This window comes from Astyanax mexicanus, chromosome 23, assembly GCF_023375975.1.
Source record: "Astyanax mexicanus isolate ESR-SI-001 chromosome 23, AstMex3_surface, whole genome shotgun sequence".
In the NCBI taxonomy this organism is placed as follows: domain Eukaryota; kingdom Metazoa; phylum Chordata; class Actinopteri; order Characiformes; family Acestrorhamphidae; genus Astyanax; species Astyanax mexicanus.
The window spans coordinates 20,605,094-20,749,272 of NC_064430.1; the positions used below are offsets into that span (position 1 = coordinate 20,605,094).

General features: G+C 38.6%; 2 protein-coding genes across 11 annotated transcripts; both read left to right on the forward strand.

The window, feature by feature from the left end:
- Positions 1-9,793: 9,793 nt before the first annotated feature.
- LOC103027496 (uncharacterized) lies at positions 9,794-46,579 on the forward strand. 10 transcript variants are annotated; one of them, XM_049471079.1, is made up of 11 exons: positions 9,794-9,915; positions 37,532-37,564; positions 38,253-38,285; positions 38,988-39,020; positions 40,044-40,088; positions 42,164-42,208; positions 43,936-43,995; positions 44,406-44,447; positions 45,213-45,371; positions 45,523-45,555; positions 45,617-46,579. In XM_049471079.1, exons 1-10 carry the CDS (start codon positions 9,888-9,890, stop codon positions 45,531-45,533), a joined length of 489 nt encoding a protein of 162 aa, XP_049327036.1. In that variant the 5' UTR covers positions 9,794-9,887; the 3' UTR covers positions 45,534-45,555; positions 45,617-46,579. The 10 variants fall into 10 exon arrangements, with proteins under 10 accessions (XP_049327036.1, XP_049327040.1, XP_049327039.1 ...); XM_049471078.1 differs by having other exon boundaries at positions 9,796-9,915; positions 45,523-46,579; XM_049471083.1 differs by lacking the exon at positions 40,044-40,088 and having other exon boundaries at positions 9,795-9,915; positions 45,523-46,579.
- A 69,322-nt stretch (positions 46,580-115,901) lies between these two features.
- Positions 115,902-117,567, forward strand: LOC111191201 (uncharacterized). The gene is made up of 3 exons (XM_022665438.2): positions 115,902-116,493; positions 116,640-116,744; positions 116,991-117,567. The coding sequence occupies exons 1-3, from the start codon at positions 116,307-116,309 to the stop codon at positions 117,542-117,544; spliced, it is 846 nt and encodes a 281-aa protein (XP_022521159.2). The 5' UTR covers positions 115,902-116,306; the 3' UTR covers positions 117,545-117,567.
- The last annotated feature ends 26,612 nt before the right edge of the window (positions 117,568-144,179 follow it).

Genomic DNA, 144,179 nt, shown 5'->3' on the forward strand with positions numbered 1-144,179 from the left:
TGTCTCTTCAAATTCAGTAAGGCCATTGTCTTTTCTTTAGCTTCAGTTGGGTCAGTGTCTTCTTCTCAGACTCCTCAGTAGTTTGTGGAGGCATTAACATTTGATCAAAGTAATTAAAGCCTCACATTTTATATATATTTTATTCGTTTTTATATTGCATATAATCTATCATTAGCATTTTGTAAGGTCTTGGTGGCTGGCAGGTGTAAAATCTGCTCCTACTGATCATCAAGACCTAGACTGATTCAGGTGGCCGCTGCTCAACAAGACAATTCCCCTCTTCCCCGCTCATTAAATTCCCAATGACAGGGTGCAGAGAGAGAGAAAGAGAGAGAGAGAAAGAGAGAGAGAGAGAGGAAGGATAATGCATGTGAGACGAAATAAAAGAGAAAAGGTATCGACAGCGCCGGGAAGAAGTAGAGAGGAGTGCGGAAAGAGAAGGAAGAGAGGAAGAGCGAGACGAAGGGGAATGTGTGACGCTCGTTGATCGCTCTGCTGTGTGATGGGGGGGTGAAAGAGGGGCCACCTGTCAGGCCTCTCTACCTCGTTAGCACACAGCGTGCTAAAGTCACGTCACACGTCATTAGATAGGACAGCTGATGTTGTCAAAGCATTACATATTCACTCGTTTTAACCCAGCCCAGCTCGGCTCAGCCAAGGCTTTAATTATACAGTACACGTCATATTTAAACTTTAATAAGGCAGCTTTACAGGATGTACAGCAGTAAATACACAATACAAAATCACTAGACACAACAATATGAGTGCAGAACATCTCTATTTATTTTCGTTTCCTCTGTTGAACATCTCGAGATGAATAAACCAACAGAATACCTGGTTCATTCTCATTTTCAGAGTGGGAAACCATGTGACAAAGGTTGGAGGGCTACAAAAAAAATGGCTAAAATATTAGAGACAATTCCAAGAGTCAGTATATACATTTTCACAGTTAACCTTAAAGATTTTCCTTTTTCAAAGGCGCTTTACATATGTAAAATTGCACTATAACACTTGAGCAAACAATTTTTGGGTGCTTTCACACCTGCCTCGTTTGGTCCAGACTTTCAGACTTTTCAGTTTGGTCCGAACCAAAGTAGCAGGTGTGAAAGGGGCCGTGAACAACGGTCCGGACCAAAGGACCAGATTTTGGTCCGACCGAGAGAGGTGGTCTCGGTCCGGATCTTCTGAACCATGGTCCGGTTCGCCTGCAGTGTGAAAGCACTTTTCTAGATGGTTCAAACTTTTGGATCAATTACAGGAAGCTGAGCAGGCGTTCTTCAACAACGGCAGCAGAAGAAGAAAAATAGCCAACTACTACTGACTGCAGCCTGCGGGAAGGCGGAGTTGGACGTCCAGAGCGTCCAGTCCCACCCACTTTGTCCACGCCACGCCTTCTCAGTCTCGCAAGCTTGTAGTGTATACACAGTATTTAAGCCGGACGACACGGCACATTATATTTAAAGTCCGCTAACTGCCCTGTACGTTGTTTACTTCCGTTCAGAGGCGGAGCTAAGACATGATGCTGACAAAGTTGGCGGGACTGGACGCTAACAAAGTGTGCGGAGCTGGACATTTAACATAAAAAAAAAATCTTTGCAATTTGGGATCTGAAGAACCTAATTAGTCCAAAATCAAAATTTGTGCTTTCTACAGTAAGTAAATAAACTAGTTTCAAACTAAAAAATAATGGATGAGAATTTTTACCTGGCCCATGTGTCTGGACTGGCTGTAGAAACCTGTGACTGGGATTCTCGCCATCTTATTTTGAATCAGTTGAGAGTAATGTAGTCATGAAACCACCAGATGGTACAGGCAGTGTCTCTATATAAGGACAAAGGGTTAAGTTTTTTTTTAAAATGTGGAATCATGAAGCAGAAATGCAGAAATGTAATGTCCTCATAAGACGACAAAGTATTTTATTTAAAAAAAATTGTCACAAAGATTTTGGTCACTGGTGTTATCAGAACTCTTACATTATATTTGATCATAGATATTAGGCGTGTTCGACTCCCCGCAGTCCGATCGCCCTCTGGTTTGGTACAAATATGCTTCTTGTTCCTGTCTTTTGCAAGTAGCACAGATCTAGTATACTTCGTTGGCTATAAAAATATATTTTAATATACTGTACTACAATTTTTAGCATGCAATAAATGTACTTATTTTTTTTGACATTTAAAGGATTTTGACATTTAAAATGTAATTTTCCTAATTATAATTACAGTGCATTAAAATACATTTTAACTGCTATATTACTTACTGCAATGTTGGTCAGCACAGGCTTCTGTTAGATGATGATTCAGAACTGGAGCGCTGCGCTTTCCTCCGAGGCTATCCAGCAATGCTGCATCAGCGACATGAGATTGAAAAAAATGCCACGTCTGATTCACATGTGTTGCAAGATGCATGTTCAGGCCTCCACCCACCTAATGTTGGGGGCGTTATAAGTGATGGAAAAGAGGGTGAAACCTTTAGGTAATAAAATTGGCTATTATTTTAATATATTTTGTCTAAGTAGTTACTGTATGTCAGGAAATGCATGTCTTATGTTTGTTTTTGACAAACATAAAACATTTCTGTTGATTTAATGCTGGATTAAGACAAAAATCAAAACAAAAAACATGAGAACATGAAATACAAGAGGCCTGTTTGAGGCAAAATGAAGGAAAACTTGGATGGTTTCCTTTTATACCAACAAAGAAAATACAGTTCCCTCTCTCTCTCTCTGTTTCTCTTTTATGTTTGATATTCCGAGGGCTGAGCTATGAGAAATCTATCCTTTCTCCTCTTTATATTTGGGGAGAACTTCAAGAGAAAGTGTGTAGGATGAAGTCTGTCAGAGCTGCAAATATCATCGTTTGTTCTCTGTCCCTGATCAATAGTGAATATCATTACGCTCCGAGATATTCCGTCTCTGTATATCTCTCACAAACTTACGGCTTCAAAACTTTCTACCGATAACTTTTTTTTGCCTCGACATCCCTCATTTCACACACTGTAAAGCCCACATCAGGATTCTACACCCAGAATAACCAAACGAGGTAGGAGTTAGAATTCCAATAAATCCGTTAGATAATATACCATACCATCTTATACCATAAGAACTTATAATATGGCCGTATACAGGGGTTGGTGCACATTGAATTCTGCCGTGATTTGGGCAGTCGTGGTTTTATGATTTTGGATACAATCCGGGTTAGCACCCGAACATCCCTTTCAGACAGCTTCCTCTTACAGTGTCCACAGTTAATCCTGTTGGATGTGGTTGGTCCTTCTTGGTGGTATGCTGACATTACCCTGGATACCGTGGCTCTTGATGCATCACAAAGACTTGCTGTCTTGGTCACAGATGCTCCAGCAAGACGTGCATCAACAATTTGTCCTCTTTTGAACTCTGGTACGTCACCCGTAATGTTGTGTGCATTGCAATATTTTGAGCAAAACTGTGCTCTTACCCTGCTAATTAAATCTTCACACTCTGCTCTTACTGGTGCAATAATGTGCAATTAATGAAGATTGGCCACCAGGCTGCTCCAATTTAGCCATGAAACCTCCCACACTAAAATGACAGGTGTTTCAGGTTCTTTGTCCAACTCCTGTATGTTCAATACCCTTGTTCTGGACTGTTCAGAACAGACTAGTTAAGCTAAACTGGTATATATGTTTGACATGTTTGAGGTACGTTTTGTTTGAGTTAGATGGTTTAGCTGGTCTGCAGGGATGATGACCAACAACAACATTTGATCATAGACAGGTATGTTCTGCTCCTGCCAGTTCTTCTTGTATCTATAAATGCCTCCATACCTCTACCCTTTTTTACCTCTTTATTTCTCCACATGCTGCTATTCTAATGTTGCAAAGTAAATTACTTGTGTCAAAATGAACTTGAGTAAAAGTAAAATTACCTATTTTAAAAACTACTTTAAAAATTACAAATTACTCAGAAAATCTACTCAATTACATTACATAATGAGAGTAAATGTAATTAGTTACTTTCCACCATTGGTACTCACCAATGCCACAATATTTCAAATTGGGTCCGCCGCCCTTATCCATTTGCACATATCGGGGCTTGTCAGGCTGTTTGAGTTGAAACTGCATGTAGGAGGAGTTTTGGGTTTCGAGAGCAGGGCTATAACTAAAATCTGCAGGAGGCTGCGTCTCCGGGAGCTGTGGGTTGGAGATAGCTGGTGTGCACCATGTTTAAAGGCTATTATTAGAGCATACAGGTGGTTAAATAGCTGTGTATCCAGGCACTGGAAGTCTGTATCTCTCATAGCTGAGAGGAATTACAGGAGGACAGATAATTGAAGCTGTGCGTTCCCTCCCGAACTCTACTGAACTCTCAAACTTTACAGATCCACACAACCTGCCCTCACTGCCTCACCCTGCACAATCCAGAGCCAGAGGTGAGACAGATTTAAAGAAGAGAAAAATAGGAGGAAACTTAGATAAGGGTGAGAGGAGAGAGAGAGAGAGAGAGAGAGAGAGAGAGAGAGACGGCTGCCCTGTATTGATTCATCAAAGATCAAGGGGTGTGTGTGTATATATATACATATATATCATAGACGAGTATGTTCTGCTCCTGCCAGTTCTTCTTGTAGCTATAAATGCCTCCATACCTCTCTACCCTTTTTTTACCTCTTTATTTCTCCACATGCTGCTAATCTGCCTGGGTTTCACTATAGCAGTTAAAACCTAACCCACATACGTCCAAATATTTACAGACACCCGCTCCTTTAGAGTTTCTAATGAATTCATGCCTATAAATAGATGTAGAAAGAACCTCTACTCTTATGGAAAGGCTGTACTAAACAAACAGCAATGGTGATTTGATTGCAGTCTGCCCCATTATGGCATTGTAAGGTCATAAAATGATATTGGACGTTGGCTTTTTGTAGGTTGAATGGGTGTGGTTAAACTGCTATACGCTGAATGGGTGGAGCTAAACTGCTGTGGTGGAGCTAAACTGCTGTAAGCTGAATGGGTGGAGCTAAACTGCTGTAGGCTGAATGGGTGGGGATAAACTGCTGTGGTGGAGCTAAACTGCTGTTAGTTGAATGGGTGGGGCTAAACTGCTGTAGGCTGAATGGGTGGAGCTAAACTGCAGTAGGCAGAATGGGTGGAGCGAAACTGCTGTAGGCAGAATTGGTGGGGCTAAACTGCTGTAGGCAGAATGGGTGGAGCTAAACTGCTGTAGACTGAATGGGTGGGGCTAAACTGCTGTGGGCAGAATGTGTGGAGCTAAAGTGCTGTGGGCAGAATGTGTGGAGCTAAAGTGCTGTAGGCTGAATGGGTGGGGCTAAACTGCTGTAGGCAGAATGGGTGGGGCTAAACTGCTGTAGGCTGAATGAGTGGGGCTAAGCTGCTGTAGGCTGAATGGGTGGGGCTAAACTGCTGTAGGCAGAATGGGTGGAGCTAAACTGCTGTGGGCAGAATGTGTGGAGCTAAAGTGCTGTAGGCTGAATGGGTGGAGCTAAAGTGCTGTAGGCTGAATGGGTGGGGCTAAACTGCTGTAGACTGAATGGGTGGAGCTAAAGTGCTGTAGGCTGAAAGGGTGGGGCTAAACTGCTGTAGACTGAATGGGTGGAGCTAAAGTGCTGTAGACTGAATGGGTGGAGCTAAAGTGCTGTAGACTGAATGGGTGGAGCTAAAGTGCTGTAGGTTGAATGGGTGAGCAAATACTTTTTGTATTACAGTGTATTTTTATACAAATGGGCCCTTTTATTCAGAGCTATCTGTTCAGTAATAAATGAGTGAAATGATGAATTCCTTTATTGTGAGTTGTTCCGGAGCACTGGCAGTGTGTGTGTGTGTGTGTGTGTGTGTGTGTGTAGGCCAGGGATAATTGTCTGTGTCCTCGTTAGTTAATTGCGCTTTTCCTCATAACCGTCCTCATTCGACCTTAATTGAATTAGATATGAGAAGCGCTAACGAGCCGCCAGCAGCCGTTTAAAAACAACTGAACGAGGGAGGGATGAATAAAGAGTACCTGCCACATGCAAATGTGTGTGTGTGTGTGTGTGTGTGTGTGTGTGTGTGTTCTATCCTTTGATATCGGTGTGTTTAGCAGCTGGACGTAAAATAAAACGTGTGTTTGAGTGTTTCTCTCTTCATTTTAAGTTTCATTGGCCACTTTATTAGAAACAACACTCACACCACACTGTGCTTCAGACTACAGTAACTATTCTGATGTAAGTATTTGAATGAGTAATTAGTGAATGGTGTATTCATTTACACCAATTGTGAGCGGGTGCAAGTGTGAGAGTGTTTCTTCCTGTAATTAATGCAAAAGCCCAGATGATCTTGCAGCATCTGTCCACTGGTGGAACAGCAGCTGTAGCTCTGGCAGAGAGAGAGAAAAACAGAGAGAGAAAGAGAGAGAGAGAGAGTGAGACAGAGTGTAAGTAGAGAGAGTGTGAAAGAGAGAGAGAGAGAGAGAGAGAGAGAGAGAGAGAGAGAGAGAGAGAGAGAGAGATCCTGTAATTAAAACATTATTTTTTTAGTTTAGTTTAGTATTTAGAGCTTTAGTGTACTGGCCAAAATTTTAAGTAGATATTGAAGAATTTATAGAGAATACAGAATATAGTTTATAATTAATGGTTACTGAATAATTATTAATGCTTAATTGTTGATAGTGGACAATGAACAATTCATAGAGAAAACTGAATAACTAACTATTAGCACATATTGAATAATTGACAGTGGATAATAAATCATTCATAGTGGATACTGAATAATGCATAGTAGGTATTCATTTAAAGTGGACACTAAATAATGTATAGTAGATAGTTAATTTATAGTAGACACTAAATAATTCATTGTGGTCACTGAATAATTCATAGTAGATACTGAATATTTCACAGCAATACATAAACATTCATAGTGGACATTAAATAATTTGTAGTTAAAACCAGATTTTACACAGATATTAATCATTTATAGTAGAAACTGAATTATACATAGTAGATACTAAATGGTTCATAGTAGATACTGAATCATTCATAGTAGATATTGAATTGTTCATACTGAATACTGAATCATTCAAAGTAGATACTGAAAGGTTTATAGTGGATACTAAATGGTTCATACTACCTACTGAATCATTCATTGTGAATACTGAATGGTTCATACTACCTACTGAATCATTCATTGTGAATACTGAATGGTTCATAGTAAATACTGAATCATTCATTGTGAATACTGAATGTTTCATAGTAGATACTGAATCATTCATAGTAGATACTGAATGGTTCGTAGTAGATACTGAATCATTCATAGTAGATACTGAATGGTTCATAGTACATACCAAATAATTCATAGTGAATACTGAATGGTTCGTAGGAGATACTGAATCATTCATAGTAGATACTGAATGGTTCGTAGTAGATACTGAATCATTCATAGTAGATACTGAATGGTTCGTAGTAGATACTGAATCATTCATAGTAGATACTGAATGGTTCGTAGTAGATACTGAATCATTCATAGTAGATACTGAATGGTTCATAGTACATCCCAAATAATTCATAGTGAATACTGAATGGTTCGTAGGAGATACTGAATCATTCATAGTAGATACTGAATGGTTCGTAGTAGATACTGAATCATTCATAGTAGATACTGAATGGTTCGTAGTAGATACTGAATCATTCATAGTAGATACTGAATGGTTCGTAGTAGATACTGAATCATTCATAGTAGATACTGAATGGTTCATAGTACATCCCAAATAATTCATAGTGAATACTGAATGGTTCGTAGGAAATACTGAATCATTCATAGTAGATACTGAATGGTTCATAGTAGATACTGAATCATTCATAGTAGATACTGACTGGTTCGTAGTAGATACTGAATCATTCATAGTAGGTACTGAATGGTTCGTAGTAGATACTGAATCATTCATAGTAGATACTGAATGGTTCGTAGTAGATACTGAATTATTCATAGTAGATACTGAATGGTTCATAGTACATCCCAAATAATTCATAGGGAATACTGAATGGTTCATACTACCTACTGAATCATTCATAGTGAATACTGAATGGTTCATACTACCTACTGAATCATTCGTTGTGAATACTGAATGGTTCATAGTAGATACTGAATCGTTCATTGTGGATACTGAATGGTTCATAGTAGAGACTGAATCGTTTATTGTGGATACTGAATGGTTCATACTACCTACTGAATCATTCATCGTGAATACTGAATGGTTCATAGTTGATTCTGAATCATTCATAGTGAATACCGAATGGTTCATAGTTGATTCTGAATCATTCATAGTGAATACTGAATGGTTCATAGTACATCCCAAATAATTCATAGGGAATACTGAATGGTTCATACTACCTACTGAATCATTCATAGTGAATACTGAATGGTTCATACTACCTACTGAATCATTCATTGTGAATACTGAATGGTTCATAGTAGATACTGAATCGTTCATTGTGGATACTGAATGGTTCATAGTAGAGACTGAATCGCTTATTGTGGATACTGAATGGTTCATACTACCTACTGAATCATTCATCGTGAATACTGAATGGTTCATAGTTGATTCTGAATCATTCATAGTGAATACTGAATGGTTCATAGTTGATTCTGAATCATTCATAGTGAATACTAAATGGTTCATAGTTGATTCTGAATCATTCATAGTGATTACTGAATGGTTCATAGTTGATTCTGAATCGTTCATAGTGAATACTAAATGGTTCATAGTTGATTCTGAATCATTCATAGTGAATGCTAAATGATTCGTAGTAGATTCTGAATCGTTCATAGTGAATACTGAATGGTTCATAGTTGATTCTGAATCATTCATAGTGAATGCTAAATGATTCGTAGTAGATTCTGAATCATTCATAGTGAATACTGAATGGTTCATAGTTGATTCTGAATCATTCATAGTGAATACTCAAAGGTTAATAGTAGATACTGAATATTTCCAACTAGATACTGAATCATTCATAGTAGATAATGAAAATGGTATTAATAACAGATACTGAGAAATGAACATTTTAGTAGATACTGAAAAATTCATTGTGGATACTGAATAAGATGCGGAAAATTTCCTAGTACATTTGTACTCATTTAAAGTAGACAGTGAATAATGAATTACAGTTACTGAATAATTCATACTGGATACTGAGTAATTCATAGTAGAAACTAATTTATTTTCAGTGAATACTGCATAGTTTATAGTGGATACTAACAATTCATAGCAGATACTGAGAAATTCATAGATAGATGAATTAAATAGATATTAAATAATTCATAGTGGACAAAGAAAAATGTAATTAGTATTATATACGGAATCATTCATAGTGGAAAACTCATAGTATATGCTCATTCAAAATGAGCACTGAATAATTCATTGTGGATACTGTATAATTTATAGTAGATACTAAATAAATTTGAGTAAATACTGAATAATGCATAGTTGTTACTAAAATATAATGTATAATAGATACTGATAATTCATAAAAAAAAACAAAAAAGAACAAAAATAAACAAGCAAAACTTCAGAAAGTAAAGAAGGAGAGAGAGAGAGTATGAGAGGATGGGCGTTAGCTAGAATGCAGCTGCGTGCGTTCATGCGTACGACTGTGTGTGTGTGTTTATAACTGATAAGTGAGTGTTTACTGGTCTGTGGCTCATCAGCCTGTTCACACCCTGCAAAACACAGAGCCGTTTTTCTGCTCCACCAATCAGAGGCCTTTACCACTTTATGAGTATCTTTGTCTCAGCCAGTGGTGTTGTGTGGTGAATTTAAGCCCCGCCCTCAGCTGCAGGGCCTTCAGTCAGGGTGTCAGTAACAGAACCACAGTTCGAACATTTAGAGTTCACCTGCAGCTGCAGTCTGTGATTACAGCCCAACCATGAGTGAAGCCCCGACAGCATCAGCACGTAAGTGTCCCTTACTGTCTGAAAACTTTCTTCTGATTATATGTTTCAGTTATTTTATTTTATTTCCAGAGGTTTCTCTGGTGCTGAAAATAAGCAAGCATTTTCCCACTGTGAGACTAGTAAAGGGTTAGTGTAACACTTTCTATAAATGTAATCTGTATAAGACTCTAATAACATACTCAAAGCAGATTATAATTAATTTATAATAACTTGATTATACATATTTATAAAAAAAAATGTATAACAAATCATAGACATTCTTATTAGGCATTGTGTATTGTTGATTGTTATTATTATTATTATTATTATTATTATTATTATTATTATTATTATTAATAATAATAATAATAATAATAATAATAATAATAATAATAATAATAATAATAATAATAATGTATTATTCCCAAAAAGGACATCTATCACTTTACTTTATACACTAGTATAAGCAATTATGATATATAATACTTTCGGTGGTATTGATTGGATGAATCCTGAGTATCATTCATATCACATGACTGTGATATAACACGTATATGGTAGTTTATTTATAAGGCAAACCCAGGTTTACATGGAACGATAATGATGGTGAAATTGTGAAACATTGAAACAAATACGTGTTTTATTTGGGGATTATTTATTGCTGCACAATACAAGCATATCCATGTTCAACACAACAAATGCTAGCTTTAGCTAATATGCTAATGAGCAGCATATCAACTGATTAACACACTAGCATCCAAAACCAGCATACCTGTCAAGTTTTAGATTTAAAAATAAGGGATATTTTCCTCTGTACGCTTAAAGCCGTCCCACCATCCCAACGAAGGTTCAGTATCCCTTACATTTTAAGACAGGTTTACAAAAAATCTAAAATAACCACATGTGAAACACTTACACACTACAATTAGATTATCAGAATCTGAAATGTTGTGGACATTCCTACATATGTCATTCTTTTAATACAGCCAAATTAAAAACCCTTTTCTATATATTTTTTTAAAAGTTAAGATTTCATGTCTTTTTTTGGCATAAATGCACTCTTTTATATGATATATTTTTTATTTATTTAATGGATTTAAAATTGAACAAAGGGTGCACAAATTCTGCAAAATGACTGATAGTGACATAAAAATAGTATCATGTGCTTTTACTAAAAGGACATGGACCAGATATATTCTATCAGTAAAAATTAGTCCTAAGTGGCCTACACAATTAATAATTTTTAATTATTACTTCTTTCTTTTGATCACTCCACCCCTGATCAGTTCAGTTCATTTCGGTCCTCTTCACATTTCTAGATAAGCTGAGTCACAAGCTGTAATTTTTTTTATTTTAAAAGGTTTAATCTGTTTGCTTTTATTCGAAGACGAGTATTTTTAAGCAGCTATCAGAAAAATCTCATCACAGTTTTGCATGATTAGCCTATCGTTACCTTTCTTTTAGAAAAATCGCTGTATATCCAGATCAGTTTTAACATCAGCAGCTCCTACTAGCTGCCTGAACTCACCGCGGGGGGTGGGGCGTCTTCCCCAGACTGACCCTTCTTTGCGCTCCGCAAAACCAGCAAGCTGATTGGCTGTTTCTCCAGAAAGGCGGGACTTTCTCCTTGAACCGGCACCATGATTGGTTAAGAGACACAGAGCGGTCAGTGCCCTGTCTCCTCAATAATAAAGTTTTTTTAAATTTTAGTATAATACGGGAAATTTACGGGAAAATACTAATATTTAAACTCTAATGTCAGAATAACTTGTAATGTAAATGTGCTTAATGTAAAAAAAAAATCCTCCAAGTCTTATTAATTAGCCTTATTTTAAGGAATCTACAGGCGAGCTGTTAACCACACACTGCACAGCATGGTATCACAAACAATGATAACCTGGGACAAGAAAAGTGACATACTGTATATTTTGGTTGGATTTTACATAAAATACCACTAAAATCCAACCTGTTAGCACAGGCTAACTCGCTGAAAAAGCACCACAGTTCTTATAAACCCAAGCGGAACTGGTTCAATAACCAGAGTTCTTTAACATTAGCTGGAATCAAGCTTCCACTGCACTGTGTGGAACTTTTGGATTGTTTTAGCTTAGCTAGTTTTAAGCATTAGCGCAGTAGCTACTCGATTCCAGCTAATGTTGAGTACATAAAGGTTCTGAGACCACACAGGCTGAATCAAATATATTCTGTGGAGTTTGAAGCTGTTAGCATGTATATCTGTTCATGTACAGGGGTTGGACAATGAAATTGAAACACCTGTCATTTTAGTGTGTGAGGTCTTCATGGCTAAATTGGAGCAGCCTGGTGGCCAATCTTCATTAATTGCACATTATTGCACCAGTAAGAGCAGAGTGTGAAGATTCAATTAGCAGGGTAAGAGCACAGCTTTGCTCAAATGCACACAACATTATGGGTGACATACCAGAGTTTAGAAGAGGACAAATTGTTGGTGCACGGCTTGCTGGCGCATCTGTGACCAAGACAGCAAGTCTTTGTGATGCATCAAGAGCTACAGTATCCAGGGTAATGTCAGCATACCACCAAGAAGGACCAACCACATCCAACAGGATTAACTGTGGACGCTGTAAGAGGAAGCTGTCTGAAAGGGATGTTCGGGTGCTAACCCAGATTGTTTTCTAAAAAACATAAAACCACGGCTGATCAAATCACGGCAGAATTCAATATGCACCTCAACTCTCCTGTTTCCACTAGAACTGTACTTTATTGTGGTCTAAAACCAGGTGTTTCAGTTTCATTGTCCAACCCCTGTACTTGATTCCAGGTAATGTTGAGTACATAAAGGTTCTGAGAACACAAACACTAAATCAAAAATATATTTTGTGGATTTGGGAGCTATTAGTAAGTTAGTCTGCTAGCTTTTTTTGTGAAGTTCCATTGCATTTCCTGTCCCTGATTCGGCTGCACAGCAGGTGGAAAGATCTTCGAAGCAACAGCACTGTAACGCAGCTAACATGCTTTTAGTATTAATTGTTTTAGTGTGACATGTTTTATTCATGTGTAACGGATTAAGCTCCGCTGGCTAAAAGCCATAATAATAACGCGGAGATTCCAGTTCTCGCTTTAGGGCTGCACACTTCGTTTTTCATTAGCTTGACTACTGCAGCACAGACAAATGGGTTTAAACGCGGGCCTGCTTCCCAGACCACATTAGGCATAAGCCAAGAAAAACAAGGGGTGTTAATCGTGATGAATGACCATTGGCATTGTAATTTAGCTCGAGACTAGGCTCGAGAAAGTGGACCAAAAAGTTTCGGACTCCTTTATTATTGTCATGCCGATAACAGCAAGTCTGAAAAGCTTTTATTACCATTTTATTCCACATTATTTTTCTAAATCCCGTTCTATTTTCCTGTTCCATGTATGAATATGCCCATAGTTGGAAAAGGAAATTCTCTAAACATGCTTATAAATACAAACAGAGGCCAGATGTATCGAACAAAAGTGCGTTCTACCTGTGTTAAGATGGAAAAACCATTATATCTCTCCAAGCGCTCCACTGCCGATGCCCTGCCAGCTGCTCTTTATGATTAATAGACCAATAGAAATGGTCCGGAATTACTTGGAACAAAATTTATTTAGCAATAGCAATGTATATAAAAGGTAAAAAGGTTGACCTCCATCTCCAATAAAGTATAAAATATGAGGTTTCCTCAGAGCAACGTAGGTTTGGTCCACAGAATAGAAATTGATGTGAAGCGCCTGCTTGCTGAAACCAAAAACATCTGAAATGACCTTGTTTTCCTTTCATAAGTGTAGTGGCTTCCTCTCCTTGTGTTGGTGAATTCCTAAATGAATAGTAAGTAGAAGTAGAGAGTGAGAAAGTTGATTTCCTGAATGGGGTCTGAATATCTAGTGACGTCTTGGGAACAAGATAAGGACTGATTAAGATTAAGTCAAGACCAGGACTAGGCAAGACTGAGTCAAGACCAAGATAAGAACTGGTTAAGTCTGAGTCAAGACCAGGAGCAGGCAAGACTGTGTCAAGGCCAAGATAAGGACTGATTAAGACTAAGTCAAGACCAAGACCAGGGCTAGGCAAGACTAGGTCAAGACCAAGACAAGGACTGTTTAAGATTGAGTCAAGACCAAGACCAGGACTAGGCTAGACTGGGCCAAGGCCAAGATAAGGACTGATAAAGACTGAGTCAAGACCAGGACTAGACAAGACTGGGTCAAGACCAAGACCAGGACTAGGCAAGACTGAGTCAAGACCAAGACCAGAACTAGGCAAGACTGGGTTAAGACCAGGAATAGGCAAGACTGGGCCAAGGCCAAGATAAGGACTGATTAAGACTGAGTCAAGACCAAGATCAGGACTAGGCAAGACTGGGTCAAGACCAGGACCAAGAGCAGGTGATATATGAACAAGACCTAGATCAAAAGTAATGACTAAAGACCAAGACCAAGAATTACCCCTCATGTCGTGCTCACCTTTTACTCTGCCTTACTTTAGGCAATCAGATGTAAAACACAATATTTATGAATGTTTTAAGTTGTAAATCGGGCAGATTTGACCCAAATATGGCAAGAAGGTTATGAAAAAACAAATAAAAACCAAAACCAAGAGATTAACACCACTAATGTGTCAAGTTTGAAACATTGATCATCTTCATTTACAGTCACATCTGTCAAGGGGTTGAATTAACCAGGCAGAAAGTGAACATTTCTTTATTAAAGCTGATAAGTGACAAGCAGGAAAATGGCTTGTCACACAAAAAAATCCTAAGGACCTGAATGGCTTGCACAAGGTCCAAATTATGATGGCATCTCCAAAACAACAAGTATTGTGGAGTGTTCCCAGGAGACAGTGGATAATACCTACCAAAAGTGGTTTGAGATGAGAACCACCTGAGAACAGAGGTCAGGGTCATGTGCACACAAGGCTTATTGATGTAATCCATGGAGGCCTCTCCTCACAACTTACAGGAATTAAAGGATCAGCTGCTGCTAACATTTTGATGCCAGATAACACAGGCCGTCTTCAGATCAGGTCTACAGGAATCCATGCTTCCAATGTTCTGATCTGTTGAGGCACAAAGGGGATCTAATCAATATTAGGCAGCTAGCTGATCGGTGTATGTTCTGACATCACCTGTAATGCAAAATATATATATATATATATATATATATATATGCAAAATATATATATATATGAGTTTAGGACTTTAAGCTCAGGCATACTTGGGCTTTGCAGCAGGACAATGACCCAAAGCATACCAAGCAAGTCCACCTCTGAATGGCTCAAGTTAAAAACCCTATCCGGACAGGATTAGTTTCACAAGGGGTTCTGTTGTAATGTTCTATTTTATGGGTGTCCTCTGTGTTTTTTTATTCCTGTCCAAAATGACCATGTACGTTTTTTCTCAGACGTCCTCTGGGAAAATTACAGGCTGAATTACCTGCTGTTTTTCGCTGAACTCCATGGTCCTCCGGTAATTTTAGTCCCGTCCAGACTGACATCTCCGAGTTTTGTCACCTCGCGTTTAATACAATAGCTACTTGTCCACTGCTATGCACTATAATTGCACTTTGAGCGAGCATTTCCACAGAGATTCACGTAAACACAACAGTAAAATAGGGGGGAGGGGTACTAAATGCGATGTCATGTGACCAAGAAAGCCAAAAAACATACTGGTCCTCCTGTTTTTTCAATTGCAGTCCGGTCGCAAAGAGTTTTATCACCGAGTAAAAGTGTGAAATATTTGAAACTAATATTTTACATTAATCCCATCAGAATAAGGCTTATGACTGATTGAGATGCTGTCACATGACCTCTAATAGGCCGTTCATGCTCATAAACCCTCCAATGAAGCTGAATTTAAACTATTCCACAAAGATGATTGGGCTAGAATTCCTGGAAAGAGATGTGAAAGACACTTTCCTAGTTATTGCAAATCACTGTTATCAGTGGAGATGTTGCTGCTGAGGGTGGAACAACCAAGTTTCTAGGTTTAGGGGCAAAAAACTAGCCAAAAAAAGCAAAAACAAAAGAAATCTGCAGCACTTTATATTGACCTGCATAGCTACATTTCAGGAAAGGTGCATGTCAGACTAGGGCACCATACTACACCGTAGTTTCAACACAAAAGGAAGTATAAATTAGCTTTTAGCTGCACAAACTTCCAGCTACATCCCTTGATTTCAGAGTAAACTTTAGAAAGAACCAGGTGCCCCTAGTCCGGTTTGGTTTGGTGTATAATAATGAATATACAGAAGCTCAGCAGGAATGAAGACGTTGCCGTATTTCTCTCCCGATCATTTCGAGCATTTGGCTGCAGAATACATGCTGGTTAAGACTTTATCTCGTCTAGCTTCGCCCTCAAGGCTGGCGGAACTACTTGCTGCCAAGTTGTGAGCACGCTGCTTCACTAATGATTAAGCACAAATGAATTTCCCCTCCAACCCGCTCGGCGTGCGGCGACTAATTTGTTTTTCCCGCACCTGTGGGGCAGGACCCTCTTTACCTGCCACAAACGGTGGGCCGTGCAGGTAAATCAATTACAGCTAAATTAATTACACTTGCACTCATCTGAACACGCAAGCTCCCGGCCGGCGCTGGAGAGGGAGAGAGGGCATTATGGGATGGCTGTGAATGGAATGGGGGTCTTTAGTAGTTGTTATGGATTCTGGTTCCAGGGGGACACTGACTGGGGGTCAGAGGAGGTCAGTCGCACAGCGCACTTTTAACGTATATCAATGCGATAAACCATGAGAGGCTTCCTGCACTGGGAGGGTGGTGGTTAGTATTGGCTTCTTCCAAGACCTCCTAAGAATTACTGTTCACTGTTTACAAGGAAAAGTGTCACAAAGGTCCATAGATCTGGGATTATGGGTTCGATCCCTGCACTCGTCAGTGTCTGTGAGGAATTTGATGTTTTCTTCCTGTGTTCAGAATAGAGGGGTATTCCAGACTTGTGCCCAATGATTGTGGGAAGGTTTGGAAAAAACCCAACCCTGACGGTGTGTTTGGTGTGTTTGTTTTGGCCTCTGACTCCACCTGCTACTCATTCCCCAATGTTAACTCCACCCCCGAGGTTGCCAATACACAACAACGAGCGAGTGGTGCTGCAGCATGGAAGCTAGCAAGCAAGCAGGCTGGTTCAGCTGAATCCTTAGCTGCTACAAAGGCTTCGCTTGAGAGCAGTGAGGACATATCATAACTGAGATCTACATCAGGCTCCAACAAGATAAAACAGTGGGATACCCAAGTTTAGATGTATATGTTATCTGCTAAACTAAGCAGTTTATAATACAAGGACCTGTAAAGTAGTAACTTCAGCTCTGGGGTGTGTATTTGTGGAGCAGTGAGATTTTTCAAGTAAAGCAGGCTTAGCTTAGGCTAACACAGCTAGCGGTGCATAAAGCTAACTAGGTTTACTAACTACAGATAAAGTTGAGAGACACATGAGACGGTATATAATAGTGTGCGAACAATAAATACACTCCAAACGTAGTATGACTCGTCTTTGCTTGCCATGAACCCGTCTTGCACTGGATTGTGTAGATTCAGCCTCCTCAACTTGGCAACCTGAGTGAGCTTCGTGTTTGGGGAGGGGTGGGCGGGGCAGACAACTCTCTGTGGTGTTTTGAAATTGGACTGCTGTAGCTATTTCACACGCTTGCTCTAATTTCCTACTGAATGCTATTTTAACCAAACTCAAGCAATTGTTCTATTGGTGCAGTTCATTGGTAACAGGAGCATTGGTAAAATGGAGCATATGTGGTTCCTCTTGGACAATGGTCTTAAAATCTGGACCTTGAATTGGGTTTCCATTTCAAGACTCCTCTTGGTAACCCTAGGAAGGTTTCACACCCTGTAGTCAATTAAAAATCTGATGTTACTTTAATTCCCAGTGATTAAACAATTCCAAGAAATCATGGTCTAGGTTTTATGACCTGGGTTCCTAAAGATCCTTGTTCCTTGATCCATTTTATTTTTCATTACAGAGCAATCTGACCATCATGCAATTTCGTCCAGAGTCGCTTGTCTGTTTGCAAGGACAATTTTAGCAAGATGCCACCGGTCACAATATTTAACCAATCACTATGCAGTCCACTCTAGGTTGTAATGCCTTCTTGTACACACTTGTTACCGTGGTTCAAATAATTTATTAAATGTTACCACAAGTCCATCCATCTGATATGTTAAGCTTGCTGGATAGGAAGATAAGAGCATGCTGGATAGTGTTCAACCTCACTCACAAGATAACACCTCAAAACCTATACAGGACAATGAAATTGAAACACCTGTCATTTTCATGTGGGAGGTTTCATGGCTAAATTGGAGCAGCCTGGTGGTCAATCTTTATTAATTGCACATTATTGCACCAGTAAGAGCAGAGTGTGAAGGTTCAATTAGCAGGGTAAGAGCAAAGTTCTGCTCAAAATATTGCAATGCACACAACATTATGGGTGACATACCAGAGTTCAAAAGAGGACAAATTGTTGGTGCACGTCTTGCTGGAGCATCTGTGACCAAGACAGCAAGTCTTTGTAATGTATCAAGAGCCACGGTATCCAGGGTAATGTCAGCATACCACCAAGAAGGACCAACCACATCCAACAGGATTAACTGTGGACAATGTAAGAGGAAGCTGTCTAAAAGGGATGTTCGGGTGCTAACCCGGATTGTATCTAAAAAAACATAAAACCACGGCTGATCAAATCACGGCAGAATTCAATGTGCACCTCAACTCTCCTGTTTCCACCAGAACTGTCCCTCAGGACAATAAATTATTGTGGTCTAAAACAAGGTGTTTCAGTTTCATTGTCCAACCCCTGTATATCAACAGGTTTTGACCTGAACCATTGTATCCTTTGTGTTAGTACTTAATAATCAATTTACTTCAGATAATACTTACACAAGATCAGATTTAGCACAGATAAGTAGACTTAACACAATTAAAGTTAGACTTTTGCACTAACGCACTAATTTTGTACGGAATATTTGTTTCATTGTAGCATACTTTGATCAAACGAGTGGAGACAAGAGATCGTTGCCTTCACTAAAAAAACCCTCCTGACCGCACACCGTGCACACGAGCGCCGCTTTATTTGCACAGAGACGTGAGGTCCACGTCTGTGAGAGTGAATATAAAATCAGACAGAAAATCTGACATTTAACACAGCTCGCTAAAGCGAATCAGGTTTCTCCACGCTTCCTGCTGAAGGTCACGGTCAAAACAGGGATGGTATTTAACGGGGAGAGTGATATTTGTAAGATAGACGTGGGCTATAGGCACAACACACACCTAATCAAGTGTATAACAACCTTAACGTAGCTTTATCACTGCTTGCATCAATTTAATTTGCGAAAAATTAACCTTTTAGGTCAGTAGTGGTGGAAACACCTCACATGTTCACTGTTTAGGAGTGATTGGAGTGATTTTAAAATTTGTTGAATCTTAAAGGAGAAGTCCAATGTGAAATGTAGTTGGGGTGTAGTAAAACATGATAATGAGTTTGGATGTTTGCTGAATAGCATACCTCCATTCAGCCCCAGAATTCTGAAATACAGCGCTTTTAGCTGATGCTTCCAACAGGCTTACAATGCTAGTGATAGGGGCATAGAGTTACCCATGCAAAAAAAATGCTATTTTTACACCATTAACAAGCTCAAAGTAGTTCCACACTTTATTGGTAGATGTCTGAGATCCCTGACATTTAAAATAAGGCACTGAGAACTTTGAAAGCACAGAGGTAGTTTATTAAGAACACCTTTTATACACACAGTACCTTCAGGTAGAACAAATCAATAGATAGGATGAGTTCCATGGAAATGCATGAATTCCAGCCCTATTTTACCTATTTTTTGTGCTCATCAGTCAGCGTATCGCCACTTTCAAAGTTCTCAGTGCGTTGTTTTAAATGTCAGGGCTCTCAGAATTCTACCAATGAAGTGTGGAGATAATTTGAGCTTGATTATGGTGTAAAAATAGCGATTTCTTCTCATGGGCTTGGCTAATTCCGTTTTATACGTTTGTTGGGAGCATCCACTAAAAGTGCTGTGTTTTAGAATGCTGAGTGGGTAAATAGAGGTGGGTTATTCAACAAAAAGTTGAATTTCCTGACTGGTTTAAGATCTAAATATCTGACTTAGAACTGTGGAACAATCACCTTTCTATTGGTCAGCCACTCCTTTATTAAAGGTAGTGGTCCTGCTGAAGAATTGTTGCCCTCCTACAGCCTAATTCACGTCTCCTGGTGTACTGGGCTGTCTCCTGGTATCTGATCTATGCTCTGAACACTCTGCTGACAGACACAGAAAACCTTCTTGTCACAGCTCGCATTGATGTGGCATCCTGGATGAGCTGCACTACCTGAGCCACTTCTGTGGGTTGTAGTTGTAGACACACAACAGCACAACAGCAGGTGAAATTGATTCACAATCAGTGTTGCTTCCTAACTGGACTGGTTGATTTCATAAAAGTGTGGTTGACTTGGAGTTGCAGTCATATGAAAAAGTTTGGGCACCCCTATTAATCTTAATCATTTTTAGTTCTAAATATTTGGGTGTTTGCAACAGACATTTCAGTTTGATAAATCTAATAACTGATGGACACAGTAATATTTCAGGATTGAAATGACGTTTATTGTACTAACAGAAAATGTGCAATATGCATTAAACCAAAATTTGACCAGTGCAAAAGTATGGGCACCCTTATCATTTTATTGATTTGAATACTCCTAACTACTTTTTACTGACTTACTGAAGCACGAAATTGGTTTGGTAACCTCATTGAGCTTTGAACTTCATAGCCAGGTGTATCCAATCATGAGAAAAGGTATTTAAGGTGGCCAATTGCAAGTTGTTCTCCTATTTGAATCTCCTCTGAAGAAAGGCATCATGGGCTCATCAAAACAACTCTCAAATAATCTAAAAACAAAGATTGTTCAACATAGTTGTTCAGGGGAAGGATACAAAAAGTTGTCTCAGAGATTTAACCTGTCAGTTTCCACTGTGAGGAACATAGTAAAGAAATGGAAGACCACAGGGACAGTTCTTGTTAAGCCCAGAAGTGGCAGGCCAAGAAAAATATCAGAAAGGCAGAGAAGAAGAACATCGTGTTGTTTAAGTGTTCCCTTTTACTTTTTTGAGCAGTGTATGTTACTATTATTATTACTACTGTTCTGATTGGTGGAGAACTGGCAGTGAACACAGCATTAGCTCCTCTTTGCAGGTGTGAGTTGTCGCTTGTTAGTGAGGTATCTCAGTAGCGCTCGTATAAATGAAGGTCACCAGCGTCTGGGTGAAGGTCGGGAAGGTCGTGAAGTTGTGTGGATCTATGTATGGAGTGTTGAGGTGTGAGGAGATCTGAACGGAGAGAGTCTGAAGGATGTGAAAGGTCGAGTGAAATGCAGTGAAAAGCACCATTCACACCTTTCCCTGAGTATTACACCATACGAGAGGTAGCTTTAGCTTTTGAAAGAGAGAGAAAGAGAGAGAGAGAGAGACAGAAATAGAGAGAGTCTCCCAGTGAGAGTGAGAACTCCCAGGTGTGTGTTATTATTTCTCTCTCTCTCTCTCCCCCTCTCTCTCTCCTGTTGGCACGTTTTCTCACCTAACAAGAACAAGATCACACTTTCACACTCTCTTCTCACCTACACCGCTCTCCACTGCACCCCCGGGAGGAGTGTACAGGGAGTGGGTGAGAGAGAGAGGGAGTGGGTGAGTGGGGGTGGTGGTGTATACGGACTGGGATAAAAATGAAAGAGAGAGAGAGAAATGAAAGGCGTGACCAGAGAAAGAAAGGAAATGAGGAGGAGGAGAAAGAGAAGAAGCAGGGACAGAGGCGAGTGCATAGAAGGAAGAGAAGAAAGCTAGCACAGAGGAAAGAGATACAGGAGAGATACAAACAGAGGTAGGGAGAGAGATAAAGAAAGAATAAAAAGATAGATAAATAGAGAGAGAAGCAAAGAAAGGGCATGAGAAAAAGAAAAAGTAGACGTGGAGAGGAACGTGAGTGTGGGTTTATTATCTAGTTAAATTGTGATCAAAGTAAAGATAAAAGAACCACAGACTGTTCTTATAATTTCATATAACTGTGTGTGTGTGTGTGAGAGAGACAGAGAGAGAGAAACAGAGAGAAACAAAGAGAGAAAGGAAGAGAGAGAGACAGAGAGAAAGGGAGAGAGATGAGAGAAAATAGGAGGGAGAAAAGAAAACTAGCACAGAGAAAAAAGAGAGATACAGATACAGGCAGGGGAGAGCTATAAAGAAAGGATGAAAAAGAGAAATAACCAGAAGAGAGAGATACAAAGAAAGGGCATGATAAAAAGAAAAAGGAGACAGAGAGGAGAGAATAAAGGAGGAAGAGAAGGAAATTAGAAGAAGAAGAAGAAGAAGAAGAAGAAGAAGAAGAAGAAGAGACAGAGGAGAGAACATAGGAGGAAGAGAAGAAAACTATCACAATAAAAAAGGAGAAAGGAAACAGAGAGGAGAAAAGAAAGAGAGGAGAAAAGAAAGGAGGAAGACAGTAAACAGCAAAAGAGAATGAAATGCACAAGAAAAGAGAGAGTGAGAAGAGAGATAGGGAGAAATGGAAATAAGACAGAAGGAAACGGACAGAGAGGGAGAAAGAGGGAGAGATAAACAGAAGAGATAGATATAAATTATTACAGAGATAAAGCAAAAGAGAACACAGAGAGTGAGAAAGAAGGAAGTGAAGGAAACACGCTCAGAGGAAAAAAGAGAGGGATAGTGAATTATAAATTAATGCAGAAGAACAGAGAGAGAAAGAGGGTAAAACAGAAGAGAGACAATGAGAGAAACTCAAAGAGAGAGAGTGAGAAAGAAAGGGAAAGAAGACAAAAGAAAAGCAAGACAGAGAGAGAAAGAGAGAGAAATAAGCAGAAGATAGATGTAAGTAGAGAGACCAAGAAAGAACAAGCAAAAGAAAAAAGAGTAAAGAAGAAAAGAGAAAGGAAAGGAAAAGAGGGAGGGAGAGAGTAACAGAAGAGAGACAATAAGAAAAATCAAATAGAGAGAAAAAGGGAAAAGAAGACTGAAGGAAAGAGAGACAAAAAAAGAGACAGAAGAGACATGTAGATAGAGAAAGAGAGAAATGGATATAGAGGAAGGTACCACGAAAGAGAGAGCAATACAAAGCGAAAGAAATAGAAGAAGAAAGGAATATAGAAAGCTACAGAGGGAGAAGAGAACAAATAAAAAGAGATACATGGAGGGAGAGAAGAAGAAGACACAAAGAAAGAAACAAAAGAAGGCCAAAGAGAGAAGAAGGGTATACAGAGATACACAGAGGGAAAGACAGGAAAAGAGGGGGAGAAAACGAGGAAAGGAATAGAGAGAATAGGATAGGGAGAAAGAGGTACAGAGAGGGGAATATAAAGAAGAAATGCGTAGTAAAATACAGAGAAAGGAACCAAATAGAGAGAGAGAGAGAGAGAGAGAGAGAGAGAGAGAGAGCGAGAGCGAGACAAAGAGATAAAAAGAAACAGAGGAAGAGAGAAAGAAGAAAGAAAAAGGGAGTGAAAGTAACAAACTTATAAGCCAGAAAGAGAAGGTGGACAACAGTGTGTGTGTGTGTGTGTGTGTGTGTGTATTAGATTAAGTGGGAGTGTGTGTGTTTATCTCTCTTTGTCAGAGAGTAACTGTGCTTCTCGCACAGAGATAACAGCCCAACACACACTAATACACTGTGTGTGGTGTGTGTGTGTGTAGTGCTGTATCGTGAGTGTGGGTTTATTACTTAGTTCAATTGTGATCAAAGTAAAGATTAAAGAACCACAGACTGTTCTTATAATTTCATATTACTATGTGTGTGTGTGTGTGTGTGAGAGAGAAAGAGAGAGAGAGAGAGAGAGAGAGAGAGAAACTGAGAGAGAGAAAGAGAGAGAAACAGAGAGAGAGAGAGGAAGAGAGAGAGATTGACTGTATAAAGAGATCTAAATATGATCAACTGTAATGTCAGTGTGTGTCAGATGTGCAGAACAATCCGTCACAAAATTAAGGCCCAGTCCCATTTCTCTTCTGTACCCTACCCCTTGTTTCCGAGTGTTCCCTTCTTATTGTAACATAGTTGTAATTGGAAGTATTGAAATCATCCCCCTAAGAAAAGGGACAACTCTTCAAGCACCTAATATGGATATATAGTAGTGAAGCACTAAAATTCAGCAACCTACAGGGGTTGGACAATGAAACTGAAACACCTGGTTTTAGACCACAATAATTAATTGTGGTGACGGACAGTTCTGGTGGAAACAGGAGAGTTGAGGTGCACATTGAATTCTGACGTGATTTGGGCAGCCGTGGTTTTATGTTTTTTGGATACAATCCGGGTTAGCACCCAAACATCCCTTTCAGACAGCTTCCTCTTACAGCGTCCACAGTTAATCCTGTTGGATGTGGTTGGTCCTTCTTGGTGGTATGCTGACATTACCCTGGATACCGTGGCTCTTGATACATCACAAAGACTTGCTGTCTTGGTCACAGATGCACCAGCAAGACGTGCACCAACAATTTGTCCTCTTTTGAACTCTGGTATGTCACCCATAATGTTGTGTTCATTGCAATATTTTGAGCAAAACTGTGCTCTTACCCTGCTAATTGAACCTTCACACTCTGCTCTTACTGGTGCAATTAATGAAGATTGGCCACCAGGCTGCTCCAATTTAGCCATGAAACCTCCCACACTAAGCAACTAACTAACTAACACTAACTAATAAAGTGGCCAGCGAGTGGTATCAGAATGTAGGTGTTTCTGTTAGAGTGGCCAGAGAGTGGAATCAGAATGTAGGTGTTTCTGTTAAAGTGGCCAGAGAGTGGAATCAGAATGTAGGTGTTTCTAATAAAGTGGCCAGTGAGTGGAACCAGAATTTTGGAGTTTCTAATAAAGTGGCCAGAGAATGGAACCAGAATGTAGGTGTTTTTATTAAAGTGGCCAGAGAGTGGAATCAGAATGTAGGTGTTTCTAATAAAGTGGCCAGAGAGTGAAGTCAGAATGTAGGTGTTTCTAATAAAGTGGCCAGTGAGTGGAACCAGAATTTTGGAGTTTCTAATAAAGTGGCCAGAGAATGGAACCAGAATGTAGGTGTTTTTATTAAAGTGGCCAGCGAGTGGAACCAGAATGTAGGTGTTTCTATTAAAGTGGCCAGTAAGTGGAATCAGAATGTAGGTGTTTCTATTAAAGTGGCCAGAGACTGGAATCAGAATGCAGGTGTTTCTAATAAAGTGGCCAGAGAGTGGAATCAGAATGTAGGTGTTTCTATTAAAGTGGCCAGCGAGTGAAGTCACAATGTAGGTGTTTCTATTAAAGTGGCCAGCGAGTGGAATCAGAATGTAGGTGTTTCTAATAAAGTGGCCAGCGAGTGGAACCAGAGTGTAGGTGTTTCTATTAAAGTGGCCAGTGTAGGTGTAAAGGCTTCAGACGGCAGCAGCTTGGTTGTGGTGTAGACGTGTCACAGTATTCAGTATGAATCTTCAGCCCTGCAGGAATCCAGCACAGAGAAAACACAGTCGCGGCGCCGCCTCCGCTCCCTCCTTCATTATTCCTCCGCTGCTCTCCGGAGTCTTCCACCAGGCTTACGGCTCGGCTCAAATGTTCCCGGGTGCCGGGTCTCCAGAGAGCATCGAGAGAACACATCCTTATCAACCACAGCGCTGTGTTCCCCCTCACACAGCCCCCGGCCCTGCGAGAAAAAACTAATTTCATTCAGCATTCACACACACACACACACACACACACACGCACACACACACACACACACACACACACACACACACACACACAGAAAGCTACAGGCATCTCAGGAGAGCAGAACTGTGCTACTGCAGGCTAGTTTACACACTCACCACAATATACACTATTTACACACAGCGGCCCTGTACTTCTGCACTGGCCACTTTATTAGAAACCCCTCTCTTATTCTTAAACACTGGCCACTTTATTAGAAACACCTCTGCTAATCTTCATCACTGGCCGCTTTATTAGAAACATTTTTTTATTCATAACTGGCCATTTTATTAGAAACACATTTTTTTATTCACTGCTGGCCAATTTATTAGAAACACGTTTTTTTTATTATTATTATTATTCATCACTGGCCACTTTATTAGAAACACGTTTTTTTTTTATTCATCATTGGCCACTTTATTAGAAACCCGTTTTTTTATTCATTGCTGGCCACTTTACAAGAAACACTTTTTTCTTATTCATTGCTGGCCACTATATTAGAAACACTTTTTTTTATTCATTGCTGGCCACTATATTAGAAACACGTTTTTTTTTTAGTTATTACTGGCCACTTTATTAAAACACTTCTGTTATTCTTCATCACTGGCCACTTTATTAGAAACCCCTCTCTTATTCTTCATCACTACTGGCCACTTTATTAGAAACCCCTCTCGTGTTCTTCATCATTGGCCACTTTATTAGAAACCCCTCTCTTATTTTTATCACTGGCCACTTTATTAGAAACACCTCTCTTATTCTCCATCACTACTGGCCACTTTATTAGAAACACCTCTCTTATTCTCCATCACTACTGGCCACTTTATTAGAAACACCTCTGTTATTCTCTATTCTCTATTCTCTATGTTATTCATCACTTAATCAGGGGCCACTTTATTAGAAACACCTCTCCTATTCTCCATCACTACTGGCTACTTTATTAGAAACACCTCTATTATTCTTCGTCACTACTGGCCACTTTATTAGAAACACCCCTCTTATTCATTACTATTGGCCACTTTATTAGAAACACCTCTGTTATTTTTCGTTGCTGATCAGATTATTAGAAACACCTCTCTTATTCTTTATAACTGGCCAATTTTTTAGAAACACCTCTTTTATACTTCATCACTGGCCACTTTATTAGAAACATCTCTTTACATTCATCACTTAATCAGGGGCCACTTTATTAGAAACACCTCTCCTATTCTCCATCACTACTGGCTACTTTATTAGAAACACCTCTATTATTCTTTGTCACTACTGGCCACTTTATTAGAAACACCTCTGTCATTCTTCATCACTACTGGCCACTTTATTAGAAACACCTCTGATATTTTTAGTCGCTGACCAGATTATAAGAAACACCTCTCTTATTCTTTATAACTGGCCACTTTATTAGAAACCCCTATTTTATTCTTCAGCACCACTGGCCACTTTATTAGAAACCCCTCTTTTATTCTTCATCACTTCTGGCCACTTTATGAGAAACCCCTCTCCTATTCTTCATCAATACTGGCCACTTTAATAGAAACACCTCTCTTATCCTCTATAACTGGTCACTTTAATAGAAACACCTCTCCTATTCTTCATCAATACTGGCCACTTTATTAGAAACACCTCTCTTATTCTTCATAGTTGGCCACTTTATTAGAAACACCTCTCCTATTCTTCATCAATACTGGTCACTTTATTAGAAACACCTCTCCTATTCTTCATCAATACTGGCCACTTTATTAGAAACACCTCTCTTATTCTTCATAATTGGCCACTTTATTAGAAACACCTCTCCTATTCTTCATCAATACTGGTCGCTTTATTAGAAACACCTCTCCTATTCTTCATCAATACTGGTCACTTTATTAGAAACACCTCTCCTATTCTTCATCAATACTGGCCACTTTATTAGAAACACCTCTCTTATTCTTCATAATTGGCCACTTTATTAGAAACACCTCTCCTATTCTTCATCAATACTGGTCGCTTTATTAGAAACACCTCTCCTATTCTTCATCAATACTGGTCGCTTTATTAGAAACACCTGTCTTATTCTTCATAACTGGTCACTTTATTAGAGACAAGTTTTTTTATTCTCTATAACTGGTCAATTTATTAGAAACACCTGTCTTATTCTTCACCACTGGCCACTTTATTAGAAACCCCTCTCTTGTTCTTCATCACTACTGGCCACTTTATTAGAAACCCCTCTCTTGTTCTTCTTCAGTACACTCTAAAAAACAGAGGTACGATATGAGTACTTTTTTGTACTCGAAGGTACACTCTTCATAATTGTACCCTCAAAGGTACAATATTGGTCTTTACAGGGTCAGATTTGTTCCCTCTGAAGTACAAAGTCATTTCTAACAGCAATAAGTACAAATTTGTACCATTTAACCAGCCAAAGGGTACATTCAGTATTCTGCATCACTGCACTAATAAACAATATATATTTAAATTGCACATTTTTTTATTTGAAAGCCAGACAATTTTGTATCATCAAGTTTTTGAGCCATATTTAGTTGATGACAATGTTTATAATCTTTATAATCTTTACTGCCACAAAAACCATGGGTACAAAAAAGGACTTTCACTGAAAGGTACTTTTTTGTGCCTCAATATAAGGTACAGCCCCAGCGACAAGCTTTGTACTCTTTTAAGTACAAATCTGTACTTATATTTCTTAGAGTGTACTGGCTGCTTTGTTAGAAACACCTTGTGGTAAAAACATACATTTCCAGTGTAAAGTTCAGATATAATTAATATCCAGAATGATGTTGAAATAACATTATTAACACTAATATCCAGTATGAGTTTGAGTGTACTGTAGGTTCTAGTGTGTGGATAGTAATCTGAATGAGGAGAACACAGTGAATGCAGTCTTCATTCTGGAGCAGATGCTGGTTCTGGAAGCTCCTCCACCTTGAAAGCAGGAGTGTAAAGTGACTTTGGCAGGTGACTTTGAGGTGTGTGAGCAGGTCAGCAGCTCTTTTCTGCCACATCGTCTCACTTCACATGCCCACTGTGCCTCATTATTAATTGAACAGTTATAAAAATAATCAGCCCGCCTCTGGCTCCATCTGCTCCACACTCTCCGCCCTCGAAAAAACACACCGGCATGTTCTACAGCATTCTGCTTCCCTTCGTAGTTAAGATCTATATACACCCTTACGTTCTGATGATTCCGAAGCTGAGGCAGGTAAAAATGACTGTATGCTGACATGGGAGGAGCTCTGGATACATTTCCTTGAAAGGTCCATGAGTCATGTTAACCCCTTAACGCCTGTTGTTGCAAATTTGCAACATACCAAAATTTCTATTTATTTTTGTGCAAAAGTGAAATTAATAATCTCAACAATATTTACTATCTACTTAAAGGTAAAACACACATGAAACATTTTTTTCATATACAGCTACATTAATTCAGGCGTTAAGGGGTTAACTAGAGGCTTATATTTGTACTATGATTGATGAATTGAAGCAATATTTAAAGAAAAAATAGATTTAATGAGAATTATTACTGTGTACTTTTTTAATACTGTTTGTTTTGTGATTATAAACGTGTGTCTATTGGTGTATTTTACTCATTTCTACATGGTGCGAACCAAAGCTGTGAGTGCTATTTTCTGTACTTCATCATGTGGATAAATTTCTAAATTAATCTATAGCTGTAAAGATGATTGGATGTGTAGTTTTTACATGTGTGTAAAGATCTTTAGCTATATTTTTGTAAACAATACATTAAGAAATTAATTTAAATGCAAACACTATATCACATTTTTTCTGTTGTTAGTATGGTTGTAGTAGTAAGTGTGCAGTGTGAGGCCTTTAATCACAAGAACACTCTACCAGCTGTTAAGCATGGTGGGGGTAGCATCACTTTTTAATAACATTAATATTCAGCATGTATAAAATATGTAAAAAAAAAGTACAAAAAAGTAAATGAGAAAATTGCATTTTGAAAAAATATATATATATTTTACACAATGACTAGCAGGTGAGGCCTTCAATCCAGCTGTGAAGCATGATGGGGGTAGCATCACTCTCTAATAACATTAATATCCAGCATGTAGTTCTAATAACATTAATATCCAGCACGATATTGTAATAACTTTAATATCCAGTATGAATTTTAAGGCATACACTACGGTGCAATTTTGCCACTGTTAGTATCATTGTAGTAGATAATGCATATTTTATTTAAAGAAAACAAATTGTAAAATTTGTACAAAAAAGTAAATTTTAAAAAATATATATATATATATTTTACACAATGACCAGCAGGTGAGATCTTCAATCCAGCTGTTAAGCATGGTGGTGGTAACATCACTCTCTAATAACATTAATATCCAGCATGTAGTTCTAATAACATTAATATCCAGTTTTATTTTTTGAAACATTACTATCCTGTATGAATTTTAATGCATACACTACGGTGCAATTTTGCTGTTGTTAGTATCATTGTAGTAGATGATGCATATTTTCTTTAAAGAAAAAAATATGTAAAATATGTACAAAAAAGTAAATGAGAAAATTGCATTTTGCAAAAAAAAAAAAAAACAATTTTACACAATTACCTTGAGCAGGTGAGGCCTTCAATCCAGCTGTTAAGCATGGTGGTGGTAGCATCACTCTCTAATAACATTAATATATAGCATGTAGTTCTAATAACATTAATATCCAGCACGATATTGTAATAACATTAATATCCAGTATGAATTTTAATGCATATTTTATTTAAAGAAAAAAATCTTAAAATATGTACAAAAAAGTAAATGAGAAAATTACATTTTGAAAAAAACTATTTTACACAATGACTAGCAGGTGAGGCCTTCAATCCAGCTGTAAAGCATGTGGGGGTAGCATCAAAACAGAATAATTTTAAGCAAAAAAAAAAAAAAAAACGCAAAAAACATGCTCTGGAACTGATTTGCACAGTGTCCATCCTGTTTAACAGGTCTTCGACCAATACAAGTACAGTATACAATCTGTTAAACATGGTGGTGGTAGCAGCATCACTCTCTGGAGCTCTGTTATACAGTGACCAGTGGCTTAGATTATGCATATTTTCTTTAATGAAAAAAAATGTGTTTATTAAAAAAACAAAAACACTAAAATGAGAAACAGAATTACAAAAAAAGAAAAGAAAAACATGCTCTGGAACTGTTTTCACAGGGACCAGTATGTGAGCCTTCAATCCCGGCAAGTACACTGTACCAACTGTTAAGCATGGTGGTGGTAGTATCACTCTCTGGTTCTCTTATATACAAGTATAAGTACATAAACAAGGGATGAAAAACAAGAAAAAAATACTAAAACTATTTTGCACAGGGACCAATATGTGAGTCCTTTAATCCCTGCAAGTACACTGTACCAACTGTTAAGCATGGTGGTGGTAGCATCACTCTCTGGGGCTCCTTTATACAATGACCACTGGTATTCTCAAAGAAGTGAAAGCAAAGTCTCCAAACCCAACCCAACACTATACCATGCTGTTTAGCATGGTGGTGGTAGCATCATGATTTGAGGTTGTTTGCTTCTGTGTGCATGGAATAGTCAAAAAGTATGAGTGCTTCAGAATTCTCAGAAATGGACTGTGGACTCTGTGGAAGAGGACTCTGGGGGCTTGCTGACTTCTCACCACATCTGTCGGGAGAGGGGGGGGGGCAGCAGTGCATGCTGGGAATGTTAACTGAAAGCCTTTCTCAGCGCTGTGGGATATCCGGACTGACCGCAGCTGCTAAAAACCACTCTGCCGAGGCGAGACGAGGCGAGGAGAGTCGAGGCGGGGCAGGAAGACTGACCACTTCAGTGTGTCACAGATTGTTTAGGTAATGAAAGACAAAAGTAGAGCTGGGTTCTAGCAAACTCCACTAATGGAGAACCACTAACCCCTTCAAAGCGTTTAAAACTGATCCAATGTGTTCAGTTAAAGGAAAACTCCACCAAAATAATGTTTTTAAAGCTCTGGGGAGCGTTTCTCGAAATCTGATCAAACTTAGCGAATAACGAACAAACTGATGCATGATGTGAGAAAAAGAACGTGCCAGTTCTGCAAGCGTTTAGCAATGAAACCCAAAAAGTAAAGGGCTAGGCAAAAAGAGTAGTCAAAATCACAAAAACGGGTCGGTAACAATTGGAAACAAAAAAATGCAACGTTTAGTAGAAGAGCAGAGAAAACAGAGGGGTACATATACAAGTAAGACCAGGTGTGTGCAATCAGAAGCTCGGAGAGCATGAACGCCATAGTGTCACGTGATCAGCAGAGTCAGGGAAGTCCGGTGTGCATGCATGCTGGGAACTGGAGGCTTTATTGTTAAGTTCAGAGTCCAGAGCAGGCAGTTCAGAGTCCAGAGCAGGCAGACTGACAGTATAGAAGAAGAAAATATATATATATATATAAATATAAATATTATACTTTAGATTCTACTAAATAGCACATTTATCTTTAAGGACAGATCTGCACACTCTTGGTTTAATTTTAACATCAGTGTCTTCATGAGGAAGATTCACCTGGAATAGTTTTCTCAGCATCTTGAAGGAAGGAGTTCCTGGAGGTGCTGAACAATAGTTGCTGCTTTTCCATGCCAGGATATTCCCAATGGCATGGAAATGTTTTGTGTTGTCCTGTAATCTTTCAATATTTTGAAACAATGCACCATTCTGACTGAGCAGGGTAGGACCATGTTCGCCATGTTATGATGCTTACAGAAAGTTTGTGGGTGTTTTACAAACTATTTTACCACTATTATCCAATCATTATTAAAGTAATATAATAAAAGAAGAAGGGGGAACTGACTTTTAGGAAAGAGAACCACTAACTATACGTGTGTGATGTTCTACCATGCCTTTTATACCGATCCAGTGTGTTAAATGTATGAATATTAGCAGTCACTTCCTTTAGATTTTGTAAGAACGTGCTGAGAAAGCAAACAGAGAAAGGGATGGGCATGGCTGGATGTGAAATGCAGCTCTGGAAAAAATAAGAAAGCACTTAAAAATAATGAGTTTCTTTGATTTTACCAAATTGAAAACCTCTGGAATATAGTCAAGAGGAAGACTGCATGAATGTTTGCACCAGGAGTAAAGGCATAAACTTATCCAAAATCAGTGTGTAAGACTGGTGGAGGAGAACATGATGCCAAGATGCATGAAAACAGTGATTAAAAAACAGGGTTATTCCACCAAATATTGATTTCTGAACTCTTAAAACTTTATTAATATGAACTTGCTATATAAATCACATTGTGCTTCTTTAAAATCACATATTACTAAAATGGTGGAGGGATACGTATGAAATATGCAGGGTGTTGTGGCGAAAAAAATAGTTCTCAAAGAAAAGCTCTATTTTTATGAGCTTTCCTACAGTTATATCATGATGCCTTATAAATCTCAGCAGACACATACAGGCTCACCAGTAAGTTTGGATGGTAAAATAATGGATCTTTTTGTGGTGTTATCATGTTCTGGATCAGGCTGTCGACTGTTTACATCTCAAACACTGATTTATGCAGCAGTTTTGTCACCTTTAAACCAAAAATGCTGCCTCTCCTCGCTGCTGTGTGCTGTTTATCTTCTGTCGACGGTTGGTGTGCGTGTGTGTGTGTGTGTGTGTGTGTGTGTGTGTGTGTGTGTGTGTGTGTGTGTGTGTGTGTGTATGTTTTGCGCTCCTGCTGTGATCGGTTTTAAATTACACACACCGCCGCAGTAAATGCCACAATTATCCCAAACAGGTGCATTATTCACACACTCACACTGATGTAGTGCTAAACCACTACAGCAAACAGACATGCTGAAGCATTACACATGAAACATATCCCACTACCAGTGCACAACAAAAATATAAAAATGTTGCACACACACACACACACACACACAAAGACAAAACACACACACAGAAAATGTAAGAGTTTATTTAGTGTACTACATTACAGGCAATAATGAATATTATTATAACCGTGTTGGAAAAACAGCCTGGCCAGCTGAAGCAATGTAACATTCTTCACGAATTAGATGTAATTCCCTGCATTCTGGTCATTTTAACATGTTATTAAACATCTTTTACCTACAAAAATTAATTCACTTACTTTTTTAAGAGTCAGGCACAGCTCCCTTGTCAGCAGCTCTAACTCTGTGCAGCTCACCGTACTGTACTGCACTCTTCTGTCTCTCATTTTCTCTCGCGTTCTCACTCTCTCGCACATTCTCTTTTCCTCTCGCACTCATTCTCTCCCTCTTGTTATCGCGCTCTCTCATTCTCCTGCGTTCTCTCTCTCTTGTTCTCTCTTGTTCTCTTTCTCACTCTCTCTCATTTTCTCTCGCGTTCTCACTTTCTCTCTTGCTCTCTCTCTCTCTTGTTCTTTCTCTCTCCCTCTTGTTATCACTCTGTCTCATTGTCTCACGTTTCCACTCTCTCATGCTCTCATTCTCTCTCTCTGTTATCACTATCTTTCATTCTTACTCTCTCTCTTGTTCTCTCTCTCTCTTATTCTCTCTCTCTCTTATCACATCTCATTCTTACTCTCTTTCTCTTGTTCTTTCTCGCTCATGCTCTCATTCTCTCTCTCTCTCTCTCTCTCTCTCTCTCTCTCTCTTATCACTCAGTTCAGTTTGCTTTATTGACATGACAAAATTACATTTGTATTGTCAAAGCATTTCAGATAAATAGTACAGACATAGATTAATGGGTACAACAACATACAAATATAGAAGTGCATATATGTATATCCATATTTATACATATATATACACATATATATACACATATATAGCCATACAATCTGATTTTAAAAAAGCACAACACACAAACACCTAAACATTGTACTTTAGCCCTATACTTCAGCTGCTGTGTCGCATGGTTGAAGACCAAGGCTGTTGTAAAAAAAAACAAAGTAGCCAAAGCACACAAATGCGTTCTCACTTTCTCTTTCTTTCTTATCACTCTTTTTCATTCTCTCTCTCATTCTCTCTTACTCTCGCTCACTCTCTCTGTCTTATCACTCTTCCTCTTGTTCTCTCTCACATGCTCTCATTCTCACTCTCACTCTCTCTCATTCTCTTTGTCTCTATTGTTCTTATTATTCTGATTTGTATTTATTTATTTTTTTGGTATCTAAAAATTGTGTAGTTACACATTTACAATCCATGTAAAAATAGTGTTCCTACCAGAGATAGGAAGTAGAAGGAATTAGAACTACTATTTAGATCCCACAACTGTAATTAAGTACTAAAGTGCTGTATCTGCCTCGACTAGAGTATTAATTTTTATCCTACTTCCCTTCTGTAAGTACTAAAATGCTGTAAAATGCTGTATCTGTATTCATTTTTTCCCTACTTCACTACTGTACTTAAGTACTAAAATACTGTATTTGTATCTACTGAAGTATTCATTTCCCCTACTTCACTACTGTACTTAAGTACTAAAATGCTGTATCTGTATCTACTGGAGTATTATTTTTTATCCTACTTCACTACTGTACTTAAGTACTAAAATGCTGTATCTGTATCTACTGGAGCATTATTTTTTATCCTACTCCACTACTGTACTTAAGTACTGAAATACTGTATCTGTATCTACTGGAGTATTATTTTTTATCCTACTTCACTACTGTACGTAAGTACTAAAATGCTGTATCTGTATCTACTGGAGCATTATTTTTTATCCTACTTCACTACTGTACTTAAGTACTGAAATACTGTATCTGTATCTACTGGAGTATTATTTTTTATCCTACTTCACTACTGTACGTAAGTACTAAAATACTGTATTTGTATCTACTGAAGTATTAATTTCCCCTACTTCACTACTGTACTTAAGTACTAAAATACTGTATTTGTATCTACTGAAGTATTAATTTCCCCTACTTCACTACTGCACTTAAGTACTAAAATACTGTATTTGTATCTACTGAAGTATTAATTTCCCCTACTTCACTACTGTACTTAAGTACTAAAATGTTGTATCTGTCTCTACTGGATTATTCATTTTCCCCCTACTTCACTACTGTACTTAATTAATAAAATGCGGTATCTGTATCTACTGGAGTATTATTTTTATCCTACTCCACTACTGTACTTAAGTACTAAAATGCTGTATCTGTATCTACTGGAGTATTAATTTCTTATCCTACTTCACTACTGTACTTAAGTACTAAAGTGCTGTATATGTATCTACTGGAGTATTATTTTTTTTCATACTTCACTACTGTACTTAAGTACTAAATACTGTATCTGTATGTACTGGAGTATTAATTTCTTATCCTACTTCACTACTGTACTTAAGTACTAAAATACTGTATATGTATCTATTGGAGTATTATTTTTACTTCACTACTGTACTTAAGTACTAAAAAGTTGTATCTGTTTCAACTGGAGCATTATTTTTTATCCTACTTCACTACTGTACTTAAGTACTGAAATACTGTATCTGTATCTACTGGAGTATTAATTTTTATCCTACTTTACTACTGTACTTAAGTACTAAAATACTGTATCTGTATCTACTGGAGTATTATTTTTTCTCCTACTGCACTTGAGTACTAAAATACTGTGGCTATATGTACTGAAGTATTAATTTGTATCCTACTTCACTACTGTACTTAAGTACTAAAATGTTGTATCTGTATCTACTGGAGTATAATTTTTTTCCTACTTCACTACTGTACTTAAGTACTAAAATGTTGTATCTGTATCTACTGGAGTATAATTTTTTTCCTACTTCACTACTGTACTTAAGTACTAAAATGCTGTATCTGTATCTACTGGAGTATTAATTTTTTCCTACATCACTACTGTACTTAAGTACTAAAACGCTGCTGTATAAAATCTGGAGTGTTTCAGTCTGGACTGCTTTTTGATTGAGGTTTAATACAGGACAGCCAATCAGAAAAGAGCTCATTTAAATACATTTATATACATCGGCCTTAAAGGGGCACTCAGGTTTAACTGCGCTATTGGTGAGGATGATGCAGACACTAACAATATGTAAATTGTGTCTCACCTCTATTAGAGCCACACTGCTCCGCCCAATCAGCTCTGCCTTTCTGCCCCACCCCTAAACCCATACATCACCCAGTGAAATTACATCACAGAGTGTTGTAAATTGAAAATATGACTGTTTTTGGTTTTTAAAGCTATATAAAAGAACAAATGTGGTCAGACTTTTAGATATGTATGGTTTTAAACTGCACTGGAGTGTGTGTGTGTGTGTGTGTGTGTGTCACTCTCGCCCTGCCTCCTGCCCAACAGTCCTCAGTTCCTGCTTCTCACAATAAATAAAAAATGTGTTTTCTCATCTTTCCATTTCAAATCTTATGTAAGAAACGATCCGAGCAGAAACAGGAAGCTCTGCTGCAGAGCCGGTCCGATCTGCCGGACTGACACCAAAAACACATCAATAATGCAGCGCTGCCTAAAACCAGCGGACCACCCGCCACTGAGACCCCCTCTCTACACACCTTCAGATTATCAGACTACATCAGATCTGTCTATTAATATTAGAAGATGAGATCAGACTTCAAGTCATATCTGTCTTTGTTATTAGAAGATTATCAGACTAGATCTGATCTTGTGTTTACTATTGGAAGATGATCAGACTAGATCAGATCTCTTTGTTAATTTTAGATAATTAGACTAGATCAGATATCTTTGTTTATTTTAGATAATTAGACTAGATCAGATCTCTTTGTTAATTTTAGATAATTAGACTAGATCAGATATCTTAGTTCATTTTAGATGATCAGACTAGATCAGATATCTTTGTTCATTTTAGATGATCAGACTAGATCATCTCAATCACATAACAGACTATATCTGATCTGATCTGTCTTTATTATTTGGAGATTATGATGAATAATGATTCTGTTTTTATTATGATGCTAATGAACATTGTTTTCTGTTTTTTCTTTTTACAGCACTCACCGCCCATCCCATTACTCATGGCCCAGGTCAGACTAGATCAGATGTGTGTTCGTTTTAGATGATCAGACTAGATCAGATGTCTTCCTTCATTTTAGATAATTAGACTAGATCAGATATCTTCCTTCATTTTAGATGGTCAGACTAGATCAGATATCTTTGTTAATTTTAGATAATTAGACTAGATCAGATATCTTTTTTTTTAGATGATCAGACTAGATCAGATATCTTTGTTAATTTTAGATAATTAGACTAGATCAGATATCTTTGTTAATTTTAGATAATTAGACTAGATCAGATATCTTTGTACTTTTTAGGTGATCAGACTAGATCAGATATCTTTGTTAATTTTAGATAATTAGACTAGATCAGATATCTTTGTTAATTTTAGATAATTAGACTAGATCAGATATCTTTGTTAATTTTAGATAATTAGACTAGATCAGATATCTTTGTTAATTTTAGATAATTAGACTAGATCAGATATCTTTGTACTTTTTAGGTGATCGGACTAGATCAGATATCTTTGTACTTTTAGATAATTAGACTAGATCAGATATCTTTGTTCATTTTAGATGATCAGACTAGATCATCTCAATCACATAACAGACTATATCTGATCTGATCTGTCTTTATTATTTGGAGATTATGATGAATAATGATTCTGTTTTTATTATGATGCTAATGAACATTGTTTTCTGTTTTTTCTTTTTACAGCACTCACCGCCCATCCCATTACTCATGGCCCAGGTCAGACTAGATCAGATGTGTGTTCGTTTTAGATGATCAGACTAGATCAGATGTCTTCCTTCATTTTAGATGATCAGACTAGATCAGATGTGTGTTCGTTTTAGATGATCAGACTAGATCAGATGTCTTTGTACATTTTACATAATCAGACTAGATCAGATATCTTTTTTTTTTAGATGATCAGACTAGATCAGATATCTTAGTTAATTTTAGATGATCAGACTAGATCAGATTTCTTTGCACTTTTTAGATGATCGGACTAGATCAGATTTCTTTGCACTTTTTAGATGATTAGACTAGATCAGATGTCTTTGTTCTTTTTAGATAATTAGACTAGATCAGATATCTTTGTTTATTTTAGATAATTAGACTAGATCAGATATCTTTGTTTATTTTAGATAATTAGACTAGATCAGATATCTTTGTTTATTTTAGATAATTAGACTAGATCAGATATCTTTGTTTATTTTAGATGATCAGACTAGATCTGTTGTCTTGGCTAATTTTAGGTTACCAGAGTAGATTAGATGTCTTGATTAATTTTATATGATCAGACCATCTTTTTATCAGACAAGATCGTAAATTGCATTACATACTATATCTGATCTGATCTGTCTTTATTATTTGGAGATTATGATGAATAATGATTCTGTTTTTATTATGATGCTAATGAACATTGTTTTCTGTTTTTTCTTTTTACAGCACTCACCGCCCATCCCATTACTCATGGCCCAGGTCAGACTAGATCAGATGTGTGTTCGTTTTAGATGATCAGACTAGATCAGATGTCTTCCTTCATTTTAGATAATTAGACTAGATCAGATATCTTTTTTTTTTTTTAGATGATCAGAGTAGATCAGATCTCTTTGTTAATTTTAAATGATCAGACTAGATCAGATATCTTTGTACTTTTTAGATGATCGGACTAGATCAGACATCTTTGTTAATTTTAGATAATTAGACTAGATCAGATATCTTTGTTAATTGTAGATAATTAGACTAGATCAGATATCTTTGTACTTTTAGATAATTAGACTAGATCAGATATCTTTGTTTATTTTAGATAATTAGACTAGATCAGATATCTTTGTACTTTTTAGGTGATCGGACTAGATCAGATATCTTTGTACTTTTAGATAATTAGACTAGATCAGATATCTTTGTTCATTTTAGATAATTAGACTAGATCAGATATCTTTGTTTATTTTAGATAATTAGACTAGATCAGATATCTTTGTTCATTTTAGATAATTAGACTAGATCAGATATCTTTGTTCATTTTAGATGATCAGACTAGATCATCTCAATCACATAACAGACTATATCTGATCTGATCTGTCTTTATTATTTGGAGATTATGATGAATAATGATTCTGTTTTTATTATGATGCTAATGAACATTGTTTTCTGTTTTTTCTTTTTACAGCACTCACCGGCCATCCCATTACTCATGGCCCAGGTCAGACTAGATCAGATGTGTGTTCGTTTTAGATGATCAGACTAGATCAGATGTCTTTGTTCGTTTTAAATGATCAGACTAGATCTGTTGTCTTGGCTAATTTTAGGTTACCAGAGTAGATTAGATGTCTTGATTAATTTTATATGATCAGACCATCTTTTTATCAGACAAGATCGTAAATTGCATAACAGACTATATCTGATCTGATCTGTCTTTATTATTTGGAGATTATGATGAATAATGATTCTGTTTTTATTATGATGCTAATGAACATTGTTTTCTGTTTGTTTTTTTAACAGCACTCACCGCTGGTCCATTACATCATTCCATTGCTCCTGGCCCAGGTCAGACTAGATCAGTTGTGTGATTGTTATTAGAAAATAATTAGATGTCTTTAAAATGTTCATATAATAAGACTAGATCAGATCTGTCTGTGTTTATTTTAGATGATTAGACTTGGTCAGATATGTTTGTTATTAGAAGATCAAAATACTAAATCAGTATTTTTAATAAGATCACAAACTAGATCAGGGGTGGGTTTCCCGAAAGCTTCGTAACGCTAAGAACTTCGTTAACTCGTACTTAAGATTGATCGTTAATTAAAGAGTGTTTCCCAAACCCGTGCGTAACTAAAGTACTACGTAAACTCGATCGCAGATTAACGAGTGCTCTCACCCAGTCGTTATTTTTAACGAGCTTCTTTAGGGGATCTCGACTTGCAGTTCAGCACCTTAAACACCAGGGACCGCCAATTTTGAGGAAGAAAAATGATAATTTCCGTGTTTGAAGCTATTATATTACATTACTATTAATTATAATCAATTATATTACTATATAATTATTAATATTATTATATTATATTATATTACTATTAATTATAATCAATTATATTACTATATCATTATTATTATATTATATAATTATTATATTATATTATATTATATTATATTATATTATATTATATTATATTATATTATATTATATTATATTATTTCCCGTGTCTGCGGGTGCTCCGGTTTCCTCCCACAGTGCAAAGAAATTAGTTCAGGCTAATTAGATGTCGGATAAAAATTGCCCCTTAGGTGTGAGTGAATGTGTCTGTGTGTCTGTCTGTGTCTGTCTGCCCTGTGATGGATTGGCATCCTGTCCAGGGTGTATACTGCCTTCAGCCCGATGCCGGCTGGTATAGACTCCAGCCACCAAGCATCGACCCCCCCCCCCCCCGCGCCCCTTAACGGATAAAGCGGTTGACGAGTGAGTAAATGAGTGAATAAGTTATATTATATTATATTATATTATAATGCCAACTGTGGCTTGTAGTCTAACTGGGCAATCAAACCCACGAGTAAATTATTTAAATCCAGATTAGCGATGATAGAAGTCTTGACATTAATGATGCAAGAAATGCAATCAGTCAATTCCTGCAGATGATGCTCACGGTCTAAGCAAAGCTGCAAAGTCACCAAGTTCATCTGGGCAAACTCTGGGGTGTGTCAGCTCGCAAATATCAGTCAAAAGTTGGACACGTCTCATTCCATGTTTTTTTTTTTTTTTACATTGTCGATTAATATTAAAACCATGAAAACTAATTGACGCAAATGGAATTAGTAGACATATATATATATATATATATATATATATATATATATATATATATATATATATATATATATATATATATATATATATATATATATACACACACACACACACACACAGGAACATATGTATTATTATATTATTTTTATAATATAAAAAATTATAATAATAATAAATTAATATTACTATCAATATTACTGTTAATAATATTAGTATAATATCTATTAATATAATATATATTAACAATAATAGTTTTAAAAATGTAAAAAATAAGTTTAATGTTTTAAAATAGATTAGATTTTCGAGTATTTATTTAGTCATATGTATCTTTAGGAGTATAATGTTGTTAATTACAACACATTTCTACGTTTTTAGGGTGTAATAGTGAATAAATATTGCATATTGCAGTGTTGAATCGATATTTGTGGATCGATTGAGCGCGCTGTTTCGGGGGAGGAGTCAACAAAGATGTTCTTTAACCTAGTTCGTTAATTTTCACGTTGCGAAGCTCTTTGGGAAACACTCGCAGAACTGGCTCGTTCTTTACACACGTCATTCGTTAGTTCGTTCGTTATTCGCTAAGATTGATCGTTTTCGGGAAACCCACCCCAGATCTGTTTTTTTTTAATAGAATCAGATTATCAGACTGGGTCAGATTTTGTTCATATTAGATGATGAACAGATTACACTATATCCGATATTTATTTATTAGAAGATATTCAGACTCGATCTGTCTATTAGATAAAGTAGTGAATATTGATGGTAATTAATACGTAATGAATATGATAGTAATTAATGTTTTTCTCTTGACTTAAAACAGTCGAAATATATCCCTCTGTAGCAGAACAGGCTACTAATTACCCAGGTTAGTACCTACACACACACACACACACACACGTTAGGTGTTTCCAATATTGTGGCCTGTGATGAAAAATAGTCAGTTCTGACCAGTGTTGTAACGGCATTAAAACTAACGGCGTTACTAACGGTGTTACTTTTTTCAGTAACGAGTAATCTAACTAATTACTATGACTGTAACTATAACGCCGTTACCATTTCCGACACCCCGTTACTGCACGTTACTTTAGCAGCTCTATGAACTTTTTTTTTTTATTTCGCTTTGCCCTGGTTAACCCCTCCTCTTTCCGGTGAACTTGAGCTTCTGGCCGCTGTGCCTGTGTGTTGGCGTGGTGAAGTGAGGCACAGTTGTGATGATTTGCTGCTCTAATCAATTCAGTGATTGCCCTGGACAGGCCAAGTTCCGATTTAAGGACGTTAAGCTCTTTTTAGCTGCTCCGGTTTTTGTGGTGCTGCTGCTTCTTTTTTAGAGCTTAGATTCTCTGCCCCAATCCCACCTGACCTGAGGACCGACCCGAAATCAGGCTCCTATTTTTATTTTATATAAAGCTCTGGTGTGATAATCACAATGTTGCTAAGTAACCAATTATTATTGTTCACTAAAGCGAACGAAATAGCGAAAATTGAAAGTGAAAAACATTTGTGTTAACTGAATCTAATAAAAACGGTAATTAAAAGGAAAAAACATAACTATCTCGAACTGTATTTTGTGTTTATAAAACTAACTAAAACGAATTTAAATTAATGATAGAATACCCTCATTTTTGTGTTTAATTTATTTATAAGCGCTGTTGTACAGCGGAGTTGTACAGCGGGAGGTGTTGTGCCGAGCGCGCGGCACCTCGTGGTCCTTTAGTTCTTGTGTAAAGCGCTCGCGCTAGCAAGCCCACCCTAAAAACTTACTGAACAGTAAAAATAAAAACAAAATAAAATTAAACTATAATAAAAATGAAAACTGTAATCACGTAGCTCTGGGCGCACGTGAACGCCTCCGTGTTTGACTTGCAGCATTGTGTGTAGCTGTTCTTAAAAATCATTTAAATTAAATAATAGTTTTATGCTTCTATGTTACAGTGTTAATTAACATAATTCTGATTATATTTCGCTCATTCAATCAGCCCGAAAACAGACAGTTTATGGGGCGGATCGGGTCAGGCTCATAATGACAGTTTATGGTTCGGGCTTGGGCAGAATGTGCACAGGCTCGGCTGGGTCGGATTTTTTGGGCACGATCTAAGCTCTATTCTCTTTTGGTGAAGCTGTTATATTAATACCATTTTAACGGGCATTAAATTGTTGTTTTTGTCCATTATTTTGTTTTATATATACATATTTCTTTTGAGTGTGGCTTGGTTTGTTTAATTTCATCCCCAGACGCGTTTTTCCGCTTTTTTCAGTATTACAAGTTTTAGTAATTTTCTTTGGTTGTGTGGAGAATTTCGTTTTATTTTTTTGAAATTCGTTAGATTATATTTTTGTCAACATTTTGGGTTTATTTTCGTTTGTTATTTTTCTAATAATAATAGTAAATGCATAATTGATTTCCTTTTTTTTGAAGGGTGAATAATAAAAAGTAACGATAGTTACTTTTACTGGTAACTAATTACTTTTATAGTGGAGTAACTCCGTTAGTAACTCAGTTACTTTTTTGGAGAAGTAACGAGTAACTATAACTAATTACTTTTTCAAAGTAACGTGCCCAACACTGGTTCTGACACTGTCTCCCATTTGCAGATCAACTGATCGTTACCACAGCAGCCGGTGATGCCATCAACAGAACCATAGAAGCCATACGTGAGTGTCTTTACACACACACACACACACACTACTCTTATTACTAACAATAATTCATGTTAGGGAGCTTCACCTTCATTTCAGGCCACAAAAATCTAAACTAAAACTAAAAAAACACATGTACTATAAAGCTAAAGTCTGCTAGCCCTCTTACGCAATACCTTTGATATGTTAGCACTAAGCTAAGCTAATTACTAGCCATTCTAAATAAAAATCAACATGTAAATCATGAGATTTTAGCTGATCAGACTAGATCAGATGTCATTGGTAATAAAATGTATGTGTTCAAGCAACAGCACTCATATTATATTATTTATAACCTCCATACAGACTCTGCAGTAAAATGTGAATCTTTATCTGTAAAGTTTTGATGTTTATCTGTTGACTGAAGTGTGACTCTTCTGTTCCAGCTGTTAAAACACACGATGAGCTTATGATTTCCATCATTCTGGGTAAGAGATATTTCTCAGCAAGTATAGAATAACTTAAACTCCCAGGCTTCCATTTAACAGCTGTGTTGCTAATTTTAATGTTCTATGATAATGTAGCAGCCAGAAATAAAGACCTAATATTTCACATATAAACGCCATGTAACTATAGCAACTATAGTCACCAAACTTGTCCAACGTGCATTAATGTTGTCAACTGGAACACCAGCATTGACAGCCTTTAAGTGTGCAGGATCTACAGACCCACCTTCAACATCAGTAGGTTAAGTTGAGTCCACGTCTTCAGCATTGCTGCAGAGCTTAAACAAGTAGCCTGCAGTGCTCAGACCAAACATCACACACTGCATCAGCTCTGTCTGCATGGCACTGTCATAGAAGAATAAAGCCTCTTCTGAAGCTGATGCACAAAAAAGCCTGCAACAGTTTGTTGAAGACAAGCAGTTCAAGAGTATGACGAGATCAAGATAAACTTGTTTGGCTCAGATGGTGTCCAAGCATGTGTGGCAGCGCCCAGGTAAGAAGTACCAAGGAAACTGTCCCTTGTATACAGTAAAGCATGGTGGTGGTAGCATCATGCTCTGGGAGTTTGTGAGTGCGGTCTGATTCCAGTGGAAACCTGTGAAGCTCTAGTCAACTCCCCTGCTGTGAGAGTTAAGGCAGTGCTGGAAAATAACGTAAAATAATGCAATTTCATAGAAATATAAAACTTTTTAAGTGTATATTCTGCTAATGTGTGTGTTATATATAGGTTCTCTCATTGTTTGGCAGGTGTGTGTGTATCTGTGGCGCTGATTCTGATGTTGCTGGGTGTGGTGGTGTTCCGTCGAATGTTCCACCACAGAGGAACGTACCGCACCCAGGAGCCCAAAGATGCAGAAGATATCATACTACAACCCGACCCCCAACAACTGGACAGCTCAGATGAAGGTACTCATCTCTGTGTATATAAAATACCCATTACAATACCTACATTTAGAGTATTATTAATATATATTCACCCTAATGAGAGACTGTAGCTTCACCTCCTCAGTGTATATCACAATGCCTACATTTAACATTTTTATATTTTCTTCTCCAGATGAAGACTAGAGCGCTGTGGATTCCACCATAGCTGGAAACTTGGGATTGGCTAATGCTGAGATACTGGAAGTCCATCCATCCCCTTCATTAAACTCTTCTGCTTTGCTTGTTGTTCCTGAGTGCTGAAATCAGAGCTGTTTTAGTGCTTATTTTACATTAATAAGATTAGCATCCCTGCAGCTATTCATCCAGAACCTTCATCATTAGCGTGGTCTGATGTTCTTAATCCAGAGTTTATCATCGGAGCAAAAAACGTCCAACAAAATGTGCAGAGTGTGGGTTCTCCAGGACTGGGGTTGCCAAGATCTGCTGCTGACTGATTTGTGAAATGCCTGAAACTACTACAAGATTTTTCAGTTTCGGAGTGCTATTGCCATGCTAGCTGAAAATGCTTTCTGCTCAGAAAAAGGCAAATTCACTAAACCACTAAAGAAAAGTAAAAAAAAAAATGTGAGTACTTTACAGGAAGTAAAATTTGTACAAAAAAGTTTAAAGTTCTATTTCACAGCGCAACAGAAATTGTTTTGATATTTCTATGAATTTATTATAAAGCATGAGGGCAAATATTTACCATCCTAAAGAAATAATAGTGCATTATAGGAATTCTTATTTAAATATTTATACATTTTCTTATAGTGCAGAAATGATTGTGCATATTTTGTGATTTTTTTTTAATTAAGAAATTAATTTGTTTTTATTATTTGAGTATGAGTTGAGTAATTGAGTATTTTTATTATTATTTTTTTACAACCTTCATTATAGAGCCCAATCAAGCACATTTCCAATTCCATATAGAGTAAATCATCTTGCTTTTTACTAATTTATTAATTAGTAATTCTTCCAAACAATTAAAATAAGTTATTTCAGCATTTTTGTTGCACTGTTTTTGCTGTAAATGCGATGCTAGTTGTGAAGGTGATTTAAAGTGACAGTCCGTAAATTTGGGGGATTTTGGGATTTTTGCGGTGACCTCTGTGGTGAGAATATGTATTTTCACAAAATATGTGGAAGAGTACTTTTAATGAGGTTTAATGTAAATAAATTGCTGTGTGAAATCTTGTGTTTTGAGTATAATATTGTTTGTTTAAGAAATACTTTTTAAAATGTAGAAAGCAATATCACCATACAAACCTACCAGCCCCCTCTGTTTTTAGAATAAATGTCTTTCAAATCAAAGTGAACTAACTCCCAAAGCATGACTCGATTGACTGGTGTGATCGCTCCGAACCGTGCCCTGGCCTGCTAGACAACTCATGCAGTGTGAACGTGATCCGTTCCCAAGCAAATTATTTCCACTTTGATCACAGAGACAATGCGTACGTGCTACTGAGAGACGGTGCTTTGCATGGCGGGGGTGCTGAATTCGGCACAACACTGGCAAGCCACTGAGCAGTAAGTTATGGCATACGCGTGCTCGGGCGTGGATTGTTTAAATACATTGTGAGTGCAGACCAGTGGGGGAATGGGGAGGGGGCAGAACCGTGCTCCAAGAGTACAGGCATGTTTTTTTTTAAATAGATGTAAAAACTACACAAATACATAACAAAACTAAAGGTTTGGAGAACTGAAATGAAGTTCAGAAAAGAGACAATTTTATGCTTTTATTCATTATATTTTGACATTAGCAGATTTACTTTATTTACTTTAATATACATTTTTAATATTTTCTATTACAATTACATTTATTTTCAGTAATGTTCCTTATCAAACATGAAAGCTTTTCATGTAATGCTTGAATAGAAATTCTCAAGATTATGGGTGTAATGTCAGACAGACCACTGGCAAAAATCTGGGCCTGTTACAATAAACAAATAGCTCTAAATGTCTGTGCTCAGTTTCAGATTGTGGTTTTATCTGTGCAGACTGAGCATTTATAGTTAGAGGAGTAACTAACAAGAAAACCAGAGACCTGTCAATGGATGAAAACCAAGCAACTGTGAAGCTGAGAGAAAATGGAAAATCAATCAGGACCATAAGAGCACAAATATTGGACATAGCCAGAACAACCTTTAGAAATGTCCTGAAGAAGAAAGTCATCACTGGTGTACTAAGTAACATATGTTGAATAGGTAGACTATGGAAAACTACAGCAGTTGATAACAGAAACATTGTGAGTGCTGTAAAGAAAAACTCTAAAACAACTGTTAGACAGTTAAAACAGAGGTTTTAGAAGAAAGATGAAAACTACTATTAACAAGAAGAAGGATGGAACTTACCATGAAGTACAGAGAAAAGCCTGTGGACTGATTATAGACTGATGATTAAAAAAATAACATTTACCAGTGTGAAGAAAGGTTAAAGTTTTGAGAAGAAATTATCTGCTCATGATCCCAAACATACCAGCTCATCTGTGAAGCACAGTGAAGGTAGCGTCATGAGCTCTTTAATCTTCAGTGATGTATAATAAACTAAGAAGTTGCTGTTTAAACCATACAGAAGTAAGGTGTGGAAATAGACTGTTGCCGGGGTGTAAGATAGGGTGCTTGGGGTTTTTTTTCTGGCATCATGCACAGAACCTTTTTTGGCACCATTATTTTACCCAAAGCACAGAGTGTGTGAGCGTATATGTGGGAGGGTGACTGGTGGGTGAAGTTATCATATGTCTTTTTTCTACTTGCTTTGTCTTTGCAGCACCTTAGTGTTCCTCCAGTCCTTCAGCAAAAGAGCAAAGAGACTGGGAGCAGAAATAGCTCCTCCTGAAGAGCATCAGTTTAAAAATACCCGCTGCACCTTTTCCATTTCAAACCCGGCCAGATATTCATTTCATCTGCCTCGCGCTCCGCTCATCCTCTAACAGCCCTTTACCCAAAACATGCTCAATCTACACACATCAAATATTCAGCCGCACAGAAAATATTCCGCTCGGCGGTCCAAATGTTTTATTAATCTTTTAATACGATCCCCCTTTCTTCAAACACTTCAAACAGTCCTGAACTTCTGAAGAACCCCAGACAGAGACGGAACCACAGAATGAAGATTCCCCAGAAATTATTGTTTACACTGAATCACGCAGGAGAACTTATTATTCACCTGATTAAACAGTGCCAGTGGGTTTACACTAAAATCCAATCATCCAATCATTTTACAGCTGCATTCCTTTGCTTCATCCTGGCCACTTTATTGGAAACCCTGCTCTTGTAGCGCCATCTTGATAATTGAGTGGAAGCACAAGGTGGTGTAGTGTAGGTGTTTCTAATAAAGTGGCCACTAAACGGAAACACAAGGTGCTGTAGGTGTTTTCTAAAAAAGTGGCCAATGTGTAAAAGCACAAAGTGGTTTTGGTGTTTCTAATAAAGTGGCCAGTGATGAAGAATAGTATTAAGGTGTTTCCAATAAAGTGGCCAGTGATGAAGAATAGTATTAAAGTGTATCTAATAAAGTGGCCAATTTTTAAAAGCACAAGGTGGTGATGGGGTTTCTTATAAAGTGGCCAGTGATGAAGAAAAACAAGAAGTATCTGTTTCTTATAAAGTGGCCAATGTGTGTAAATGCATAAGGTGTTGTAGGTGTTTCTAATAAAGTGGCCAGTGATGAAGCACTAGTTGCTGTAGGTGTTTCTAATAAAGTGGCCAGTGATGAAGCACATGGTACAGTAGGTGTTTCTAATAAAGTGGCCAGTGATGAAGTACAATGTGCTGTAGGTGTTTCTAATAAAGTGGCCAGTGATGAAGCACTAGCTGCTGTAAGTGTTTCTAATAAAGTGGCCAATGTGTGTAAAAGCACAAGGTGGAGTTGGGGTTTCTAATAAAGTGGCCAGTGATGAAGAAAAACAAGAAGTAGGTGTTTCTTATAAAGTGGCCAATGTGTGTAAAAGCATAAGGTGGTGTAGGTGTTTCTAATAAAGTGGCCAATGATGAAGCACTAGTTGCTGTAGGTGTTTCTAATAAAGTGGCCAGTGATGAAGCACTAGTTGCTGTAGGTGTTTCTAATAAAGTGGCCAGTGATGAAGCACTAGTTGCTGTAGGTGTTTCTAATAAAGTGGCCAGTGATAAAGCACTAGTTGCTGTAGGTGTTTCTAATAAAGTGGCCAATGTGTGTAAAAGCACAAGGTGGAGTTGGGGTTTCTAATAAAGTGGCCAGTGATGAAGAAAAACAAGACGTAGGTGTTTCTAATAAATTGGCCAATGTGTGTAAAAGCATAAGGTGGTGTAGGTGTTTCTAATAAAGTGGCCAGTGATGACGTACAATGTGCTGGAGGTGTTTCTAATAAAGTGGCCAGTGATGAAGCACTAGTTGCTGTAGGTGTTTCTAATAAAGTGGCCAGTGATGAAGAAAAACAAGAAGTAGGTGTTTCTAATAAATTGGCCAATGTGTGTAAAAACACAAAGTGGTGTTGGTGTTTCTAATAAAATGGCCAGTGATGAAGCACTAGTTGCTGTAGGTGTTTCTAATAAAGTGGCCAGAGATGAAGCAGATGGTGCAGTAGGTGTTTCTAATAAAGCGGCCAGTGAAAAAGTGCATGGTACAGTAAATGTTTGTAAAAGTAAAAGTGTTTGTGAAGTATGAGAAGAGATGTAGGTGTTTCAAATAAAGTGTCCAGTGATTAAGAAAAAAAAGAAACGTATTTTTTTTTCTAATAAAGATGCCAGTAATTAAAAGAAGAAGTAGGTGTTTCTAGTAAAGTGGCCAGTGATGAAGAAAAAAAGTAGGTGTTTCTAATAAAGTGGCCAGTGACGAAGCATAAAAGAGATGTAGGTGTTTCTGATAAAGTGACCAGTTACATATTATAAAATAAAATATGTAAATGTAATAACATGTAATACATTAATTTAATTAAATATTTAATGAACTTTAAAAAGACATCCACTAAATATAAACTCATCCCTGTTTAACGTGAGTATCTGCAAGCTTAACTGATAATATTACCATATGATAAAAGGCAGCGTTTTTGAGCTTGCATTAGAGCTTCAACGAAATATATAAAAAGGAAAAAAGAAAGAAAAATAGTTTATAATTAGAGCCTGAACTGCACTGCTCCCATGGAGCCCAGGCTTTGCCGGAAAGTGTCAACAACAGCAAGAAAGTTTGAGGGAGGGAAAAAAAAATTAATACTAACTCCAATATAGCCATCCCACCAGGGAACCCACAAGTTTACCCAGAACCCAATTCTGCAATGCAACCATGCAAAACACAATTTAGCAGCGAGACGCTCCGGGACGGGCGTGTTGGAGAGCGCGGCTCAGAATAGATCACAAGCCAACTGGCGATTTCAGAGCTATTTCTGACCCGCTACGAGTTCTCTCACTCCGACGAGGAGACGGAGGAGGCAGAACAGGGTCGTGATGACACGTCTGAATGAGAACTACCCAACCGAGTACTTACAGATAACAGATACTCCAGAGCGTCTTCAGTGTACACAAAAAAGTGCTGCGCAAAAGTTTGAATGACCCAGTGAAAAGTTGATGAACAGGGGTGGGTTTCCCAAAAGGTTCATAGTACCAAGATAGATTAAGAAGATGTTTCTTAGATGTCTGAAACTGAGATCTCTCTCTCTCTAAGTTAAGATGTTCTTAATGCTAAGATGCTTTTGGGAAACTGAGCCCAGTAGAGTAGAAGATAGTACAACTGATCTTCAGAAGACATAAATGAGAAACTCCACAGTCCTCCATAGACTATAGATTTTTGTCATATGCAGATTGAATCCAGATTGATTTTTGATAATGTGTACTAATAATGTGGGATATAGAGCTAACTAGCAGCTAAATTGGGGAGAAAAAATGGGGGGAAACTAGAAATAAATCTAACAAAAAAATGTTGTTATTACTTAGTTATTTTACCATGACATACTGGACAGCCTGAACTTTACCTCAGATAAATATATAGACAATATGAGGAATACTGTGACTAATATCAAAAGTTTACTTTTTTTAAAGGAGTGGGGTTATACCAAGATGACAGATCGTGAAGACACCTGGCGGGGAAGGGGGGGGGGGTATTCTGGCTTCCATTGGTAAGTTCTTTTTCTGCTACTCATCAGCAGAAAACAGCCTGGAACACGTTTTCCACTGCCCTGTTCATCCCTCAGCTGTGAAGGTAGACAGCGTGGGTTTGTTTGATCAAGCTTAGTGTGGACAGGAGTCGACATCAAACGAGTCAGAAATCACACCGACGACTCATCTGCACTGAAACCTTCAGAGGAACCGGAGCAGACAGACGTGACAGAGTCAACTCCCTTTGAAAGTGATGGCCTGTGTCAGAGATACAGCCACGTCTGATCAGATCTGATCTATTTCATTACTCCACCGAGATGAGATCCCCGGCACAGCGGAATCATTTTTATTTATCAGAACGTGTCATTTCTTCTTAACGTATCTGCTCACATTTACTCACATAAGAGAACACAACCGCTCCGATATGAAGAACTTTAAGATCCACGGCCGTCTACCTCTAATTACTGGACACTTTATCAGGAACACTTACTCCACATTGTCCTTCATCACTGGCCACTTTATCAGAAACACATACATCACTTTGGTTTTATATCTGGCCACTTTATTAGAAACACCTACATTACTTTGGATTCATGACTGTCCACTTTATTAGAAACACCTACATTCCAACTCTTGGACTTCATCACTGGCCACTTTATTAGAAACACCTACATACCATCTCCTGTGCTTCATCACTGGCCACTTTATTAGAAACACCTACATCACTTTGGTTTTATCTCTGACCACTTTATTAGAAACACCTACACCACATTGTGCTTTATCACTGGCCACTTTATTAGAAACACCTACACCACTTTGGCTTCACCACTGGCCACTTTATTAGAAACACCTATATATAAACTCTTGTGCTTCATCACTGGCCACTTTATTAGAAACACCTACACCCCATTGTACTTCATCACTGGCCACTTTATTAGAAACACCTACATTACTTTGGTTTGATCTCTGGCCACTTTATTAGAAACACCTTTATATAAACTTGTGCTTCATCACTGGCCACTTTATTAGAAACACCTAGAACACACTGGCTTCATCATTTTTCACTTTACTGATACTTTAGTTTGCATCTGTAACTGACATAGATTTGCAAATGCACACACACACTCCCCCCCCCACACATACACACACACACACACACACACACACACACACACACAGCTGTATCTTGTTACTGCTTCTCTTAGCTGGCTTAGAGTATAAAGTATTAACTTACAGCTGTTAGAAAAATAACAAATCTTATAAATTATAAAAATAAATCCCCCCAACATCTAATATACATGCATTTATATTAAAAACTAGCAGCAGTACTGAATACCACATTTGTAATGTCCCTCATGATGAGTTTTATGATGTTACTCACAGTTTAAAATGCATTTGGAGTGAGTTAAATTGCTTTGGTGTAGAAAACAGGGTTAGCTGAGTTTATTAGCACTGAGGTCTCGTCGCCGCTTTCTGGCAGAAGGAGAGAAATTAATGCCCATTAGGCTCAGTGAAATTTGCCTAAATGCTGTGTGCAGTGAGAGAAATGTGGGGTTATTCCTCTGAACATCTGGATCGAGAGGGTGGCGATAAGGCTGGAAGTGTTTGCGGTTAAATAATACGCGCTAATGTGATTTAGCAAAGCAGCTTAGTGTGGATTTTAGTCTTTTCTATTTTCATCAAGCCAGAGTTTGTGTGTGTGTTCATGTGTCCAGAGGCCAGATCTAAGCACTGTGGATTAGATCCACTTTCCCTCTCTCTCCAATCCTGCAGAGCCCGCGATAATTCACCCCAAAAAAAACAAACCTCTCTCGGCCTCTGCGCTCACGCTAATTACAAATTAGCGCAATGCTCGGCTACGTGAAAATGAATTCATCTCTCTCCTTCCCTCCACAGCTGATGCTTTGCTAGCGCTTTCCCACAATGCTGTAGCGCCTGCAGATTAGGATCAGGTAGGTCAACCAGGATCAAAACAGCATTCCCGAACTGGACTGAACCACAGGCACATCCGGAATTAGCATTAGCGCATCAGAGCATTAGCGCTAGCCAAATGTACACAAGCCAAAACTATTGCTTTGTGTGAAAATGCACCATGATACTCACATTATTGCCTCTGGCTTTACTTCACATCCAACTCTGACTGTTTGTGTCATTGAAACTATATGAAAAAAAAGTATTGGGGCACCTGCTTATTACTTATGAATTGCTTCTTCTGAAATTAAAGGTATTAAAAAGCCCTGATTTATACAGGATTAGTTTAATTAACGATATCCACTGTACAAGAATGGATTTTTACAAGGTTCTGTTGAAGCTTCCCAGCTAAGAATTTTTGGTCAGTAGAATGTTTTCTCAATGTTACAGTTAACATCCTTAAAATGTACCATTTGTCAGTTTTTATGAATGTTCTCAGAACAATTTTAGTTCAGAAAAAGTTTTTTTACTGTCACTTTTTGAAGAAGCTAGGAATGTGTTGCGAGAAACGCTCTAAAAACCTTGTGATGCAAACCGATACTACATCAGACATTTTCAGAATGTTCCTGGAACATTCTTTTTGTAATGTTATAGGGTAAATTTCCTGGGACCTTATTTAAAACATTGCTAAATGTTCGTATAACGAGTGATGTCAGTAATGTGTTATTTGGTACTTAGCTGGACGTGTTAAAAGTGTTATCAGTCAGCAGCAACCAGCCAAAATAACAACAGGCTAGCCAGCTAACAAGCTAATAGGCTAAAACTAGAATATGGGCTTACAAACACACACACTCACACACACAAACACACAGACCCCACACTCTTTCCACTTTCCACACACAGACACCGCACTCCCTCCACTCCACACACACTCACACACAGACAGCGAGCCTCACTTCTATTGCTCCTAAAACACAACGTCCAATTTGAAGAAACTTTTGAACTTTTCAGAACAAGTCCCAAAGGTGGAGTAAAGCTTCCAGTACAGTTAGTTTTGGCAAAGCTGCTACGTTGAGGCAGCAGTATCTTAAAAGTAACTTTAAAATAACTTCAAGTAAAATTAAGTAATTCATAAAAGGTACAGTAATTAGTAATCAGTAATGAGATTACTTTTTCAAAGTAACTATGCCATCACTGCTTATAACATTCTCTGTTAGCTTGCATTACACCACAACTACCACCTTGAATTCCACAGAAACCCATTGAGTGAATTGACTGCTCCTTATATTCTTTAGTCTCTTGTTCTGTCCAAGAAAACCTTTCTACCAGATTTTATTGGAGACTTGCTGTAAGAATTTGATAAGCATTACTGATGTCAGGATGTCAGATTATCGTTATCTCCCCAACTATAACAACCTAGCACCCACCTCTATATGCATACCTCATAAACCTAGTGAAAGCTAGTGAAAGTAAGTATAATCTTTTCAGACATGATAGCTGTTAAACTCTGTCTACTTCGCACATAATGTAACATAACCTCTCCTTTAATGGAGAGAAACATAATGAAATATTCCATCTTTTTATTAGTAAATGTTTTGTTCAGTTCAGCCTTTTAAACCCGTGATTTATTTTGGTCTCTACTGTCCAAGAACAACAGGTTTTTGTTTCTAACGTCCTTAGCACGCATACAGATATACCAGGGCAATCACCATGAATACCAGAGCAACCATACAGGAACAGCCTGAGACTTATCCCTAAAACAATATAGAAACACCATAGCAGCCTCAATACCAGAAAATCATACAGTAGATACCTAAAACTACCATGTTTTTCGCACTATAAGGCACATTTAAAATCCTTTAATTTTCTAAATTATAATTTATGTATGTATGAATTCTACCAGTGAGGTTGTAAGGAGCTCCAATGTACCTCCGATGAGGTACAGCTTTATACAGGAGTTGCATTTAGTTATCCAGCAGTAGTAGCATTGCCCACTATCTGCGCTAAAAGCTAGAGTATTATCGGCCTAAAGTCTGCTGCTATTCTCAACTAGCACTGCTGGAGCAGCATTAGCATTGCAGCTAGTGGTCAGTTTCTAATGCTTATGCTCCAGTTTTAGTGGAAATTTGGATATATAAGCTTGCTGTAAATAAACAGAAGCGCTTAACTCACCCAAATGAACAGTTTTCAAGAGAGAATTCTGTGTAAATTAACATCCAGAGCTTGTTTGACTTGTCTGAATCGTCTCACCCAGCGGCGAGACCTGCTGAATTAGAAATTTAGGTATAAAAATAAACCAGAAAATGGACGTTAATTGATAGCATGCCTTATGAGCTGGTGCGCCATATAGTGCGAAAAATGCGGTAATAGGACTGTCCTCTAATACTATAACAAGCATATAAACAGCAAAGCAACCCCCCAACACTGCATAAACCATAGTGGAGCACCCATAAAACCACCTCTAATACCACAGTAATCATCTAGAATCACCCTTATAACCACCTTTATAAAAAATACCTCAGAAACCCCTTAAAATGACATAAGATCCACTCAGTTAAACCAGTAAACATTCCGGAAAAACCTGTTAAATAAAGTCTACCCATCCACTAAGATTCCAATGAGATTCCTCCGCTCCTCTAACAGAGAGAAATCTGAGTAAATATTTGAAGCCTCCAGTCCTCCATCTTTTTTTTCAGTGAATGTTTTGTTCAGTTCAGCCTCTTAAACTCGTGAGCGTGAGCCAAACATATGCTCTAGATTTCCTTTAACAGCTTCAATCTCACAAGGTCAGGAGTGAAAGCGAGGTTCAGTCTGTTCATAAAACTCTGACATTTTTCCATCGCACAGATGAAAAACCATCAGCACTCGCTGTGACGGGGCTGAGAGATGCCTTCGGCTCGGCGGGCCCGGCGAGGGCCGGGGAGCGGCTTCCAGGGGAGAAAAAGTTTCGGATACAGCGGCTAAAGACAATAAAGCAAACACAGCCATCCATCACGGTCATCTGGCGCCGCTGACAGTGTGTCAAACCTTATCGATCTGCAGACAGACTGGAGGAGCGGGAGCTCTCTCTCACTGAGACAGCTTATCTCCTCTTCTCCATATTCTCATTATACAGCTGAAAAAGATCACACAACACTCTCTAATACAGTGGACAGGAAGTGGAAGCAGAAGCTTGTTTGTGTACCTAATGAAGTGGTCAATGAGTGGCAGCACAAGATAGTACGTCCCAGCTAACAGAGAACGTTATAAGCAGTGTAAATTACGTTTACGAAAACTATTACGTATTTTTTTTTTTGTGGACAACCTTTTTTTCAAGAGAAAAATCAGACGAGAATTAAATTAAGTTAATACTTGAAATAAAATGAAATGAAAACTATGACTAAATGTATTACACTTTTCGTCAAATAATTAAAAAACTGAACGAAAATGTCCAAGACTGATGAATGTGGAAATTATTTGTAATAAATGATGTTATTGACCAGTGATCGGAACACAACTGCTCTACACTATCCAGCCGCGGTTAACAGCAATAACCAGCCCCGGTTAACAGTCTTGCCCACCAGGGCTACCTTCCATTGGGTATTTCATAATGTTTTATATGATGGTTATTTGCCTAGCTGACGTGTTGTTGGCTATAAGAGCAAGTTGCCATCTTTTGCACTGTTAAGTGTGACAAAGTGCTGGAAATGCACTAAGAACTGCAATGCAGGATTAAAGTTGCCATGCAATGAGAAAATACACTGGCGTACACTTGTTGAGTGTGAAATTGTTATTGTAATCAGTAATGATTCTTTTTGTTGTCATTTTTACTCCTAAATGTTCCAAGTATATATTACGGCCCCGTAATAGCCAGCTGCAATTAGCAGCACTAGTCAGCCCCGGTTAGCAGTGCTAGCTAGCTGTGGTTAACAGCGATTTCCAGCCCCGGTTAGCAGCGATAGCTCCCTTATACTCTGTATATACTAAGTAGCTTTGTTGCTCTTTACAACCTGACCGGTAGAATTCATATATAAGGTTCACTTTATTATAAGTCACACTGATTTAAGTGCACCGTATAGTCAAAAAAATACAGTGAAACAAATATTAATTAAATGACTATAATGTGACAAAAAAAAGTTTTAGTCAAAAAACTATGGAGTGAATTTTGTGCCAAAAGTTTTACGCAAAAAAATTAAATCTGCAATCAAAATAAAAAATGTATGTTGCGTTTTCAAAAGAGTGAACAGCTTCCAGTGCACAGCAGCAGCAGATACTTTTTCCAATTAAATTTCATACAACCGTTATGTTTAATGCTATATGTCTTCTCTAAGCAAGTGTCTCACTCCATTAAAAAGCTCATGTTAGCAAGGTGTGCTAAATAATTATGTGCAAAGTATGATAGTTACCAGTGGTCAGTCTCGCACAAGGGCTCAGGGAATCAGCAGTCAGTCCAAAACCAATCAAAAAAATCCGCAGAACATTCACAAAAACACAAAAATAAAAGCAACGATGGCAAAATCCAAACTGAAATAATTTCCAAATAACTGCAAAGGATAATAAAGTAACCAAGTATATTTAAAATATATATTTTCTATCATTTTTTCTTTTTTGAATTTGCAACATTTTTGATTTTTTTATATTTTGATTTAGATTTTATTTTTTTACGTAAAACTTTTGGCACAAAATTCACTCCATAAAATACTAAGACTAAAACTAAATCAAAATCACCGGTCAAAATTAATAAGAACGTTTAGCAAATCACCACTGCAAGGGATGTTTGGGAGATGTTTTAACAGCAGAGTACTAATACCGAATTCAGCATGTCTTACTATACAGTAATGTTTCCTGGCAACTAACAACTAATTAGATCTAATTAGATATACTGTCCATTATATGCTAACATCAGATTTCCTGTAAAAATTACAAATAACTTCATAATGTGACCAATAACTCAAAAACACCAGATGATTAATGACAGTGTGATTAACTAGCTAGTTTCTAAACAGCTGGACTACAACTGTGCTACTCTACTCAATGCAGACAATCTGTGCCAGTCAACGCTGTCAATCACTTCAAGACTGTCAATCATTTCAATGCTGTCAATCACACCTGCATACAATACAGCGTCATAGCATTTTAAGAACTGAATAATTATGTGCTAATATTAGCACATGGAAAAATAATTGCTGGAATTAGATGGAAAGACAGATTAGTGGAGAATAAGGAGATGGAAAATCTGCTGTATTTTCATGGAAGCATATGGCATATACTATGAATTTGGTACCAAACCCAAACAATACTCTTTTTGGTACCTTTTCTAAATTCTAACCAAAAAATATAATTATTCTCACAAAATGTATTTATTTAACAGCCGAATTGAGTAATCTCATTCTCATGCTGTCACCATGAGAGACTACCTTACATATGGAACAAAAACAATGACCATGTTTATTTGTGCTGCTTTATTAAGAAGAAAAATAACAGCGTTGTATGAACTGCTTAAACTACAAATATTTTCCCTATTCGTATTGTTGGATGCATTTATTTTTTTCTTTTGAGAAATATCAGCATAAGACAGGCAAAATTAAATAATATGTGTACTAGTGGTGTCAATAACATTAACAGTCTGTATTATTGTGAGGTAGTAATAACAGAAATAATAGTGTGATGTGGTTTAGGACAGTGGAGTGGATAAATGTCAGTGTTTTAGCATGCTCTCATGTCTATGTTACCTTCTGGCTGGCTAACTATAGGTAGGCTGTTATATTCAGATCTGTCATGAGGCTCATTCTGATAACCTGTTCACATCCTCTCTTCTCTATAAGTCCCATCAGAAAAATGTCATTTCTTTACTTCAATGACTAACCATGTGTCAGGCCTGGAGTTGATGGACATAAAACGATCAGGTTCTTCTGTTACCCAACACAGACCTGCTCACCTATCTAGCCATACATACACGCTCTTCTGTCACAGACCAGCTGCCCACATCTGCACTGGATTAGTTGCCCCACCCCTACAATACTGACTATACTGAAGTTAACATGGATGAGCAGTTTTGATCAAAAGAAGATGCAAAATGTACTCCCATGTGAGTCATGACTCCTTCCATGGTTTCTTCCTCCAGCTTTGAGCGATCTTCTGAACAATTTTTGCTTTAAATTTGTTGACGATCATGTCGTCGGCCACATCTTCCTCATAGATTTTTGTATATTCATCAGTGAACAGACATATGGTCATATGGTTCTTCCTCAAATCCATCAGTCCTCATTCTGTTGCTAATGAGAGCTTCAGTGCAGGAAGTTACAGCTTTATTCAGAGTTGTCCTGTGGACTGAGGTAACCAGGCTGGCAGTCCTAGCCCAGACCTAGCCCTTTTCCCAGGGTCTAACTACTTAAATACAAAGAGGGGCAGGAACAGGATGTGTGTTGGTCAGTTGCTCAAATTATACAGCTAAAATCAGATCTCCAGATCTGCTGATTACAACAGTCTAAAGAAATCTGGCCACGCTAAAGACTTCTGATTACCCAGAAAGCATGTGAAGTAAGCATTTGCACAGAAATGTTAAACTGGTAAATATATAAGACAAAATGTAATCATTCTATAACTGAAACAGAAGGATATTGAAAATTGTATTCATTGTGTATTAGATTAGATATATTCAACTGCCCACTGAATCGTAATTGAGATGTTTTCTATTTTAAGCCGAGAGGTTGTCTTTATTACCGTCTGCTCTGAGGTCAGCAGCGTTCAGGATTTGTAATGTCGCAATAAGCCAGAGTCTCGGAAAAGTGCTTGGTCAAGAAGGACAATGTTTTTTATTTCTTCTTCTGGCAGTAGCTCTTTCTCTCTCTCTTTCCGCACACACACACAGTTCAAGACTTCTGCCTATTATCTGTCCGTGGTGTAAAATGTTCCGCCGTCCGATCAATAGAAATTAGGTCAGAGGAATTGATAACCTTATAAAAGCTGTAATTACTTTCCATCCTTGGCCACGAGCAATAAAGTTCTTTTATAGATTTTCTCCTCCCTGTGTGTTTGGTCTGCTGGAGATGCATCAGGAATTAAAGCTTATGGAGCGTGATTGCTTTGCTGAGTGGAGATACATAAATACAGCAGTTTGATTCGGCAGCGGGGCTGTAAGTGAATAACGTGAGAGGAATCAGAAAGTGCGGGATAAGAACTGTAGAGAATCTCTGATGCGTGAGATCCAGCCATGCTCCATAAAGGATTCCTCTGTAACATGGAAACATTCTTTTAGAAATGCTGGTGAGAGACTGGACACTTACCACCTCAATCTGGTAATATATCACAATACATATATTTAGAGTGTTATTAATATATTCCCCCTAATGAGAGACTGCAGCTCCGCCTCTGTTTATTGATTTGAAGTCTTGAATTGACTTGATCTGGCTCCCCATGGACTCAAAAACCCAAGATTTGATCTGAACTCAAAACCCAACAACCCCAGACTCAATTCGAACTGAATTAACTACAATTTTTTTCTCAAAATTCACAAAAAACAAGACTCAGAAACCATAAGTGTGGGGGATAATGTCCAGACTCACAACCAATAGACTCAAGACTCAACTCTGAGTCCAAGACGCCAAGATACTCAAGAGTTTCTTTGACTAGAACCTGTACTTTTGGATTCTCCAAACTCAATTCAGATAATATCCATGAACTGATTCAGGCTCACAACCCAAAGATTCCAGATTTGACTTGAAACCACAACCCAAGTCTCACAACACAAAAACTTAAATCTTGAATCAGACTCACAAAACAAGACTCAAGACTCAAACCCAGAGACTCAACAATCAATTCAGGACTTGACTTGGACTTGCACCCAGAATTTGAAACTAGATTCAGTCTTGTGACGCAGAGTCTCCAGTCTTGACTCCTGACTTCACAACCCAAAGACTTAAGTCCTGAATCAGCCTCACACCCCAGAGACTCCAGTCTTGACTTCCCAACCCAAAGACTAAAGTCCTGAATCAGCCTAATACCCCAGAGACTCCAGTCTTGACTAACGATTGACCTAGTCTTGCCTTCACAACCCAAAGACTAAAGTCCTGAATCAGCCTCACACCCCAAAGACTCCAGTCTTGACTAACTATTGACTAAGTCTTGACTTCACAACCCAAAGACTAAAGTCCTGAATCAGCCTCACACCCCAAAGACTCCAGTCTTGACTTCACAACCCAAAGACTAAAGTCCTGAATCAGCCTCACACCCCAGAGACTCCAGTCTTGACTAACGATTGACCTAGTCTTTCCTTCACAATCCAAAGACTAAAGTCCTGAATCAGCTTCACACCCCAAGGACTCCAGTCTTGTCTAACTATTGACTAAGTCTTGACTTCACAACCCAAAGACTAAAGTCCTGAATCAGCCTCACACCCCAAAGACTCCAGTCTTGACTAACCATTGACTAAGCCTTGACTTCCCAACCCAAAGACTAAAGTCCTGAATCAGCCTCACACCCCAGAGACTCCAGTCTTGACTAACGATTGACCTAGTCTTGACTTCACAACCCAAAGACTAAAGTCCTGAATCAGCCTCACACCCCAGAGACTCCAGTCTTGGCTAATGATTGACCTAGTCTTGACTTCACAACCCAAAGACTAAAGTCCTGAATCAGCATCACACCCCAAGGACTCCAGTCTTGTCTAACTATTGACTAAGTCTTGACTTCACAACCCAAAGACTAAAGTCCTGAATCAGCCTCACACCCCAAAGACTCCAGTCTTGACTAACTATTGACTAAGTCTTGACTTCCCAACCCAAAGACTAAAGTCCTGAATCAGCCTCACACCCCAGAGACTCCAGTCTTGACTAACGATTGACCTAGTTTTGCCTTCACAACCCAAAGACTAAAGTCCTGAATCAGCCTCACACCCCAAAAACTCCAGTCTTGACTAACTATTGACTAAGTCTTGACTTCACAACCCAAAGACTAAAGTCGTTAATCTGCCTCAAATCTGAGAGACTCCAGTCTTGAATAAGTCTTGACTGTGGATTCCTTGTATGTATATATGTTTATGAAATTATCAAAACAAATATGGCAGCACACGGAGCTGAAGCTAGCGTTACGGGATGTAACAAACTGTTCAAATTTCTGGATCTCGGAACGCTATTGGAAATCGGAGGTGTGCTATTCATCAAAGGTACTTTTTTCACGTTTTACTACAGTAAAAGTCCATTTTACACCAGAGTTCTCCTTTAAGTGGACTTACAACACAGACACTAGAAGACTTGACTCAAATTCTCAACCCAGACACTCCAGACTCAACTCAGACCCCCAGCCCAAATGCCCAAGACTTGTCTTTTCCTTATATCACAGAGAATTCAGACTTGACTTGACTTGACTTGGATTCATTCTGACAATCCAGTGACTCCAGATTCAAAACTGACCCTGATTAAGGGTGTGAAAAAAGGCCCCAACAGATGGACTACAGTCTTTAGTAGCCGGGTACAGCATTTTTTTTCTTTTTTTTTAAGTGCTTTAAACCGTCTAGCAGGAGGGCAAAGACAGCTTTTAAAGTAGGGTTTAAAAAAGGAAAATGAAGAAGTTCAGGTGTATTCAAGGTTAGGAGGTGCTCTCAGAAATGACAGTGATCCGTTTGATTCACCAGAATCTGACAGCAACTTACACACACACATACACACACACACACACACACACAATCAGCCCAGCACTCCGCGGGCCGGTCTCCACACACTGCTGCCTCTTCACTCTCACACACAAGGTCCTTTGTTTAATTATTTAATCATTTATTTCTGACAGGGCTCTCAGAATTCCAGCAGGACGCTGAAGACCTGAATAAAATCTAGGATAGGTCAGTCCTGCGTCTGTCTTTAGCAGGAGCTCAGCAGTTCAGTATCAAGTGTGTTGGATAAGAAAAGAATCGGCACAGTAAATGGCTCTGCTGAGGACAAAACCAGAGTGCTACAGTACAGAGTTTATTCTGGCCAATAGAAGTGGCCAATTACATCATACCTAATAGCTTCAGTCAGGCTTAAATGTAGCCTGGTCTCAAGAGGAAGCAAAACAAGATGTTATGATTTGTACTAAATATAACTGAACTATATTAATGACCCAAACAACCAAAAATTAAATGACTGGTGCAGAAAACATAAAAAAATACCCTCAACCCAACTCAATTCATTCTGGATTATAATCTCACTTCAGTTCATTCTGTTAGACTGGACAATTTCAATTCATACTGGATTATAATCTCACTTCAGTTCATTTTGTTAGACTGGACAATTTCAATTCATACTGGATTATAATCTCATGATGGGGGTGGAGCCCCCACCCCCATCATGACCACCTTCTACAGAGGGGCCATCGTGAGCATACTGACCAGCTGTTTCACCGTGTGGTACGGGGCCAGCACAGCATCCTGCCGCAGGACCCTCCAGCGCATTGTGAGAGCAGCTGAGAAGATCGTTGGCACCTCTCTCCCCTCCCTTCAGGACTTGTACAGCTCCCGCCTCACACGGAAAGCCCTCCGTCTGGCAGGAGATCCCTCTCACCCACTACACAGCTTCTTCAGCCTGCTGCCATCAGGGAGGAGACTGCGGAGTCTAGGGGCGAGGACCAGCAGACTGCGAGACAGCCCCATCCATCAGGCTGTGAGGATGCTGAACTCTCTTCCTGCTCTACCCCCCATCCCAATCCTGCCCCCAGCACACACTCACTCAGCATCCTGACCCCCCCCCACTAATAAAGTACTGAAACTCTGCACTACAATGCACAAAGTACTGGTCCCTTCCAAACGGACTTGCACTACACAACACCTGCACTACTGATATACTTGCACTGTCAATACGCACTTTAATTCCACTTAATTAAACTGTGAACTTTAAGGACTTACGCACCCATTCACTTTACCAGCCTTAAGCTATATACCATATACCGTATTTGCACTACTGTTATTTACTATTTTTACTGTCATTCCATCTCAATCACCATCAATATTGCACTATTTTCTTACGTATGTTTATTGTGTCTTGCTGTATTGAACATATAGTGTCTCCAACTCTTTTATATTATAATTATATATCTATCTTTACTTCTTTACTTATATTTATATATCTATTCCTCCCCCACACCACTGCACCTTGTTTTTGTCTCGTGTATGTCTATTTGTGTCCCTGCTGTATTGTACACATAGTGTCTCCCATTCTCCTTTATTATATCTATTATCTGTACTTGCTGTAAAATTGGGAAGGAGAGTAACGTAATTTCAATTCTCTGTATGTCCTGTACACATGCAGTATTGACAATAAAACTACTTGACTTGACTTGACTTGATTTCAGTTCATTCTATTAGACCGGACAATTTCAATTCATACTGGATTATAATCTCACTTCAGTTCATTCTATTAGACCGGACAATTTCAATTCATACTGGATTATAATCTCACTTCAGTTCATTCTATTAGACCGGACAATTTCAATTCATACTGGATTATAATCTCACTTCAGTTCATTCTGCTGGACTGGACAATTTCAATTCATACTGGATTATAATCTCACTTCAGTTCATTTTGTTAGACTGGACAATTTCAATTCATACTGGATCATAATCTCACTTCAGTTCATTTTGTTAGACTGGACAATTTCAATTCATACTGGATTATAATCTCACTTCAGTTCATTTTGTTAGACTGGACAATTTCAATTCATACTGGATTATAATTTCACTTCAGTTCATTTTGTTAGACTGGACAATTTAAATCCATACTGGATTATAATCTCACTTCAGTTCATTTTGTTAGACTGGACAATTTCAATTCATAATGGATTATAATCTCACTTCAGGTTATTCTGAAAGGACAACCTTTTAGATTTTATAATTGATCATCCAGTGTTTGAAAATAATAATCTTAAAACAGCACACCCCCACCACAGCTAGCCCCGCCCCCTTACAGTTTTAAATTTAGCACATTCGAACACTTTCTGGCCTGCACATTCAGGCCATTATATTCTGTTAAGTGGGAAGTACGTCTCTCTTCTAGCTAATTAAGAGTTTTCCAGCTCCAATTTGTTCAGTAACAAAGCCGGTCATGTCCTCTATTGTAAGACCACTCGAGTGCCGTTCACCCACCCCCTCACTCGCTCTTTCATGCTGGCTTTAAACACAATCACAGGCTTAAAATACACCCCGATCCCTTCCCTCTCCAAAGCTCTCGGAATATTACATAAATGATGAAGGGAAAGCTTCATTTGCAGACTCTCTTATTCCGTGCGTTTCCGATCCGTTCCCGTGAAAAATCCTTTCGGCTTCTTTTGTCGACTTCAAAAGAGCCTAAATATATTCATTTCACTCTCAACTCAAACGCTCCAACTAATCCAGGCTGAGAAGAGATATCCCCCCTCTTTACTCCCACCCGGCAGAACATGTGACCATGGGACCGGGCCAGAACATGGTCGAGTGAAACGGCGTGCTGTTGAGCTTTTACATGTAGAGAAAAGGAGTTACAGCGTTCCCCACGGACAGAAGAGGGCGAGTCTAGAGTTTCCAGACGTGGTAATGAAGATGTCCTGCTGCGAAACTGAGTTGCCATGGAAAATGGGCGGGTCGAGAGGATACTGCTGTAAATCCAATCCTGTTCCAATATTTCACTCACACAATAGAGAGAGAGAGGGAGAGGTAAAAGGTAAAAGTTGCCCAAATCCAATATTTTATGTCGTATGTGAAACAGGTGTGTAATTTGCGTGGCTTGGTGGAAGGCAAAAACATACAGAATCGGACGTTCTCAATTACAGTTTGGACCATTTTAATATGTGGTGTAGACATCTGATACATACCCGATTGGCGTCAGTGGAACTCTATCTGAACAGCCAACAATTTTTATGTCAAGGAAAAGGGAAAAAAAAAGCTTTAAGAAGAGGGGAATACTGGGCGTGAGAAAAGAGGAAATGGGTAACAGGAGTGAATAAGGGTTCCAGTGGTTAACAAAATAATACATCCCATAAATATTTGGACTTATGTCTTTGTTCCATAAATATTAGATTGCTCGCATCCCAACCAGTCTGTGTTTCTAATGAATTGTCCAAACACAGCCAAAAGACATGATTGTAGCATCAGAGGAAATTAAAATGCTCAATATCTAAATTTATAGAAGCAAGGACCTGAAACATATCAGTGTTTGTGACCTGAAAAATGTGCCCTTTTATGCCTATAATAAACACTGGAACAGGCAGATTGGAGGGATAAACCAGATTAACTCCAAACTAAATTTTGGCAGAAAAATGCATAAAAAAGTGATTTAACTCGACCTGCTTTCAGCAGAATCATCTTTATATACGTTTACAGTCTTTACAGTCTTTATGGCTGTGTTCTTTACACTAAGCAGGGCAAGCAGTGCCCCCCTAATAAAGTCTGAATCCTCCATGCCACAAATAACGTCCACCATACTGAGAGTGCAAACTCACCAGACAGTTCTAGGAGAGCAGACCATAAAAAATGCTTAGAGCTTTGGAATATGTTCATAGAATGTTGAAATAATCTGTATGGACAATGGTTTCCGGTCATTGGTCATCCATGATGCCAACTGATAAAACAACGACCATTGCTTTATATAGGCTGGATATATTTTTTTATTATTATTATGGGGAGAAACTTGCAAAAAAGGAAGAAAAAAAGAGACAAGAGACAGAGTGGGAGAAGAGAGGGAAAAGGAGAAAGGCACAGAGACAAACAGAGAGACCCAACAAAAAGACACAGAGAAAAAAATAGAAGCTTTTCTCTCTGTTTCTCTTTGTGGGAAAGAGAGAAAGATTGAGAGAGACCAACAAGAAGACAGAGTAAAAGACAGATGGAAAGACAGAGAGAAGCAGACAGACAGAAAGACAGACAGAGAGAGACCAACAGATATACAGAAAGAGAGAGACAGACAGAAAGACAGAGAGTCAGACAGAGCCAGACACAGAGACAGACAGAGAGAGAAACACAGACAAAAAGACAGAGAAACAAACAGAAAGATAGAGAGACAGACAGAAATAAAGAGAGACAGACAGACAGAAAGAAAGAGAGAAAAAGACACAGAAACCAACAGAAAAATGGAGCGAGAAAGACAGATAGACAGACAGAAGACAGAGAGAAAGAGACATAGAGACCAACAGAGAATCAGAGAGGGAGACAGACAAAAAGACAGAGATAAAGGGACATAGAGACAGACAGAGAGACCCAACAAAAAGACAGAGAGAAAATATTAGAAGCTTTTCTGTCTGTTTCTCTCTGTGAGAGAGACACAGGCAGAAAAAAAACAGAGAGAGACAGACAGAAAGACAGAGAGAAAAAGACATAGAAACTGACAGAAAAATGGAGAGAGAAAGAGACTTTTCTGTCTGTTTCTCTCTGTGAGTGAGATAGACAGAAAGGGCAGAAAGAGACAGACAGAAAGACAGAGAGAAAGAGACAGGGAGACCGACAGAGAAACAGAGAGAGACAGACAGAAAGACAGAGACAAAGGGACATAGAGAAAGAGACCTAGACACCGACAGAGAAACAGAAAAATAAAGAGAGAGACAGACAGAAAAAAGACAGAAGCCATTCTGTCTGTTTCTCTCTGAGTGAGAGAGACAGGCAGAAAAAAAAACAGAGAGAGACAGAATAGGCAGAGAAAGACAGACAGAAAGACAGAGAGAAAGAGACATGGAGACTGACAGAGAAACAGAGAAAGACAGAAACAAAGGGACATAGAGACAGACAGAAAAAAGACAGAAGCCATTCTGTCTGTTTCTCTCTGTAAGTGAGAGAGACAGGCAGATAAAAAAAGAAAGAGACAGAAAGGCAGAGAGAGACAGAAAGATTGAGAGACCAACAAGAAGACAGAATAGAAGACAGACAGAAAGACAGAGAGACAGACAGAAATACAGAGAGAGACATACAGAAAGACATTGAAACCGACAGAAAATGGAGAGAGAAAGACAGAGAGAAAGACAGAAGACAAAGAGAGAAAGACAGAAAGAAAGAGAGAGACAGACAGCCAGCAGGAGAGCTGTACTCGGCACGGGGAGAGCTTCTCTTGCTTAAATCCAAAACTATATCATCTCTCCAAATGTCAGCAGCTCAGAAAGCGCGAGAGCGGCTTTCACTTCACACTCATAACCCACCATAACACACTCTTACACACACATTCTATTACAGCCTGCGCTTTAGGCTCGGCTGACGCTACGCTGCTGTAGCGGGTCAGCGACGGATACGGGTCTTCACAACCATCATTCTTCTTCTTCACACCAGGAAACTTTCACTTTTAGTTGAAAAGGAGAGCTGTAAAACCACATTTCACTCTCGTACACTCGCAATTTCATTATACAACTTTCTGGCCTTGTCCCTGCTTGGGGATGCTGTGAACACCCTCAGCCTCAGTCCTTCCAAACAACTCAATTTTGGTTTCAGTATGTTTAGCCAGTACTGCTGTGGAACATCCAGGTGCTTATTTGCAAACTTAAAACGTGCAGCAATGGGGTTTTTTTTTGACAGCAGTAGCTTCCTCCGTGGTGTACTCCCATGAACTCCATGCTTGTTTAATGTTTTCCTTATTGTAGATTTGTCAACAAAAATGTTAGCATGTGCCAGAGATTTCCGTAAGTCTTGATTTGACACTCTAGGATTCTTCTTCACCTCATTGATCATTCTGTGCTGGGCTCTAGCAGTCATCTTTACAGGACGACCACACTTATGGAAGGTAGCAACAGCGAACACACAAACATCAGATACTTTTGTAACCCCTTCCAGCTTTATGAGAGCCAATAATTCTTGAAAGTAGGTCTTCTGAGAACTCTTTTTTGCGAGGCATGATTCCCAAGTATCCCAAAGGGTTCACATACTTTTTCTTCCAACTGTATGTACAGGGGTTGGAGAGTGAAACTGAAACACCTGTCATTTTAGTGTGAGAGGTTTCAAGGTCACAGCCTGGTGGTCAATCTTCATTAAGTGCACATTGCACCAGTAAGAGTAGAGTTCCATTATCAGGGTAAGAGCACAGTTCTGCTCAAAATATTGCAATGCACACAACATTATGGGTGACGTACCAGAGTTCAAAAGAGGACAAATTATTGGTGCACGTCTTGCTGGAGCATCTGTGACCAAGACAGCAAGTCTTTGTGATGTATCAAGAGCCACGGTATCCAGGGTAATGTCAGCATACCACCAAGAAGGACCAACCACATCCAACAGGATTAACTGTGGACGCTGTAAGAGGAAGCTGTCTGAAAGGGATGTTCGGGTGCTAACTCGGATTGTATCCAAAAAACATAAAACCACGGCTGCCCAAATCACGGCAGAATTCAATGTGCACCTCAACTCTCCTGTTTCCACCAGAACTGTCCATCGCCAAATTAAATTATTGTGGTCTAAAACCAGGTGTTTCAGTTTCATTGTCCAACCCCTGTACCTACAGTTAACAACCCAGAACTAGAAAAGAAAAAAAAGAAAAAATAAACAAATTAGAAGTCAATGTTTGACACATCATTCCGTATCTCTGCAGTCTTCAGTGTGACTTTCTTGTAAGATATTGATTTCATCACGGTATTGTAGGTTTCTGACATGAATCAGTCTACACACTGTCTCACTGCAACATATTCATCACGGCGTGCACACAACACAGTTGATGATAGCTCACACCTGAAGCTACGCTGGCTGTCCAAATATAAATAGCAGTGTTGAAAGGGCTATAATTATAATAGATAATGCAGAGCTTACAGAACACTCTAACGAAGCATTGTGAAGACATAAAAATGATTTATATATATATATATATATATATATATATATATTTAATTCTGCTTCTTTGGTTCTGTTGTTGTAGGTGAGCAGTGATTTTTTGATAACTAAGGACTGCAAAGGATACATCAGTCGCGTCCTTCGAATAACTGCAAACGTTAGCTGCGTTTCTTGGTTATGTACAAAAGATCCTTCACTTTGAAACAGTCTTCTTTGACATAACGGCCGATGAATGCAGCTCATCTCGGCTAGATGCAGCCTAAAGGCTTTGGAACGCAGCTAATATGGTCACCCTGGCTAAATAACCCCCCCAAGGACCCACCGCCTGCAGTCAGCACCTACCAGTACTGCTCTGTATGCACGACTCTCGTGTGTGTATGTGCATATTTTGTCAAACAAGTAGGCACTCTCCAATTTATTATCTCTCTTTCAAGGTCACTATTAAAGCTCTCTCTCTCACTCTCTCTCTCTCTTTCTCTCTGTGTCCTGTCTCTCTCGCTCTCTCGCTCTTCATTTCTCCTTCCCTCCTCATTTCCTCTGGAGTATTTCTTCCTCTGTGCCGTGTTTTCTGAATGAGATAACGCTTCCTTCCCCCTCGGAGACGCTCCCCGGCTCTAAATGCATGACTGCCCATTCCAATCTGCCTTTAGGGACGGAGGGCGAGCCAGCTTAGTTTACTACGCACTTCTCCCCTCTCTCTCTTCCTCTCTCTTAAGGGGGTAGAGGTGTTTAATATGAAGCTGGCCTGCTCCAGCTGGGGGTGGGTTGTTATAAATCGTATGATTTGCTGCCAGTTCCTATTTGCTCTGCGTGTACAGTCAAACGGGAGTGGGTTTCGTAGGCTATTATCTTCAAGGGGACTCACTTTTTATATACTCTCCTTGGCCACTTTATCAGAAACCCGCTCTCTTGCAGCCCCGTCTTGCTGCTGGAGTTCCGTTAGAGACTGTAGCTCATCTGTTGATGTACAGTTTGCGTTAGCCGTCCTCTTGCTCTTCCAAAAAGCAATTTCTTAAGATGCTCAGGATGAATTATAGGATTACAGGGTTTCATAGTCCAACCTAAATACCATATGTTTCGCACTATAAGGCACACCAGATTATAAGGCGCACTACCAATAAATGTATATTTTCTGGTCTATTTTCATACATAACCCGCACTGGATTATAAGGCACATTATGCAACACTACACTGTAAAAACAAAAAGTGTAAAAAATGTAATTTTCTGGCAGCAGGAAGTGTCTGTAAAATACTATTAAAATACTGTCACATTTAAAACAGATATAACCCCCCCCCCCCCCCAAAAAAAAACAGTTATTGTATTTACTATGATTGACAACTATTACTGTCATTTTACAAGAACTTGTCCTGTAATTACATGAAATCTTTTACTTTCAACAGATTTTAATTCTTTAAAAAGTGTCATACACTCCTTATAAATGAGAAAAAATATTACTTTTACAAGAAACTGTTCCATAATTACACCCCTATTAATCTTAATCATTTTCAGTTCTAAATATTTGGGTGTTTGCAACAGCCATTTCAGTTTGATATATCTAATAACTGATGAACACAGTAATATTTCAGGATTGAAATGAGGTTTATTGTACTAACAGAAAATGTGCAATATGCATTAAACCAAAATTTGACCAGTGCAAAAGTATGGGCACCCTTATCATTTTATTGATTCGAATACTCCTAACTACTTTTTACTGACTTACTGAAGCACAAAATTGGTTTGGTAACCTCATTGAGCTTTGAACTTCATAGCCAGGTGTATCCAATCATGAGAAAAGGTATTTAAGGTGGCCAATTGCAAGTTGTTCTCCTATTTGAATCTCCTCTGAAGAGTGGCATCATGGGCTCATCAAAACAACTCTCAAATGATCTAAAAACAAAGATTGTTCAACATAGTTGTTCAGGGGAAGGATACAAAAAGTTGTCTCAGAGATTTAACCTGTCAGTTTCCACTGTGAGGAACATAGTAAGGAAATGGAAGACCACAGGGACAGTTCTTGTTAAGCCCAGAAGTGGCAGGCCAAGAAAAATATCAGAAAGGCAGAGAAGAAGAATGGTGAGAACAGTCAAGGACAATCCACAGACCATCTCCAAAGAGCTGCATCATCATCTTGCTGCAGATGGTGTCACTGTGCATCGGTCAACAATACAGAGCACTTTGCACCAGGAGAAGCTGTATGGGAGAGTGGTGCGAAAGAAGCCATTTCAAATGCGATAAATTTATAGTGCGAAAAATACCGTTAACCATATTGAAATATTGGGACACATGCTCATTAATTGTTTCTTCTGAAATCAAGGCATTAAGGCATCAGTTTATCCTGTTTTCAACCAAACCTTGATTTTTAATTTTGCATTTGATTCACTCCTAGCTCCCCAACTCATCCCAAAATTACTGGATGGAGCACCATCATTCAAGAGAACACGGTTATTCCACTGCTTCAGAGCTCAGTGTTGGAGGCATTATACCCATGTTCAACTAAAACAACCTATTTTAGACAGCTGAAACCTACGTAATGTTTTAAGATTGGATGCGTATCACATCATCTGCCAGAAAAAAGCCCCAAGCAAGATTCTGTAAGCCAAATTCTGACCATTTTGTCTAATCACCCTTCCCCATCCATATACTGTCTCTAGACTGCTCCTCACAGAGTTGCTGCTTTAAACACAACTTAAGGTGAAGCAGAAAAATAAAATAAGAAGCTGGAGAACACTAATTATGTGACAGCTGCAGCTTTTAAGGTGAAGTAGTGAAAAAAGAAGCCAACATTGCGGTTTATTATCTCCAGCTTGCAGCTTTGTGCCACTTTACATGGTGCATCAGTTATTCCAGACACCAGTAACTGCTTCACTGTTTAAGGTGGAACGAAAACATCAAACAGGCCTGTGTACCGGCAGCATTTAAGGTGGAACAAAAACTTCGAAGAATTCAACTCAGCACTTGGACGTAACTATTTCACCTTTTAAGGTTTAAAGTATCTTAAATATGAATTGAATATCATTGAAAAGATCCTTTATCTCATTGCAGAAATAGTCTATTAAAAGGAATGTAGAGTATATACACTCAATATTTGACTTGAGCTCCCCTGGCATGAATGCAGCGTAGCATTGAGCCGATCAGGGCTGTAAGTACTCATGCTAGTCTGTTTTGTGGTCTTTGTGTATTGTGGTAGTTCACTAGTTTGCTTCCTCTGGTTCTGCTACTAATGGTTCGTGGATTCCTTGCCCAGTTTTGTTCTTAGTTCTGGTGCAGCTGAAGTTTTTTGCTTAGTCACTATTACCTCTTTTCCACCAAAAAAGTGCTAGGGGCGATAAGAAAACAACATGGCGGAACCTGAGCTCCTTTTAAAACTTGTGCTCCTCTCCTTGGTGGACCACTGGTGCTTCATTTTCATTAATTTAGCTGCTTCTGCTGCTCTTAGCTGTGAATGGAGGTGAGGTTTGTAAACAACTTTGCCCCGGAGACGCTTCAACGCCCCGCCCATTGGCCGCTCGCGTCACAGGCTCGCTGTCAGGACTTGCATCACTTATCAGTGACACTGATGTTTGAAGCTTTATTTTGGCACTAGAAGACCATAAGTAACTGCTTAATGGGTTGATTTGTCTCAATTGATTCAAACTCCTCGAGTTTCGATAGTTGTTTGATCTCTGCAAATCACCACCTCCCACCTGTCTTTATGGACTCTTTCCCATTGGTATGAAGCCAGTGCTGGTGCCAAGTTCCCAAATGGTTTTGTGCTTTTCCATCGCAAAATCACAGGTTCTTGGCCAGAAAAGTCAGTGCCCTTCTGGCCCCACAATCTTCCTGGTCTGGAACCAGCGAACCTGTAACACAAGCAGCCAAAGGGCAGGGCGTTCAAGCGTCACCGTCGCAAACTTGTTTACAAACCTTACGGACACTTCTGTTTCCGTTTTTTGGAACACACCCATATTCACATATGTAGTGAGTGACTCCTTAAAGCACTAAAAACATTGGACATTTCTTAAAAGGTTTGCTGGTTAGCAGGAACCAGCACTGGCTCCAGCACCAGCACTTCGTTGGTGGAAAAGAGGTGTATAAGACCTTTACCAGTCTCTACCTCCTCCAAATTGGTCTTGCTGGTTGCGCATACACATACAGCAGGACCTGTGAGGGTCCAGATGCTTTGGACCTGGGCTAATGTCCGAGGCTTTACCAAAGACTTGAAGTTTATGAGATTTTTTGCATGGATTCAGTTAAAACTATACCACAAAAAACAACCCAAGACCAGGAAATGGGACGTTCTTAAAGGGCCAGTTGCAATCCGGTCCCACCGATTGGTGGGAAAGTACTGAAGTGCTGACTTGAGGAGTAGAAGTGGGCATGGTCCATACAATATTTAGCATGCAGTAGTGTGTCAGACGAGCGGATATGTAAATGATTACAGGTGTAACAAGACTCTTGATCTGGGACATTTTACCCAGATAACAGATACTGATAGGGTTCACATACAGCAGGATCTGCAAGGGTCGAGGTGCTATGCAAGTAAAATGCAAATAAAATCAAGTTTAGGAATAAATCTACACTGATGGGTGTGGTGGTCTGGAAATGAGGTGTGTTCTGTTCTGATGTGTTGCTAGTATAGCAGAAAACACAGGAGCTCCACTGACTGAAATAAACCTAGACAACAGTTCTGAATTGTACAAGATCTTCTGCTTAGATTTAGTCAAAACTACAACACCAAAAAATTAACCCAAGACCAGGAAATGGTACGTTCTTAAGGGCCAGTTGCACAAGAGTTTAATGGACAGTGTTAGCTTTCAGTCCCAATCTCAGAAAATTGCTTAATGTTGGCGTTTGGGAAAAAGAGGCATGGATAGAAGCTGTGTGTTATTACAGACATGTTTCACAGGCTTTTGCGTTTCTCTGCAGCTTTCTGCAGGTGCACTGCTCCTGACCTCCAGCGAATACGATATTAAATGATTTCAGCCCACTGAGAACTGCCTCACTTTCAAAAGCGCTTCTGTTTGTAATCAGTCAGCCTGGTAATCCCAGCCGCCTCATTTTGTGCGAGTGTGTGTGTGTGTGCGCTTGTGTATTGCGTTTTTTCGCTGTTTCGTGCTCATTATCTCGCAGGCCTACGGGGATGCCCCACCTGAGCCGAGGCCGCTTTGTTTTCCTAAACGAGCAGAAAAAGCAGCACCTGATTGGGCCGCCGCTTCTTCCCGCAACCTGAGAAACTCGACATAATGAGGGATCGAGGGGAAACGTGCTAATGCTAACGCACTAATGCTACGGCTAACAGCGGAACAGACACAGAAGTACGCTACTTGTGTGTTCTCCAAATTGCCTCAGCAAAAAAAGCAGCAGGGCTAATTTAACACTGAGCACCACTGCGCTGGTCCCTGATGCACACGCGAGGTGAAGTTGCACCAGGCTCAGCAGTAGACTGCACTGTATAGCCCTCATTTAACGTGGGTGACTTTAGGTCTCTGTAGAAAAAAAACAAAACACATCTGCTGAGGTTTTTATTGCTTGCAATGTTGCAGGATACAACACAAGCAGAAACAGGATGAAAGAAAATGATATTTCAGTCGAGAACTCTTTGTACCCTGACTTGTGTCCAGAGTGTTTTGGTTATGAGAAAAGAGAGTACACTTAAACACTTGGGTATTCACTGTGGTTAGGATGGTGTGGCTGGGGAGTGCACAATTGTACAAGTGTACAGTTGTGTGAAAATATATATAAAATCGTGTCTGTAATAAAGAACAATAATATATGAACTAGAGCTAACAATTGGTTAAAAAATAATAATAATTAATCAGAAGCATTCCCATTCATTACTCAGGTAAAAGTATAGATACTAGTTTAAAACACTTCTGTTGAAGTTGAAGCATCAACTCAAGCTTTTTACTCTGTAAGGAAACGTGTAAAAGTACTGCTTTTTAAAATTACTTCAAGTATAAAAGTAAAAGTAATGTAAGGGAAAAAGTTATAAAAGACTATAAATGTTATATTAAAATGTTAATGTTAATAAATTTGGGATGCACTAGGCTCCTTGTTTCAGCTGCATATATTACCATTGTAAATAAATGTATTTTAATAGAATGTAAATATATTAAAGAAGCTAAGTTGGACGTTTGTCTGGAGTTCTCTTGAGTCTCTGCAAGGATCATCTTCATACATTTACAAGCCAATATGGAGGTGCACAAGCTTGCTGCTGTAGTTGGCTATGAGCGAAATGTCTCCCTATCTGCATATATACATACACATATACATGTATATCCATATATACAAATACATGTATTCCTAAATAGAAAATAGAATCATGAATATATGTGTTATTATTTCTGTTAACAGATTTGACCAAAGATTAATGTTATTTTTTGGTTTTGGTTTTCGAGTTCGTGAGGATGATTTTCTTGACGATGACTAGCAAGAGTAGTATCAACAGTATTCTAATGTTGTCTGGTGTTATATTAGTAGTTAATTATTTGATATATATTTTCCATCTATTTTTAGATTGAATTCATATTGCAACATAAATAAAAAGTAATCTAATCTCTAAATTTAGCAGTAGTGACACTAGTGTTTACATTGCTAAATATAGCTAAAGAGCAGCTAAAAAGCTGTTACTATATCTCCAGGTTCTGTAAAAAAAAATAATTATGGCAATGTTAATGTTAAGTGTTAATTGAAAGCATTAAAGTTTGATAGCACCAAAAATACATAGATAAAATTCAGTTTCATTGGTATTTCTGCATTACAAGCTTACAGGTACAGACAGAATGTATCTGTACTACTGGAATTCTTAGGGAACAGTGTGGGTAGAGTGTAGCCAATAGTCACTGCCATGTGGATATCACAAAAAAGGAACTCTGGCTGAAAAGAAACTTAAGGCAGAACTTTTTGAAGTGTATTGATTCACTCACTAGTTCATAATAAAAGCGCAATGACTGGATGTTTATTGAACCAAGGAGCCACACAGCCAAAAGAGAAGTCAAATACCAATCCATGGTCAGTCCCAGCATCAAAACACAGAAATCAAAGACAGGATGGTGAATAAAAATAAAAGTGAAGTTGCAACAGCGGCTAAAGAACCTGCGGTGAACTACGCTGATCCAGCGAACAGCAGCAAAACTTCATATTAGCACATATCGGGTTATGTTTATATTTTACATTAAGTGTATTAATGCATAACATGAATTAATGCATTAGTTACCATTAACAAGACAAGAGGTAATACATTACATTAACAAAGCTTAAGTAATGTTAATTAAACACTGAACTACAGTATTAATTATTGTTATTTTCACATGACCTAGAAGTAAAGCATTTGTTAAGATGAACAATAAATCAATAAACACTTCATTAATAATGTTAACTGATGTTGGGTAAACAAGTAACAACTGCATTAGTTAGTCTTCTTGTCATTTGCTTATATGTTGCAGCTATGCATACAGTAATTGTGAAGTCAGCCACCACCTCTTTTCAAACTTTTCGAACATTGCAGAGTAGCCAGCGCGCTTTGAGAAAAGCACAGCAGTTCTTATACATCAGCTCACAGATGCCCCGTGCTGCAGACATCTTTAGTGCCATCTACTTACCCGGAGGGAGCAAGGCCAATTTTGCTCCCTCTGAGTGGCAGCTAATAGCAAAGCTGCATGACTGGGGGTTCAAACCTGCAACCTCCCACTCATAGTGGCAGTGCTTTAGACCACTGGACCACTCGGGGCATCTTCATCACATTTAATTCCCTTCTCTTCCCACATCAACAGCTAGAGGTCACTGAAGAAAGAGCTAAAACAGGCAGGCAAAGCCCTCCAACAGTTGTTTAGTTTTTTGCGTTCTTTAGTTTACTTCCCCGATTGGTAACAAATGAAAGCCCTGAAGTTTCCCCTCATGGTGCACAGTGGCACGATCGGATAGTTTAGAGTGGGGGCAGATGAAGGGTTTTCAAAATACGGACAGAAGTCTCTAGTAAGGTAGAACCAGACAGGCATGCTCTGAGATTGTGGGCACCTGCTTCTTATTCCATTTAATTCCCTTTTCTACCCACAGTAGCAGCTGGAGACCACTAAATAAAGATGTAAAACATGCAGGAAAGCCTCCCAACTGTTGTTTAGTTTTTTGCACCTTTAGTTCACTTTCCCAGGTGGTGACAAATTAATGCCCTAAGTTCCCCCTCATGCTGTCTTCAGCCTCGTCCTTCCTAACTCCCTCTATTCAAGCCTGATGAGGCTTAGCTTTGCTCTGTAGATGATACTTTTTTTAGAGTGTAGGCAGCAACTACGAAGGTTTAAACTGACCCTGGAAACTAGGGTTGTTTTGGTTGTTGCCTCTTTACGCAGTAGAAAGGAGGTCTACTGTAGGTTAGAACCTTGCAGGGATGCTCTGAGATTGTGGGCACCTGTTTCTCATCCCATTAATTCCCTTCTCTTCCCACAATAAGCAGCTGGAGATCACTGAAGACAGACCTAAAACAGGTGGGAAAGCCCCTTGACTGTTTTTGTCTGGGTTTTTTTGCATTTTAGTGACAAACAAAAGCCCTGAAGTTTCCCCTCATGCTGTCTTCAGTCTCCTTTCAGTTTTAGATGCCCACGTTTCTTGTAGTCTTCGTCTCTGGAGTTCGCCGCGGTCAGAGGGTTGAGAGTGGGAGGCGGACGAAGGGTTTCCAAAAGACGGACAGCTGTCTCCATCTCCACAAGCTTGCAAAAATGTTGCTTTTTTTAGAGTGTAAGTGGCATCTAGGAAGGTTTGAACTTGGTTGTTGCCTCTTTACCAGGTAAAAAAAAGAGGTCTACAGTAGGTTAGAACCTTGCAGGGATGCTTTGAGACTATGAGCACCTGCTTCTTATCCCATTAAATTTCCTTCTCTTCCCACAGTAGCAGCTGGAGATCACTAAATAAAGATGCAGGGAAGCCTCCCACAGCCTTGTTCTTCTTGACTCCATTCAGTCAACCTTCTGGAGGAGCAGCTTTGCTCTGTAGATGCTGCAGTTTTAGTTGCCCACATTTATTCTTTTGGACTCTTGTTTATGTCTTCCTCTCTGGAGTGCAGCAGGGTCAGAGGAAGGAAGGTTTGAACTGACCCTGGAAACTAGTGTTCTTTCGATTGTGGCCTCTTGTTACGAGGTAGAAAGGATGTCTACAGTAGGTTAGAACCTTGCAGGGATGCTCTAAGATTGTGGGCACCTGTTTCTCATCCCATTAATTCCCTTCTCTTCCCAAAGTAAGCAGCTGGCGATCACTGAAGAAAGAGCTAAAACAGGCGGGAAAGCCCCCTGACTGTTGTTTAGTTTTTTTGCATCTTTAGTTCGCTTTCCCTGGTGGCGACAAATGAAAGCCCTGAAGTTTCCCCTCATGCTGTCTACAGCCTCATCCTTCCTGACTCCCTCAAGTCGACCTTGTCGAGGCTCAGCTTTGCTCTGTAGATGTTGCGGTTTAAGATGCCCACATTTTGTCTTTTTAGACAACGCACTCTTGTTGGTGTACTGGTGTCTGGAGTGCAGCAGGGTCAGAGGGAGGAAGGTTTGAACTGACCCTGGATTCTAGGGTTGTTTCGGTTGTGGCCTCTTTAGGAGGTAGAAAGGAGGTCTACAGTAGGCTAGAACCTTGCAGGGATGCTCTAAGATTGTGGGCACCTGCTTATAATTCCATTTAATTCCCTTCTTTTCCCGCAGAAAGCAACTGGAGATCACTGAAGAAAGAGGTAAAACAGGCAGGAAAGTCCCCTGACTGTTGTTTAGTTTTTTGCACCTTTAGTTCACTTTCCCAGGTGGTGACAAATGAAAGCCCTGAAGTTTCCCCTCATGCTGTCTTCAGCCTCGTCCTTCCTGACTCCCTCCAGTCGACTGTGTCGAGGCTCAACTTTGCTTTGTAGATGTTTCGATTTTAGATGCCCACGTTTCGCCTATTTTAAGACAACACGCTTTTGTTGGTGTCTTCGTGTCTGGAGTGCAGCAGGGTCAGAGGGAGGAAGGTTTGAACTGACCCTGGAAACTAGGGTTGTTTCGATTGTGGCATCTTTAGAAAGGAGGTAGAAAGGAGGCCTACAGTAGGTTAGAACCTTGCAGGGATGCTCTAAGATTGTGGGCACCTGCTTCTAATTCCATTTAATTCCCTTCTTTTCCCACAGTAAGCAGCTGGAGATCACTATAGAAAGAGCTAAAACAGGCAGGAAAGCCCCCTGACTGTTGTTTAGTTTTTTGCACCTTTAGTTCACTTTCCCAGGTGGTGACAAATGAAAGCCCTGAAGTTTCCCTTCATGCTGTCTTCAGTCTCGTCCTTCTTGACTCCCTCCAGTCGACCTTGTCGTGGCTCAGCTTTGCTCTGTGGATGTTGTGGTTTTAGATGCCCGCGTTTCGTCTTTTTTCGACGGCGCTCTCCTGTTGTCGTCTTCGTCTCTGGAGTGCGGCGCGGTCGGAGGGTTGAGAGTGGGAGGCGGATGAAGGGTTTCCAAAAGACGGGCAGCTGTCTCCATCAGTGGGGAACCCTGAGGCATCTGCTTATGTTGCCCCCTGCAGGTCACCCTGAGTCAATCCCCAAAAGAGCAGCTTCAGCGACTACAGAGAGAACAGATGAGTTTATTTTTTTTCTCTCTCTCTCTGTCACTCTGTTTTACTCACTCTCTCACTCTCACTCTCTCTGTGACTCTCGGTATGCTTTCTGTTGTTGTTGACAAGCAGCGGGATTGATGTTTAATCAACACCTAGACAAACATCTGGTTACCTCAGGCACGTATGAGACAGAGAGCGAGCGAGCATGATAGAGAGACAGAGAGAGAAAGTGAGAGAGAGAACTGAGAGACTGCCAAAGAAAAAAAGGAGAGCATCTCTCTCTCACACACACTTCACTCCAGGGGACATGTCTCTCTGATCCAGAGGAGACTGAGTGTGTGTTTGTGTGTGTGTGTGCTAGAGAGCTAATGGAGATAAAAACAAATGCACAGAGCCCCCGTAGTATATTGCCAGAGGGAGAGAGAGAAAGACAGAGAGAGAGAGGAAGAGAGAAAGAAAAAAGCGAGAGAGGACATCAAGTAAACTGCCTCGCAGCCCTGGCCGAATGTATGGGCGAGATAGCAGAGCCGAGCCAACCGCTAGCACTCGGCGCTATGTGTCACGGATCGTTATCTGACTTCAAGAAGAACATGTTTCTCCAGCGAACGTCAGCCAAAGAAACCTCAAGGACTGGGGACTCGAATGCTAGAAGAAGCTAGCTAGCATGAAACCATGCCTTGTTGTTGCACCACATGCACTCACTGATTTGCCAAAAGTCATGGGACAGCATGGGGCAGTATGTAAACTGATCATGAAGTGTTACTGCATGGGGTGGCTTGGGAACGGCCATAACTGTATATGTTGTGAGGTGCTATCTTGTTTTACGTTAAGCTGAACATAACACTAAATATAAATAGTGGATGGGACGTTTGATTGTGTAATAACAAAGCTAAAAAGGATTTTAATAGTCCTCAGTCCACGTGCTTTGGATGTTTGCATGTTTACTAGTTATATGTCACAGAAGGCTTTATCGTTACTCCCCACAGTGGACAGCGCAGTAGGTGGTAACTAAGCTTAATTTTTTTAATTTCGGGTTAGTAGAATGTTTTTTCAATGTTACAGCTAACATTCAATGGTTATAAGAGCCTCTTCTCTAGCCCGGTAATTGCTTTAATGGCTAGAGACAAAAAAAATCAGTGTTAATAACATTTAGAAGTTATTCCTTCTAAACATTCTATACTGAATGACTACCAAACACTCCTAGCAAGGTAGCTGAGGTATTTTTGGATGCTAGTGGGTTTAGCATAGCATGCTAGCCAGTTTAGCTTAGCATGCCAGCCACGTTTGGTTGCTAATGGTAGCTTTAGCCCGTCAGGTCTTACTTGAAATTAAGTACACATAAAAACAACACATAAAAACAACTTAAAACTTAAAAAAAGTGTAAAATGTAGTAGTTTAATAAACACATGCAGCAGAAAATCACTTCCTCCATCATTTTTAAAAATCTTAGCACTGGAACTGTGAACTGTTTTTAGAATGCAACGCATCTATTAAATAAGCCTAGTCTTGGAGTAGGATTAATCAATGTTAGATTATTAATTGAAATGAATTTATAGTCTACGACTAAGCTTAATCCCTGTCCAGAAATCTGCTCCTTTATAAAGTAAGCAAGTAAATATTTTACCCAAACACTAGATTTGTCAATAGATTTAAAATCAATAAAAGCCACTGCAGAAAATATTAGCATTAGCCAAATTAGCAAAAAAAATGCAAGCCAATTATCCCCTGCAGACCTTCATTCATTCGAAAACATGCTAAAAATAAGAGATATAGAAAGCATTCAGCAAGTACTCTCCCCCTCAAAACTGACCTGATAAGCTTAGCAAGAAAAAAAAACACTAGCATTCATGCTATGCATCGTGAATGCATGTCTGACTTCAATAAAACAAAACAAAAGCATCTGAAAGAAAAGTCTATGATTGAATGTCTGGGAGGTTAAAGCTAAGAGCTGTTAACAGACGTACAACACAAACACTCCAGCATATAAACACATCAGCTATAAATACCACAATACGACTAACAATCACTGAAACCTGAAACCTACCACAGGCAGACATTAGCATTAGCCAAATATATTCATGCTAACTAGCCCCTGGAGAAGTTCATTTATTCAACAACATGCTGAGATATAAACAAACACATACAGGTCTTAGACAGAGAGAGAGAGACAGAGGGAGAGAGAGAAAGAGAGAGAGAGAGAGAGAGAGAGAGAGAGAGAGAGAGAGAGAGAGAGAGAGAGAGAGAGAGAGAGAAAGCAAATCAGCCAGACTTGCATGACAGAACTGATGGTAGAACTGGCCACTAGCTTTTATTCATTATCTGACTGCATGCTAGAATATAAACATGTGTTACAAAGTTTTATGCTAGCAAAGCAAACAGGTAACTCAAATACAGTTTAAGACAAATGCAACACCAGTTAAGGTGCCTTCACCCCTATAGTTGCATACAATTTATACACACAAAATCCTACACAATACACATGTGTGGCAGGTAGGGGGCGCTAGACTACATTAATTAGGAGTCAAGACCAAAAATCAAGAGAAAGCTCACTACAGGGGCACTTTATTTAGTATATAATTAAAAATAAGGCTGGAGCAAGTAGGGCGTTATCAAAACGTAGTCGTGGAAAGTAAGAAACCAATGAAGTAGACAATATATATACTGTATATATATATATATATATATATATATATATATATATATATATAACGCACTTTAGATAAATAATTTTAAGATAATTTTTGCCTCCTGTTTAGGGTTAACAGGGGAATTTAAACAAATAGTAGAGGTGGGCAGAGTCTAGAGACGGAGTCTAGAGGGAGAAAAAGGAATACAAAAGAAAAAAAAAAAAAATTAAAAATGAGAAAAGCAACTAGAGGGGGCCTAAATGGCCACCAAACCCAGTAGACGATAAGTAGCAAGTGGGGGAGAGGGGGAGAGGGGGAGAGGGGGAGCAAGGCGCAGGGTTTGTAGCCTCGGAGCTTGGGTTTCGTAGCGCCCCGCCCCGTAGCCACGGGGTCTTGGTGGCCATCCAAAACACAGGTGCTGAACCAGCAAGAGCGTTCAGCACCCTGGACAGCGACAATGACTGGGTTGGGCTTATGTAGATACAGAGAGAACATGGAAACTCCACCCAGATAGGGTCTTGAACCCAAGGGTCCGATCTAAGCTCTACTGTGGTGGGTGATGGGGAAGCCTGACTTCCATCAGTCTGGCTGTACAGGGGACAGGAGTACCTGAGCGCTGTCAATCTGGACAGGTTTGTTTTGACTGGATTTATGGAAATCCAGGTAGTCACCTGGAATGGCTTAAAGCTGTGCTTGAACAGCTGTGCTTGAACTTCTTGCCCTCCTCATTTAGGTGTTTGAGAGCATCAGTTGTAAAGTTGTGAAGAGGTAGAGTTGGTATACAGTGAATAGCTCTATTTAAGTAATGTTCTAATCCATATCATGGCAAGAAGTACTCAACTAAGTGAAGAAAAAGTAATGAAGGCAACATGAAACAATTCAAGAACTCTGAAAGTATCAAGTGCAAGTCGCAAAGACCATCAAAAACAATATGATGAAACTGGCACTCATCAGGACCACCCAAGGAAATGAAGAGCAAGAGTTACCTTGCATTGTTTAGCTCTTTTTGAAGTTACTATGTGTTTCCTTATGTGTTCCTTTATAGTCTGGATGACTTCAGTATTTATTTACAATGTGAGGAAAAAAATAAAAACATTAAAATAACAGTCTAATGCTTCCTTTCTTTGCTGACCGTATTTACAGTGAAAGTCTTTACAGTGTCCTGAGATACCCCACTTTGTCCCTACTACACTGCAGGTGAACTAAAGTGGTCACTGGTCTCTGACCACAGCTAATAAGGGTCGTTTTAGTGCCTCTTCCTCGATTATAAATCACTTTTACAGGCTTCAATAAACGATCTGGGCTGGACTCTGACTTTACCACCCATAAAGGCTGTGGGAGAGAGAGACAGAGAGAGAGAAAGGGCACTACACTACAAAGAGAGAGAGAGAGAGAGTACGGAGAAAGGGCGTTTGAGACATGTGGGTCGTCCACAGAGTCCATTTATCAGCAAAGCTGCCCAGTCTGATGAAAGCAGGCCGAGCCGGATTGCATGTCATTGTCTGACCGCTTCCTCTGTTGTGTTGCGTATTTTGTCTCGTGCCTCAAGGCCGGCGGATGGCGAGTGGCTTTCACTCGTCCGGCGAGAAAAGCGAGATATTCAAAGGCGCTTCAGAAGCGCGGGCTGGCCGCTCAGCAGCCCACGGACCCCGAACGCGCAACATCAAGCAAACACGAGGCAGAGAGATAAAGATCCCCTCAGAAGCACTTAGGGCCAAGCTTTGAAGATGAAGGAGGCCAGAAATCTCGCAAAGGAAACGAAAAGAGGCGGACAATCAGGACGACGTTCCGTCTCATTGATCTGACCGGGGCCAAAACAGTTTGAGGAAGGCATTGTGAAGAGGGGAAAAACAGAGAGAGAGATAAAGTGAGAGACAGAGAGAGAGAAAGAGAGAGAGAGAGAGAGGCAAAGAAGCTTTGAAAATGAAGGTGTTTCAAGTGTTCTTTGAACATAGCCTTAAAGTGTGAAATACTTTTAAACTGAACTGCAAAAAAAGCCAACTATCTAACACAAATAATTCATTGCATTGGACTTTATTGATGTCTCTAAAGGACTTGCAAAAGCAGCAGTTAACATGAAATATATTGATATATATATATTGTAAAATGATCTATACCAGTGGTTCTTAAACTTTTAAAGCAATAATCAAAAACTACCGGTGCTACAGTGTGGGCCTTACCTACCTTGAAATCTACATATTATTGTAGAGAAATGTGTGTTCTATGTAAATGTGGTATGTCTACTAAGACATGTCGGAAAGCTTGAGACAGAAGGAAATAACAAGAGAGTGAAAGAATGTAACGGAAAACAGAGCCAACATGGCACCCCCTTGAAACCTAGTATTGGTACCAATGCAAAATCTGTTGTGAGTCGTGGAGTTCCACAGGGTTAAATTGTAGGGCCTATTAAGCTGTAAAGAAATTAAGTGTAATTTTATATACAGGGTCTACCCGGTTAATCACTAAACACAAATTGACAACACATGAATATTTTTGTGAGTGCATTATGTTTACATTTAAAGAAAGACCCCAGTAAATGTATCTCTACTTGTTGCCATTTGCAAAACAGGCATATGTTGTGCCTTATATATAACGCAACTAAAACACAATACTGAAAATTAGAAATCAAAGAAATATGTAAACAAACAGACAAAAAAAAATTAAGACATTTTTTGAATAGGTCATACAGTATAATATAATAATACATATTGTATAAATACAATTAATACAAAAATTGCCAACCTAGTGTACAAATATAATCAAAGATAAAATTCAAGGGGCGCCGAGTGGTCCAGCAGTCTAAAGCGCTGCCACTGTGAGCGGGAGGTCGTAGCTTTGAACCCCCCTGCTCATGCAGAATTGCCATCAGCTGCCGGCGCTCAGAGGGAGCAAAATTGGCTCTGCTCTCTCCAGGTGGGTAGATGGCGCTCTCTCCCCACATCACTCCTAGGGTGATGTCCACAGCACAGGGCATCTGTGAGCTGATGTATCAGAATAGAGCCGCAGTGCAAGCACACTGGCTGCTCGACAATGCTGCATCAGCAGCAGCTCGAAAAGAAGCGGTGGCTGACTTCACATGACTTCACACTTCGGCACGACCATGTAACTGGAGAATAATAAAGTTGGTGTATGAAGTTAAATTGAATCACTCTATATCTTGGGCTTGTGGTGGATGTGACCCCATCTCTACAAAAATTTGGATCTATAGATAAACCCAGCTCTTTTTCCCATTCGTTTTTTTTTTGGATATATCTGTATTGTGTATTGGCTTATTAGACAATAGGAGTCCACATACCTTTGAAATAGCCTTATTCAACGGGTCATATAAGTAACACAGGGATTCCAAGGCTGACATTGTTGGTAGACTCAAACGAGAAATAGAGTTTATTCTAATAAAGTCCCTTAGTTGTAAAAAAAAAAATAATAAATATTTATTATTTCTCCCAAATTCTTGTTTAAACTGATCAAAAGACACAATTTCTCCATCTTTATAACAATGTTCCAAACAAGTAGTTCCCTTGGTGGACCAATCCTTAGCAAGTCTATTTTGTAAGTATACTGGTAATAGGTTATATCATTATGGAAAAGAAAACCAATATGCCCAAGAAAGTCTTGTATCTTCCCCCAAGAATAAAGTGAATGAATAATTTCCTGTTTCCTAAATTTTATATAAATATACATAAAGACAGACCAATCAGGATGTAAATTCTTGCAATGCTTTACTGGATTGTTCCATTAGGTTTTACATGATTTGCAAGCACCAGGAAGCTGCTATCAATATGCGGGAGAATCCCGGAAGTCGCAGGATAGGTGGGAAGTTTCGTATTACGTTAATTTCCACAGTTACACCACAACCATTTCCACAGTAAATTTCCAAGCATGCAAAGCCTGCTGCGCTTCTTTATTAAATACGCCCTATCTAGTTTCTGATCTGAATGCATATTTTATACAGTGAGACTTTTTTTAAAAACTCTGGTGATTAGCCCATTCTGATTGAACATCAACTCACACTGGCGCTACACCAAAGTCTGCAGTGCTGCTGCTTGCTGCTGTGTGCATGAGTGGAAGTTGAGGCTGTGCAAAAGCTCAGATCATTAAAAGATAACGCCAGCAAGTCCCAGGAAGTTCCAACTTCATCCTTATATACAGCTCTGGAAAAAAACAAGAGACTTCAAAATGATCAGCTTCTCTGATTTGACTATTTATGGGTACAGTGGTTGGACAATGAAACTGAAACACCTGTCATTTTAGTGTGGGAGGTTTCATGGCTAAATTGGAGCAGCCTGGTGGCCAATCATCATTAATTGCACATTATTGCACCAGTAAGATCAGAGTGTGAAGGTTTATTTAGTAGGGTAAGAGAACAGTTCTGCTCAAAATTCTGCAGTGCACACAACATTATAGGTGACATACCAGAGTTCAAAAGAGGACAAATTGTTGGTGCACGTCTTGCTGGCGCATCTGTGACCAAGACAGCAAGTCTTTGTGATGTATTAAGAGCCACGGTATCCAGGGTAATGTCAGCATACCACCAAGAAGGACCAACCACATCCAACAGGATTAACTGTGGACGCTGTAAGAGGAAGCTGTCTGAAAGGGATGTTCGGGTGCTAACCCGGATTGTATCCAAAAAACATAAAACCACAGCTGCCCAAATCACGTCAGAATTCAATGTGCACCTCAACTCTCCTGCTTCCAGCAGAACTGTCTGTCGAGATAATAAATTATTGTGGTCTAAAAACAGGTGTTTCAGTTTCATTGTCCAACCCCTGTTTATGTTTGAGTAAAATGAACATTGTGGTTTTATTCTATGAACCAGTGACAATATATATTTGGATGTATAAAGTACTGTAGCTGTGATAATAAATAATAAAAATATCACATCATTGATAATTCGGTCCTGGTACCTGATAGTGGCATTCTGGTATCAGGTAATACTGAACATAGCATATAACATATGGAAGCTCTGAGTAAGATGGGGGAGGGGGTGTTGTAGGGCATCAGGAGCTGTGTCAGCACCAGGGACGATATAACAGCACACACACACACACACACACACACACACACACACACACACACTGGTACAACTTTACTCAGCACTTGTCTCCACAATACAGCAATAACTCACACATCACCGTATAGAGCCTCACATGAGCAGCATCCCACACTTTCCCAGCCTGTGTGAGTGTGTGTGTGTGTGTGTGTGTGTGGCAGCGTGTGTCTTTTGAGCACGGTGGTTGGCACAGAAAATGTCACTTCACCATAGCAACCAGTGTCTCCAACAGCATGAGATGAACTTGACCGAGCCTTTCTCATCTAATGATCTCATTAAGAGAGAGAGAGACAGAGAGAAAGAGAGAGATAGACAGAGAGAAAAAGAGAGACAAAGGATAGAAAGAGAGAAAGACAGAGAGAGAGAAAACGAGAGAGACAAACAGAGGAAGAGAGATAGACAAAAAGTGAAAGAGACAGAGAGAGAGAAGAAAATAGACAGAGCAAGAGAGGGAGAGAGAGGGAGAAGGAGCGAACAGAGAAAAGGAAGGAGAGAAGGAGAGAGAGACAGATAGAGAGAAAAATAAAGAGAGAGACAGAGAGAAGGAAGGAAAGGGAAATTTGTTCAATTTAACAGGTGATTTTGAAAGAGCTTTAGTCACATTTTAGTCATTTAATTATTATTAGTAGTAATTATCTAGTTTTAGTCAAATTAATTTCTAAAATACAGAGGTGTCAAGTAAAAATACTATACGAAAACCGTAAAAACGTCAGACAAAGTTAAAGTCAAAATAAAATCCAATTTGATTTACAGTAAAAGTTAAAAGCAGCTTTTGAACTTTTTATTTTGATGTCACATTATGAGCATTGGTTGGAGGCTCCCATTGTGATTTTTTTGGTCTAGGGCCTCAACAGACTCTTGATCTCCACTATGGGCACTTTTCCACCAAAGGAACTCTTGAATTTTTTAACCGTCATGCTTTTCAGTTGACCATCCCACGTTTCCACCAGTTTTTGTAATGGAATTGTCAAAACATCACATCATACTCCACCAACAGAGGGCGTTACACAGCACTGGTGCTTCTATACAAAGAGACACACCCAGAGATGACATCATGGTTTGCGCTGAAGAACATAGTATTCTTTGGTTACCACTGTGGACGAACGTTCCTGGTTCCAGAACCTACTTTTTTGGGGGGAAATGCGGCGAACCAGTTCAAAATTAGGTTTGCCATCCAGAACATTGCTGGTTCCACATTGGTGAAAAAAGCATTGTTTGAGATGGTGTGCCAGGTGTTGGATGGTGGATGCTGTAGCCGAGGTAGACACAGTGATGTCAGCTTACCTTCAGCTCATCAGATACGGGTTCTGAGTCTAACAGTCTAACAGAACTGACATTAGCAGCTAGAAGAGCCGTCCCGCTGGAGCAGGTTGGGGTTAAGTGCTTTGCTCAAGGGCAACAGCCATCAACTGGGGTCAAAGACGCAACCTTTATAAAGTGTCAGACCACTGGGACACCAACAATCATTATAGACCACCACAGACCCCAGCATATGGAAACGTTTCAGCCTTTTTTCTGCATGTCTGGATGGATATTAATGATATTAGATCTTCATTTTTTAAAATTTTATGCTATAATAATGTAAAACTGCATTAGACAGAACATCGTTATGCACTTCCTGTGTAAAATAGAATCTTAAACAGCTATAAAATAAATATCTAGATGATGCTACATAAGGACAGGACACATGTTTGAGAAAACTAGGACAGTGCAGTCGTGAATCTTTGGAGCTTCATTCCAAAGAGTCTGGACTTGAGGTTTAAATCTTTGGAGGTTTTGGGCAGAGGGTGTGTGTATGTATGTGTGTGTGTGTGTGTGTGTGTATACATGTCTGTGTGTCCAGGATAATGATGCTTGGGTTCATCTTGGAGCATCAAGCAGGGTTCCCAGGAGTGTTTGGGGCCATAGTTGGCTGGGTTCCAAGTTCATACAACACCCTTAGTGACCCAAAGCCCTTCTTACTTTCTCTCTCTCTCCCTCATATACACACACACACACACACTTTTGTTGTCTGAGAAGCTCATAATTCATGCATTACACACCAACTTCACGTACATCAAATGTGAGCTGTTGAGTGATGACTAATTCAGTAAGCTGCTGTTATTATACAAGTGAATAAAGAAAGCCAAAGCAAGATCTGAATCTCACATACATTTTACACACTCACACACACACAAACACACGCACACACCAAGAATCCCGAGGCTAAGATGGAACAGATACCAGACCCATGAATGTATGCATCATCTCTCGTCTCTCGTGTATCATACATACTGTTCAAAAAAGCTCCAAAAGCTTAAATCTGTTTTATATTCTACACTAAACGTCCATCTCCACAGTCTACTTTTTACCACCCCCTTCCCTCTCCCTTAAATAGAGCTATTACAAATTAAACACTGAAGAAAAGAATGATCAAAAGCCTCAAACAAGTCCGAAGTGCTGCTGTTCAGACAGCTTTAAACCCAATCAGCCAATCCCAAATGTAACCAGTCAAACCTAAACCCAATCGGCCGATCCCACGTGTAATCAGTCAAACCTAAACCCAATCAGCCAATCCCAAATGTAACCAGTCAAACCTAAACCCAATCGGCCGATCCCACGTGTAATCAGTCAAACCTAAACCCAATCAGCCAATCCCAAATGTAACCAGTCAATTTTAAACCCAATCAGCCAATCCCAAACTTAACCAACCAAACCTAAACCCAATCAGCCAATCCTAAATGTAACCAGCCAACCCTAAACCCAATCAGCCAATCCCAAACTTAACCAACCAAACCTAAACCCAATCAGCCAATCCTAAATGTAACCAGCCAACCCTAAACCCAATCAGCCAATCCCAAACTTAACCAACCAAACCTAAACCCAATCAGCCAATCCCAAAAATAACCAACCAAACATAAACCCAATCAGCCAATCCTAAATGTAACCAGCCAACCCTAAACCCAATCAGCCAATCCCAAACTTAACCAACCAAACCTAAACCCAATCAGCCAATCCCAAAAATAACCAACCAAACATAAACCCAATCAGCCAATCCCAAATGTAACCAGCCAACCCTAAACCGAATCTGCCAATCCCAAACTTAACCAACCAAACCTAAACCCAATCAGCCAATCCTAAATGTAACCAGCCAACCCTAAACCCAATCAGCCAATCCCAAACTTAACCAACCAAACCTAAACCCAATCAGCCAATCCTAAAAGAAATCAGTTAATTTAAACCCAATCAGCCGATCTCAAACTTAACCAGCAACCCTAAACCGAATCAGCCAATCCCAAATGTAACCAGTCAAACCTAAATCCAATGAGCCAATTCCAAAAGTAAACAGTCAAACTTAAACCCAATTAGCTAATCCCAATCAAAATTCTTAAACATATCAGAAGCCCTGCTGTTCAGCCAGCCTTAAACCTAATCAGCCCATTCCAAACCTAACCAATCAAGCCTGAACCCAATCACCAAAACCCAAATGTAACCAGTCAAACCTAAACCCAATCGGCCAATCCCACGTGTAATCAGTCAAACCTAAACCCAATAAGCCAATCTCAAAGTTCACCAGCCAGTCTTAAACCCAAACAGCCAATCCCAAATGTAACCAGCAAACCCTACACCCAATCAGCCCATTACAAATTTAACCAGTCAAACCTAAACACAACTTAACCAGCCAATCCCAAACTTTAATCAGTCAGTCTTAAACCCAAATAGCAAATCACAAATTTTCTAGCCAATTCCAAATCCAAATTAACAAACTAATCTAAACCAGTAAAACCCATCCCAAATCCAGCCAAATGCAAAACCCAACATACTCAGTTCCAATAAAAAAAAAAACCCTACTAGCCTATCCCAAACCCAGCAACCCAAATATCTACTTTCAAACCCAACAATTTATTCCAAACCAAGCAGATAATTCTTAACCAAGCAAGACAATGCTGAACTAATCGGGCCTTCCTAAACCCAAAATGTTCAGTTCCATTCAGAAAAAAACTTTGAGTGAACTCCAAATCAGAAGCAAAGAACAAAACAAAGGAAATTAGTCCCAAACTGACCTAGCCGATCCTAGCAAAGTAAACCAACCAATCCAAAACCAAACAACCAATCCAAAACAAATAAGCCAATCTGGAATTTAAGCAGCCAATCCTAAACCCAAACATGAAACAATGAAAAAAACTTACCGCCAAAACAGCCAATCACAGCCATTCAGTGTAAAGTGAAACCTCCTAATTCCAAAGTAAACAACCAATCAAACACCCAACCAACGTGTTCAAAAACCATGCAGCCAATCCCAAATCCTTTAGTCCAGTCACAAACCCAACCGCCCAATCCCAATCCAAGCACCGAATACTGAATCCAACCACAACCAGAAGCGAAAGCCCTTTTGTGAGAGCGAGTTTCCCGCAGATCTTTCACTCGGCTCTGGGAAACCTTCCCTCCATTGTTGAACTCCTGCACAATGAGAGCAGACAGAACAGCTCGCTCTGTCCTGCAGATGCCACTACTTATTGAGGAGGAGAGAACAGGAGCAGTGCTCAGCAGTCAATCAGCAACACCTCCACTTTCTCTCCCTCTCTTCTCTTCTCTTCTCTCTCTCTCTCTCTTTAGTCTATCCCATGAATTATATATATGGTATCTGTGCATTATTTGTAAATATGTGAGAGGTGCTGATAGAACAATTCTGTACGAAATTATATTATTATATAATTATTTAGCCTGAGCTTGAGGTCATGAACAGATGGCGAGATATTCTCCTTCAGAACTGTCTGGTAAACAGCTGAATTCCTGGTTTCATCTATTACAGCAAGTTGTCCATCACACTACCACCACCATGTTTTACATTCAGTATGATGATCTATTTCTGAAATTATGTGTTAGTTTTATTTCAGATGTAACAGGACACAAACCTTCCAAAATGTCCCACTTTTGTCATGTCAGCCCAAAAAATATTTACCCAAAGTCCTGAAGATCATCATGATGTTTGCCTTGGAACTCTCCCATGGAGACCATTTTCTCCCAGCCTCTTTCTTATTATTGAATCATTAACACTGATCGTTACTGTTATGCTCCTCCCCTTTTGTCTAGGGGTGAGGAGGAGTAACAAAATGGCATGTGGTAGTGGAGGAAGTGGAAAGACAACAATTGGTGGTAAAACAAAAATGTTTATTACAGGAATCAAAGGGGTACAAAAATATATAGACAGAAATAAATAAACTGAAGCTAAAGAGAATAAATCAAATTAAATGTACTTTTAACAAAACTAGAAAGTGCATTTAAGAGAAAATAAATCAACAGAAACTGTAGTCTAAAGGTGGACTAAGGACGGTGCCAACGAAAAGAAAATAATAAAACTAAACTAAACTGCCTAACCAAAAACTAAACTAACCAAAATACAAAAGTAGCACCCGCCCCTAACCTAGTGTATCTAAACAAATATGCTCCTGCGTGTGTGTGTATGTAGGGCGCCCATCTTACCTGTCCACACAGTAGACAAACAGAAGTGAGGTGGAGTAATTAATGTGCTCAAACAATGTGAGTTGTTACCAAAGTTTAGAATTAAGAGCTAGAGTGTAGATTTAAGTATACATTGGATCAGAATCAATAAACTCAGCACAATTGGACTAGAGTGCAACAAAGGATCTACACAGGATCAGAATGAACAAACTCACAGCACAACTGTTCAACAGGACTACCTCAACATTAACTGGGCAGCAAACACACTCACTCAGATGCACACACTCTTAAATCGCTCTCACTCTCACAACCAGCGTTTGTATCTGCCGCCTCGGACGCGCTCACACCGCTCCATGCTGCTGCGTGCCATGCGGCTCCCCTCAGGCTCCTCTTACACTGTAAGGCCCGCCTCTTCCTGTCTCAGCGCAGAGTGTGATTGGCAGCTGCAGCCAAGCTGGAGGAGGATCTTCATTGGTGCTCAGCCAATCACCTCCCTCCATTAACGTAACCTTACAGAGAGACAGAGAGAGAGCGAGAGAGAGAGAGAGAGAGAGAGAGAGCGACACACACAGGGGAGGGAGCAAATAGAAAAAAAAACACACGTGCACTTGTTGCACGTAACACCCCCCCCCTTAAAAATTTTACCACAAAGAAGTTTACAAACATCACTATTATTTATTGCTCACAACTGTCGGCTGCTCGAGAAAGTGCATCGGCGACGACATTCTCCATCCCGGACGAGCCCCCAATTGTTATGCTCCTCCCCTTTTTTGTGTCGAATCTCCAAGTTGTAATCTTGGAGAAGCAATGCCCACCGCATAAGACGCTGATTCTTGTTATACATTCTAGAGAGGAACACCAAGGGGTTATGGTCTGTAAAAACAACAACAGGAAGAGAGGAAGAGCCCACATACACCTCAAAATGCTGGATGGCTAAAAGCAAGGCCAAAGCCTCCTTCTCAATTGTTGAGTAGTTTCTCTGGTAAGATGTAAACTTGTGAGAATAAAAACAGACTGGGTGTAAAATACCATCAGCATCCTCCTGGAGCAGAACAGCACCAGCACCAACAGCACTCGCATCAACCTCTAGAAGAAAAGGCCTACTAAAGTCAGGGGCAGAGAGTACAGGAGCATCAGACAACAAAATCTTAACACTGGTAAAAGCATGATCACAAGCAGAAGACCATTTAAAATTAACAGAAGGGCTAAGCAGACTAGTAAGAGGCTGCACTACAGCAGAAAAATTACGACAAAACCTTCTGTAGTAGCTTGCCATGCCTAAAAATCTGCGCAAGCATCGCCTTGTTTTGGGCAAGGGGAACTCCAAAATAGCCTTTACTTTGGCCTCCACAGGCCGGACCTGACCTCTCCCAACCTGCACTCCTAAGTAGGTAACTGTGGCCTGAGCAAAAACACATTTGGCCAAATTCAAAGTCAAAGAGGCTTGTTTGAGCCGACAAAATACCTCACACAAAGTTTTCATATGGCTATCCCAATCTGCACTGTACACCACAGCATCATCAAGGTAAGCAGAGCAACCTTTAATATCACCCAGTACAATATTAATAAGACGCTGAAATGTAGCTGGGGCATTTTTAAAACCAAACGGCATAACAGTGTACTGCAGAAAATCATCTGGCGTCACAAACGCAGAAATATCTGAAGCTTCAGGTGTAAGAGGGACTTGCCAGTAACCTTTTAATAAGTCTAACTTAGTAACAAAGTGGGCTGCACCAATGTTGTCTATGCAGTCATCCATTCTAGGCAGGGGATATGAATCTGCAACTGTAACTGCATTCACCTTCCTGTAGTCTGTACAAAACCTATGGCTTCCATCAGGTTTAGGAACTAAGACACAAGGGGAACTCCACGGACTTGAGCTAGGCTTAGCAAAACCATGTTCCACAAGATAGTCAACTTCTGACTTCATAATAGCTCTCTTAGCTACATTTGTCCTATATGGGTGCTGCTTAACTGGAACACTACTAGTAACTTTTACATCATGCTGCACTACAGTAGTTTGTGTGGGCACATCATTAAATAAGGATGAAAAATCCTTTACCAAGCAAAGAACATCATTTCTTTGTTCACTACTGAGATGTGTTAGATTTGAAGGTAAATCTACCAACGCCTGAGAATTGGACAATTTAGCAGCGACTTCAGAAGGTGCATGTAACTGTACATCATTACCTTCATTGTGCAAATCCAATTCAGCTGAAACACCCACAACAGCAACAGAGGAGACTGGAGCCACCTCAGCTTTCACAGCATCCCTGGGAAGATAGGACTTCAACATGTTTACATGACACAAACGTGAGCCACGTTTACGATCAGGAGTCTGAATCACATAGTTTGTATCACTTAGCCTTTTTCCCACTAAATAAGGACCAGAAAAACGTGCGGAAAGACAAGAGCCAGAGGTAGGCAACAAAACCAAAACCTGATCACCAGGGTTAAAATCACGTTGCACTGCCTTTTTGTCATGAACATCCTTCATGACACCTTGGGACTTTTGTAGGGACTCACGAGCAATTTCCCAAGCTTTAACCAACCGCTCACGAACAGTACTCACATACTCCAACACAGACTTTGTTTTCTTACTAGTCCCATCATCAGACATAAGAGATTCCTGTAAAACCTTTAATGGGCCACGCACAGTATGCCCGAAGACAAGATCTGCCGGACTAAAAGACAAAGATTCCTGCACTGCCTCACGAAAAGCAAATAAAAGCAAGGGTACACCCTCATCCCAGCCTTTACCTGTTTCCAGGCAATACCGCTTCAGCGCTGACTTCAGCGACTGGTGAAATCTTTCCAGAGCACCTTGAGATTCTGGGTGGTAAGGACTAGAAACCACATGCTTAATGTTGAGCATCTTCATGACCTGCTGAAAGATCTTGGACATAAAATTAGTTCCCTGATCAGTCTGTACTTCTCTAGGAAGACCAAAGGTAGAAAAGAACTTCACCAAAGCACGCACAATTACTGGGGCAGTTATCTTCCTGAGAGGTATAGCTTCAGGAAAACGTGTAGCGGTACACATAATAGTCAGGAGAAACTGATTACCTGATTTAGATTTTGGCAACGGACCGACACAATCAACCAAAACACGTTCAAATGGTTCTCCCATAACAGGTACAGGACAGAGCGGGGCTGGAGGAATCTTCTGATTAGGTTTACCTACACACTGACATGTATGGCAAGTGCGACAGTACTCCGCAACATCCTTCTTAAGAGAAGGCCAGAAAAAACACTTCAGAACACGGCTATATGTCTTAGTGACACCTAAGTGACCAGACCAAGGACTATCATGTGCAAGACGCAGCACATGCTTTCTGTAGGCAGTAGGCATTACTATTTGGTAAGCTGTGTGCAGCTCAGGATTTCTTACAGCTTTCCAACATCTCATAAGTAAGCCACCATCCAAGTAATAAGTTACCCGTTTATCAGACACCTCAGACAACTCAGATACCCAAGAGTAATACTTGTGTAAAGTATGGTCTGCCTTCTGTGCTTTTACAAGTTGTGCCCGACTAATTCCACAATCAGACAATTCCGACTCGTCCAACTTAACTGGAGCTACATCTCCAGAGACAACTTTGTGCTCAGACACGAGAGAACTCACATCCTCTGGACCAGGGACTAAAAACGTATCAGACAAATCCACTACATCACGCAACTTACGTGATTGAGCACGAGTGACGACACAAGCAGGGAACACAACAGAAACCTCATCATCCACAAGTGATTCAAGAGTAGGGGTATCTAAAACCTCTAAAATGGGAAATACCTTCCCACCAGCCACATCATTGCCTAAAATCAGATCCACACCATCTACAGGTAAAGCATCACATACTGCCAGTTTAAACTCACCAGACAAAAGGTCTGAGGACAGATCAACTATGTGTAGAGGAGCTTTAATGTATCCTGACCCTACACCCTTACATACCGCATATGCACCACAGAATGACTGAGCTGAAAAAGGTAAACAACTGGATAAGATAAGAGACTGTGCCGCCCCAGTATCCCTTAATATACTGACTGAAGCTACAGCACCACCATGCCCCACACTGACATTTCCTCTGGACATAAAAGGCTTAAAAGAAGAATCAACACATTGCATAGGGCAATCAGACATGTCAGTACATACACAATCCACAAAACCAACACTTTTAGCTGAACCACCAGTTTGCGGCTTATTCGGTCTCTCCAACTTTCTTTTCAGCGCTAAACAGTCACCAGCTATATGGCCAACTTTGTGACAGTAATAACATTCACGGGCACTAAAGGAACGTGGTGGGGAACCACCACCTTGAGAATTCTTTACACTACTTCCCGAAGTACTCTCTATCTTAACTACAGGAGACCTAAAGGTTTGCCTGTGCGTGAGTACAAACTCATCAGCCTGCACGGCTGCTTGGGACACATTAACAGCAGAGCGTTCATTCAAATAAGTTACAACACGTTCTGGTAAACAGTTCTTAAAATCTTCTAAAAGAACAAGTTCACGGAGCGACTCAAAATCATTCACCTTATTTGCGCTACACCACTTATCAAAAAGAACTCCTTTCTCCCTCACAAACTCAACATGAGTTTGAGCCGACTGCTTTCTTAGATTCCTAAACCGCTGACGGTATGCTTCTGGCACTAACTCATAAGCGCGTAAAATAGCAGACTTAACAACATCATATTGCAAGCTATCCTGAAGTGATAAAGCAGAACACACTTCCTGTGCCTTACCTACTAGCTTACATTGCAAAAGAACAGGCCAGATATCCTTCGGCCATGCCAAAGTTGTTGCTAATCTCTCAAACACGCTAAAATAGGTGTCCACTTCAGCTTCTCTAAACACAGGCACCAAAGAGATATATTTAGACACGTCACAGGAGGAAGTGTGAGGCACAACCGGGACAACTACTGGCGACTCAGACCCACCACTAGATGGCACTGCGACAGGTGGAACAGGAGTGGCAGAAGACATCCACTTAGGTTGAACTGAGGTGATCTCCAACGCCTTCAGCTCTAACTCTCGCAGACGTATTATCCGCTCAGACTCCAACTCAAGTTTACGCACCGCTAGCTCAAACTCAAACTTGCGCACCTCAGCACGCTCCTTAGCATCAAACTCAAGTCTGGCTAGGCGTAACTTAAAAGGCTCCTCAGCCAAAGACTGAGGAGACTCTGTATAACCAGGTGAGACAGGATCAAAGTGAGGTAAAACATTTCTTACCTCAGTCTCCACAACTGGCACCACCACTGTCGTCTCCGGCCCATCCGAACTATCCACCAGCTCCGCCGGTGAAGTACTCTCCTCAGGAACAGCACTCTCCACAAGTGGGGAAGGAACACCACACGTAGTATCTACCACTGGTTGCACACTCAACACACCAACTGCAACTAAATGATCAAAAACCAAGTTATATATGTCCTTCTTTAACATAGCCCGTGTTGTGGGAAGCTTAAAGTGGTCAGCTATTAAAAGCAGGTCATCCTTCTTACAACATTGTAGCGCTTCACAACTAGGTGACTCAAAAAAACATTGCAGATCAAACGAAGCCATTTTTACAAGTAATGAGCGACAATTAACCAAATTCTAAACACTTAGCAACTACTACCAACCAAAATTGTTTCCACCACCACCATCATCACATGCTCAACACCCACTAGTGGGGTAGGCGGGACCAGTAATTATCCCGGACGAGCCCCCAATTGTTATGCTCCTCCCCTTTTGTCTAGGGGTGAGGAGGAGTAACAAAATGGCATGTGGTAGTGGAGGAAGTGGAAAGACAACAATTGGTGGTAAAACAAAAATGTTTATTACAGGAATCAAAGGGGTACAAAAATATATAGACAGAAATAAATAAACTGAAGCTAAAGAGAATAAATCAAATTAAATGTACTTTTAACAAAACTAGAAAGTGCATTTAAGAGAAAATAAATCAACAGAAACTGTAGTCTAAAGGTGGACTAAGGACGGTGCCAACGAAAAGAAAATAATAAAACAAAACTAAACTGCCTAACCAAAAACTAAACTAACCAAAATACAAAAGTAGCACCCGCCCCTAACCTAGTGTATCTAAACAAATATGCTCCTGCGTGTGTGTGTATGTAGGGCGCCCATCTTACCTGTCCACACAGTAGACAAACAGAAGTGAGGTGGAGTAATTAATGTGCTCAAACAATGTGAGTTGTTACCAAAGTTTAGAATTAAGAGCTAGAGTGTAGATTTAAGTATACATTGGATCAGAATCAATAAACTCAGCACAATTGGACTAGAGTGCAACAAAGGATCTACACAGGATCAGAATGAACAAACTCACAGCACAACTGTTCAACAGGACTACCTCAACATTAACTGGGCAGCAAACACACTCACTCAGATGCACACACTCTTAAATCGCTCTCACTCTCACAACCAGCGTTTGTATCTGCCGCCTCGGACGCGCTCACACCGCTCCATGCTGCTGCGTGCCATGCGGCTCCCCTCAGGCTCCTCTTACACTGTAAGGCCCGCCTCTTCCTGTCTCAGCGCAGAGTGTGATTGGCAGCTGCAGCCAAGCTGGAGGAGGATCTTCATTGGTGCTCAGCCAATCACCTCCCTCCATTAACGTAACCTTACAGAGAGACAGAGAGAGAGCGAGAGAGAGAGAGAGAGAGAGAGAGAGCGACACACACAGGGGAGGGAGCAAATAGAAAAAAAAACACACGTGCACTTGTTGCACGTAACAGTTACGATAAGATAAGTGAGACCTGCAGTTCTTTAAATGTTGTTCTGGGTTCTTTTGTGACCTTCTGGATGAGCTGTCCATGCCCTTTAGGCTACTCCTGAGAAGGTTTACCAGTGTTCCATGTTTTTCTATTTGTGAATAATAGCTCTTTGAAACCTTTTTTACAGACTGATAAAAGATCAATGACTTTGTTTTCTCATCTGTTTCTGAATTTCTTCAGATCGAGGCATAATGTGTTGCTTTTTGAGATCTTTTATTCTGCTTTATGTTGCCAGAAAGGTTCTTCTTAAGTGACTTCTTGATTCTACAGGTCTGGCAATGATCAGGCCTTGTTGTGGTTAGTAGTGAAATTGGACTCCAAAAATGTGATTAATCAGAGTACATTTTTTTTAGTTTCTTTCTTTTAATAAATTAAACCAATATTTAAAAAGTGCTTTTTATATTTATAAAAATATAAAAAAAAAATTTATTTAAAATATTTTATATTTTTTATATTTGTTTGATAATCTAAAAAAATAAGATATGTCAGAGGAAAGAGAGAATCAGGGGACACGGTAGGAGTGAGGTAGTATCTAGTGGATTTGCAGACAGGAAGGAGCTCTTGATAAAAGTATGTAGATAAGCAAGTAGAAGCAACCCTGGTTGGATCCAGTTCTTTAAATGTTATTCTACTTTTTTTGTGACCTCCTGGATGAGATGTCCATGCCCTTTTGGAAAAAGGTCACCCACTCCTGGAAAGGTTCACCAGTGTTACATGTTTTCTCTATTTGTAAATGATAGCTCTTTGGAACCTTTTCCAGACTGATAGATGATCAATGACTTTGTTTTCTCAACTGTTTTTTTATTTTTTTCAAATTGAGACATAATGTGTTGCTTTTTGAGGTATTTTAGCTGCTTCATGATGTCAGACAGGTTCTATTTAAGTGATTTTTTTTATTCTACAGGTCTGGCAGTAATCAGGCCTGGTTATGTTTAATGAAATTGAACTCAGCTTTCCAAAAAGTGTGATTAATCACAGTTAATTTATGGGGAGCAAACACTTTTTTTTTACAAAGGGCTAGATTGGTGTGGATATATATATATATATTTTTTTTTGCTCAATAAATAAAAACAATATTTAATACCAATCAGCAGCAGCAACCCTGGTTGGATCCATCCAGTTCTGGGTTCCTCATCATTCGGTCTCTGTAAGCAGGGAAGTAGGTAAGAGGATAGAAAACAACAAAACAAAACAAAGATGAGTAAAAAAAAAAACACAAACCCTTCAGCCATTGGATGCAGCCAGACCCCGCCTCCCCGCCACATGGGCGTGTAGAGCTGACAGGCCATGCAGTTCCTGTCACAACAAACCTTGAGAGCAGAACCACAGGGGCTCTGTGCCAGAACCGGAACACTTTTATATATAACGTGCCAAATGTCATGGGACAGGGGACTAGTATCATGTCCTGGTGGATGACTGAACTGAACTAAGGATAAATGCGTGCAGATTTATTGTATTACTGCATTGTTTATGGATGTAATTTCTGCGAGAGTCGCTAGAACATACGCACAGACGATTCACAATTATTACCACCCACTGCGCTGTCCACTGTAAATGGTAATGCCTTCTATGACATACTTCCTGTACACACACTGTGTGACACTATGGATTGAGGAATGTTAACCCTTTTTTGCTGTTTTTTGTCTGTAATGCACACAGAAAAATAATTATATATATATAAAAATTAAAATTAAATTAACCAAACTATTGAATTTATTTTAATGTCCATTGCAATGGATGCCTGTTTAACATATTATTATATATTAATAAAAAGGGTTCTAAATAACATAAAATTAGGACATTTTCAGTGCAGTGGGCGGGGCTAATCTACTGTTTTATTGGCTTGCAAACTTTTTATTGGCTGGTTAATGGTCTATTCTGATGGACAACAGGTCTCAAATAGTGTTACATGCAACAAAACATCAAAGAATAAAAAATACATAAAATACATGATGTCTGTTGTGATGGGCGTAGGGTCTGAAAGGGTTAAATGCCTGAACAACTTCTTAAGAATTTAATTTTCCATTTAACTGGCTCCTATATCAGGCCATTAATGTTGCCTTGCTATGAGCATGAGACCGGTGTTCAATCTCACTCACAAGATAACACCTCACGGATGATAGAGGTGCGTGTGTGTCTGTGTGTTTTCCCAAATTATGTGCACATGGTATGAGTGACAAAGAGAGAGAGAGAGAGAGAGAGAGAGAGAGAGAGAGAGAGAGAGAGAGTAAGAGAGAGAAGCAGAAAAACAAGTAGAAACAGAAGGGGGATAAGAGAATGTGTTAGTTGTGAGATTTAATCCCTATTTGAAAAAGAGAGTTTTTTATCATGTGCAAAGTTGTGTTTACATCACTAAATAAATCTGCTAATAGATCACTAAGATCTGTGTAATTAGTGAATTATTGCAGAAATTTGGGGCCAAACTTGGTTAAAATTATTCATTTGTGATATATATATATATATATGGTAACCCTTTATTTTAAGTAACACAAATTAAGTCCTTATTAATGTCTTATTATTTCCTTAATAAAGCCTTAATTAGACATTTGTAAATTATTTATTCACTACTAATTAGGCTTTATTCTATGCTATAAGTGTTATAGGTGCTTAATTAGCGGTCTGTTATGTGGAAATTATTAATAATGGCTGTATTAGTTCTTATAGTGCACTATAAACAGTTATGTCAGCACCCAGTTAAACTGATTATTAAGCATTAACTATTAGCTAATGCTACATGTTATTAGTGTTATTATAATTAGCAGCAGTTTGATCTATGTGAGTTTGGTAAGGTTATGGCTGTGCTGGATGTTTATTATTGAGTTAATAAGGGGTTAATAGGTCACTAATAGACTAAGAAGTGTACCATATTCTAAAGTGAGGTTCTGTTCATCACTAATTAGACACTAAAAAGAACTGAATACATATTTAATCAATCACAGACCCCTAATTAAGCACCACTAACACTCACACAGAATAAAGCCTAATAGGTAGTGAATAAATCATTTACAAATGTCTGATTAAGGCTTTTTTAAGCAAATAATAACACATTAATAAGCGCCTAATTTGTGTTATGTAAAATAAAGCAATATATAATAGCAACACTTACTGTTGAGTTTAGAAGATTGCCTTTTACTTACTCTCTCTCTCTCTCTCTCTCTCTCTCATGATCATGCACACACAAACACACACACACACACACACACACACACACACAGCTGATGGCACCTTTCCACTTTTTAAACTGTTAAAGGTGGAATATGGAGCTAAACAAGCATTTATTTTCTCCCTTATACTGATTATTTTATTTACATCTAAATACCTATTATAAAAATTGTGATTAATCAGAATTCTACAGTTATTAATTTGAATTATTCTTTTAACCGATTGACATTACAAATTTATATTTGTGTTTACATTTTTGTGTTTATCCTTATATATTTTTACATTTTGACAGTAAACAGTTTCTGTTTTCTTATTTCTCTCTCTCTCTCTCTCTCTCTCTCTTTCTCTCTCTTTATGTTTTTCAGGAAGTCCCCGAAGACCCAAACTCTGACGTCTGGCTTTGGCACACTTCTGCTCTGATGTGTTTCGGCCTTGTAGCGCGAGCGCTAAGTCTCAGATCTCATCTCTCCATCCGTTCCCCTCCTTCATCACCTGCTGCACATCAACTAACCCCCACCCGCCCCTTTTCCCAGCATGCCACCTGTCACCGCTCCCCACCCTATCAGCAGGCAGCTCTCAGCCTCCCCAAAATCAGACCGCATGAAACGCTATAGCGACCGTCTCTCATCTGCTTCAACTCCAGCGTCGTCAGGCCTGGGAGAGGCAGTTCAGGTGAACTGAAGACAGGGAGGCTCTGGCTATTATTAGCAGGTGCTCCAGTAAACAGGTGATAAAACAGGTGAAGTCTGAAATAAAATCACAGCTCTTAAAGCGGAGATCATTGATGTGGATGAACAGCTTCTGTTAGAATGTGTAATCATCCAGCTCTCCTCGCCGGCCTTCTGAGCATTAAAACATTCATACCAGTACAGACAGAAACATCAAAACACAGCCCGTACATGTTCGTGTGACTGGAGCTGTGTGTGTGTGTGTGTGTGTGTGTGTGTGTGTGTGTGTGTGTGTGTGTGTCTGCTGCCCTCTACAGGTCAGACTCAGTCAGTATTAAATATAATGCATGTATTTATGCTGCCATCTTGTGGCAAACTGTAAGAAGAGCAAGTATATTTTCCATACTGTTCAGAATATAACTTTTTGCCCTTTTGCCATCATTACAAAATGTTTCAGACGAAATAGAAATGCTATTTACTCAGCTTATCACTTCTTTTTTTTTTTGCTGTTATGTAGGCATCCACTCTGTAATGGCAAGCTGGACGACAATTGTGTGTGGGCAGCAATTTTTTTGCACAGTTTTGGATTTTTTTTTTCTTTCTTAATAATTAAAACCTTTATTCAAAAATTGTATTTTGTGTTTATGTGTGTTGTCTTTGACTAATGAAGTATATTTTCAGCATATGTATTTTCTTTATATTCTCTTTATTTCTCTTCACACTCTTCACTAATGTATAAACCATTCTCTAGGTAGACTCCGCATGTCTTAAGTGTTTCCAGATGTATACCATGACACCATATAACATGTTTATATTTATATATTTTTTTTTTTGTGTTAAGAGTTCAGAAATCAATATTTGGTGGAATAAACCTGGTTTTTAATCACATTTTTATGCATCTTGGCATGTTCTCCTCCACCAGTCTTACACACTGCTTTTGGAGGATACATCTGAGGAGGAATGGAGCCTGGCCTGTCTGAAAGCCCAGACACAAAGACTAAATACTAACTCAAAACTTCTTCAATACAAGTGCTTATAGGCAGATGGGCAGATTAAATAAATAAACTAAAATATTCCAGGTACTTGTAGCAAGTGCAAACATAATAAAGGTACATGAATCCACTGTATGTGGGAGTGCTCTGAAATACAGGGTTTCTGGAAAAGTATAATTCACAGTGCCATTAAAGTGGCAGTCTGTATTATTTTGTTTTCTAAACTGAAAGCAGAAGCATTTCTCATATTGTAATTTAATGGTACCAGTGTACTGGAACGACCATCTCTGCTAAGCCTAATATATATTTATCCTAAAATTTGGGGTGTCGTGTCGCTTTTCACAGGAGTTTTTCTGCCCATGTCACACGTACAGCCTCTGAAAGAGGATTTGGCTCAGTTTAACTGAACACGAGTGGCTGGTGGAGCAATGGAGACTTCAGAAGAGGAAACTCAGAGCTTAAAGAAACGAAGGAGTGACGTTTCTGACTGAGTGCTCTCTCTCTCTCTCTCTCTGACTGAACATAACCTGGAATCGGATTTATCCGCTCTGAAAAGAGACCGCATCACACCCGCCCATTTAAAATGATTCTTCCGCATGCTCGGTGCAATTACCCATTCTCACCAGAGAGGACCCTAAATCCCAAAACTGACTCACATCAGCTTTTTAGTTATCGACAAAGATGTTCGTTCCTCTTAGTCCTAAACTTAGCATTTTTCGAAAATATTTCCATATGATTTTAGTTTTCATAAAAAGGAATCCTCCCTGATTAACTTATGTCTTATTGAAGACAAACGGGTAATAGCACAATCTTGGAAGCTCCTGGTCTACCACAGTGGATAAAAAGAATGGCCTCAGATCTCGCTATGGAAAAAAAAAATACCTATTTTATTAAGTGTAGAATGAAGGAATTTTAGAGTGATTTGGGTGGTTTTTCCTGAATTTTCTTTAAAAGAGTTTGATGACTGATAATTAAATGACTTGTACTTAGGTATGATATAAATAAAGCTAGCCTGCTAATTGAAGAAGCCTACAAAAGACCACAATAGACCTGGACATGGCCGAAGAGTAATAATTCTGCAATGAGAGAACTAAGAACATTTTGAATCCTTATTATATATTTTTATTCCTTTTTGTTTGTGATGTCGGTTAGGTGTAAACTGTCTTTTAAAAATACTGCTCCAATTTCTCCTGTCTATTTGGAAATGTAATAAAGATATTGTTTTTAATTTAATTTAATATGACCTGATCGGACATTCTAACACACATATGTGAGGGTTTTCCCAAAATTACAGGGTGGACAGTGAATTATTGAGCATGTTTAAATATATATTTTTTAATGGTAATGACTAAATAAAAGATTGAAATGAAATTGAAAATTTCATCTTTAAAACTTGCTTTAAAATAACTTAGTTTGTTTCATAATTGTGTTTTTTAAACACTTAAAAGGATCATTCAACTCTACCAAGCAGCACTGTGCATTAGAAGAAACAGCAACACCAGGAGGCATGTGTAATTCATACACACACACACATACACATAAGGGGAGTGGGGGAACTACACACACACACACTTGCACACTAACCAAAAAGGGTACCGTTCCAAAACCGCATCACTGAAGTTGCTCTCAGTCTTGGCAGAAGAGTAAAAACAAGCCTGAAAGTTTGTGAATCTTCCAGATCTCTCCAAACCCAACATCCTGCAGAGCTGAGCCGCTCATAAACCCAACAACCCCACACACTCAGAGTGAGTTTACAGCCCTGCAGGAGCCGCACTGAAACAGATCAGCTCCTACCTCACTCTACAGACTACTGATCACTTCATTATAACTACTGCTGTGAGAAGATTAATACAGTGTGGATTTACATTTAGAGTTAATAACAATTGTAGATAGTTCATAACCCACAATAAATATGTGATGTGTGCATTGCAGATTTTGACAGTGATGTCACTGTGGAGTGTTAAACCCAGTATGAATCTGCAGTAATAATATTCGTAGTTATAATAATAATAGTAATAAGTCAGAAGTCAGAAAAGCAGAGTGTTTCTTATATTACATTTGATTGAACACAGAAGGAACCCAAGATATTTTATTTATTACTATACATCCATTTCTGCATTTAAGGCCTGCAGCACAAATAACAAAAATAGTTGGGACATATATTTAGCTCTTATATTATATAATATTTACTACTTTGCAATGTTGCTTTTCCTTTTCAGAACACTTAAAGAGGGCATATTATGCAAAACAAACTTTATGGATGCTTGCATCTTCCACCCATCCATTGTATGTGATTTTGCTGAAAGAGTTTGGAGTCAGGAATCATATGATCCACAGCTCTGGAAAAAATAAGAGACCACCTAAAAATAATGAGATTTTTTATTTTAGCAAATTGAAAATCTCTGGAATATAATCAAGAAGAAGATGAAGGGTCACAATCCATCAAACCAAACTGAACTGCTTGAATTTTTTGCACCAGGAGTAAAGGCATAAAGTTATCCAAAAGCAGTGTGTAAGACTGGTGGAGGAGAACATGATGCCAGGATGCATGAAAACTGTGATTAAAAAACAGAATTATTTCACCAAATATTGATTTCTGAAATCTTAAAACTTTATGAATATGAACTTGTTTTCTTTGCATTATTTGAGGTCTGAAAGATCTTTTTTTTTTGTTATTTCAGTCATTTCTCATTTTCTGCTAATAAATGCTCTAAATGACAATATTTTTATTCAGAATTTGGACGAAATGTCCGTAGTTTACAGAATAAAACAACAAATGTTAATTTGACTCAAACATATACCTATAAATATTAAAATCAGAAACTGATGATTTTTTTTTTCAGAGCTATATATGCGGTTTTGATGGTTGCCTTATTGTGATGTCACAATAAGGAAAGTGCTCAGAACAGCCCTAGCGCCACCACCCCTCGCCCATTAATCCACACCAGAACCCCAACCACTAGATCAGCTGAGGAAACACCATTTCGGTCTGCTGGTTTTGCCAGCACTGTACTTCGTTTGAGGGAGGGATCTGTACCTATTGTTCATGGCAAGTTAGCGATAAGGAAAATAAATACTTTCAGATTATAAGTTGTGTGCTTCTGTCACAGTTAAGCATACACTAGCTTATTCTTGTTTTGCAATTTAGCACAAGCAAACGCTAACCAGTGTAAACATGAGGCATGGCCGACAGCAGCCAATTTGCATAAAAGTGACAGAGCCCTTAAACGACTCATTCTGAAAGGGACTGAAACTGTTAAGAATAGCGCTGATGAGATCTCTTCATGTGAGAGTGATTTTGACCTATTCCAATATTTGTAGTACGTGTGGATTATACCCAAGTTCACAATGACAATTCTAAATTATCATACTTACAATCTAGTATGAATCTGAAGTGTATTTATTTATTTTACAGTCTGGTGATAATAATTGTGTAGGGATTGTGAGCGTCAGTGAGACGCTGTAGAATCAGTAGAATCACAGACAGCTCTGGAGAAGTGGGATGTCTAGTGTGTGTGTGTGTTTGTGTGTGTGTGTGAGAGAGAGAGAGAGAGAGAGAGAGAGACCTTTGTCATAATTACAGTACCATTATTCTCTTTTTTCCAGTTCTGAAAAACCAAGAGAGAAAACATGAAAAATATCATCATTCACATAGTTTCTCTTTTCCACAGAACCACAGAGAGGAAAACAAACCCCTGCCTTGCTCTTGTGTGTGTGTGTGTGTGTGTGTGTGTGTGTTTTCAGCCCTGAAACCGCAGTCTTCATCCGATAAGCTTGAATATTTTGGAAGGTCTCCACTGGATTACAGGGCACACACCGTTCCTCACATCAGAGAGAGAGATAGAGAGAGAGAGATAAAGAGAGAGAGAAATTAGTGGCGAGGAAGGGAAAAATGAGGAAAGAAAAGAGAGATGATGAATGACCTGCAGGTCCAGGTAAAGGCCAGAAGGGGAAGCTGTAACTGTAGTTGTAACATCAGAAGAGCTTATTTTATACAGTTCCGCTTTTGAAGGAATAAAAGGAAATTTGAAGGTCTTTGTTTATTAGTTCATGTAAGAGACCTCTTCAAAATGATCAGTTTCTCTGATTTTGTTATTTATATGCATAAATTTAAGTACAATGAACATTTGTTGTTTTCTTCTATAAATACGGTGGCCGAGAAAGCCCAACGCAGTGCAAATTGAAAAGCGCTGCAAAAGCACAAAACACATCCATCAAAATTACAACACAGGCGCAGCAAATAGTAAAACGCGCTGCAAATAGAAAAACGCGCTGCAAATAGAACCACAACACAACGGAATTTTCCCGGGGGACCTTAAAAGATACTGTACCAGCTAAGCTGCGTCTTCAGTAACGTCTCGGACTTCACTATGTGTACAAAGGACAATAAGTGGTAAACAAGGCGTTTTGTGAAGCAGAACTTTTAATAATATGCACACAACCGTGGTAATCACAGGTAATAAACATAACTTACTTTTCAGAAGCTTGTTTGCCACTTATTGTCCTTTGTATACAGCTGGTACAGCATCTTTTATGGTCCCCCGGGAAAATTCCGTTGTGTTGTGACTCACTTCCGTTGTGTTGTGGTTGTATTTGCAGCGCGTTTTTCTTTTTGCAGCGCGTTTTTCTAGTTGCTGCGCCTGTGTTGTAATTTTGATGGATGTGTTTTGTGCTTTTGCAGCGCTTTTCAATTTGCACTGCGTTGGGCTTTCTCGGCCACCGTATATAAACCACTGACAACATTCCTCCCAAATTCCAAAAATAAAACTGTGATTTATAGAATGAAACCACAGTGTTAATTTTACTTATTTTAATACATAAATGAACACTGTAAAAAATGAATTATTTTCATTTTTAAAAATTTAATTATTTTTTGTGGTTGTTTTTTTTATATTAATATTTTTTGTTGTTTTTTGCGCTTTTTATTATTTAATTTTTTCCGTGGATTTGTGGATTTTTGGAGGGGTGAGGTTAGTTTTATGTTTTTTATTAGTTTTTTGGTTGTTTTTTATGCAATATTTTTGTTGTTTTTTCTTTTTATAATTCTTATTTGTATGTGGTTGTTTTTTATTTAATTTTATTGGTGGGAGAATTTTTAGATTTTTTGAGCGACGTTTTTTTTAACATAGTCTGTTTTTTAACATTTAATAATTGTTTTAAGATTGTATTTATTTTTGGGGAGGTTGTTTTTGTATTTTCGTTTTTTGTGGTTGTTTTTTATGTAATCTTTTTGCTTGTTTTTCTTTGTTTGGGGGATAATTTACTTGTTTTTTTTTGTAGTTGGTTGATTTTTTTTTTATTGTAATCTTTTTTATGTTATTTTGTTTTTTTTAAATATAGATTAGCTAGATAGGTTAACATTAGTTAGTTATGCTACTAGCAATGTTATGACAAATAATGTTAGCATTAGCAGCGGGTGATAATCTCTTTAGATGAGCTAAGTAGCTAAGCTAAGCTAAGCTAAAGTTATAGACTCAACACTTGATAAATACAGGAGTTGGACAATAAAACTGAAACTGGTGGAAACAGGAGTGTTGAGGTGCACATTGAATTCTTCCGTGATTTGGGCAGCCGTGGTTTTATGTTTTTTGGATACAATCCGGGTTAGCACCCGAAATTCCCTTTCAGACAGCTTCCTCTTGCGTCCACAGTTAATCCTGTTGGATGTGGTTCGTCCTTCTTGGTGGTATGCTGACATTACCCTGGATACCGTGGCTCTTGATGCATCACAAAGACTTGCTGTCTTGGTCACAGATGCAGCAAGACGTGCACAATTTGTCCTCTTTTGAACTCTGGTATGTCACCCATAATGTTGTGTGCATTGCAATATTTTGAGCAAAACTGTGCTCTTACCCTGCTAATTGAACCTTCACACTCTGCTCTTACTGGTGCAATAATGTGCAATTAATGAAGTTTGGCCACCAGGCTGCTCCAATTTAGCCATGAAACCTCCCACACTAAAATGACAGGTGTTTTAGTTTTATTGTCCAACCACTGTACCCCTGTATATATCAACCATTTCTTTAAAACAAACACTTTCTTGACAGAAAATTAAAGGAATTAGAGGACTTGTTTTAAGCATGCTTTTTAAATGTCAAATGAGTTTTGGTAACAGGACTGACAAAAGTGCATTTAGCTTTGTGCAACACTTTCAAACTTAATTTCGTTTGAAGAATCCTTGAAGCTTTTAGTGAAGTTGATTGACAGTCTCAGTCTGCTGTAGGTCTTCACTGCAGCAGAGAGGATGGTTTGAAGGTCTTTTGGGGTTTGAGCCAGGAGTGCACAGTCATCAGCATATACTGAAACTCAAGCTGAGACCTCAGTGGTTGCCTGGAATCTTCAAATATGCAAGAAAAAATTTCCATCCAGCCTGAAGTCAACAGTAATACCACTAGTGTCTTTCAACTCATGGAGAAGCTTTGTGACACATAGGAGGGAAATTCTGAGGAGCACTGGTGCCAGCACACACCCATGTTTTACACTGGTGTGTACATTAAAATGCACAGGCTCTTTTCTTCCTGTTGGCCCTATGTACACTGTACCCTCAAATATGGTGGTGGTGGTGTGTAAATGTGTGTTGTGCTGGTATTGCTGCTGGAGGTTTTAAACACCTCAATGTTACTGCTGGACTAAGAATAGTACGTGCACAGCATCCTGTGGGCATTGTCTTGTGAGAAGCACCCTGCAACCAATGTCCTGTGAGTTTGCGACCACTGATAAAGGATTAGAAGATGAATGAGTGAGTGAACACTGGTGTTTAAAAACTCCAGCAGCACTGCTGTGTCTGAGGTATTAAAACACACTAACACACCACCACGACAGTGTCACACTTCAATATTAAGAATCACCAACCACCCACATAATACCTGCTCTGTGGTGGTCCTGTGGGGTCCTGATCATTGAGGAACAGGGTGAAAGAAGGATAATAAAGTATGCAGAGAAACAGACACCCAGCAAGGCTGGGGAGTATGCTCCTAAACCAAGGCAGTGAGGGAGCCAGCAAAATATCCGAATATCGATAATATCGATCCCAACAATGTGTAAAAAAATTGTGTAAAAAGATCAATACTCAAGCATTTTTTCTCCTGCACACTCAGATTTATCAGTCTACTGTCTGTAAGAGTAGTGCTGCATTGTGTCACCCCATCCTATTTTGTTTTCATGTACAATATTTCTCTGTCTTATGGATCCTTTGGGTCTATGAAGCTTAAATAATAAAAAGTATCGGTATCGATACTGGCAATACTGGCCCTGCACCTCTAATATCCACTAGTTTAAATGGCACCGCCAGTGTGGACAACTAACCTCGCACACCCCCCTGAATTAACGGTAAAAGCAGTCGTAAAATGGACCGAAAATAAGTACAAGATTCCCCGACTGTTTTACTAAAAGACTACAGTAACTGGATTAAGGTTTATGTGCACAGCATTTTAGTTGGTATCTGGGTAATTGCCTTTGTTTGCTGTATTGAAAACTCATGTGTTAGCTAGCTTGCTCAATAGTTAGTTACTTACTAACCTAGGGACTGTAAAAATTTGTCTAACTACAGTCCTCCTTACAGGCTTCACTGAACTGTCCAGTCCAGTCCAGGCAAATAACGTGGGCACAGCATTCTTCTTCAACTTTCACATTTTAACCTAAAGAAACACTCTTTTGTAAAGAGTTCTGAACTTACTTTTGTGTCCACGTTAATCTATAATATCAAATCAGACATAAAATTTATTTTAACACAACCATTAAATATCAAAAACAGTCCAGCTAAGCATACAATTGTACACTCTTGTAAGACCAGGCTATCCATGGTAGGATATTAACTAGTTAGCCAAGCTGGCTACTCTAAAGCAGGGTTCCTTTGGATCCTTAAAAAGTCTTAAAATGTCTTAAATTAAGGTCTGGAATTGTTGTAAATTTACTGTAACTTTGCTTTAAGTATTACCTTTACAGATGGTGCATTTTATGCCAGTGGGAAAACACAGTGACCTATCGTAAACATCTAATCTGGGGAGAAAACTAAGATTAACGGAGAGCTAGCTAACATTAATGTCGGCGTAGCTAACAAACTTTAGCGGCAAGCTAGCTAACATATTAACTTTACCGGCGAGCTAGCTAACATTCTAACATTAGTGGCGAGCTAGCTAACATACTAACTTTAGTGGCAACGTAGCAAACATATTAACTTTACTGGCGAGCTAGCTAACATTCTCACATTAGTGGCGAGCTAGCTAACATACTAACTTTAGTGGCAACTTAGCTAACATACTAACTTTAGCTAGCAAGCTAGCTCACATACTAACATTAGCAGCGAGCTAGCTAGCATACTAACTTTAGCAGCGAGCTAGCTCACATACTAACATTAGCAGTGAGCTAGCTAACTTACTAACATTAGCAGTGAGCTAGCTAACATACTAACATTAGCAGTGAGCTAGCTAACATACTAAAATTCTTTGCTAACATACTAACTTAAGCGTTGAGCTAGCTAACATACTAACATCATCGTGAGCTAGCTAACATTCTAACTTTAGCTAGCTTAAGTGAGCTAGCTAATGTTACCAGGGATAATACTAAGGTTAGCAGAGAGCTAGCTAACATTAGCGGCGAGTTAGCTTACATACTAACGTTAGCGGAAAGTTAGCTAACATTACTAGGGAGGGAACTAAAAGAATTTTGACTACATTTTGGGTCTTAAATTATATTTACTGAGGTCTTAAAAAGGTTTTAAAAAGCATTAAATTTGACTTTTAAAATGGGTAATATTAATATAGTTAGCCTCAGCTGGCTAGCTAGCTAGCACAGTAACATACATCTTAAGTTGAAATGGAAATCTGTACTTATTTTGTCAATCTATTCACTGCGCAGTACGGGATTTTTGGGGAAAGTATGGAAGGTTTGACCTTTTATAAGATTTCCTTCTTTTTGAAGAAGTGCATTTAGGAATGCAGCAATGAGGAGCCATTGCTTGTACCCAGCGGTCCAGTGCTACTTCCTTACCCCACAGCCTCGAAAATGAACGAGAATGAGAGTGTAGAATGAACAACAAAGTGGTCATAATGTTATGCTTGAAAATGTTATATACTATTCTGCTTTGGTGTACACTGTGTTCATCATGAGAGGGAAAAAAAATCTGTCTAAAATCAGCCTGTTATTATTTTATTATCTAGAAGAAAATGACAGACGTCTTTAAAATGCATTTATTCATGTAGACATGATGATTACAACTGCCCTTACTGTCTGAATGAAAACACACACACACACACTCCCTCCCCCTCTCTCCCGTTCTTTCTCAGCGCTGACTGAAGAGGGCTTTGTAAGACCTGAGCCTCAGATCCTCTGAAAACTCTGAAAACTCAAACCACATGTGGGCCTCCTAGCCTGCGCTCATTGATGTTGCTAGCATCCAAAAAGTTCAAAGATGCCAGTTATAATTTCAGTGCTGGCAGGACGGGTAATTGCTAAGTCAGTTGGAAAAGGATTGTGTAAACTATGAAAATAACATCATCAACATTAAGTAATGTGGACAGAAACAACTGCCTACGAACGCTTAGCAAACAGCGCAGCTAACTGCTGACGAACCCAGCGGGGCATGCTAGCAGCCTGTTTAGCCCAAACAAAGCAGAAGACACAGAGAGGGAGTTTAAGTGTTTACAGTTTAATAGTTTAATAGATCTAAGTAAAATACATTTTAAAGGGTAACTAAACCCCCTTTAGTTTTGCTGACTCCACCCTCAGCTAACTAATTCTAAAACATATAACCTAGCTAACTTAGCTAGCTAACACACATATAACCTTGCTAACTTAGCTAACAAATTCTAAAACACATATATAACCTAGCTAACTTAGCTAGCTAAAACACATATAACCTAGCTAACTAATTCTAATACACATATATAACCTAGCTAACTTAGCTAGCTAACACACATATAACCTAGCTAACTTAGCTAGCTAACACACATATAACCTAGCTAACTTAGCTAGCTAACACACATATAACCTAGCTAACTTAGCTAGCTAACACACATATAACCTTGCTAACTTAGCTAACTAATTCTAAAACACATATATAACCTAGCTAACTTAGCTAGCTAACACACATATAACCTAGCTAACTTAGCTAGCTAACACACATATAACCTTGCTAACTTAGCTAACTAATTCTAAAACACATATATAACCTAGCTAACTTAGCTAGCTAAAACACATATAACCTAGCTAACTAATTCTAATACACATATATAACCTAGCTAACTTAGCTAGCTAACACACATATAACCTAGCTAACTTAGCTAGCTAACACACATAACCTAGCTAACTAATTCTAATACACATATATATCCTAGTTAACTTGGCTAGCTAACATACATATAACCTAGCTAACTTAACTAACTAACACACATATATCCTAGCTAACTTAGCTAGCTAACGCTAGCTAACACACATAACCTAGCTAACTTAGCTAACTAATTCTAATACACATATATATCCTAGTTAACTTGGCTAGCTAACATACATATAACCTAGCTAACTTAACTAGCTAACACACATATATCCTAGCTAACTTAGCTAGCTAACGCTAACTAACACACATAAAACCTAGCTAACTTACCTAACATTAGCTAAAACACATCCTAAAGCTGTTTAAGAGCACACAAAGTGTCCTCGTCCGATCTGGGGGTTAAATAAGCTGGAAAACCTAGCTGAAAGATACCTAACAATCCTATCACTAAAATAAAGGGAGGCAAAGCCATGAAGACTTAAATTAACAGGTAAGCAGTGGAATTAGTGGCACTAGCTAGCTTGCTAGCCTGGTGGTCACCATGGTTACTGCAGAAGAGATTCCACTGACATCACAGCTGTGACATCACACACCTGAGCATATATAGGCAGGAGTTCCGTCAGTTCGAGTTCAGGCTGGAGCTGGGAGACGCAGTATCAGGACTTCGGAGGGAATCTTGCAGTTACTGAGGACGAGCAGCTTTAGCAATATGTCTTTACTGAACTCGGTAAAGACGGCGGTTCAGCGGCCGGTGAAGATCAACCGGCAGAGCTGGGAGAACTTCCAGTACGGGAAGACCAACCACCCCAGCAGGAGAGAGAAACGTACACACCTGTTAATGGACGGACATGGGGACGCTCCTGCACTGAAACAGGCCAGGCTTCCACTGGAGAGAGGTGCGTTATGGGACAGATTTCAGTTTGGTTAGCATGTTTAATTTTTCTTAAACACAAACAAATCAAATGTTCTCACATCAGTTTAAATGTTGATTTTAATACAGTTCTGTTTCTAACCTGTTTCTAATGTCACTGATATGCTGCAGATACTGTCGTTAGCGCCAGCGGAACCTGTGCTAAGAGGAAGCTGGAGGAGACACTAGAGGATGAAGCTCCAGTTATGAAAAAGGCTCGAATCCAGCTAGAGAGAGGTGCGTTATGGGGCAGAATTCAGGAATTTGGTTTCCATGTTTGGTTAAGCTTCCGTTTCTTTAAGACTAACATTATTATTAAATATCACCTAGCAACCGCTTAGCTAATTCTGGCAGACTACACTTGTTGTATTGCAGTACTTCTTTAACTGTTTAATTATAACGTTACTATATTTAAGTATATATTTAAATGCTGTGATTGTAATAAAATTATTTAATATTCTTTTTATTGTTTTCTTCTTACAGCTCTTCCCACGGTATGGATCATAGGGGACAGCTATATTCGCCGTGGGGAGGAGATAGCGAGGAGCTCACTGGGAGGTGACCTGGGCGTGCAGGCTGAGGTCAGCTGGTTCGGCTGGGGAGGACTGAGGTGGCAGGGTCTCGTCCCGTACTTTAACCAGTCTCTACGAGGAAGAGCGGCTCCGGACGTGCTGATCATTCACTGTGGCGGGAACGACCTTGGAGGAATGAACGCCGTTCATCTCAGCGCACAGATGAAGGCGGATCTGTGTGATCTCCACCGTCGTTTCCCACACATGAAGATCATGCTGTCGGAGATCACCCCCCGACGTCAGTGGAGGTCCACCATTCACCCCAAGAGGATCGACGTGGCCCGGAAATGGGTGAACCGCGAGATGGCCGATTTCATCTTGGGAGTGGAGGGGGGTGTTATTCATCACCCAGATATCCTGTTCCACAACCCTCGACTGTTCCTCAGAGACAAGGTTCACCGGTCTCCTTCTGGCAATGAACTCTTTTTAAATGACATCGCAGAATCCCTGAAAACCTTCATCTAATAAAAGTGATTCTGCTGAAATCATCTGGATTCGTCTGGATTAATTCAACACTGAGAAACACCAGAAGACTGAGGACTCTACAGTTCAGTGAAATCAACAACTCAGTATTAGATGCTAATAAATAGTTAAAAGTATAAAAGTTTTATTTTCTATAACATTCCAAATCTGTAAACTTAGAAATAATCTATTTTGTATCTCTCCACAACCATGTAGCAATCAATCAGAATTTCATGTAGCAATCAATCTGAATTTCAGCGAATCAGCACTCTGAAGGCAGACGCTAAAGATTTAAGGGATAATTAAACAAAACTTTCTCAGAAGCGTGATCATGACCAGTGAGCGCGAAACAGATAAAAAGGAAATTTGAAGAGGTGCCATCAGCTTATAAAAAGGGCTAAAAAAGTGCTGCATGATGGAGCGAGATAATATTGATATATATTGAAACAGAACCGATACCGTGGACCAAGAACCGCGATATGAACCTAACCGTGGCCACACTGTACCGTTGCCTCCCTACTATCTACACAGAAATTACTCAGTACTTTCTGTAGTTAATAAAACATATTTAGGTGTTAATGCAACACTATTAATTAGTTACTGCTCAGTTCCTGCTTAGTTCTTGCTTAGTTACCTATTAACTATGGAACAGTATTCTAAAGTGTTACCTCACAACCTTTTGGGATGAGTTGGAGTGGTAGAATTAATCCTTAGGGAGACCCTCAGAGGAGTAGACAGTGCAGTACAAGAGGTCAACACCCTGGCTAATAGCCTTGCTCTCAGGAGCAACACTGGAGGTGTGGGTGTCCGTATACTTTTGGCCATGTAGTGAACCCCAGGCCTCTATGAGGCGACGGCTCGACGGAGGAACCAGAGCAAAACAAATCATTCCTGAGGTATGATCCAATCCCACGACTGGCAGAACTACAGTACAAACCCTCCGACCCCTCTTTCTCTCTCTCTCTCTTTCTCTCCCTCTCTCTTGTACTCTCTGACAGCAACTATAACTCACTCCTCCGCTCACTCTTTCAAATCCGCCGCTAATAATCCCACTATTTCAGCAGAGAGAGAGAGAGAGTAATGGAAAAAGCCATAAGTAAATGCAAAAAGGTAAAGTTTACTCAAAGACCTACCTCACACACATACACACTCTCTCTCATTCTCTCTCTCTCTCTCTCATACACACAAAGATACAAACAGTCTAAAATCTGGAGTGGCTTTTAAAGGTTACATTAACATCTGCCCCAAATTACAGAAACAAATAGATCAGGTTTAGAAGCTTTTATGATTCAAATAGTGTGTGTGTGTCAGTCACCGAGAGAATGAGAGAGAGAGAGAGAGAGAGAGAGAGTGTGTTCCTCCAGTACATATTGCTTAGATTGCCTAATCACTGGTCACTTTATTAGAAACACATATTTTGCTTCATCACTGGCCACTTTCCTAGAAACACCACCACCGCATTGTGCTTAAACTCTATCGACACTTTTTAGAAACACCTACACCACCTTGTGTTTCATTACTGGCCATTTCATTGGAAACATCTACAGTACCCTGTGCTTGCACTTACTTATCACTTTATTAAAACTCCTACACCATCTTGTCTAAACCCCCACCAGAGCCCCACCTACAAGATCAGCTGAAGAAACACCATTTTGCTCATTTTGGTTGACAACCTTAGACAGTACACAGCAAGATTACTCAGCAGACTTCGTCTGAGGGAGGGATCTGTACCTGCTGTCAGTGTCAAGACAGTAGATGAGGGAGATGCTAGTACTTTTCTATAATGAGTTTTGTGCCTCTGTCGTTGTGAAGCATGATTTAGCTTGTTTGGGTTTTGCCATTGATCACCAGCTAACACTAACGTGTGGTAAATGATTAGAGTATTAATGGCATGGCCATAAAAAAAAATTGTGTTTGTTTTTTTGTTTTTGCATAAAAATGACATAGCCCTTAAAGATACAGTGAAATTGATTGTGGTTGGATGAGATATTTTTGTTTTTGTCTTTTCACTCTATGTCCAGTTTACTTGAAACACCCACATCATCTCATGCTTCATCATTGACCACTTCATTATAAACACATATACTACCTTGTGCTCTCACTGACTGGCCAAATTATTGGCAAGGTGGTGTAGTTGTAGGTGGTGTAGAAAGCCCAAGGTCCTGTTGATGTTTCCAATAAAATAGCCAGTGACGAATCACAAGCTGGTGTAGGTGTTTCTAATAAAGTGGCCAGAGAATGGAAGCACAATGTGGTGTACTGTAGGTGTATCTCATAAACACATACACCACCCTGTGCCTCCACTCATTTATTAGAAACACAGACACCACCTTGTCCCTTCACTCTATGTCAACCTCATTAGAAACCCCTGTGTTACAGCAGCTGCAGTGATCTGTGTTTCTACAGCAGGTTGTGGAAATCACTCCCAGACTCTCTTAGAGAATCAGATCTCCAACTTCAGACTATTTCCACAGAACAGGAGCAAATCGCTACCTCAACCATCCAGACTACACTCTTTCATCTCTCGCTTAATTAGATGGTGGAACGCCCAGTACTCCCATTCAGGAGAAAAACAGAGTTGGAGAGAGCACAGGGTCAGTCCAGGACAACCTTTATATAAACTTGGAGTACATTCAGAGTGACCCTCATTTACAGTGCAGCCAAACGAATACATAAAGTTAAAACAATATAAAACTATTCAGATTAAAAATATTAAGCAATGAAGAAATACAAAACAGAAAAGAAGAAAGAAAAGGACAGGAGATAGAAAAAGGGAAAAGAATAAATATGAAGAGAAGTCAAGAGAAGAGAAAGGAAACACAGATAAATGGAATAGAGAAAACAGATGAAGACAAAAAGAGAAAAAGAAGAAATCAGAGGAGAGAAGAAAGGAGAACAGAAATTGAGAAAGTAGTAGAAGAGAGAAGACAGATGAAAAGAAAAGGGAAGATACATAAACATCCATCCATTGGGGGTAGACATCTTTAGACATCTTTAAGTATAATCGTTTCTATCAAACACCGAGTGCAGAGTGGTCCTACCTGGAACACAAGCGCCGGCTTTCAGCACGCCAATCGTGTCACTCTTCTTCCAACGCCGCTTCCATTTCTCTCCAATCAGCTCACGGCACAGCGTCCATTTCTTACCAATGAAATCTACTCCTCGGTTATCCCGTCCATTTCTTACCAATCAAAACCCCTGGCATGTCTCCATTTCTTGCCAATCAAATCGCAGCGCTTGCCCGATGCTCTGTCCATTTTTAACCAATTAAATGTTTCTCCACCGCGGGCCTTCCATTTCTGACCAATCAAAATCCTCGCCACCTTAAAGCGTGGCTTAAAGAGATACACTCTTTAAAAAATTACACTCTTTGATTTTGAGTGTGAATTCAAACGAATTCCTTTGAAATTCAATTCATAATTTAAGTCTGGTTAGTAAAAAAATACATATTATAAAAACCACCTTCAAGTATATTAAATATTGTGGCGTCTGTTATACTATATAAAATATTGTGGTATCTGTTATACTATATAAAATATAGAGGTACACCTGTTATACTATGTAAAATATTGTGGCATCTTTTTTACTATATATATATTGTGGCATCTGTTATACTATATAAAATATAGTGGTACATGTGTTATACTATGTAAAATAAATGCTGGTATACCTGTTATAATATATAAAATATTGAGATATACCTTTAATACTATATAAAATATTGTGGCCTCTGTTATACTGTATAAAATATAGTGGTACACCTGTTATACTATATAAAATATAGTGGTACACCTGTTATACTATATAAAATATTGTGGCTTCTGTTATACTGTATAAAATATAGTGGTAAACCTGTTATACTATATAAAATATTGTGGCCTCTGTTATACTGTATAAAATATAGTGGTACACCTGTTATACTATATAAAATATAGTGGTTCACCTGTTATACTATATAAAATATAGTGGTACACCTGTTACACTATATAAAATATTATGGTATCTGTTATACTATATAAAATATAGTGGTACACCTGTTATACTATATTAAATTATTGTGGCGTCTGTTATACTATATAAAATATAGTGGTACACCTGTTACACTATATAAAATATTGTGGCGTCTGTTATACTATATAAAATATAGTGGTACACCTGTTACACTATATAAAATATTATGGTATCTGTTATACTGTATAAAATATAGTGGTACACCTGTTATACTATATTAAATTATTGTGGCGTCTGTTATACTATATAAAATATAGTGGTACACCTGTTACACTATATAAAATTTTGTGGCGTCTGTTATACTATGTAAAATATTGTGGCATCTTTTTTACTATATAAATATTGTGGCATCTGTTATAGTATATAAAATATAGTGGTACACGTGTTATACTTTGTAAAATATTGTGGTATACCTGTTTTACTATGTAAAATAAATGCTGGTATACCTGTCATACTATATAAAATATTGAGATATACCTTTAATACTATATAAAATTGTGTGGTATACCTTTAATACTATATAAAATATTGTGGCATCTGTTATACTATATAAAATATTGTGGTATCTGTTATACTATATAAAATATAGTGGTACACTTGTTATACTATATAAAATATAGTGGTAAACCTGTTATACTATATAAAATATTGTGATATAACTTTAATACTGTATAAAATATTGTGGTATACCTTTAATAGTATATAAAATATTCTGGTATCTACAATATTGTGGTATACATTTTATACTATGTAAAATATTTTGGTATACCTGTTATAATATATAGAACACTGTGGTATACATATTATACTATGTAACAATTTCTGATAAGCCTTTTATAGTACATAAAATGTATTTTTTTTTCACATAATTTAGAGATTAACAGTAAATTAAGATTAGTGTATAGAAAAACGTGTTTAAATGCCTCTAAATTTCAGTAGATTTTAGGTACATTTAAAATCTAAGCTGCTGTTCTTTGATAGCACACCGGGATTTGAACTCGCGACCTTTGTATCTGCCCCGATCTTCCCTTTAGCTCAGAAAATGACAATAATAATATAAAAAGAAACATATTCAACGAAATAAACACTGCAGTTCTTTAAAAGAGGCAGAACCATTTCATTTTTCAGTTTTTGCTCGATGGTTAACTTTTCTTTTTCTCGCTTTCTTTCCTTTTCCCTTCTTCCCCCTTCTTCCCTCCATTTTTTCTTCTTCCCACGGCAAAGCAGACTATTGTTCCCCAGCTTTGGCGCAGCGGTCTAAAGCACTGCCACTATAAGCAGGAGGTTGCCGGTTCAAACCCCCGCTCATGCAGTTTTGCCATCAAGCTGCCGGCGCTCAGAGTGAGCAATTGGCCATGCACACTCCGGAGGGGTAGTTGGCGCTCTCTCCCCACATCACTCCTAGGGTGATGTCCACAGCACAGGGCGTCTGTGAGCTGATGTACCCAGAGTCACTGCGTTTCCTCCAAGTGCGCTGGCTACTCGGCAATGCTGCATCAGCAGCAGCTTGAAAAGAAGCAGTGGCTGACTTCCTGGTGTGTTGGGGGAGTATTGGGGGGAGGATAGGGGGAGTCCTAATGAGTGGGTTGGGTAATTGGCCGTGTAAATTGGGGAGAAAAATGGGAAAAATTAGAAATAAAATATTGGTTGTTGCTTTGTTGGTTTGTTTGCTGGGATATTAAATTATTATTTGTTCAGTAAATATTACACATGTAAAATTCAATATTTAATAAAAGTGTCAAGTTTAATTAAACTCTTGCGAAAAAATTGGTAAATTTTGAATGAATCAATTCTTTAGTATAAAAAATAATTATTTATGTATTCGATTTTTAAAACAATCGTTCAATTACTTAATTAATTAAAAAATATATACTTAGGTGAACCCTCTCATTATCTGTATTTGTTTGCAGGCTGTGTCAGTGTTGGTCCAGTAGGGGGAGCTGTTTATTATGGGTGTTAATGGAGAGGAGGTGGTGCTGTGAGGGATATTCCCAGGCTGCAGGGCATCTGAGGCAAACCCATGTAAACTAAACCAAACAGCTGTGCTGCTCTCTCGCTCTTTCTCTCTCTCTCTCTCTCTCTCTCTCTCTTTTATACTCTCTCTCTCTCTCTCTCTCTCACTCTCTCTCTCTCTTTTACTCTCTCTCACTCTCTCTCTCTTTCTCTCTCTCCCTCTCTCTCTTTCTCTCTCTCTCTCTCTCTCACTCACACACACACACACACACAGAGGCCGTAAATCCTGCACTGCAGAGCCAGAGCAACACTCCTGCTGTGACTTTAACGGCTTTCTGTGCTCAGAATCACGAGCTGCTCTTCACTTCTGCTCATCCAGAATTAAACCACAGCATCCAGCTCCATCACAACAACATGACAACACCACCCTCTCCATTCGTCACTACACCCATCCTCTCTCTATCCATCTCTACTCCCATCCTCTCTCTATCCATCACTACACCTATCCTCCTCATATGAGGAGGACGCTGCTGGACAGGTAATTTAGGGACAGGGCAGTGGAGGAAAGCAGGAGAAGAAAATAAGTGATATTAGAAGTGAAGAAAAAAAGGGAAGAGGAGAAAAAAACAATGAATGAAAAGATGAAAAGGAAAAAGAGAACCAACAAGAGATAGCAAAAGATAGCTGAAAAGAACTAAATCAGAGAAAAGAGTAGAACAGAAAAGAAGAAAGGAGAGCTGAAGGGGAGAGAAGACAGGTAAAAAAAAGAAAACGAATAAACTAGAAGAAGAAGAAACAAAAAAGAAGAGAAGATAAAAGGATAGAAAATGAAAGAGAAGATAAGGAGAAGAGAAAAGAAAAAAAAGCTTACAGCTTACATGGTTAATATTTGACCTTTACCTTTCTTATGTTACATTTCTTTTTAATAAAATGTAAAAGAAAATGAATTAAACTCAAGATATGAGTAGAAAATTTGTTTAGTTTCAAATTGACAAAAGAAGCAATGTTTATTAGCCCTTGGCCAAACATACTGTATGTAATATAAATGTGTGTGGGGGGGGGGAGGTGTACAGTGTGTGTTTATCGAAAATGAGTTTTGATATATGTTTTTCACAAAAAATGAGCCAATGCCAATGAGTTTGAGTTAGAATTTTTTTTTTTTAAGTATCATTTGATGAAAAATGAAAACGGGACCCGAACACCACACAAGGGTTAAAATAATTGAGGAAACCGGTTGCCTTAAAAAGGTTAAGTAATGGGGAATGAAAACTTGAGTTAGCATCAATTAAAACATCAAGTTTGCAATAATGAACCCCGTCTACACGATGTGGGGAGGGGAACTGTGATGTTGTTACTTTTGGTACAGTTCAGAACAGCCCCCCCCCCCCCACCCCCACCCCCCCCGGCAGCTAGATGAGTGATGAAGATGAGGGTGGTGATGGGGTGGAGGCGGGTGTGAGGTCGAAAGTCACGAAGGTGAGGAGCACCTGGGAGCTATATATAGGACCAGGGGGAGGAGCTTGGGAAATTGAGGCGTGGTTCATATCCCAAAATTTTGTTAATTCTTAACGCTTACTACAACTATAGTGGAAGTTGATTTATTTGTAAGGTAGCCCAGGGGGAATCACTACACACTGATGGTGAGTGTTAGTCAGAAACTGTTGGACACACCCAGTAAACTCTAAAAAACAGAGGTATGATATGAGTAATTTTTTGTACTCAAAGGTACACTCTTTATAATTGTACCCTCAAAGGTATAATATTGGTCTTTACAGGGTCAGATTTGTTCCCTCTGAAGTACAAAGTCATTTCTAACAGCAAAAAAGACAAATTTGTACCATTTAACCTGCAGCCAAAAGGTACATTCAGTATTCTGCATCACTGTACTAATGAACAATATATATTTAAATTGCACATTTCTTTTATTTAAAAGCCAGACAATTTTAGATCATCAAGTTTTTGAGCCATATTTAGTTGATGATAATGTTTATAATCTTTACTGGCACAAAAACCATGGGTACAAAAAAGGACTTTCACTGAAAGGTACTTTTTTGTACCTCAATATAAGGTACAGCCCCAGCGACAAGCTTTGTACTCTTTTAGGTAGAAATCTGTACTTATATTTCTTAGAGTGTATGCAAATAGATTGTGGCAGACGCCAATGGAAAAGAAGCTGTTAATGACATTAGACTAAAGTTGAAAGTTGGTTCAAGATCTCAGAGATCTCAGTTTGAATGTTTATATGTGCCCACAAATGTTCTGATAACTCAAAATAGTTGAGTATTGTTTAGAAATATCCCATTTTATGTAAAACACACCTAATAAATCATTTGAGTTTAAACAAAGTATGGGTTTACAGTGAAGTAGAGTAGAGATAAAAAGAAGAGGAAAAGAAAAGTAGATAGAAGAGAAAGATCAGGGAAGAGTGGAGTTTTGGAACGGGGGTCTATTGGGATAATTCCTCACCCCCCCACCCCCCCCCCCCCCCATGGCCAGTCGGAGCGTTACGCTGGATAAGAGCAGCAGGAGAAAAGAGAAGAGAGGAAGAGTTCTGTGATCTAGATTTATCTAAGAATGATTTATTGGCCTTGGCAAGTCTCTCTCTCTCCCCCCTTTACTCGCTCACTCGTCTGCTCTATCTGCAGTCGAGATCTGGAGACAGAGGTGCTCCGCCGTGGCCGAGTGGCATGATGAAGCACGTATCCCCACTGCGGGCGAAAACACACTCGCTAGCTTTTGATTTTCCTGCGAAGGATCTTCACGTCGAGGGATCCAGATCAAAGTGTCTCTGACTAAACCCGTTTAAGCATTTCTCCAAAAACAAAACCATTCCCTCCTTTCCGCTCCTCCACTCCTGGCACCGTGAAAATGATTGACAGTTGCTTACAGAGCTGCGCTTTGCTAGGTGGAGGGATTTGAGCGTGTCGTGCAGAAAGCAGCTCCAGCTCCTGCCAAGTTCACCTGATTCAGCTCCAGATGGAAGGTGCGGGCACCGGCGAGCGTTGCTCCAACACGGCTTGAAGCGCTTGTTCAGAGCAGCAGGTTTAAACCCTCTTTGTTGGTTTAGAAAGATCAGAGTCTTGATTTGCGCTCTGGGCTTGTCCGGAGGCATAAAATACGTAAATATGTGAGAGTGAGTCAGAGGGAAACGGTGATGAATGCAGTCAGAGTTTAGAGTTAAACGGAAATTTTGGAAGGTGATGAAACTCTTGAGGGCTGTGAATCAATAGTTTGCATTGTTTTAGCTAGCTAAAGTTAGCGTGCTCTACGCTAGAGCCTGAAGTCTTTGTTCAAACCTGTTGGAAACTAAAGGTCTGAACATATTCCTGTGGAGATGATGTTCGCTTGGCTTTAGCGAACAATATGATTGATGTAATTGCAGAGAAAACATGGAGTCAAAGACGTCGCACGGGGGCTTTGCTTGCCAGGTCTTTGTTTATTGTTTCAGGTATTGATTCTCAGGTAATATGCTGAGGTCTTTTAACCCTCCTTTTATGTTCCGGGTCAATTTGACCCGTTTTAAAGTTTGAAGATCTAGGACAAATAGTTAAAAGTATTTCTTTTACCTCACTTGCAGTTTTAGTTTCATCTTTAACATTTTACAGGAGCTATCAGGAAGCTCCAGTGACTGGCAGCTGGACTAATCAAAGAGAATGCTTTTGAGATGCTGTAAAAAAAAAAAAAAATACTTGACCATGCCCACTTCTTTAGAAGTTGCACAACAAACCTCCTTCTTTTCTTTAAAGGAAGACTTCACTGCAAGTATTTATGAATTTGTTATTGTACCAGTAAAACCCTCACTCACTGCTGTTGTCCATTTTCCCTACAAGGTTTTTGTTTCTGTAAAAGTCACATGAATTAAGTTGCATTTCCCACAGAGTGGATAAATGGATGCAAAAGTTATTATATTAAATATATTAAACATATTACACTGTATCAACGCCATGGATGGCATGTAATACGTTATTTTTAATATACTAATGTGTTGAGACAGTAAGAAGTTACAAAATAAATCTTTGAGATTATGTAAATATTTGAATGTGTTTTAACTAAAAATATTTGAATTTCAGGAATTATAATATATTATGTATCATAAATTATTTGCGTAATATTGAATAAATTAAGTAATTGTAATTAGGTAATATTGTATGCAGAAATTAAGTAAAGTTTACTAAAAGAAAGGATTGATTCAGTAAAAATAAATAAGGTAAAGTTTACTAAAAGAAAGGATTGATTCAGTAAAACATAAATTAAGTAAAGTTTACTAAAAGAAAGGATTGATTCAGTAAAAATAAATGAAGTAAAGTTTAATAAAAGAAAGCATTGATTCAGTAAAAATAAATGAAGTAAAGTTTAATAAAAGAAAGCATTGATTCAGTAAAAATAAATGAAGTAAAGTTTAATAAAAGAAAGGATTGATTCAGTAAAAATAAATGAAGTAAAGTTTAATAAAAGAAAGGATTGATTTTGTAAAAATAAATGAAGTAAATTTTAATAAAAGAAAGGATTGATTCAGTAAAAATAAATGAAGTAAAGTTTACTAAAAGAAAGGACTGACTGAAGTTTAGTTCACTTATTTACTCTATGTAACATTTAAGTTTTGAAACCGAATTGAAGGTACTTAAATTTATCTGAAATTAAATGTTCTTATAAAAAAAGCAAAAGCAGAAAGTTGCGAAACTTTTTAAAAGTAAATTCACTCATCATTTTCTTTAGTGTTCCCCTCTGATGCATTTTGGGGGGTTAGTTGACTGTGATGTGGTCGGATGTGGTGGTTGGGGGACAAACTGGTTTAGAATACTGTCCGGTAAGGGTGGCATAATAGACACTTTATAATAGCAAAATTGTAATTTCAAATGTCAGATTTGGTCAGATATTTGCTATTCACACTGCCGCACAAACAACACATGTTTATCATATTTAATATACTGACTACTGAATATGGGTAATTTCTACCTGCTGTGTGAATGTACCACAATCACCCGTTGCTTTAAATACAGATGTAATAGACCATAATGGAAACACAGAATGGTTTGGGAGGATCGAGGACTGAAATACAACAGATAGAGTATGTGCAGTTTGGTGGATGTCAGAATACAGAAATTCTATGGCTTGGGCATGTGTGAAAATGAATGGAAGTGAATGGAAGGAGCAGGAGCAAATTAAAAAAAAAGGATAAAAAGGAGTGTAGCAGGTGAACGGGTGCGCCTATGCAAAAGGCATAAACCCAGAACAACACACAGTTAGACTGAATAATCTGCAATTATTTTGATATCTCGAAAAACTGTGGCAGTTATGCAAAAATTACATAAAAATAAAACAGTGTACCGTGTGTGTGTGTGTGTGTGTAAGAGAGAGAGAGAGAGAGAGAGAGAGGCTGAATGTAGAACATGATTGGAAAGAATGACTCTTATAAAGTCTTTATTACAAATGTTTAAGAATGTGAGCTCCAACAGAGCAGCAAGGGCCTTCCTCCACCCTTCACACACACACACACACACACACACACACACACATACACACACAGACACAGGGTGCCAGGTTTCCTCTGGTTTATAGAGAGCTGAGCTGAGGCAGCTTTTCCTGCAGGCTGGTTCTGCGTGGACTCGGAGGCCGGCCCATAAAGCCTGATTTCACTGCTTACTGTTCTATTTGTAATTAAACAGATCTGCTCCATGGCAACGGGGTGCGTTTCCTTACAGGAACAGCAAATATTTTCCCTCCTCCAGCAGCAAAGTCCACTCTTAAAAAATCATTAGAATATTTATTTTATTATAAAAATAATAATAGACTATCATCAATCATAACACGCAGCCTGCTACTGTTAGTGACACATACAACTAGTACAGTTCTGAATAGTTTATAGTAAACACTAAATAATTCACAGTAGATACTGAATAATTCAGGCTGACGACTGCGTGAATGATTTATATTGCATACTGAATTGTAGATACTAAATAAATACTAAATATAATAGTGGATGCTAATTGATTCATAGTGGAGAAAAAATAATTAATTGTGGATACAGAATACTGGATAGATACTGAAAAATGCATAGTAGATACTTAATAATTTATTCTGGATGGTGAATAATTCATATGGACACAGAAAATGTATAGTACAAATGAAAAGAAATATACTGAATACAGTATAGTTTTTACTGGATGGTGAAAAGTTCAAAAGTACATACTGAATAATTTATATTGGAAGGCGAATAATTTATATGGACACTGAATAATTAAAAATGCATACTGAATAATTTATACTGGATGGTAAAAAAGTCATAGTAGATACTGAATAGTTCATAATATATACTGAGTAATTTATAGTGGAGAACAATCCATGGTGGCTACTGAATAACTCATACTGGATAATGAAATATTGAAGTAGATAATAAAATATTTATACTGGACACTAAATATTTCATATCAGAAAATGAATATTTAACATCAGATACTGAATAATTTATAATTGATGCTAAATAGTTTATAGTAAAGACTGAATAATTCATAGTAGGTACTGAGTGGTTTGTTGTAGATACTGAAACATTTAGAGTAGTTCATAAAGTATACAGAAACATTTAAATCAGATTTGTATTTTAGTCAGATGATCTTGTATTAGCATGTCAGGTGAACGCACTACTCAGAACTCAATTAAATGAGTTCAAAGAACTTCAGTGTGAAAATTTTATTTTTTTTGTTGTTGAGCCAATACAACCTTTAGTAACTATTGATGAACTTGGCTATATATACTTTTTCCTATTGGCTCCTGGCAACAGGATGTAGTATGCAGTACAGTATGCAGCCCTGGAAAAAAATAAGAGACCACTTAATGATGATGTTTTCTTTGATTTTACCGAATTGAAAACCTCTGGAATATAATCAAGAGGAAGATGGATGATCACAAGCCATCAAACCACCAAGCTGAACTGCTTGAATTTTTGCACCAGGAGTAAAGGCATAAAGTTATCCAAAAGCAGTGTGTAAGACTGGTGGAGGGGAATGTGCCGAGATGCATGAAAACTGTGACTAAAAACCAGGGTTATTCCACCAAATATTGATTTCTGAACTCTTAAAACTTTTTAAATATGAGCTTTTTTTCTTTGCATTGTTTGAGGTCTGAAAGCTCTGCATCTTTTTTGTTATTTCAGCCATTTCTCATTTTGTGCATATAAATGTAAAAATGGTTTTACAGTGTTTTGGTACCCTACCACAGAATTACACGCTCAGTGATGACAGATATAAGAAATTTAAATATGAAAAAGAGTTTGAAGAATTTAAGACTGTGTTTATTAAATGTAGTAAAATGTATTAATCTTCATCAAGTTTGTTGTTGTTGAAATTGTTGCTGTCTGAATCAGTGGAACTAAAAAGATACCTTTATTATGCAAATCATTTTACAGAAACAAAATAAATGTATTAAAAATCACATTAACAGATAGTTTTCAGTTGCAGGTAGTAAGTAAGGTTAATTAGTTAACTGTTTAGCAGTGATTGGAGGTGTATGGAGGAGGTGTATGGAGGAGGTGTGTGTTCAGTGACAGGGCTGACTGTAAGGAGTGGCTGTTCCTGAGCTGAGTGTGGAGCTCTATATCACACTGAGCCATCTGTGCACAGAGGATGCCATTACAGTCCCGTGATTAAGATCACTGCTCTGAACCGCCTGCCTTTTCCAGGAAATCAGCCCCAACCTGCCTCCACCTTCTCACCTGAGGAGTCTCCACCATCATTTTTTTTATTTGTATTTTACTGTTTTAATTTTGTCTTATTTTAAAAGCTAAATAGCTTTTATTTATTTATGCATTTCTATTTTCTTAAAATTGATTGGGCTGCTGTAGACTGAATGGGTGATGATAAACTGCTGTAGATATAATGGATAATAATAATAATAATACTTTATTTTTATATAGCGCTTTTCTAAAACCCAAAGACGCTTACAATTATTGGTACAAAGATACAGATATACAATACACAGACAATACAGGTACAACATTTACAGTGGAGCTCCAACTCAGCAGTACTATAGTATGTGAGATCAAACATAATGTTAAGCAGAAGAGAGACCATAAGCAAGAGAGAATAGATGAGTTTTAAGATTTGATTTAAATATGGGAAGAGTGGGAGATAGCTTAACTGCAGTTGGAAGAGAATTCCATAGTCGGGGAGCGATCCTGGATGGGGTTTGACTGCTGTAGGATGCATAGGTTAGATCAACTGCTGTAGACTGAATGGGCGGGGCTAAACTGCTGTAGACAGACTGGGTTAGATAAACTGCTGTAGACTGAATGGGCGGGGCTAAACTGCTGTAGGCTAAATGGACAACACTAAACAGCTGAATGGGTGGAGCTAAACCACTCTAGGCTAAATGGGCAGCACTAAAAAAATTGCTGGGTGGGGGAAAGTACTTTAGTCTTAATGGATTTCTTTTTATTTTATTTTTTATTTTAGTTTATTTTGAACAAGAGGAAGGTTTGGCTTATTAAGATACGGCTCCTTTAAAATAGGAAACAGAAAATATCTCTGTATCTTTCTTTCTTTCTTTCTTTCTTTCTTTCTTTCTTTCTTTCTTTCTATGTCAGTCTCTTTTACTCTGTATATGATCTGTGAGCCAGTGCTAAAGCAGCGGACGAGATTGACTTGTGTTTATATTACAGACTGAGAGGGCTATTCTACTGCGCTTTATTGATGTTTATATTAGCATGCTATCGTTGCTTCAAATAGATCACGCCTCACACACCAGACCGCTGTGATGCGCTTGGTTGTTTTTTTAAAGCTGACTCATCGTAGCGTGTGTGTATGTGTGTGTGTGTGTGTGTGTGTGTGTGTGTGTTTGTTTGAGACCAAATCAGTTCGTCCTGGAGTTTATCCAAAAGCTCTTGAGAATCAAATCAAACTTTCCATAAACTTCTCAAATCAGGTGACTCCCTTTCTACCCTGCTGCACAACCTGGCCTTCACTATTACACAGCCATATATACAGAGCCTACGGGCCTGTTTACACCTGCATTAACATGTGTTTTGTATCTGGATAGTATCCGGATATACAGCTCCTGAAAAATTAAGAGACCACTTCAAGATTATTAGTGTCTCTGATTTTACTATTTATAGATATATGTTTCAGTAAAAGTAACATAGTTGTTTTATTCTATAAACTTATGAAATATTTTCCAAATTCCAAATAATAAATGAGAAATGCAGTGCTTTCAAACCTAAACAAAAATTAAAGTTTATACTTGGATGGCATAGCATCTGTGTCTTCAAGGCAAGCTTTGTCCTATTAAAATAGTACACAGGAGTGTGCATTTAAAAAAGGTAGAATCACTGGTTTTAAGACCTTATTAACGTAAATTTGGGCTGTTTCAGAGATCTTTAGCACCGCACAGCTTGATTTAGGGCATGTCAGATAGTCTTTGCTATCGTAACAACTGGAAAAGTATGCCTTGTGTGGCTCGTCACACAAAACGCAAGTAATAATTCTCTTAATTAATTTTGGGTGTGTTTTGGGTGTAATCTGAAATAAACCAATCAGCGTGTCACTTGCTATTCCCTTTGAAAGCCAGGTGCGCTTTAACTGTTTTTGATTGATGGATTGCTGTCTCAATGGTGCAGCTACCTGGCCAATTCCAACGCTTCTCAGCAGAGGAAACTGACCTGCTTGTTCACGCTGTGAATGTATGCAAACAGGTAATTTATTTAATTTTATACTCTGTTTATTATTGATGTAAAAGTTAGCATAGCTGCCAAGTGGCACACAATATGGGTATGTGCACTGCTGCATTTCCATTACAAGCGGGAGTGTACTCACATTAGGTATGCAACTGCATTGCCAAGATAGCAATGAACGTCTGACTGTTGACTTCTGCATAGGTTGATTTCAGCCAGTGGCACACCTGTGTTTTTCCTTGCCAAGATAGCAATATGCCAAAAAATCACCATATCAGTGTAGATATATTTAGAAGCACAGCTGCTATTTAAATGACACAAACTAAACTCTGACACAAACTCTGACTAAATAGAACCTAAATTGAAGAGCTCATACCCACTAAAAACATCTAACATTTCTTACTATGTTACACAAAATGTACATCTTTCCTATTGGCCCTTGACATCCTTCATTTGCATTATGGGCATATTCCCCTAATTCTAATTTATCACCAGTGTGAACTCTTGCCTACCGAGACTATCTTCCTTTGGGTATTCAGTTATATATTATGTAATGGTTGTGCAAGTTGCTATTTTTTTATTTTACTGTTCATTTACAGTAAAATGTTAGTAATAATTTTTGTAGTACTTCACTGGCCACTCAAGATCCCGCACATTTAAATTACATGTGGTTATTGTCAAGAATTATTACAGTGTTATAAAGTATTTTTATGTCAAAATCTACTTTAAAAATGCTGTAATATTTTGTCATTTATTTGCAGTAAATTACTATTCTTATTTTACACTAATATGCTGTAATGTTTCTCCACAGTGAATTGTACAGTCCTTTTTGGCAACTTTTTTGCCAATTACTTACAGTTAAATTTATCGGAAGCTTTTTAGAGTGGTCCAGTGGGCTAAAGCGTTGCCAATATGACCGGGAGATTGCTGTTCTGTTCGAATCCCGTTTATGTAGCTGGCCATTAGCTGCCGGATCCCTGAGAAAACACAATTGGCTTTGCTCTCTCTGGGTGGGTAGATTGCATTTTCTCCCCACATCACTCCAAAGGGTGATGTCGAGCTGATGTGAGCTGATGTATCGGAACCGAGTCCCTGCACTTTCCTCCAAGAGCACTGTGATGCTACTTGGCAATGCTGCATCAGTTCGAAAAGAAGTGGTGAAGGGGTATGTGCTAGTCTTCACCCTCTTGATGTGTTGGTGCATTACTAGTGATAGGGGGAGTCCTAATGAGTAGGTTGGGTAAGTGGCCATGTAAATTGACCAATTACTACTTTATTGCTGGAGAAAAGTGCATAGAGAGCCCCCAAGGTTCTACACTATATCTCAAGCACATAATCTGTCAAACTATCACTTTAAAAGAGTGTTGTTTTCCTGAGAGAGGAGAGAAAGCCAGGCTTCTCCGCTACGCTAGCTGTCCTGCAGTGAGTCAATCTGTGGCATTACGCACCCTGTTTGCACAGTAACTGTTTGGAATGCCCCACATTTACATTCAGCGTTTGCCAGTATAAACAGCTCGCCTGTGTGTGGGTATTTTGGTATGTGTGTAAGTGTGTGTGTGTGTGTGGGGACGGACTCTGTTGTGAGGGCAGTGTTTGGATGATCTCTGAGTGTAATGAAAGAGTGGAAAACAGGGAAAATCAAAATACTGGAATTTTTCCTTCTTTTTATTCGAACCTCGCAACTGACGTGAGATTAAAGCGCTAGTTTGACCAATATTTGTTTGTTGTCTGAAGTTTAGCCCCTTTAGCTTTACACTGGAGCAACAATGCTAACATAGCTAACAAGTCATTAAAGCTAACAGCAGCGAGGATCCACAGGATTGGAGCAGTCGAGTCACAACGCTAACTGCTAACCTCAACAGGGATGCTACGATGCTAACATGCTTAACACAATGTTATTCACATTTATTACTCAGGTGGAAGTATAGATACTAGAGTTTAAAATACTTCTGTAGAAGTTTAAGCATCAACCCAAGCTTTTTACTGTAAAAGTGAAAGTGTAAAAGTACTGCTTTCAAACCTATTTAAAGTATAAAAGTAAAAATAATGTAAGAAGAAGCCTGTAGTGCACTACCCCCTTCCCCAAAACACATTTATCTAAAAGCTATAAAAGACGATAAATGTTATATTAAAATGTTAATGTTGATAAATTTGAGATGCACTAGGCTGTTCCCTGTTTCAGCTGAATATATGCTCAGCGAAAATCAATGTATTTTAGTACTATGTAAACATATTTAAGAAGCTTAGTTGGACATTTAGCTCAAGGTCTCTTGAGTCTTTGCAAGGATCATTTTCATACAAGACTACATACATCCAATCCCAATCAAATTCACTATTTAGATGGAGAGATTTATCTGGATAGGGTTTTACGATCACATGCGGGAATTAAGACAAGCTAAAATGAAATAACAAATGCGTAATGAGGCTATTTTTAAAATGTGAGAAGTAGACAGTTCAGATAATTGTATGAAAATATAAGAAGTAAAAGTAATAAGTCATAATAAAAAATTATTCCAGTAAAATTCAGATAAAAAAGTAAAGTAAAATAATGGGCCATGAAAACTTAAGTTAGCATAACTTAAAACATCAAAGTTATTACAACTTTAAGGGTTATTGCTAAATTTATTTGTGTTATACTAATTCAAAGGCACAACAAATAAACTGTACTTAGTATCCTGAGCTCGAAGTAAATTAAATGTTGTTTTTTTTCCTTAGTTTTCATTTTAATTCCATTATGCTTAAATATTTTTTCAGGAAAAAACAGTTGCCTTAACATTTTTAGGTAATGTTTACTGATTACTGACTTAACTGATTATATATTTGTTGTTATATCAATATAATAATTCTACTTTCAATGTTATAGTTCTAATTTACAGATTTAAAATACTCATAAAAATATGAAATGAAGAAAGAACATAGAGGTAACCATACAGCAGCTCAGAAAACAATGCTTGTTCTTACAGCCTACAACATAGAAGCCAGAGAGTTAGTCATAATAAAAACATCAAAATCACATGTTTACCTAAGCTAGCCCGGGGAAAATCACCACACACTGATGGAAGGTATCAGCAACTAGGGAACACAAAATGTATGTGAATAGATTGTGCCAGAAGCCAATGGAAAAGAAGCTGCCAATGGTAACAGATTAAACTTATTAAAGTTATTATACGTTGATTCAACTCAGAGATCTCTGTTTGAATGTATATGTGCCCATAAATGTTTAGCTAATTTAAAAAAGTTGAGAAATGTTTAGAAATATCAAATGTTACATAAAAAACTCTTAATGTATTTTATTTCAATCTAATTGTGGTTTAACGATGTATTTATCAACACTAAGCTATACACAACCATCAGTAGCAACATTTGCCTTGTACCTCCAGCACTGAGATAATAAAGACACCGCAGCAAATTTGGCATACGTACGGAAACTGGAAATTAGATTTTATGGCTGAACTATCATTTTAAACAGCCGTACCAGACTGTATGAGCCTATATTTAAACCACACCTCAACCTGAACCCTGGGAGAAGACAGCAGCATTAGGGATGAAGCCTAATCTAACCTCTAATCTAAGGTCCTTAAGAGTTTTAGGCCCCAAAACCTGAAGGAATTGGTAGTAAACGGATTAGCTTACTCTGATTCAGGACCATGCTTCCTAGGCAATCAGTGTCATGTGACACGATGGTCATTTCCTGATTTAATTAGAGTGTGAGTGTACTGCCCGCTTTCAGTCGCTGCCATTTAATGCCTCCCCCATCCTTGTCTCATTCGTAAGTAAACCCAAAGGATGAGGCGTGTAATAGGAGCCCATTTTCACGTCAATTCATCAGTCATCTCTTAGTGAAAACCAGAGGACCCTCATTCTGAAAGAATGCCTCGGTGTACACCCTGACTGCCGGCCCACGCTCCTCTGTCTTCATGCTTTAATGTTGGAGCGAGCGCATTTGTGAGTTTTTTCGCAGATTTGCGGAGTACGAAGGCATCTAAAAGCAAAACTCCTAAAGCAGACGGTTAGATCCCAGTTTTATGCCGTTTCTGTTTAAAAGTCAGACCGCATGACTCATCCCGGGACCATGAAGGTTTTGGCCCAAACAAACCTCCCCTGCTTGTGAGTCTGCAAGTCTGCAGCTGCCCAAAGAGATGTCTGATTTGGGTCTATTTATTCCTCCAGTTTATTTTGATTCATATTGTTTATCCTAGCGCCACTGGCGTTTTAGCGGCAAACAGCGACAAATGAGACAGATTGGATGTTTACTCTAGATGAAAAAATGTGATATGGCGCTTGTATAGAAAATAGCAAGGGCTTTGTTACTCTATGTGTGTGTGTGTGTGTGGGTGTGTGTGTTTGTATGTGTATGTGTGTGGAATGGTCTGTAAAGTTTTAGCAGTAAGGGTTCTTAGAATTGTGTGGGTACCACTTCAAAATAAGACTACCTAATATCATTAATCATTAATAATCAGTTTTAACACATATGTAGAAAGGGCAACAATATAGACTGCTGTGGGTTCACTTTTTGGCAAACAACAGGTCATTCATGCCCTTCGTATGTGTTATAACTGATTATTAATGATTTTTAAGGCATTTACAACCTATTTAGTAACCATTAATAAACTAATTGTAAACTATTTATAAACCCTTTATAGAGGTAGTCTTATAATAAAGTGGTACCATTGTGTGTAAGTGTGATTACAATTCTATAGAATTATATGTGAAGTTACTGTACTGTAAACCTTGTGTAAAATGGCATTGCATTGCATTCTAACACTATGTGAAAACGTTACACTAATATTATATTAATTAGAATTATATTAAGTTTCTGTGCTGCAAACTTTGTGTAACGATGGACCAGACTACTATTAAACTGTGTGTAAAGTTACAGTACTGTTAAACTTTGTGTAAAAGTGGAACAAAGTACAGTTGAACTGTGTGTAAAGTTACAGTATTGTAAAGCCTTGTGTAAATGTGGAACAGGGTACTACAAAACTGTTTAAAAACTGGTGGAACCAGTAAATGTGGAACAGAGTACTTTGGAACTGTGTGTAAAGTACACAAGTACTGTAAAACCATGTATAAAGTGGGGCAGAGTAATATCAAACTGCATGTTAAGTACACAAGTACTGTAAAACCTTTTGTAAAGGTGGAACAGAGTATAAACAAACTATGTGTAACATTACAGTACTGTAAAACCTTGTGTAAAGGTGAAACAAAGTACAATTTAACTGCATGTAAAGTTACAGTATTGTAAAACTGTGCTTAAAAGTGGAAAAGTTACCATACTGTAAAACCATGTGTAAAGGTGGAACAAAGTACAATTGCACTGTGTGTAAAGTTACAATTCTGGAAAGCCTTGCGTAAAGGTGAAACAGAGTACTATTGAACAGTGTGTAAATTTACAGTACTGTAAACCGTGTGTAGGAATAGAACAGAAAACTATCAAATTGTCTGTAAAGTTACAGTACTGTAAAGCTTTGTTTAAAGGTGGAACAGAGTACTATTGAAATGTGTGTAAAGTTACAGTACTGTAAAGCTTTGTTTAAAGGTGGAACAGAGTACTATTGAAATGTGTGTAAAGTTACAGTACTGTAAAGTTTTGTTTAAAGGTGAAACAGAGCACTATTGAAATGTGTGTAAAGTTACAGTACTTTAAAACCTTATGAAAAAGGAAACAGAGTACTATCGGACTGTGTGTAAAGTTACAGTACTGTAAATCTTTGTGTAAAGGTGGAACAATGTACTATCAAACTGGTAGTGGAGTTACAGTACTGTAAACTTTGTGTCAAGGTGGAACAGAGTACTATCAAACTGTGTGTAAAGTTACAGTACTGCAAAGCCTTGTGTAAAGGTTGAACAAAGTGCAATTGAACTGGGTGTAAAGTTACAGTACTGCTAAGCATGTGTAAAGGTGGAACAGAGCCCTATTGAACAGTGTGTAAAGTTACAGTACTGTAAAATCTTGTGTAAAGGTGGAACATAGCACTATTGAACTGTGTGTAAAGTTACATAATCTTTAAACTGAAATGGTGCAATACTATATAACTATATGTTAAAGTTATTAGTTTAAGTGCTGCAAAACTGTGTAAAAAGGGGCTGTAAAGTAATTCTGAAATCCAAGTAAAGTTACAGTTCTACATAACTAACTTTACCCAACTGGTATTTTTGCATCAAACAGCAACAAATGAGACAGATTGGATGTTTACTCTAGATGAAAATGTGATATGGCCCTTTTATAGAAAATAGCTAGGGCTAGGGCTTTAGTGTGTGTGTGTGTGTGTGTGTGTAGCAGGGTTATGTTGAACTGTATGTAAAAGTGCTGTAGAGTATGTGGAACTGTACTGTACGTAATGTTATGGTACAGGTGCAGTTAGAGAATTAGTACTGTATATTGCAAAGTTACTGTACTACAAACCATCAAACTGTGTTTAAAATTACAATAGCAGAGATACATGTAAATAAACAATCCTACAAACTTGTGCAATAGGGCATTATATTAATGTTAAACTGTGTGTAAAATTACAGTACTGTAAAACTAAGGGTTTATTACAATAGAACTATTTTTAAAACTTACAGTACAGTTACAGTACGGCAAACCTTGTGTAAGTAATTACAGTAATGTAGAATTACATGTCAAGTTACATGTTTCTTTTTGGACTTTACATCCTTTTTTGTTATAATTTTATTTAAATAATTTTTATATTTTTTTCCCCCATATTTTTATAATTTTTTCCCCATTTTCTCCCCAAATGTTGCTTAGCCATTACCCAACCCACTCATTAGGACTGCCCCTATCACTAGTGATGCCACAACACACCAGGAGGGTGAAGACTGACACATGCTTCCTCCGGACAATGCTAGGCCAGCCACCGCTTCTGTTCGAGCTGCTGCTGATGCAGCATTGCCGAGTAGCATCACAGCGCACTCGAAGAAAAGCGCAGCGTCTCGGTTCTGATACATCAGCTCACAGATGCCCTGTGCTGCAGACATCACCCTTTAGTGATGGGGGGAGAGAGCGCCATCACTAAAGCTGCATAAGCAGGGGTTCAAACCTGCGACCTCCCGCTCATAGTGGCAGCGTTTGAGACCGCTGGACCACTCGACTCAACTTTACATTCTGATGCAGAAGACACTGGCTAAACTTGTAAGGCCATCTGGATAAGAGCAATTGATAAATGCTGTATAAATAAATATAGGTACAGCCACTGGTTCACTCACCCCACTCCACTGTTTCACTCATAACATAAGATCACAACATTAACTTAAGCTAAAGTAACAAAAGTACACATGCTATCAGCCTACAAGTGGTGTTATACACCATTATATAAACTGTTTTGTTTTGTTAAACCACTCCTTGCTGCTCTAATGCTGTGAACAACAGGTACAGTGTTCCGTTGCAGCCATTGCAGTGTTAACAGTTACAGTAAATATGTCAGGTCAAAAAAGACTTTCTTTATTTTATATATTGTAAAAACATGTTTGTATTTTAAGTGAAGTCGAGAAAGAATGTATTTTATTTTTTTATAAACACAATTATATATGTATATATATAAATAAGTTAATTCAAGTGAAACAGTCTTTATTTAATGTTTTGATAAAAACATGTTTTTTTATGAAAATAGTTTTTAAGTTCAACTTTCAATGTCAGAAGATACATTGTACAAAATGCATTTTCAACAAAAAGTAAGTATTGTAAAAAATAAAGGTTGTCAATTTTATGTTGAGGCTGCGCTTTTGAGCAGACGAATGTAACTGATAAAATACTTTTAAAATCAAGCAATCAATTAAGTAACTAAGTTACTTTTTAAAGGAGTAATCAGAAATCAAATTACTTTTCCAATGTAATTATGACATCACTGCACTGGTTATATACAATGATATACAGTACTTGTGCGTAAAGTTACTGTACTGTACAGTACTATTATGTGTATAAAAGTCACTTTAATGTTAAAGATTGTGTAAAATTGTAAAGTTTTTAAATGTTACAATACAGTACAGTACTATAGGTGTACAGTTGCACAGATAGATACACTTGCACTGTAAGACATGACAGCAACAAGACTGACAACAAGAGTGTAAAGTTTCAGTTATGAACTATTGTGTTATATGAAACCTTATAGCCAGCAGTGCTGTGGTCCTTAATACAAATCTATATGTAATTAACGATTGAATTACTCAATATGTAATTGTTTAATTTAATTACTTACTAAATATGCAATTGTGTAATTGTGTAGACATGTACGGGTTAAAGGCCAGAGCCTAGCGCTGGCCTCAGGCCAGTAATGGTAAGGAAACTGAACACTGATAGGGGCCAAAAGGCACAAGAGGACAATGGTGTGTCGCTTCTGCTGCATTGTTTTGCTTTTGGATTGTTGAACAGATTCCAAACTCTCTCTCTCTCTTTCTCTCTCTTACCTACTCTCTCTCTCTCGCCCGCTCTACCTATCCTTCCGCTTCTTTCCATCTGTGTGTATGTGTGTGTGTGTGTTTCCTTGCTTTTGGTTGTATAAACAGTATGTAAGGAGACAACGCCTCAGGTGAAGACATGGAGGCCTAACTTGCAGAGCCACTGAGTTGCAGACACCCTTTTAAGCACGTCTGCAACACACACACACACGCACACACACACACACACACATTTGTTCAAGGGCAGGTAAGCCACATTTACGAAACAGAGACCTAAGGGCATGTCCTATCAGCTGACTCCATCTGACAGACGCGGCTTTCAGGCCGGTCAGTTCCAGGCCACAGTGTTCATTAATTACATTACACTGACTGTTGCTCTCAATACACACTTCCATTATAATATCATACAGCCGAGCTTACAGATATTACAAAACATCACAATCTATATCCATAAGAAGAATGTTTTTATATATAAAATGTACAATAGATTCAGTAATATATGATATACAGCTCTGGAAAAAATTAAGAGACCACTTCAGTTTCTGAATCAGTTTCTCTGACTAAGCTATTTATAGGTAAATGTTTGAGTAAAATGAACATTGTTGGTTTATTTGCAAAAAAATAATTAGAAATGGCTGAAATAACAAAAAAGATGCAGATCTTTCAGACCTCAAATAATGCAAAGAAAACACGTTCATATTCCTAAATTTTTAAGAGTTTTTTTTATCACAGTTTTCATGCATCTTGGCATGTTCTCCTCCACCAGTCTTACACACTTCTTTTAGATAACTTTATGCCTTTACTCCTGGTGCAAAAATTAAAGCAGTTTAGCTTGGTTTGATGGTTTATGATCATCCATCTTCATCCATAATTATATTCCAGAGGTTTTCAGTTTGGCAAAATCAAAGAAACTCATAATTTTTAAGTAATCTCTTATTGTTTCCAAAGCTGTATGTAGTATGTAGTGTTATATATATATATATATATATATATATATATATATATATATATATATATATATATATATATATATATATATATATATACACAGGGGTTGGACAATGGAAACTGAAACACCTGCCATTTTAGTGTGGGAGGTTTCATGGCTAAATTGGAGCAGCCTGGTGGTCAATCTTCATTAATTGCACATTATTGCACCAGTAGGGTCAGAGTGTCAAGGTTCAATTAGCAGGGTAAGAGCACAGTTTTGCTCAAAATATTGCAATGCACACAACATTATGGGTGACATACCAGAGTTCAAGAGAGGACAAATTGTTGGTGCACGTCTTGCTGGCGCATCTGTGACCAAGACAGCAAGTCTTTGTGATGTATCAAGAGCCACGGTATCCAGGGTAATGTCAGCATACCACCAAGAAGGATCAACCACATTCAACAGGATTAACTGTGGACACTGTAAGAGGAAGCTGTCTGAAAGGGATGTTCGGGTGCTAACCCGGATTGTATCCAAAAAAACTAAAACCACGGCTGATCAAATCACGGCAGAATTCAGTGTGCACCTCAACTCTCCTGTTTCCACCAGAACTGTCCGTCGAGGCAATAAATTATTGTGAATTATTCATTAGCTACAATAAGTTATTCAGTATCCACTATGACTATTCAGCACTTACTATAAATTATGTAATAACTAAAAACATTATTATGTAATTACTTTGGATTCCTTTGTTTATACAGTAAAATAAAAAATGTTTTTACTAGTCATCCAGACTATGAAGGAACACATCATGTAGAATCATGTAGCAACTTAAAAGTGTTAAACAAACCAAATAATACTCTGTAAAGCATTTAGGAGCTTCTATCTGGGGTTTTGTTAACTTGTGGTTTCTGAAGCTGGTAACTCTAATGAACTTATCCTGTGCAACAGAGGAAACTCTTGTCCTTCCTTTCCTGGGGCGTTCCTGATGAGAGCCAGTTTCTTCATTCATCATCAACAGTTTTGATGGTCTTTACAAGTGCACTTAATGATACTTTAATTTTGAAATGTTTCAGACTGACTGACCTTCATTTCTTAAATTTGTTTTTTCTTAAAGTGGTTTAGTGGTTCTTGCTATAATATGTATTAGAACATAAGAACTGTATACCAACTGATGCTCTCAAACAAATTAAGAGACAAGAAATTCAAGTAATTAACTCTTGATGTGTTCAGCACAGCTGTTAACTGAAAGAAGTGCAAAGCTGTCATCTAAACAAGAGGAGCTACTTTGAAGAATCTAAAATATAAAATATTCTGGTTTGTTTAACAATTTTATTATTTACTGAATAATTAAATATGCTTTCCTTTATAGTTCGGATGACCTCATTATTGATTTACAATGTAGAACATTTTACAATAATACAAATTTAATTTAAATTTAATTTGTACTGTAACTACTAGGAAATATTTAAAATCCCTATAAATATTGTGTCCGCTATAAATGATTACTAGTATTAATTACTCACAAGTACTAAAGAAATATTTTGTATTTACCATGAATGATCCTTTCCTCATATGAATCTTGATTCTGTATCTACTACAAACCTTTCAAAATGCTGCTGAGAAAAATTAAGTATCCACCATGAATTATCATGTAATTACTGTTAAATAGTTTAAAATGAATG

What these genes read in the sequence shown, in the direction of transcription:
- LOC111191201 (XM_022665438.2), top strand. Translation starts at nt 116,307, where the DNA reads ATGTCTTTACTGAACTCGGTAAAGACGGCGGTTCAGCGGCCGGTGAAG. An exon ending in CAGGCTTCCACTGGAGAGAG is followed by an intron (nt 116,494 to 116,639) that starts GTGCGTTATGGG and finishes GATATGCTGCAG; the next exon opens with ATACTGTCGTTAGCGCCAGC. An exon ending in TCGAATCCAGCTAGAGAGAG is followed by an intron (nt 116,745 to 116,990) that starts GTGCGTTATGGG and finishes TTCTTCTTACAG; the next exon opens with CTCTTCCCACGGTATGGATC.
- LOC103027496 (XM_049471079.1), top strand. Translation starts at nt 9,888, where the DNA reads ATGAGTGAAGCCCCGACAGCATCAGCAC. An exon ending in TCCCATTACTCATGGCCCAG is followed by an intron (nt 38,286 to 38,987) that starts GTCAGACTAGAT and finishes TTCTTTTTACAG; the next exon opens with CACTCACCGCCCATCCCATT. An exon ending in TTCCATTGCTCCTGGCCCAG is followed by an intron (nt 40,089 to 42,163) that starts GTCAGACTAGAT and finishes GACTTAAAACAG; the next exon opens with TCGAAATATATCCCTCTGTA.